Genomic DNA, 120,442 nt, shown 5'->3' on the forward strand with positions numbered 1-120,442 from the left:
GGGGAGAAGGGCACATGGCGGGCCTCCCAATTCCCATTGGTATGCCCTTCTGCCTCTTGCACCTCAGAAGCTTTAATTGAAGAGAATGTAGTTTATTGATTTTTAGCATAAGGTAACATGTTAATAGTCAGAGGAGGTCAAAGTAACTTTAGGCCAGTCTAGAGAGAATATAATGAGAAATTAAGGATGTGTAGTAGATTAAAAATCTGATAGTGTTTCCAATTAAATCAGAAGTTCTTTTGATTTTAGCAGCAAAAGTCCCAGCCATAAGGAGGGAAATGTGTACTATTACTGTATCTAAAGACAATAAAAAGAAAAAGCAAGGACTTGGAATGTCAGCACATTAGAGTATTATCTAACTCTGATTTTATGACATAATAATTTTTGTCTTATATACTTATACTTGGCTCGATTAAGCCACAAAGGCACAAGTTCAGTGGGATACTGAGGGAGTGACTGTACTCTGAAGTAAAGCTTCAACTTCAGCCCATGGAAATAATGGGCTTGTTTTGGGCTTTTTCTTTCTTTGGGTTTTTGGTTTGGGTTTGGTTTTGGGTTTTGTTTTTTTTTTTTTTTCTTCTCCTTTTTAGATCCAGTAAAAATGAAGACTACAAAAAGACTGAAAAGTTTATAATGAGAAGTGTTCCTGTAGCCTATAGAGATGTCTCATTCTGTAGTCCAGTCAGCAAATTATTTCCTGTATGATTCCTTAGTTCTCCTCCGAGGAACAGTACTACAATCCCACCATCATTTTCTTGTTGTTGCAGGTGAAGCCTATGTGTGTCTGAAGTGGCAAGAGATCAAACTGCTCAATTGAATTTAGCTGCAATTAACATGACCATTTATAGCAGATCTGATGCTCGATAGTACTATGTGCTGTGGTCAAAATGGATATTTACAGCAGTGATTCCAGAGGCTGGCTCCTCTCCTGTGTACAATCTGTAGTTATATTTTAACATTATGCTATTTTATGTACACTACCAATACTATATAGTATTATGATGTCCTGTTGTCTACAAGGTTTCCTAGTGGTTTTGTGCTGCAATGAAATTCTATAAAACAAAGAGGAAAAATGATGCTGTATTTACAACCAAGAGAACATACGAATGCTTGCTGTTCGGTAGCATAATGAAACCGCTAACTCAGGGTTTAATTTTGCCATTACAAATAGAGTGGATATATATTATTATTGTGTGATGATGATGCAAGAAATAGCTTATTCTTGACTGAGATTTATACATCTGTACTTTTTATTTATTCTGAAAAAAAGGGAGATAGGTTTGCTATGTATTCGTACAGTTATATGCTTTAGTATTTTCTTGAAAACAGCTTCATCTTTAATAGTTCCAAGCACTCATAGTCCATGCTGTCTGTTCTCCCTCTCTCTCCTTCTTCAGAGAGAGAGAGAGAAAGAAATACATCTTTGTGTGTACTGCACATACATGTATGAAAAATAAACTTCCTCTGTAGCAAGTAAACCCAAGAACAATGTTGCTAGCAGCTGTTGTGCTTAAAGCCCAGTGCAGAACACTGGTCCGTTATGAGCTTTCAATGCTCTTCTCAACATCAGTAATCAACGTGCCAGTACAATGTATTGTAAACTCAAATGCCCAGGCCAGGAGTCCACAAAAGCTCCTCTGTCCTGTGTGAGTGAACTGAAAAGTCTTTCACAGTGCTGCAGAATATGCTGGAAGACTGCACCAGTTCAGAGCCCACAGTGTTCCAGAAGATGGTTATGTACAAGGAGGGCAAATCTTGTCTAATCCTTGATTAAGAAGCTACTATAACTGTTACTTTTGAAAAATGAGAAGAATCATATGTATGTCTCGAATACAACCATCAGATAATTACAGGCTGCCCAGTGGCTGCATGAAGTACAGTAGCTGAGGAACAGAAAAGGTCTTTGTGTTCCTTCAGCAGGAGGACATCTTATCCACTCATAAATATAAAGCAAGACCTATCCTTTAAAAACAGACATCCACCTATTTCCTCCTGGTTTATCAAATATTCTCATAGACAATCATTTTTACAAGCAGAATGTTACAAAGCCAAAGAGTTTGATAGCAACAATGGTAGTTTTTCTTAAAGGTGAAATCCCAAGGTAAAAAGCACCCAGTCCTATGATTTTCACTCAGGTTTGTACATTTGAAGTTGTTGGGAAGAGTTAACGCTACATTGGGTAAAATAGCATCAAAGTGAAACCAAGTAATTTCTCATTGCATGGTCCATCTAAAAAGGAAGGTACCTACTGGGATTTTTAGGAAGCTTTGCTAGATATCAGTGGAAGCAACAAGATGTCAAAGAGGGGAAGATCAGCTTGGCAAATAGAATACTGTTTTTTGTATTTTATTTTAAATGAAATTGCACTCAGATACAGCCCAATCATATCAGCAGAAATTTAGACAAATGTTTAAAGCTAACAAACTCCTGTAATTGATCTCTTAGCTTCACAATTCTTTTGTCATTGATATTCATTATAAGCTCAGACTAAATTCACTCTTTTGCATTACCCAGATTCAAAATCAATCATGTTAAAATACAAAAATGTCTTAAATTTCACTTTCCATCCTAGCTTACAAGAGTAATAAAACCACTGAAATGCCTTCATTAATAAGCCACATTGACATGATATAAAACTGTACAAACTGTTGTTTAAAACAAGCATTGTAGGGTAAGTTATCATAGCAGTGCTAAAGATTTTAAGCAGAATTTTTCCCACTTGTCCTTATGTAGAGTCTTTTGACTAAATTACAAATAAAAACCACTTTGAAAATGTATGCTTAGATTCACCAGAATAAAAAAAGCCCAAAAAACTACCTGAGAGAAAAGGCTATATTCTATGGTGTGTACTCACACTCCAAATTCCCAGGATGTGGAATGCTATTGGAACAAGGGGTTTCCTCATGCTTGATGTACTTAGAAACACATCCTGCACCTGACAAGGTGAGCAGTCTGCATGCTGGAAAAGTACTGAGTACTGCTGAGTAAGGCAACTGACAAAAGTATGGCTTAAGTTCAGTGTGGTTAAGGCAGAGTACATATTTTGAAGCTGTCACTTTTTCTGCTTCCACAAAAAAGCACTAGTACTCTAGGAATGTGTTTAAGAGCTTTGGTTAAAAAGACCTGCTGGAGCTGGAGGTGGTTCCCAGAGATAGTCTAAAGAAATTCACTACAATGAGCTAGACAGTCCCTAAAAAAACCCCTTTGTTGACTCCATATTCTTACAGCCATTCAGTCCAAAGCTCCAAATATATATATATGTACTAAAAAGACAAACATGTTAAGCACAGCTTTCTTAACGTACCCACCCCTTATTTGTCCCCTGTAACCCTTATTTGTCCCCGTAAGACACATCTCCCCCTCTGGATCAGGCATCATCTGAAATTTTACCTGAGTGTGGCAATACTTTGGCCTAATAAGTAAACCAGGTCTAGTCCTAACCTTGCAAAAGATGTAGAATTAGTGCTTTATCAGGCCTAATTCTGCACATTGTTATGCTGACCTCAATCTAAAGAAATTTCTGTGGCATTAGTTTATATTTTCAAGTGAAGGCAAATTGTAGCCTATTTTAGTCCATTAAAATAAACTGACCCACAGCTTCTGTTTGAAGAATCAATAGCTTAAACAAAGCATTGGCAGCACTTTCCACATTTACTACAAGAAAAGCCCCACTCATCCAATTTGACAAATTTTCAATTATTATTTATCTTTTCCAGTGCTAAGAATTTCTACCTTATCCACAGAAAGACACCAAAGCTCAGGAAAGCGTATCAACAGGGGCTTCATATTGTTGCATAAGCTTATGCTTAAAAATACCAGAAAGTAGCTGGGCTCTGATCATTCTTTGGCTTGAAGCTGGAGCCTCCTTGGATAGATCAGTTCTTCCACTTGTTGGAGTCCCATGCCAGGAACCAGCCTGTGAATGTTGGGGGTTCGTGCCCCTGCTTCACGATGACAATGGAGGTCCTCTTATCTCTGCCAGAAGGATCTGTTTCAATATAGCGTTTGGCTAAAACCAGAGAGGAAATATAACATGTAATATATTAGTTCATTCCTTTGGTATAAGAAGTACATTAAAATCCCTACTGAAGGAACCCAGGTCTACTATAACAGAGTATTCAATTAAATTATTTCAAAGGCAATGAAATGTTCATGTAATTGCTGATTTCTCCCAGCTGCCAGTGAAAGAATTTTCCACAAGGTTGAAACAGAGGGATTGTTGCTTTGATTGGTTCATTGCCACACAGCTGAGTTTTGGCTCCTGAATAGGAAAAAAACCAACCTGCTAATGCTGTGTAGATGCACAAGCTTCGTTCCTGCTTTTCTTATGTAAAAGCCAGTATAGTTTCCCTTAACATCACAGTGTGACATCCATACAGATCAGAAACACAGTCAGGTAACCCCAGATGCTCCAGGGAAATACCTGCAAGTGTTTTTAGCACAAACTTTGCCAGAAGAGCTCAGCTATGTGAAATCACACTGGAGAGAATATATGATTTTCCAAGGAGGTGCACTCCACATGAGTTGTCATGCTTTGTTCTGCAGTTGGAATTTCCTCCTCCTAATTTAAACTCAGTGAAGGGTGGCAGGGGAAGGACTTGAGGATTTGTTGGCATGCCTTTGACTGTATAAATTAGTGTAGGGCACAGCTACAGGTATCTCCTTTCCAATTCTTTCTCTTCTCAGTGCAGTTTCTTTTCATGGAGCTCTCCTGTATATTCTTTAAAAAGCTCTGCAGCCTAATAATACTATCTTGATTAATTTTACCCTTCATATGCTTACAGATAATAAAGATAAAATTAGTTTTAAAGCACATTTGAAGGAGAAAATAATTTTCTCCAGGATTAAATCCTAATAAGCTCAGTAACTCCTTTAAACACTGTAAACATAACTAGATTTCTTCTAAATCATCTTTTTCACTTCTTTAAGTAATATTGATGCTACTTCACTCAAAATTCTTCCAAATTGATTTGATTTACCAGATTTAACGGATTCCTGTCGCTCAGTTTCATTAGCATCCTTTCCAATCCAGACAAAAACCTGCAAACAGAGGAAAGATATAGCTCCCATGTTGTTACAAGGATGTTGTGTACAGCAGGTAAAGTACAAAACAGTTGATTCCACCAGGAGAAAGAATATACACTATAAAAAGATTGCAGAGATATACAGCTGTCACAAACCACAATTGATATTATTTTTTTCCCTTGCGAGAGATCGTAGTTCTATCCTCTAAAATCCACAGAAAAGGTAATTACAGTTCCCTTCACCACAGTGCATAAAGGTCCATACTTCCAGTGTCAAGAGAGTGGTGAGATTTCAGAGGACAGAACTAGTCTCACAAGGAAATCAGAAGCCTCAGTCTGCAGTCCCCACGTAGTTGTTTGGTTGGTTGGTTTTTTTTTTCCTGTCAAGGATCCTTCTGGAGACCAGCTCTGTGTCTCAGATTTCCTTCCTTCTTACCCGAGTCACTATGTCCCAGCTGCTTTCGACCCACCTTGTCCCATCACTCCTTCATATGTGAACCTTGGACATTCCTTCTCATTTCCAAAAACCTCAGCCTTTTTTTCCTTAAGGATTAGGCTGAAGAACACAAAGCATGGGATCTGTGGCTTCCTCCCCACTTTCCTCCAAGGGAAGAGGAAGGGTAGAGAATATACTGTAAGAAACAGATGTGCTCTATGCACCCCCAAGTAAGTTTACAAGTCATCCAAAAAGCTCTCAACTTTCTCAGTTTTCAGTGAACCTGCGAAAATGACAGAGATTGTTTCTGCCAAACTCCACTCAGTTCATCTGAAGAAATCCATGTAAGGGTTTAGTCTTTGTCCCCTTCTCTAATAAAACCTTTTGAAGGTGCTGCTGCTAAATGGATTTTGTGGCTTCTGAATACCTTTTATGCAATAATTTTCCTTTTTAAAAATCAATAAACTTTATTGATAAAGTCAAGAACATTACTGAGAGCCTTTCAGGGGCTCATACTCTTGCAGCATCCATTGGTTTTAATGGGGAGTGCCTGCCATGATCCTACATGATGCTTGGAAAATCACTCGTGTGTGTTCACACTAGCACATCGTGTAGCTCAAAAAATATAGCTCCCTCTGGTATAATTTAAAGAAAACAAACCCTCTTCCATTCTCAAAAGATTATTTTTCCTCGCATCTTATGATCTAAGTGGTAAGGAATAAATTATCCTCATTACCATGAAAAGCAGTGGTCAAGGACACAGCTTACCTGCTCCCAAGCATCCAGCAACATAACATCATCTTCAGCCAAATCGTCCTGAGTGAATTCTCCTGGGACCTCCTCAATCTGAAAAGGACATTATGTTTTGGCTTGGTTTTGGTTTTTTTTCATAATTTATTAAGATATTCTGATTTTGCACAGACCAAAGATACTTTTAAGAGGGTAAGGCTAGAAGCCGCTGCGCAATTCTTTTTGCTCCTAAAGGATCAAGCCCTAAACTGATTTGATGAATGTGTCAAGGGTGTTTCTCTGAAAGGAAACAAATCACATAATTGCATATCCGATAAAATCAGCTCAAAGTTTGTCAGGATTGATAGGATATCCTCAGGAGGGGCAGAGGTTTACATCGTAATTGTGACTGTTGTTAAGTTGGGACTGAGGTCTGACAGAAGGCGGCGACAGGGAAATTCCCATAGAGCACCTTGTACCAAGCAAATCAATCAGCTGATCCCTGCTGATGTATTCCTGCAGCTTACATTCATTTATAAGGGAAAGAAATTGCATTGGTCTGCAGCGGGTGAGCTCAGTGATGAAATACACACCCAAGCAAGTTTTCCAGTCACTTGACAGTGGGATATTACAGTTGACTAAGGCACCTCAAGGCTTAGTCCCCAGAGGAAATGCAGACTGTTTGCTTCTTCCAAGGATGTGCAGGGAGATAGGAAAGCAGTTTAGTACTATTCTGTGTGAGAAGGAAAGATAGCAATGTAGCTAGTGGTCAGCCCTCTACTTTTAAAGGACTGTCAAGGGTGTGGCTATGCTTGGTCATGTAGGAGCGCTGAAGAGACAGTGAGCAGATGGTACTCCTTTCCTCCACCCTGTGTTACAGTGCCAGAAGGTCAGAGTGATCTGACCTACCTCTTCTGGTGAGCTCTAACAGTGATGATTATGTTAACTAGAGAAATGCTTCAGGAAAGAGGGGATTTCACACAGAATTTGGAGGGAATTTAAAACAAAACCCAAACAAGTGCATAGCTGCCAGAATACTATTTACAGAGAGATTTGTTCCTGTATTTCACAGGAGTGTTTTAAAAGCTTGTTAGGAGAATACACTTTACTACTCTTATTAAAAAGTAATCCTTATTAAAAGTTCCTATTTGTTTTATCCCTTTTCAAATGAATGGGATGCGTTTTAAGGAGACTGCAGAGATGGTGGCAAACTATGTCCCCTACCTAAAAATTAGTAGATCCTTGCCAGACAGTGACACAGTGTTGCCCTCCCAGAATACAGTAATAAAGCCTGAATCACAGGCTTAATACACAGTGCCCACTTTTGGGTATTTCTGCTAAGGAACTAGGTTTTCCTATCTCTTAAGCATACGTTTATACCTCAGACGCATAATTTCATGTCTTAAATCTCCATGGAAAAATTCAGACTGCTAGGGATTTTTGGCAAGGAACATTTCCTCACCACCACGATCAAACACATTAAGGGGAAAGGCACTGACCTGCACTTTCTCAGTGAAAGCAGTCTGGCAATGCTGTGCAAGAATACTATTGCTTTCAACTGGGCAAACACCTCATCTCTTTGCCTCTGCAGGCCTCTAGTCCCTGACTGGAGCAGGCTCTGTGTGCAGACTTCTGCATTATTCATTCTTCTGTCCATCCATTGCATTTGGATTGATTTAAAGCATGAAACATCAATTCTCCAGCTCTTGTCAAGCACAGCTAACTAAGCCAGATCCCCAGATTCATTTAATGTCTGATGTCCCAAAGCAAAATATACCAGAAATGATACAATTAAACAGAGAAGAAAGTATCCCTCATATACTCACAGTAAATCTGCCAGTCTTGTTAGAACAACCATACAGGCGAGGGGGGTGATCTTCAGCCTTTGTCAAGAGTTGTGATGACGTCTGGTACTTTTTTTTACCTCCAAGTGCTTTCCAGAATTCATCTGAAATACACAGTATGTAATTTATTCAGCAGTGGATTTAATATTTGATGTTTTAGCTTGTTAGATACATTTCAAGAATCCCCAAACAATATCTGTGCTGTCTCAAAGATGAGTGCATTTTCCTATAGTTCTTCTCACAGTTTGTCAAAACAGTAATGAAAATATCACTTGCAGACCTAGAAAGAGCAATGCACTATGTCTTTCTCCCCTCCTAGGCACTTGCGGTAAAGGAAGGACCACATTCCTCTGCAGCTCCTGCTAACTGTCCTACAGACTTCCAGGGCATCATACTGCTCATGCATCAGCCAGTTCTGGATGGATCTCCATAGTATATGTCAAGTTGGATTTTAAAAGGAAAAAAGTGAGCATATAATTCTGGCTACAAAATATATATGATCACAAAACCCCATTCAGGCTGTATTTCCATGCAGCGCCCTACATTCTTAGCTACCTATTAGCAACCATGTGGCCTCATACTAACCAGGTTCCTGGCCTTCATTAGTCTTAGCAGTCTGGCAATTAAGAATGCTAGCAATGTATTGAGCTCCATGTTCCTCTTCTTTGCTTGATCCTTTTCCTACCCAGGTGTAGCCAGAGTTGTTTGGCAGTTTCAGAACAAAGACATCATTAGAGTTTAGAGACATTGCATCAACATCAACCTAGATCAAAAAAGAAACTGTTTAATTCTTCATATTTTCAAATAATGTAATCACTATTTTGCATGTTTATATAAACTGTGTAGATAGATCTTAATCAGCTATGCTTTTTTCCTTCAAATTTTCCCTAGATTTATACTGATATAAGTTACAGAACTTAACCTGAGACAGGGAACCTACTTGAAGGGGAAAACTTAGGACTGTTTGGCAGTGGGAAAGACTATCTCATAAGGATTGCTGATTCTTGTCTATTCTTTGTCAGCTGACTCTTCTCTACACATTTTCTTACAGTTTCCTCTGAAAGCTGTAGATTGGTTGCAGCCAGTTACAGCATATTCTCTTTGATTTATTACATGGATTGGTCACTTAGGGCAGTGGATTTGATTTTGAATTCTGCATTCCTACTAGATGTGACTACCCAACAAGACTACTCAGAGAGGCTGTGGCAGCCATACCATTTCCCATGGAGAACAGTTGATTTATCTAGCAGGTGACCTTACCTCCGCAATCCTAGTAATAGCTGCAAGGTTCCTGCGGATTTGGAAGAGTCGTGTCGGTGGAGCATGTTTCTGACCTTCATTCCGGGATGTCCCATCCTTGTAGACAATAAGTGGTTTGTTTTTGAACAAGCTCAGTAAATGTGCAGGCTCTTTGCCTTGGCTGACTCGGATCTGTACATACATAAAGAAATGCAATAAAAGAAACAAAAGGACACAGGTAGTTATTTTTGGTCTTTGTTGAATAGCGCAGGGGATGTTAGCCAATAATGTGAAGTATGTTAGCATGAGGGAGAAGTGGCAAGCAAAGAAGACCTAAAAATATAGTTCCAGACACATTAAAGTTAGAGCATTTGTGAGACTTTTTTTGTCAATCATGCTGACACAAAGACAAGATTCAACCTTCTAACATAATGTTTAGCTGATTAAAGCAGCTGCTATCTACTATAATGAGAAAATTACTCTTTTTCAAAAGAACTGTCATTTCATAGCATTTTATAGAGTGACTGAAGAACTATCATGAAGTTTAGGTGCCCTGTATTTAAGCAGAACAGAATGAGTATTCATCCTGTTCATTATTTCTATGTGTATTTTATCCACAAGAGGGTGAAAAAATGAGCATAAATCTATCTAGCAGGTAACATAGATGACAAAAATAAACTTATATTACAGATGCAAAAAATGTTATTTCAATCTCAAAAAAACATTGAGCTATGAAGAATAGATATTTTTAGGTTAATGTATGATAAAAATTATTTGTATACAAATATTTATTCTTCCTTTGTATCAATACCACCTGTCAAGGTGGAGGGCTGTGACTATCTGCCTTTCAGTCCCAGAAAGAAAGAGGAAAAAGGGAATGAGGTATGCTGCATAGCCAACAGAGGAGAAATGGAGAGCTCCAGCCCTTTAGCCCTGCCTGGTGAGGCTTGGGGCAGCTGGGCAGCAGTGGTCATGCCGGGCAGCAGCGGTCATGCCGGGCAGCAGCGGTCATGCCGGGCAGCAGTGGTCATGCCGGGCAGCAGGAACAAGTGTTTCTACTGCAGAGACCACAACAGCTGCCTGACGAGGATACCCTGGAACACATACACTTGTGTGTATGCCAAACTGCAGCAGGATTTTACAGATGGGGAAAAAACCTAATCACCAAACAAAACAAAACAAAACAAAACAAGCCACCAAAAAAACCCTGAAGGAAACATATTCTTGCAAAACAAATAGGGAAGAATGACTTTTTAGTCATTTGTACTGTAGTGCCATCTAGTGACCACAAAGTAGTACGTTTAAACCTTTGAAATAATGCTAATACAGACGTTAAGCACAGGCAATATAATCTAGGTAGCTATGTACATGCATACAAATGCACACATATGCGTGTGTGTATATACACATACATATATACACACATATATACATTCCTAAATTTATTTCAGGCTAAAAGTGCTTTTAAGTATCGTGTCCATTGCTCTGAGATAGATCTTCTTCTTAATAGAGTTTTTTAGCACATTACTATTGCAGTTCAGAGTAGTAATATTATTATTACTGTAGTATTAGTATTGGCCTTAGGTATGAGGCTGGCCCACATTGTGCTGGACTCTGTCCAAATATGGAACACATGTTAGGAATATTTCATGCAGTAATTACCTAGAAGTGTTCTAATCCTTCCTTAATATAATTTCAATCATAAATCAGTACTGATTAATGGCTAAAAGTATAGTCTGCCATCTAGATTAACTGTATGTTAGTGGGTGGGGGATGCCTTTTACTTTGGTAATTAAGAAATGGCAATCACAGAACTCTGACTGCTTAGAAAACCTCTGTCCCTTGTTCTCTTGCAGGTTTAGCTTTCTTGTGAAAGGAGGAGACCTCTCACCTCTCCACCTACTCACCACTCCTCACTAGTGACGAAAGCAGACACCCTAGTCATGCTAGGACTAGCTTATCTCCTCACACCTGTTAGCTATCAGTGTCCTGCACCTTGACTTGCACACCCTACTTCTGCAAGTGAGGGTGTGTATCCTGCTTTCATGGCTCTGCAAGCACTACAGGATGGGAAAACCTAAGTTATGTTCCTCGGTAAGGCAGGCACAAGCCAGATGCTGTCACACAGTTCATCATATCATAGAATCGTAGAACAGTGAGGTTTGGAAGGGACCTTAATGATCATTTAGTTCCAAACCCCCTGCCATGGGCCGGGACGCCTCTCACTAGACCAGGTTGCTCAGCATCATGTGGCTTTCATATCTCCCAGTTTTGGCCCACTAAAAGTCAGGTGTCTTGTCTGGGCTAAATATCACAGCTTCCTCCATAATCAAAAGGAGATGGGAGCTCCACAGTGGTATCACCCTGTCAGACACCTGCTTCAGGGTGAGTTGCTCTGGGAGGATCTTATCATCTGGTCTCTGCTGACCATGTACAGCATCTGTAAGTCTACGCAGGACCAAAACCTAATTTGCAGATTGTGAAAGTCAAAGGAAAGAAAAGGCAGTTTTAGGCTGTGTTATATCTGTGTTCTTCTGAATATCCACATTCAGAAAGAATGATTCAAATGGGGAATCTCCAGTGACTTTAAAAGGAGCCCAGGGTGCTTGGCTTAATATAGATTGTGAGCAGTTAACTTTCTCAGTCTTCAAACACTACCTTCTCCTTTCAGTTCCTATAGAAATTGGCATATCTTGCATGCTGTGTTGAATTTTATCCAAAAGACACTAACCTGCACAGCCTGACCGTTCAATAACCGATCTAGCTGAACTGTCAGAAATGCAGACGCAGTCAGTTCATCTTTTGTAGCATGGGCTCCTTGCCTAAGAGAGAAAGACAAAGACAGTGGTTAAGTCCAGTTTCAAAATGATCCAGAACTTATACTGCATAACAAATGCACAGTAAACAATCTTGCATTTACATGTGGTTCTACTGAAAAGGACATAAAATCAGCATAAAAAAATATCCACATTCTGGAGGTTTGTGCAAAGCCAACCAAACACACCACGTGTAGATGATCTGTCCTTTAGGGTAAGTGTAGAGGATAATGTAGCAGTCGCCACCATAGAACTGTCCATAAGTCTCAGGTCTCACAGGAACTCTGCCACTGCTTTCCACACGCCAGATCTGGGGAAACAGAGATATCATTGGAGTATGCTGCACTTCATCCTGAGACTCTGCAAGAAGCAATTCACTGTGTCATCCCTTTGAGTGACCTTTGTTTCTGTTCCCAAGTATTATGGAATAAACCCAGGAAGGATTCCTCATGAAGTAGATAGATACACCCTGCACCCACTGAATGAATGAATAATGACCATCAACAAGCCAACGCAGTACACTTTTCTTTGTCTGATGCTTTAATGCCACATGATCGTCTCATAATGCTATGTTGAACTTACTTTAAGAACTTAAGATGACAATATGACATGAATGGCACAACATTGTGATTCATCACAGTACTACCATATAATCTGGGAGAGGCACACTGCAGTCAGATAGCACACAGTTATGCAGATTTCTTCCTATTTGATTCATTACAGCCCAGTTCAGTTAACAACTGTTCTCCAAAAACATACTACTAAAATTATAAATCAAAAAATGCTGCAGATCAAAGCTGCTTTGGCTTAAGCCTACGGACCATCCCAAGAATGAGGTTAGAAACCTAGAAAATATAGCAATGAGACTGTAGGTATTTATCTCTTCTTTTTCTTCTGGAATCCCAACATGCAGACCTGTATTCAACAGGCTGTGTTGCTAAAATGCCAAACCAGCCCTGTGTAGTCCAAAGATATTTCTGCAGTGGGATATGGGTAGATCTAGAAAGACTGTACAGTCATTTTTTTCTCTCCAAATCCAGGCTACCTGAGAAACACAACAGGGACAAAGAAGGTTCTTCTAGAAAGCAGACTGGATACATACATAAAGAAACAGAATTGAATTTTTTGACTCCAAGGGCAAGTCTTCCCATTCCAGATTTCAAGCTGATATAAGCCAGAAGTCTTTCCTTAGGCTAAGGATCATATTTAAAGTACATCTTTAACAGGTATTGTGTAGAGATTCCATTTCTACTTCAAAATATGTTTTCTGATGATAGAAGTAACACTGCCACTAATGTAGCATTACTCTATGCAACACTGTAAATAGCAAAACATAGGGTAGCAGCCTGTCCCATTACAGGTAACAGACTACACTGGGTAGGTGAGATGCAATTTAACACAACACAAAAATTACCTCTACTTTCCCTGAACCATCATCTACCATGTTGTGCTGGGCAGCCATTTGTGGAGACTCATGTAACTTGGTAGCATCAAATTCAATCTGCTCAATTTTAGCCACTCTCTCTGTGACATACACTTTGCCAAAGCCATCACTTTGATCTTTATCCTTCCAGTCTTTAAAAAATTGTTTGAAAATTGGTGTTTCGCCTCCTTCTGGAAGGACTTGAATCTGAAATGAAGGAAGACACATGAAATGGAAGGAAAACAAAGCTGACACAGTTACTCAAACAGAAACTTTTTTGAGTTACTTGTTAGTGAAATACTGCCCTTATGTCTTACAAGCCCTTAAAATATTTTTTGCTGATTTAAACCCAAAGTTTTTAACAGAGCTCATGTTTTCCTGGTATCATCTTATAAATAGATCGCACCTGTGTGTTGGCAGGATAATTCATCTGCTGTATGAATTGTTCAGCATTCTTCATGGCAGCTTTCCTCTCTTGTGGGTTAGCATCTTTGCCTGGTTAAAACAGAAGGACAACAATACATGGGAAAGCGTAATGAGCTCACAGATCCTGCAAAAACAAGACGTCCTTGAGCCAGGTTCTCTCTGACATTGCTCTTGCTTCAGCCTTGAACAGACACAAATGCTGGACATAGCATGAGCAAGAAGACTCACAAGTAAGCTGAATGGCCAAAACAGCGGCTTTGAAAACAGCTAAAATAAAAATAAAAATGGGGATATTATAATTATTTTTTTTTCTTCAAGTGTGTGCCTCTACCAAAAAATGCTGTTTATAATATCTGCTTGGTTCAAGGTACAAGAACACCCCGGTGCTTTTCTCTGAATACGTTCCTTACTGGGCTGCAATGTGGTAAATAAAGCTGCTGTCCAGAACTGCCTTTACTTCTTCAGGCAGTGCCACAGTCTGAGTAAAAGCAGTTCCCACTTTGGCTGGCTGGGTTGTGCAATTTTCACTGCCCTTCCCCACCCATTGCTCCTTTTTCTGCCTTGCTCAGTATTAGACATCTCGGGAAATCTCTGTGGGATGATATTGTCTATCAGGTCTGTGTCCCAGCTGGCTGTCAATTACAATACTGCAAAGACCTCTTAGTCTAATAAGATGCTCTTATGAGCTATTCATTGTGTTTCATTCTGAATGAGATTATTAGAAAAGTAATTCACACTCCTCAGCTTACTGGTCTGAAGATTTCCAGCAGAGATGATAACTGCAGCCTCCGAGCGCAAAGGTGAGACTCACAGACTAATGTGGGTCATTACTGTACACATTATTTTTATCAACAGTAGCACAGCGAGGATGCACGGAGGAGCAAATAGGTTCACATTCAAAGGGCCTAAATAGTATTTTATTTATTTTACGTCTGATCCTATTGGCTTGGTTCTTCTTGAAGCTGTCAAGTAGAGAGTAAAAACCAGGAATCGACGGTAGACATTAGGTAGACATTAGGCCATCTGAGCATAATGCTCCCAAAATGCTCTCTTTTAAAGGATGCTTCCCTAGCTGCAAATGAAGTTTCAACAAAAATGCTTACACTGCCTCCTGGACTGACTTCATCAGTTTGATCAATGCATCGACTAATTATTTGCTATTCACATGGTAAAAAGAAACACAAATGCCATAGAATAATTAATACAGTGCCTCAGATGAAAAAGGGGAGATACTGAGCACTGGAGGCAATGGCAGCACCACAACAATCCAGCTACAAGGTGTACAGACCTAATTCCTCATTAGTAGTATTCTCCTGGGAAATGTTTAGTCAAAGCAACTTCAGACACTCCTACAAGCATTGATGATACTGCAGAGAAATATTCACAAGAGAGAAAGAAGCATCAAAGTATGTGCAAACTTATGCTTTTAGTTGATGCCTGAGACACTCATCTTGTAATTTCACACTTCTGTGGAGCAATGTATGGAATCTACCCATTATCAAAATTTACGTGTCCAGATTTTGTCCCAGAAGATAGGGATTTGATGACAATATATAGAATTTGTAGAATTCTTTATGCTTGCTTTGTAACTGCCACTTAGATAAGCACTTAGGCACCCAGGCTTACAAATACCTCAGAAATAACCAGAATCCTCAGACAAGACTTGATCTGGAGGCTGTTACCCGAATGAGCAATCTGTGCCCACCAAGGAACTGCACCTGCACCAAGGAAGACTGTGTGCAGGGTACTGTGTCCAGCCAATATTAAATTCTTGCTAGTGTCCCCAGGGTGTTGTGTCAACTCCTTAGATATATCTGTGTAGCTTCTGCATTTGCAAGAGAAGTGATCTCTTACCTTTCCACACAAAGATCTTCCTTGCAGCACCATTGTCCAAAATGAAACACTCCTCAGACAAAAGCATAGCCATGGAGAAGGGGTTTTCCTCTGCTATCAAGGACACCTTCATGGATCCACTTGCATCTGACACCTAAGAAGCAAACATTTCAAATTTAGAGCAACTCTGGCTTTTATTTCCAAGTTAATTTCGGCTCCCAAAATTACTACAATGATCAGCTGCCATTCCTATATAAATGGCTAGATGAAATTTGCGTGCTGCTGGAAAGTGAGGAAGGCTGATGATAATTTTGTTTCATTTCATCTTACATCCAAAAGAGGGAGATGTAGTATTAATTTTAATGAGTTTGTTGGATTCCTGTCTAACAACTTCTTAAAAGAAATCTATTTCTTTCCCCTTCCAATTCAACTGCTCATTCAGTGAACACCTGACAGTTAAAAATCTGTATTTTCTCCAGCCTCTCCTATATGCTGAGCTGAACTAGTGAAGTCTCTACGTGTCATCTTCTGATACCAAGCAACCTGCATGAAGCCAAAAGTACACATGCATGCTGAACAACATTTAAAATTGTAATGAAATAGTCCTACACTGTTATTAACAATAAATACCTATATTTATAATATATAATTCGTTAACTGGAAACTGTAACATAAGGCTTGTTACAGAATCTGTTTTGTGACCTCTACCACCACTGTACGTTCATGTAGGTTTTTAAAACCTTCTAAAATTCTCTCCTGCATGGTGAAAAGACCAATTATTACTACTAAAAATAAGTTATTATTACTTTTGTAATAACTTTTCTAAAAGTCTTTGTTTCCTTTAATTAGTAAGTATAAATTATAAATATACCACTATATCTTACCTTCTGTATTATGGAAGCACAAGATGGCAACTGCATACAACAATTATCAACTATTATACCTATTGTGAGGGCTAACTGTAGACCTGCCTCCTGACTTTGACACTTGCTGTTATATTGCAGCACATTTAAATTTGGCTAACGGAGCTCTGTTAGCAGGACAGGTATGATTAGAGGAATTTATTAGATATTCACAGAATTTTCTGAGTTCCTAGGATTCCAAAATTTACTGCAAGCATTTCTCTTTAGTCTTGTCTTACCACAGTGGTGCTGATCATACCTGCAGGCTTTTCTCTTCCCCCCACCCCAATCCTTCCTATAAAGTTAAATATGTGCCAGATTTTTGGCAAGAATGGAATGATTAATGGGAACTAAACACAGTACATAGACCACAAGGACTAAAAATGGCCTTGTAACAATGATCACCTCCTATAAGCTTCTTGTAAACCCCTGCATCTCATGTGAGTAGGGGAAGAATCATGTTACAGGCAGGGAGAGAGGTGGCTTTATCCTACTGTGGTCTGTGGGATGCAGGAGCTGCAGAGGGAGGGACCCACCCTCTCTCATACTTCAGAGCAGCCTCAAAGCTACTGTATATGGCACCTAAAAGGTCATACACATGGGGATACAGCAGCACTTAGTGCTGTCAGTGTTGCCACTTGTTGACCAAATCCTTGCTCTTAAGTGACTCTGGGGAGGACAAAAAAGTACATTGTATGCCAGTGAAAGACTTTTCAGTCACACAAGGCAACCTCACTGCATAAGCCAGAACACAAAATACTGAACAGAAAGGTCCAGACCTCCATGCTACTGAAAGCTTGTAAAATAAATACTCTTTGTGCAGTCTTCAGCATAAAATAACCTTTTCTTACTGGGAGGAGGGAGGATGTGTTTTATAGATATTGTTAAAACATTCCCCTTTTCCAAGTACTTTCTTACTTCTTTTCTCAAGTGGGAGAATATGAAAGAAAGAGAAGCAATGGGGAAAAAAATTAAAAAATAAAATAAAAATACAGGCCTGGAAATAGTTTGGACAGTTTGGTTTGGGGTTTTTTTGGTTGTTTTGTTTAACAGTAGTGTAGCTTTGTATACAGGTAAGATACTGTATTGCTAGTTCAAAGAATAAATTCCATGCCTCTTCTAGGGAAGAGCAGTATGCCTAGCATGATGTGAGGGAAATTATTAACTTTACAGACTGCAATCATGAAATTATTACTGATTTATGTAGTGTCAATTCTTTTCTGGCAGCGGTACTGTCCTAGTCAATGTTAAGCTATTGCAGGTGAGGAAGGGAGAAAAGGGCACTGGAAAAGAAAGGAGGTTTACTCAAATTCCTTTGCATTTATATATAAAATATAATGTAACTGTCCACCTTTCAAACTTTGTTAAGAATAACTTAATCACGTATGCTTACCAGAACTCTCACTGTTAAAATCGAGAAGACACAAAATATAGTCTGATTTAAGACCAGCTAATTCTTCTTTGACCTGAACTGAGTGCCTCATAGGCGATGCTTAGCTTGTTTCCTGAGTAAACAAGATATAATCCTTTTTTTTTTTTTTTTTCCCCTGAAATTATCTGGGCAGTCTTGATTGACATCCCTTGAGAAACTTGTCCATTGGCTGCAAATCAACTAACACAAAGGCAGTTCTGTAACTGAAGCCACAACTCCATGCATGAGGAACAAATGAACGCATGAATACTGTAGAGTGTACCTAACTTAAATAAGCAAATAAATTACTTACCATATATAGTTTAGCACTTCTCCTGTTTGTAATATCAGCCAGCTCATCTTCATTATCATCACACTCGGGAAGCTCTGGCTTGCTCCCTAAAACCTGTTCAACAAAAGAATAACAAATTCAGTGAAGAGAGAGAGTAGATGCTATAGTATAAACACCCAAACACTGTAATGGTTGTTCCAGTAATTGACTAATCGGCATTATCTTTACATGTAATCCAGCCTAAATCCAAACTCATGGGTGATTTGTTCACCAATGCGTTTGTATTGCTAGGAACAACTTACATCATTCCCAAGATGTATTAATTTCAGCCAGTTTGTCTTAGAGACTGGAGGATGACACAGAGCACAGAAGGGGAAAATCTGTACTTAAAAAAGCAATTTATGCTGAAAAAAAAAAAAGTTAAATTCTGTCTCAAAGAAATGCCTTCCAGAGAAGGTGTCCTTCCTCCTTCTTAGACAAACTTCCATGCAGCAGCTGAGTCCACACACAGCCACACATATGCCTGGGTGGTATGACAATTGATAATTTTACATGAAGATTACCAAGTGTGTATTGAACAACAGCTAACTGCTGTGCTGGAACTGGATTGTATTATTACCTAAGCATATGGCTGGCTGAGCTGCAGCTTTCCAGGGCACCTCACCATTGCACAGATAATCCTCATGTGATGCATCAAAAAGAAAACAAATCCTGCCAGATGAGACTATAATCAAGGACTCCCAAAGCTTTTCAGCAAGGTTTCCCGATAAGATGACTTAAACCAAAAGACAGTTTAAAAGACATTGAGTCTTCTGGTTCTTATCTACATATACTATTCATTTCACACAAATCCCATGGTAGGTATATACACAGGACCTTGCTCATATAATTCTCCCTATACAGACAGTCAGGCTGCTCCACTGGGTCTTTATACCTTACAATCCAGCATACTGAGAGCTCTGGGCTAGCTCTTCTGGGCTGCTCTGACATTTGAAACCTAGATTTACAAACCTGCCAAGAACTCAGACCCACAAACTCATCCTACGCACCTGAAAATAGCAGTGCTCTCTTGGGGATACAAACCAGCCTAGCTACACTTTACCCTAGACATCCAACCGTACTGGCAACTTCAAACCATACCTCTCATAAATACACAAGTGCACACACAGGTTTGAAACCACTTTTAAAATAATCAATTATTATCCTTTACTGCTGGAATACTGAAGATTATTTAGATTAGAAATAATCTAAAGAATAATTAGGGGCCCTGAAAGGATACCCATGCCTCATGTTCTTCATTCTTTGGCTTTAGCATCTTTGTTCATAGCTGCTGATTTCCAAACCACAGACTCTTCATATCAGTTCACCTCACCTGTCATTGACAGATTAAGGTGTCAATCATAGAATCATAGAACAGTTAGAGTTGGAAAGGACCTTAAGATCATCTAGTTCCAACCCCCCTGCCATGGGTAGGGACACCCCACACTAAACCATGTCACCCAAGGCTCTATCCAACCTGGCCTTGAACACCGCCAGGGATGGAGCATTCACAACCTCCCTGGGCAACCCATTCCAGTGCCTCACCACCCTTACAGTAAAGAATTTCTTCCTTAGATCCAATCTAAACTTCCCCTGTTTAAGTTTGAACCCGTTACCCCTTGTCCTGTCACTACAGTCCCTGATGAATAGTCCCTCCCCAGCATCCTTGTAGGCCCCCTTCAGATACTGGAAGGCTGCTATGAGGTCTCCACGCAGCCTTCTCTTCTCCAGGCTGAACAGCCCCAACTTTCTCAGCCTGTCTCCATACGGGAGGTGCTCCAGTCCCCTGATCATCCTCGTGGCCCTCCTCTGGACTTGTTCCAACAGTTCCATGTCCTTTCCATGTTGAGGACACCAGAACTGCACACAATACTCCAAGTGAGGTCTCACGAGAGCAGAGCAGAGGGGAAGGATCACCTCCTTTGACCTGCTGGTCACGCTCCTTTCGATGCAGCCGAGGATACGGTTGGCTTTCTGGGCTGCAAGCGCACACTGAAGCCGGCTCATGTTCATTTTCTCATCGACCAACACCCCCAAGTCCTTCTCTGCAGGGCTGCTCTGAATCTCTTCTTTGCCCAACCTGTAGCTGTGCCTGGGATTGCTCCGACCCAAGTGTAGGACCTTGCACTTGGCATGGTTAAACTTCATAAGGTTGGCATCAGCCCACCTCACAAGCGTGTCGAGGTCCCTCTGGATGGCATCCCTTCCCTCCGGCGTATCAACCGAACCACACAGCTTGGTGTCATCGGCAAACTTGCTGAGGGCGCACTCAATCCCACTGTCCATGTCACCGACAAAGATGTTGAATCCAACCCTTACTCTGTTGCTCCACCACAGAATGATGCTTATCCTCTCCCCGCCATTGCTTCTTGTATGCAGGTTTGTCCTGAGGAAAAGCATGAGCAACTCTGGCCTCAGCAAGGTGCACAAGTGCTCCTATTCTGCAGTGACCACCAGTGTGCACACTCTAACCTCATGGTGTATGTGATGTTGTTCAACCACTTAAGGCTTATTCAGCTCCACAGCTGTTTCAGACTAAGACATGCCCACAGCTGGCTATGGCAGAGCCCACCTTGTCTTACATGGCTATCATCTAACACCATCTTACCTCTCAATGAGAGCTTTGGAATGCCAATTTAACATTGTTTTATCGAAAGTATTCATTAACTACACACCTGTAGATCTTGTCTGAAGGGTGAGGGATAAAAGAAAGTCAAGCTGCATTAAGTTTCAAAGCTTTGGTTCTTTAAGTTTTGTTAAACCTTTATGCTTACACTCCTTGGCTGGTGCAAGAATATCATAGTGAAAACCAAAAGAACATCAGATTCTCTACAACAAGTGCCCAAGTTCACTCCTATCTTGTGGTAAGTGCAATATATCATATCCTGCCTTCATAACCATAATCCCCTTTCTTATTCTCATGTGCACAATCTCTTCTCTATAAGTATTTGCACCCCCCAGAGAAGTGCAAAATATGGGCCAAACCTTTTACTGACACGTGAAATTCTACTCAGTTGACCTTGAAAAGAACAGAAAAAAATCACAGGCAAAAGGTTTCTAATCTGTAGGAATGTGACAAGGTAAATAATTTAAAATAAACCCATCAAAAGAAGAAATTTAGCAAACATTGTCTTCATAACTGGAGAAGCCAGCTCCGCATCATAAAATAGTTAATATTGACTTAATGGGAGGAACAAGTTTAAAGACTTCAGTGAGGCTGAAAATCCAGCTTGGAAAACAATACTCGAAGAACGTGTCAGGTGAAGGTTAATTAAAAGAGAAATCCAGTTTCGTAGAGTTTAACTTGTGTACACTAGCACTGTGTTTGTGTTTCTTCTTACTATACACAGTTTGGGTTAGGTTTCTGGGTCTGAAACTAAACTATTTGTTGCGGCTGTGATCCCAAATGCCAGATCTCAAACCCCTTGAATTCCCCTCTTTATATGCTAAGAGCAATAGAAAGAAAAGCAAGACATTTACATAGCTTAAAGCTGTCTTGTGGTCCTGATATTTTATTACTTAATACTTTCAGAAAACAATCAAGATTAGTAGGTTATCATTTACTCTCTAGCAGCCTCTGACATAAGCAAGTATATCCTGCTCCCACAAACTCAAGGTACACATGTAGGCTGTGATGGAGTATAAATCCTCAGTGCAGGTCAATAGGCCTGAACCACAGGCACAGCATGGACTCATTGGCAGACAAACGCTTAGATTTTTATTAACCTTCAAAGCAGAGAAGAATATTACAAGGAATGTCTCTCTGAAATAAATACTGCCTCCAATATCTACTGCAGTGGTCTATAAAAGAAGATTAATCCAGTAGAGGGAGAAAAGGAAGAACATGATGCAAGCTAGTAACCACCTGTCTGACCGTGGGTACCAGAGCAGACATACATCCTGATGCTCATTGGGTAAAGGCAACTTTAGGACTTCGCTGTTGAAGTAACTGGGCAGTTTCATTTCTAATCATTTTGGCTTTATGGTTCTCCTGCCAGAGCACAACCACTGCAGAGGATATTCTGGTCCACTCACAAACAACTTTTGACATTGGTCAGGTTATGAATAGCTGAATATGCTTATTTCACTGGTTACTGTAACCTGGAACTCTTTCCACCAATCTGAGCAAGCATTAGAAAAAGACTTAGAAAAAATTACACTCCCAACAGGAAAAAAAAACCAAACCAAAAAACCCTTTCACTAAACTGCTCCCAGGTAGCTAGCAGGATTTCTGCCTGAAATTGCCTCTCAGTAGTGATTCCAGCCACAACAGATGTCATTACATGCTCACCTTGAGCAGAAGACCTCCCACCTGTCTGAACAGAGATTGACAATAAGATGGAAACAGCCATTAGGTACTGAGCAGTGGACAAAAATTATGGTTTATACTAACAAATAGTTCCAGCGTGCTGTTAATTTTTTGGGGGGGGTGGGGGGGTGGGTTACCATGTAGTTCATCAAAAGGACTTCCTAGTATTAAGGTCTAAACCTGATCTGTATGCATCCAGATTGCTATGAAATAGCAAAACACATCAGTTGCTCATGGCACATTTGACACTTAAATTATGGCGTGCATTTTTAGCCAGCTTCTGTTTTCTTGGGAATTTCAAATGCAAATCACAATTTTATTCATATCTCTATGCTTAACTTCCTAAAAATAGGGCATTAGTCCTTGGCAGCTTTTCATGCAATATTTGCAACTTTGCATATCTGTCTGGGGTAATTTGAATATAAATCCCTTACTGGTACAACAGCTATATTTTAACATTCATTTTCTGCTCTGTGAAACAGGCCATGGATAACAGTTTCATTAAAAAAGTATCTAGATCAGTCTTGAGAGTACAAAATCGATGTTTTTCACAGTTTGCCTCCAAGGTAAAACAAGCTACCTTCTGCCCTGCTGGGACTGCACAGCTGGCAGTACCTAAGTTAGATATTTACACTGCAACTGGGTGTGTGTGAAACAAGTTGAGCAAACCCCCAGCCTACATTATCTTCAAATGTCTGGCTTTTAGGATGCCTTCAGGATGAACAGTGATTCCACACTAAACAAACCGTGAGGGTGAATGGCAGTAAATATGCACACACAGCAGCCTTTTTGTAACCATTACTGCTGCTGAACATTGAGAACTGAGCTGTTCATTGACCTGCCTACCTGCAGCATAATTAAAAATGCAGTAAGTAATCACACTACATCTTTTTCACATTTATACTCATTTTTTAATCGTATTCCTTTGCTACATGCTCCTCTGATACCACCAGAACTATGAGAATTGAGGCCCAAATCCTGCAGACACTTACACATGTGCTTGAGATGCCTGTTTTTTCTGCTTACTGTGACATAAAGTCAGGCACACACTGAAGCCTTTCTAGCTTTGCAGATCCCAGTTTGAAAGCCTTGCAGATAAAAAAATCTTATGTGCTTCATGACAGTGCATGTTTATGTGTTGGGAAATAATAGAAATAAATCAGTAACTAATGCCAACATGAAACCTCAGACAAAGAATACTCATCTGCTAAAATCCATGAAACTCACATCTTTTCATACCTTAAGTGCCTCTACTTTTGCAGCAGGGCATTTGGCAGTGCCACCACATGGGCAGGTCCTCAGGCTGTAGCATGCTGGATCATATCAATATTGGGGTAAAAAGAGGAGTATGGCAAACACTCTGTGAAGCTTGAGCTGTAGGCAGCAGCAGGGGTTGGCAGCCACTGACCCTGCTAGAAAAGCAGTTCCCATGGGATGCACAGACACTGGAAGGATCAGCAGGCAGCCATGGTGAATAAAGCATCAGAAAGGTGTTTCAGCACTTAATCCATAATATGGGAAGGTGGAAAAAAGCTAGTTGGGGCACTGAAATGTTTTCCCAGCACACCACTGGCCCTACGCACAAGCTCAGCATTTCTAGTCCTATAGAACCCAATAAATCAGCCTGGGGATCCTCTCTGGTATGACACTCAAACTCTTGCATCCAAAACAAAGCATACATTTGGACCCTAATGTTTAAGAAAGCAAACCAGAGAGTATTCTGATAGTTCTTCTCTAATGCCTCCTGCTGTGGCTTGAAGTAAATTAAATATTTATTAGGACAGAAAAAGAGAGAGAGCAATAATGTTTCTTTCACCTGGTTGTCTAGGAGATGCATCCTACTTAGCTCTTTGAAAATAATTTCCTCCTGCTAGTTTAGGTGCCCTCCATAAACTGATTTCTGTTTTTAAGTTCCTACACCTCCTCAAATTTTGTGTAAATCAGCCAAAATGTTCAACAAAGGGGCTATGATTTATAGCTCTTAAAAATTAGTTGCCACACTGATTACTGCAGCATTCAAATTCATCTTAATTACCTACCTCTTATTTTCAGAGCTAAAGCCAAGTAGTATCAAAGTCATAGGCTGGTATGTAAGCAAAAGACCTGTCCCTAATAACCTGCTTTGCAGTAAATACAATTATTATATTTGCACATTTCTTCAATGTTACACACTCAGTGGTGGTGAAAATACTGAACTGATCCCATAACACACGGAACGGTTTCTTCTATACAGCTGTTCTTCATCCTTGCTTAGATGTGAGATAGCTTTTACTTTTACCTTTCAAGGTGTATTTGCCTTGGGGAGATGCAGGATTCCAGAAACAGCACATCCCTGAGCTTTTCTTACAGCAAAGAAACTCTGTCCTTTCAGTTCTTCTCCATGAAATCCCCCCGTTGCTACAAAGCACATGGAAATAACAGCTCCACGTGGAGATAGCTGCTAACAACTCTTTTCTTTGGCCTTGCCTTCTTAATTATGCTCATTTAATAACTGAAAATTATAGTGGGTTTTCATCAATAGATTTCTTGATAGCCTAGCACAGAAAGGAAAAAAGCCATTACAAACTCCATTAATATTCTAACATGTAATTATAAGATTATAATTGAGTAATGTGGTAACCCTGAAAGTGCTACAGCTGCCGAAGAAGAAAACATAACAAAGATGAGTGGTTTTCTCACCCACAAGAATGCAAACGAGACATATTATAATTTAATTGCAAGCACTTACAGAAATTCATTATGATTTTAGAAATTCACTGAAATTACCTCCTATAGAACCATCTTTCTTAATGTAAGAAATTAGGTTTTCAACCATCTATTATTAGAGCTGTTCATAAATGATTTAGTTCATGCCATGCTGTACAATACACCTGAACATATTCTGTAGTAAAATTTCTAATGCAGGCACTGAAATTCATATTTAGAGACTTAATTAAAAGCCTGACTTTCAGATGTACTTTGCACCTGCAGCTCTTATTCAGTTCCCTGTCATTTAAGTACCTGGCTTTAGGCAGCCAAGATTGAAAACTGCAGCTTGAAGAACATTATGGGTAACTCACAACGTAGCTGGAGTCCTCCACCTTTTTTGGACAGAACACTTGCTGATTTTCTACCTGGGCCTGGGGAAAACAGTGGACAAAATGTTCAGCTGGTGCAAAGCAGCTAAGCCTGCTGAAATCCAGGCCATGCCTGCTTTGTCTGAGCACAGGTTGTGTAATTGAGTCCTTTCAATGGCAATTTGCATCAAGAAAAAACACTACCCTTAATGAACAAGATCTACCCAGTAATTAGAAAGAAAACAGGACACCTGGGTTTGACAGCTTGAAACTGGCTCCCTGCAGGGCAAGGGGTTTGTACTTTGCATCCACATTCAGAGCCTATCATAAACTCTAATTAAAGAGTGTAATGATAAATAAAATGACACTCCTCAGACTGGACAGATGTTGCTGTGAAAGATGCACAAGCATGTGTAGTATTTTTCCCCATTTCAGTTCATATCCTACAAACCCCTACTGTTTGAAATGGCAAGACCCAGACTATGCTCTTGCTGACACCTGCATATATCCAAAACCATTCCAGAGAAGAAGCAAATTTGTCTTCCTGAGGGGTAAATTTGACCTGTGGTTTCAAAGCAGCCTGAGAAGGTTCATTTGAGTATCTAATGCAACTACAGCTAGTAACTATAGTTAGTATAGTTATCTGCTATATAGTAATCTGCTGTTTTCTGCCCATTAGCTTTCTTCAATCTTTGCTTTCTCAGGTAAGTGTAGTTAACTTCTCTCTTTGTGTTTGACTGCATAGATGAGTCTTTTCACAGGGGACTGGTACAATTTTCATTGTCCTCACCCCTCTCTCAATGCATTAATTTTCCTTTGTACATGACTGTTCAATACTGCTTCTGCCCTGGGACCAAAATTAATTTCCAGTATGTTTCACAAAAATCCCTGGAAGCGTGTTCATTTTTTCCAACTACCTCAATTTAGATAGTAAAAGATACTACTTTGGTTTACATATCCCCAAAGCCATGGATAATTCGGCCTAATATGATTTCATTAAGGTATTTTTCATATTGGGCATTTTCTTGCAAGCTAACAGGTCAGGCTGGACCATAATAGTTACATGCAATTCACTGCTTATGAACTAATAACATTTGAGTTTATAATGTAGCTGTGTACAAGCTACATGGTTAAACAATAGTTTAATCCCCAATAAATGCCTGGAATTTGTATTCCGCAAAAGAATTTACTCCTCCTCCACCTCCATCACTCTCACTGTTCCTCCACTCCTCTGTTTACAAAATAAACAAGACTCTCCTTATCATGACTCATAATACAACCAAAAGTAAGGGAATAAGAAAGCAAATGCCATGAGAGCAGCAGTTTTTGCAGGGTTGGGATGGCAAATCCTACTCTTGCTGCCTCAGGGAAAGGAGCAGGAAACAAACCGGTGGGGCATGCACTGCTCTTCCAGCCTTATGCAATGATCCAGGTGACAGGACCAGGGGACTGCAGGAACCTGCCTAGCTCCTTCAGAGCAGCATGCCCTTGCATTGTTAACCCACTTATGCTAGTTACAAGCCTCAGCAAGCTTTAGTTTTTCCCAGCTACCTCACTGTGCTTTGTGCCACCCTTGGAAATTATCTTCGGTTTGCAGCAAGTAATTTCTAGGGGCTTGGATTTAAGGAGGGAGGAGGTGGTTCTGCTCTTCTGTCCATATGGTCACACATCTATCCAGCTAATTTAAGGTTTACTAGAGCCTGAAGCTGTGGTGATGTTTGCATTACTTGGGTCTCTAGAAAAGCAACCTCTGTTACATGCATTTGTGATGAGATCTTATTTTCTGTGCTTTTGATATTTTATCCGCATGACTGAGTTAGGACCGTGGAATGCTACCAGTCCCCTTCCAGTTACAAGAGTAGAAAGGCATGACTGGCTGTAATATGATCAAACCATTACCATACTTCTGTGTAGTATTTATTCACACTCTTAGCAAAAACAATCACTACTGAACACAATGGCGTTCAGGAATTCTCAGGATTTAGTGTCACTTAGGAGTTTTAAAAAAAAGGGGGAGGAGATAGCTGCATTATTAGAAAGAAGGAAAGGTGCCCTCTGTTGTTCAATATTTAAACTAGATGAATATTTACACAAGTGTTTCATGAGGAGTGAGTCCGTGTTCATCTGTTGTAAGGTCACAAGAACTCTCACAAAACCAGGAACATGACAACTGCAAATGCTGAGCAAACAAGGTTGTGGCATTTTTTTGTTTAAAGGCAGAAGAGCAAGTCAAAGATGCGTGCTAACATGATCCTTCATTTTCATGTGGTTTTAGGCTTCAGCAGGCATGTTCCTCAGGTTTTATTGTTTCAGGCATGAATATCAAAAACCTTTGCAAAAATTAAACAAAAGCCAAGAGCCTCAGCAGTAAAAACTGCAGCAATCACATGCTACCAAGAGCTGCGGTGTTAAGGGAATAACTTGTAGGTGAACGATGAAGCAGTTATTAAGAATCAGAGAGTTTTGACTTCGCAGAAAACAGAACCATCCTGAAACACATTAGCTGAACACTTCATGATTAAGCAGAAGGGACAGATGCATGCTTAATACTTAGCTTAGTTAAAACTCAGTCTATTCTCCTTTTTGATTGGCTTTTACACCCTGCAGACACACTGTCAAACTGCCTGAGATACTTGAAATGTACCACAGGGAGATAAATCCATGTAGTCAGCACAGTACTGTCAAACTAAAAATCTTTTAGGGTGTCTAGTATTTCAAATTGCACAAATATAGTAAAACAACTATACTAAGACTTTATTTTCCTCTCCTACTGTCGTGGTTTAAACTCAGCTGGTAAATCAGAACCAAGCAGTCTCTCTCTCTCACTCCCCCTCCTACCTCCCCCTGCTCCTGGAGAGATGGGGAGGAGAATCGAAAGAATGTAACTCCCACGGGTTGAGATAAGAACAGTCCAGTAACTAAGGTATAACACAAATCACTACTGCTACCACCAATAACAATAATGATAAGGGAAATAACAAGGGAAGAGAATACAACTGCTCACCACCTGCCCACCGATACCCAGCCCGATCCCAGCAGTGATCTCCTGCTTCCAGGTAACTGTTTATATACTGGGCATGACGTGCTGTGGTATGGAATACCTCTTTGGCTAGTTTGGGTCAGGTGTCCTGTCTCTGCTTCCTCCCGGCTTCCCCTCCTCCCTGGCAGAGCATGAGACTCACAAAGTCCTTGGTCAGGGTAAACATTCTGACCAGCAACTAAAAACATCAGTGTTATCAGCGCTGTTCCCAGGCTGAAAGTCAAAACCACAGCACTGCACCAGCTACTAAGAAGAAGAAAAATGACTGCTACTGCTGAACCCAGGACATCTACTTCATCTCTAGAGATACCATACCAGATCAAGGTTTTGATGTGTTACAAATGGAGGATTGGGTGCTTTGCATCTTTCTCTTGGGCGATGAACTGAATTTCTGTTTCCTGCATTACTGCAAGCAGCTTCAGCTTGCTGACCAACTAGTAAACTTCACAAACACAGATGTTTCCAATTCCTTGTTTCTCCAGTTTGCCATTACTCTGAAAACAGAAGCACAGCTCACACATTCACTAGCCAAACAGCGGACAATAACTCCACCGAAAGGAGACAGGGTACCTCAGTCCATCACTCATCCCACTCACCATTTCCCATGACACTACATAATGAGATCACGGGAAACTGGTTTTAAAATTCAGCTTCCCCAGTGTTGTCCTCTCTTCAGAATTAGAGCAGAGATTCCAACTACAGTTAGAAAATTGTCTGTCCTGAGTACAACTACCTGGTACTGTGGCTGCTGTCTCAGACCTCAGTGATCTCCTGGGTATCCAAATGCAGCTCTGTGACATGTCTGCTTACTACTTCAAGCAGTCAGAAAGACAAGCAACAGGGCCCACAATGGACCCTAGAGAATTTGGAGTCAGTTTTGAAACTACATATTTAGTGTTCCTTTTGGTTAAAGTTAAAAAAAGAAGTGTAGCTAGCTTTAACCCTAATGTGGTCACTCTAGAGCAACCAAATTGACACAAGCATTGCTAAGACCTATTTTTGGATTGGTCTCATGCAGGTGAAAAATTTCCTGTAACACAATTTGAACATTCAGGCCTAAAATACAGCAGAATGAGTACCTCTATCCAGCTGTTTACATATGAAAATAAGGGCAGAGTAAGCATCTGGTGAATTTTAATATGGGCAGCTGTGACTGTGGAGACCAGTCACAGTTACTGAGCAGCAACACCAGCAATTTGTCCAAGGTGGTCTGCTACTTTCTAAATTTATGAGGCAGCAACCCTATACAGCACTGCCGGTTGTTACCTCACCTCAAGTACAAACAGCCAGATCAAATACCTCTGATATGCCTGCACAGAAAGTTTTTGCCTTGTCTTTGCAGTCAAAGAGTTCTACTGATTCCTGCAGCATCTTATGAGACCTTCTGTGCTCTCACTGCAGGTCTGAGCTTTCCAGACACGCTGCATTTCCCGAGTACCAGCACAGGACAGTCACTGTGTTCTCAAGTGCCCCCTGGTCACTATGGCAGACGAAAAACAAGCTTGCTCCTGTCAAAACTACTCATGTGCCCGGCTTCTAGCTGCTCTCCTTTCCCAGGGCAAGCAAGCTCTGTCTTGCTGGCCTGCCACATCAATTGATCCAGCCCTACAGCATGCTCCAGACAGCTCTCTCCCATGAGCAAATTGTTCAAGCTGTGCCAGCCTGTTCCCAGTTCTTGCTAAAAACAGTAGCTGTGAGTAGGCAACTGCGCTTGTCAGACTAGCTCACCTCACCTGCAACTCCCCAGCTCCCAGTGGGAAAGCGACTGGCCTGGAAACAGCAGCCTAGCATGGCCACTGCTACCTCTGCTAATCCCATAGCAGGTCAGAAGGCTGGCAGGGTTTGTTGAATCAGCCTGTGCCTGGCCTCTGAGCACAGGCACAGCAGTCTTCTTTTGCTGGCTGGGAGTCAGGACTCTGTGCTTACAAAGCAGGGCTAAGATCGCTGTCAGCTGTTTACCTCAGTACTCGTGGTGGGTATGTCAGCCCCTGCCTGGTGAACACTTCTCTAGCAGCACTGCACGAGCAGGTTTAGCCATTTAGCCACTCGTATGGAAGCAGATTTCTAGCTCACAGGAGGGGAAATCATTCCTGACACTTATCAGAGAGAATTTCAGGAAATCTCATTCCGATTTCAGAGGCATACTGAATGACAAAATAAATGCTTAAACTACATAATTATTTTCCCTAGTAAATAAATCAACCTTTTTCTAAGAAAGCTAGAGATGGCAAAAATCCATCCTTCCTGATGCAAGGAAGTCAGCCTGATTGAGGGCTACAGCAAATTACAGACAATTTTGTGAGAGCAAGAGGAAATCAAAATGGAGCACCAGGAACTGCATACCACTTTAACAGGAAGAGGTTAACTACCCTCCTGGTGTACCAGCAGCACATTTCAGAGCTTGGAGTGGGACAGCCACAGCTGAGCTGCAGACCCTGTTATGTAAGCAGCACTTTCTAATGCACAGCTACCTAGCATAATGCAAGCTAGAAGGTGAGCTCTGGATGATGACAAACTCACTCAAATCAGGCTCATTACAGTGGTGGTAATAAAAGCCATGAACCTACTTGCTCTGAACTACCATTTTATTTCCCTCTATATTCACAATGCAAAAAGAAAAAGCAGAAACTTCTTCATATTCTACTGAGCAAATGAAGAAAAGATAAATTATTAAAAATATTAAATATAAATAGAAACAAAATAAATATAAGATAAATAGAAAATTATAAAAAACATTTATTATTGGAGCGAGTCCAGAGGAGTCCATGAAGATGATCAGGCCGCTAGAGCACCTCTCCCATGAAGACAGGCTGTTCAGCCTGGAGAAGAGAAGGCTCAGAGGAGACCTTATAGCAGCCTTCCAGTGCCTAAGGGGGGCCTACAGGAAAACTGGGGAGGGAGTTCTTCAAGGGCATGTAGTGATAGGACAAGGGGGAATGGCTTTAAACTGATAGAGGGGAGATTTAGATTAAATATAAGGAAGAAATTCTCTACTGTGAGGATGCTGAGGCGCTGGCACAGGTTGCCCAGAGAAGCTGTGGCTGCCCCATCCCTGGCAGTGTTCAAAGCCAGGTTGGTGGGGGCTTGGAGCAACCTGGTCTAGTGGAAGGTGTCTGTGCCCGTGGTAGTGGAGTCGGAACCAGATGATCTTTAAGGTCCCTTCCAACCCAAAGCATTCTATGATTCCTAAGAAATATATGATATCCTAAGTAAAGAAAAAAAAAAAATGCACTACAGGACCAGATTGCCACCTTGCTGTTTTTCCTGCTCTTAAACATCTGTCAAGGTTGCTACAAAACAACAGTTGCACACAGCTGAAATATATGACAAACAGATGCAGGGGTGAGGCCAGCCCATCCCTGCTGCTCGTAGCCTGTCAGGGGGAGGAGGCAGCCAGCCTCCTGGCAGTCATCCCTGCGGCCGCTCTCATCCATGCTGCAGCCACACAGAAGTCTGACTTTGCATCTGCATCTCAGCTGATAAGGGGTGCAAAGTGCAGCCTTTCTGATCAACTGTCCCAGCTCACACTTACATGAGCTTATCAGAAACCCCTTGCAGAGCCTTGAGCAGTAACCCTGGGATTGGCTTAGCAATAGGAAACTGCTGTGAGGGGACGGTGCCAGCAGGTTCTCACGGTGCCATCCAGCCATGAGCCGCAAAGGGCTGCAACCCAATACTGTGATTCAAATAAGGAGCAGGAGGTTGGGCTCTAATTGTCAACTCGTGCTCTCTGCATAAAAGTCACAGGTGTAAAGCATGTGCCGCATCAGAGCTGGTGTGAGAAGTCTGTACAAGGAAGTATAAAAGCCAGAAAAAGGATTGTTTGTTTGGGTTTGCTTTTTTTTTTCAACCCTTCAAAAAATCTCTGGTGTGCTGGGTGCCACCTCCCCCCTACTTTGAGCACAACCACACGCATATTTACAACCCATAGCAAAAAAAGCCTTTGCAAGCAGATGTACAGATCATCCAAAGGGGTGGTGATCACATCTAGCATGGCCACAGGAGGCAACTCAGCACCTGGCATGTTTTGTGCTTAGGCAATAACTATTTATACTGCATGTGACAAAACTGAATGCAAGCACCACCAAAACTAATGGCATACCTGCACGCACCATTAGCATTACTTCCTGAAGTTAATCTAAAGTACAAGACAATATTCCAACTGTACATTTTCTATTTTATTGAAGACTGCTTTATGACCCTGCTTCCCTCTTCGTTCTTTTTGGAGAATGAATAGAAAAGGCTTAATTTAGCACACAATGAAAAGTGACAATGAATGCTTTAATTAGTATGTGTGGCCTGCAAAAAAACCAGTGGTTTTTTTTTTTTCAAGATCTGAAAACTCCATAAACTGTAATATTTTTTCCACTCTTTTTAACATAAATGGTTAAACATTTTAAATACACAAGGGTTACTAGAGGCTAGGTGCATGAGAGTTTGTCATAGAAATGGTTAGGCAGCATGCTTGGCTTCATAATCTCCGTGCAATCTGCTACATTTTTTTGCTTCTAGACATAGTAATTCTGTATCTTTCCTCTTGCTTGGTTCTGTCCCACCTCCATGCTTCTCTTTCCCCATACAGAGCAGACAGCGTGGTTGAGGTGTGTGTTACGCTGTTCATTTGGATACCTTACGGCTAATTCAAGAAAAAGCAAACATTTAGCTCCTGAAAAGGTATTCCCAGGTAATTAATTCTCTCAGATTCTGTTGCCAATGAATTTAACAGTGTTTGGATAAGGAGGGAAAAGGAGTATAAACTGGCCTCCCATAACCTAAATCTGACTTCCTGGAATCCTTGAAGAACTTTAGGCTTGAGACAAATCCTATTTAGCTCTTGAGGCATAAAAGCATTTTATTCACAGCTAAGTTAGTAACTGGTATGTATATCACAATACCTCTATGAGCTGGTCTGGTTCACTCCCTTCTTCCACGGTAATTAATTTAGACCTTCCATTTCGTTCATTGTCCCGAATGCCAACAGCAACTTGAGTAGCCTTCAGCCGCTCGTATTTATTGCACGATGAGCCACACCACTGATAGATTTCCTATAGCAATTAAAAGCACACACACATTAGCAATAAGATTCAATGCTGAGGAAAATGATGAAATTAATATTTTATTAATGATTATGTGACTGGATCTAAGTCATGAGAACATCAGTGAAGCTACATCTTTCAGAGGGACTTTCCAGAAGAGATTTGCTAAGTCACCTAGATATTTATAATATGCAAGATATTTACATAATGTAATTTAGTATCCAGATACTAGGAGATCACTTAATCTCAGAATACTCAGAGTGCTGGTTTGACTGAGTTTTATCCCAAATACAGATATATCTTCAGATATATCTTCATATATATATACATATATACAAAGAACCTGAAAGTCCTAAATTTGCTACTGCAAATCCGTTTTTATTTTACATCTGGCAGTTTCTCATCTATGCTGTTCAGCAGTGCTGGTTCTCATCTGTGGCAAGAAACAAAGTAATTTCAAAATCTCAAGGAAATCCTGACTGCATGTGCTACTCACAAATAATGTTAGATCATTCAATCCAGTTTTTATTTTGGTGACTTTTTGTTGTAGACTGATATTTGTTGCACACTCTGCTGTATCAAACCACATCAAACTGATGACATCAGTGTTTTCAATAAAAAGTTTTCTTCACCAGAAGATTTTTCCTCAGTGTACAGCTGATCTAATGCTCATAAAATTTCATTAACTTCAGATTAATGCCAGCCCTTCCAACTGTTGTTATCACAAATGTCTTTATAAATTACTTCTAAAGATTTACAAATCAGGAATACCCTGGTTTTCTGGTCAGTTCCTCCCCTGCAGAAGATGGACCCTTCCTGCCTCAGGAACTGACTAAAATAAAGACAAGAAACACATCTGTAGAAGATCTGTTCAGGAAATGCTGCAAGCAGCTACAGGTAACCTGCTGAGCCAGGGGCCAACCCTGTGCCATTGCCACCTTCACAACGAGCAACTCAGGCACTGCAGAAGCTGCTCTTCAAGTTGATAAGGGAGTGCACTAGTGGCAGTAGCCCACCCCTAGATACCATCTTACAGGCCTTCAAGACCTTCCTCTCAACTGGCTGAATAGGTAGCAAACAGGCTTGCCCTGCACATGACTGGGAAAGTGCAATTCAATCAGAACAGCATGTGTTCCCAAGGCACCTCTCAGGAAGGAGAGCCACCAGAACCAGCCTAAGACAGGTCACCTAACCCAGTCACACCACAGACCAAGGACACCCAGTTTTGGCAAGTCCCATTATTCATCCTGAATGCAAAGCATTTCAGAATGAAGAATATAGATTTCAGTCTTCATGAAAATCACTAAAAAAAAGCAGAACATAAGCCACAGAGCTGCTAGAGGCTGAGCTGGAAAGAACTAGTCAATGAGAATTAATTAGCTTGAATGGTTGCTTTTCCCACCATTCCCTTCTCCTGGAAGAAAGTGATTTGATTCTATCAACTAACCCAAATAGTACAGAAATAAAGGTACCCTATAATTTTCAACTTTAAACAAGATTTAACTGGTTTGTGTTCACCTACAAAGCAAATAAGGATTTAATCAGGACCCTCACTGAGTTAAGTTACGGGATCTTAGTTTTACAGGCTATATACAGCTGTATAAAACTTAGCTTTTTGGATGAAAACCTGTTCCATTCAAAAAAAGCTTTTAAAGCCATTTCTGATGACCACTGTTATTTAACAGTACATGAAATAGTAGTTTGCGACAAGCTAGAGATAAAACACAGCTTCTCAGCACTAGCAGATGCAGACTTTTAGAAGACAGCTAACATTGACGCCACCTGCATGCAAAACAGTGCTAGCAACTTCGGATATATACTTCTTGCCAGCTCAGATATAAAAAACAACAAACAAAAAACCCTCAGTGACCTCACAGCCAAGTTCCCTTCCCTTTGGAAGCATCCTTCAAAGAAGTTTCAAGCTTACGTCAGGATTATAGATTCCCAGAACTGGATGCCTTTCAACTACAGATGTTGCGCAACAAAACTGTGAGGTTTTCAGCTTGCCTTTAGCAACAGGACTGTAGGCTTAAGACAAAGAAGAAAAAATAATAACAAAATCTGCTTCCAAGTTCTGGTTTAAATTCTGTCAGCTTACTGAGTGTCCAGAATCTGCAGACACGCTTGGCTTTGCATCTGAACCTTATCTTAAATCTGGCTTTCAACGTTTCCACAGGAAAAGAAAATATTAGTGCATGTTTGGGGAAGCGGGGTTTTTTTATAAATAACTAATGAAAGACTGCCTTGAGTCTCTAGAAAGTAAAAAGTTTCAATTTCAGCAGTTTTTAATATATTTATTATAGCCATGCACTGCTTTAGACACCTTCTCCCAGGTTTTTGGAGACTTCCCGAAACACAGACTCCTTTAATTTCTGAGAATTTCAGCACCCAAACTTACTCATTCTCATCTTGGCTTACTTCCTACTAATTGAGCTTATTTGAAATTACATGAAAAAACAGAAATCACTAAAGACATAGCAGCAATTAATAGACATTCTTTAGTTCCGTACCTGGAAGCAATAAGAGGAAGAAGACAGATACAGAATTAGCTGAAGAGGTTATGCAGCTATTGCCTTAGTGTGTATGCTACAATTCATGGAGATTACTCATTCAGAAGGGTTATAAGTTCAGTTTCCAGTAGTGTCTGTCTTCTCTTGGTCTTTTGGTAACTGGTCATGCAATCTCAAACAAGTATTCTCATCTACAAAATGAACAGTATTTACTGACCACAAGGATATTGTGAGAACTAAATTGTCACTTCAAATTACAAAGACTTTTACTTCTCAGACAATAAATTTACATTTTCTTTTCTTAGCATGTCTTAGCATTAGCTGTTCCACTGCACAGCTACCCTCTGGCTATCTTGCATTCACAGTGCATTCTCCCAGTCTGCCTTCAGTCAGCAAGTGACTAAACTAGCCTCTCCTACAGTCCACTGGCTCCAGACTTCCAGTAAAAGTTTACAGTAATGGATTTCAGGTCTTTTGGTTTGCAGACTTCATTATTTTCCTTATGGAGCCCACATTCCTTAACTACAGAAACATTCCCCCAAATAATGTGGCCTAAATACTTTTGCCCTAAACTAAAATAAATAAACATGAAATTTTGTTAGCTGTAACTCTGAAAAACCTTGTGTGGTAGGGTTTTCTCCTGCTGCATAAAAAAGTTGCATCAACAAGCAGTGTCTGAAAACATCCTTGATCTGAAGTTCACATGGATAAACCATACCCTTCCCGTAAGCTTAGTCTTCCCCGATTACTTAAAAAAACTACATTGATTTTAAAAGCTAGAGAAACAAAAACCTGATTTTTTTCAGCACTAGAGAATAAAGACAGTATTCTTTATTAAAACCCTGAAAGCTAAACTTCATGTACAGTATAATCTAATAGAAGGAAGTGAGCAGCCACAAGTCACAAAGATGTCTCAAAGTATATAACGTTTTACCATATTTACTGTGAGCACTAAACAAACGTCTTTAGCACTTAGTGCTACAAGCTTTCAGGAGCTTAGATTTAGTTCTTTTCTCTTCTGAAGTAAAATCATCTTTATTTTTAAATATAATTTTGAGGCCTCATGGTAGAAGCTCAGGTGGATATTTACAAGATAGTCTTTCCAATTGAGTTTACCCATTTCAATCCCTAGGCAGATTGGGGGTTTAACAATTTAAAGCCAGAAAAAGATTTTTTTTTTTTAGTTAAAGTCACTTTTTGACAAGACTTGTATTATAGATCTATATTTATCTGAAATACAATCAGTTATCTAACCATGTCCAACAGACCGCTGAGCTTTCGGCTTGTATCTTAGCATTTATGTATTTATTTTTAGACATATATTATACATATAAAGTGCTCAACTACAGTCATAATATGGTATTTAGCTTTAGCTCACTCAATACTTTCACAATTTCTTAGGTGTACTACAACTTCACTATTTTTAGGCTTGTTTTGCTAACCTTATTTTGAATTGGCAGGCTGACAAAAAAATGTTTCCATTAAAATGAAAATAGACTTAAAGGGTTCACACCCCTCAAAAAAAAAGGAACTTCATTCATCACTTATTCTCATACCAAGCTCAGTTTATTTTGGGGTTTTTAATCTCTTTAACAGAGTTTGAGAGAGATGATATGAAAGAGAGCTATTCTGCTACCTGATATTAATGTTTGTTCATATCAATATACTGGTCACATCTCAGTGGGACAATTAGCAACTGAGGGTCAGAAAATGTTATCATAAATAATCACAGTGATGACCCTAGAGCTCCTGAGGGAGGTTGGGAAGGCAAACCAGGTCTGTGCCATACACCCCACAGTCATAGCAATGTCTCTCCTCATCTGTGCATTTTGGGGACACAGTTCAGTCTTCCAGTTATAGAGCAGCTAGATTTACTGCTTTTATTCCTGATAGTTTCTGGTTTGAGAGTGACCTTGAACAAGTCATATGAGATTTCTATAGCACATTAAAAATGACCCAACATTTAGCTTCTATATAGCAGTGCATGTCAGGATAGTTATGCACGGCTCGTGAGCAGGAGCACCTTGGCACTTTTCACTGTTTGGAGGGGGCCTTGTGAAAGTACACCTCCTGCCTTCCCACTCCAGCCCCAAAGGGCATGTAGAGCAAAAGAAGGGAAAACAGAAACAACATGCTTATTTCAGGAGTGACATAAAACCAAGTTTTCCCTCCTAACACACAGCCACCTCTGTATTCAGCTGGCAGCCTGCTCAGTTTGGAGGAAAATGAAAATATACTCTGCATCCTGGTGTCTTTTCTGTAAGTCTTAGTCAGGGCAATGAAAGCAAAAGCCAAGAAGCTTAAATCTGTGAAGATCTCAGTTTTGTTCTGGTTACAAACATGTCCTCAACATTGAAGTGTTTTAAACCTGTATCTTTGTTGAAATACCTAGTAATTTCCAGGCCCATACTGTAATTTCTGATTTGCATTCTCTTACATGAAGGGACATTAAAAAGCTAAATAAATTAGACAGGTTTCTAATTCAAAGCAAATTTGTTGTGAAACTTCAATTTGGTAGAAAAGAGCAGTGGCATGTTTAAGAGATTAAAGCTCACTAATCTTAGAATATTAAAATAAAAAAATTAAGCTTTCAGTAAGGAAAGACTTTAAGCAAAGTACCAACAAGCTGCTGTGTCTCCATTCTTTGTTGGCAGGCCCTGAGGCACCCTAAAGCTGTCCACGTTTGCCTGCATCTGAACCAGAACATGCTCCCAAAATGCAACTGCACCTCAATTGAAATAAAATAAATGAATAAATAAACATAAAAATGTTACCACACTTAGCTGAGTCAGTTAAAACTGTAGTGTGGACCCTGTCATGTCAACATGGCATAACTTACTCTGACTTAAAGTATGTTAGTCAAGGTGTTGTCTTCTGTTCCCCTAAACCACAACAGTAAGTACGGAGGTAAGGCTATGAAGCAGAGGGGCTTAGCAAAAAGCAAAACAAAGGCCTTTAGCTAAATCTGCTTGTTCATGTGAAACACCATACTACATTCTCTTTACCCTCACAACTCATACAAAAGGGCTAAAGCAAGAGGTTTGTAAGGTTATTACTGCCTTAATTCCTCCCTTCTGTTAATCTTAGCTGCCTCCATTTCTAAGAAAGAAGCAAATCAGAGCTTGAACAAATAACCAAATGACAGAAAGCCCCTGTAGTGGTTTCACAGTGGGCAGGTAGAAGAAAGGATTAGGAGGCATCTAAAGAAAGGTAGGTCAGGAGGAGAGCACTGTGATGCAAGAGTTCCCAAAGAAGCCTGCACTCCTCATGCTCCCATGTGAGTGAACCCTAGATACCACTTTTTGAGGGAAGCAGAATAAAACAAGCAAAACTGGAGGCAGATTGAACACGCACAAATATTGGCAAAGCTTCTATAAATATCTTGTCAGGCTACTATCAAAATAATTGGCATGCACTCAGCTGAGACTCCATTCATTCTCCTCATGGTCACTAATAAACTGCTGTTCCAATAAGGCAAGAGTTCATTTTAGCTGAAACTGTTCTTTGTTAAAGTCTAGTCTCTTAAAGTTATGAGATTTAAAGGAAAAATGACAATACAAAATACAAATAGACTTGCAAAAAAGTTTTTATATAAACTGCAAACAACAAATACTTCCAGTGTCTACAGTTCTCAGTAAAAGTGTTTGTAAAACAAAGACACATTATCCTAGTGTTTGTACTTCAAACACCAGGTTTTTGGAAATAAAACAGAGAGCCCAAAAGCAGGAGTGTGATGTGGGCTTTGTTTTAATTATTATTTTTTAATAAAAAAAGTGTTAAATAAAAAAAAAAGTCCAAATGATGTAGAAAACTTGATCTTTTTAATTGATATATATATATATATATTTAGAAGAATGTTTAGATCAAATCAGGTTAGTATAAGCTTCTGGAGACATTTTTCTACTTAAATTAGTCAATTTTTTTTTTCCTGTCTTGACTGTTGAATTCTTGATACAGGTTGGGGGTGGTGAGGGGAGTGGAAATCATTTCACATATTCATCCAGTCTGCCTTTTACATTTGTTAAACTGGGACAGACTGAGCCATTGAAAGTTGTAGAGTTTTGATAATCCAAAACAAACCCTCAATTCACTCAGAATGCTGCCAGAGCCACCATCAGCCTGGCCCTGGTACAATCACAACAGTGCCTTTGTAACCAGTCTTGGAGTCTCCCATTTGATTCAACTGGAACAAATTGTCGACTAAAAATAAGTCAGATGTACCACGCTCATACACTTACCACATTTATTTTTCCTCTCACACCTGTTTTGACAGTGCTACATCATCACGCATTAAATGGTAAGCACCAGGAGGATATTCATTCTAAATAACAGCTGCTCAAAGAGCAAAACATCTGGATTTCCTACAGTACCAGGAAGAAAACTAACCTGATTGAATCCCTGTGTATACATATATGTCCTGTCTACCTTGAGCTTTAACGACAGTCTCTGTTTCAGCCACTTTTCTGCATAAGAGTGGGGTTGAGGGGAAGCTTTTGAGTCCATAGAGTATGAAGGAAAACTATATACCCTGGAAACTCTAACTGAAGGTGGGGGGGGGAAGATTAATGGTTTGGTTTTTTTTTTTTCCTCTCCATCTGATGACTTTGGGACTATAAAAATTCCCAGAATGCTGGAGTTCAAACTGCTGGAGCTGTAAAAATAACTGGTTCATGGAATTACACAAAAATGTATGCTTGCTTACTGAGATACACCATGCATAGACAGAAACACACTTTAAAGTCCACGAAGTTAATAAAGAGCAAAAGCAGTTTAGTTCCTCAAGCTCTGCTACTTGTTTGACAATTCTCCACTACAGCACAAGCAACAGTTTAACTCTTAGCTGGGGGAAACTGGGGAAGAGGTTAGTTGTAGGAGAAACATGTGAATGAAAAACATGGAAAAAGAACATGACTAATCAGTTGTTAATGCCAGGGAAATCAATGAGAAACTTAAACTGACAAACCCCAACATGCAAGAATCTGCTCTTCCAGTTCTGTTTACATACAAACAGTGACTTTATTAAGACAGTTAATATGCTGATTGTAAATTGGTTTCTCTGAAGGAAGAGAAGCAAAGCCACCTAGAAGAGAGTGCAGGCAAGAAGCAGAACAGGAGCAAGCAAAACTACAAATGTGCTTAACATGCAATGTGATACCCCATAGGCATAATCATAAAGAAAAATATATGTCCTCTTGGTCTTTTACTGTTAAAAAGCAGAAAAAAGCAGAAGTTAATTTTCTTTTTGCAAACATAATTTAATCCACAGCAGGTTAACAGGTTTTATAAAAAGCAGATGTGATAAAAAGCCAGCCTTTTTGCTTTTATTTTTTCCAGTGTCTTTGTGCAAGGCAGCAATCTTTTTCCTTTTGACATGCCTATTCATTCAGGAGCTCAAGTAGAAGCGCACTGACAGATACATGATCACAACAGCTTTATTCAGTCTTATACTTTTGAGCTCTAACATCATAATTTTCTCTTGTGATTCATGGAGCCCTTGAGAGGTACATACACTGGTTACTGGATGGCACAAGTTGGTTTTAAGCACATCATAGGCTCTTAAATTTCAAACCAGCAACCTCATGGCTTTTTATAATTCAGTTTATAACCACCACTATAGGAATAGGAAGAATGAACAACCAGCTGCAGTTTACCTTTAGTCTTCATTTAACTTGAGATAGAGTTATCATCTCACTGCCTGCATTCTTCCTTTGTGAAGAACAGTAGTGTTTCATTAGCAGAACTTTGATTCTACTGACAAAACTTTCCAGCTTCAATCAGGCCCAGGCTCAGAACTGTTTGGTACTTACCACACATTCCTCATTTCCCCTTATTTTAAGGGCTGCCTAATTTCTTCCAGGAGGCTGAGTGTTACACAGCCCTCTCCCTGCCCTCTGCAGCCCTGTGGCTCATAGCACTGCTGCTGCCGCCCATCGGGAGGGAAATCAGCCGAACAGAATCCAGTCCTACATTCACAAAGCTCTACCTGAACAAATGCGTAGAGAATATTTTTCCTGATCAGTAAGGATACAACTTCAGAGAGCCTTCATACAGCACAGCTTCCTGAACTGAGCTGAGAAGCTTTCAGTAAAATCAGCTGATCACTTCATGTTGCTTTATCACTCTCCCATTACTTTAATTTTTGTTTGTGAACTACTGCTAAATTCAACTCAGAGCTCCTGTAAAGACTTACCCATTTAAAGGGACCTCTAGTCATGGGAAATTTCAATCTGAAATTGTTATTTCAGCTTGAAACATAGTTCTTATAAAACTTGCTCAAGACTGCCACTATGCCAGTGTATTTTTGACCACCCCTATTTTTCTATAGGCACTTCACTAGACTTGCATATCTTCATCTTGAACTATGTCACACATTGCCTTTTCATCTGTCACGGGAAAGGTCTGGTTTATGTAATAACCTGTGATGAAATTCCTACAGATGTCTACTGAAGCACTTTTCCTTAATACATCCAAGAAAACACATCTCTCACATACCATTGACATGGCAAGACCAAGAACTGTTATTAGTCATGTGATTTGAGTGCCATTTCCCATACCATGGTAAAAGAGATCTAGATATTGTTCAAATCTAATCTTTCCTCCTGCAAAGGCACAGGGTTGCACTGCTGCTTGACCTCTCTTGTCAAACACGAAATCAGAAACCAGAGTGATGTTGCAGTACGAAAAAGGCTCACAGTGTACATTCAGTATTAGAAATGAACCTAAATGGCATTTAAATAGCTTAGTGACGGTGCTTTTCTCTTGACAAATCTCATCAAAAAGGATGAACGCCAAGATACACATGTAACAATGTTACATATTAGTCTTATTGTCACACCTGCTCTGTGACCCAAACGATTACTTCAGGTGAGCTGGGTAACTGTAACACAATGAGGGTCAGGACTAGTCAAATTCATGGAGTACACCAGTTCCACAGCATGTTCATGGGAGGTGAACTCAAGGCCTGTGACAGCCTGACTGTGAAAGCAACATTTTCTCTATATATTTAATTCCAAATTGGCCATCTCCCATGTGTTAACTTTGCAAAGTGACATTGAGATACAGGTGTTGGGATACTGATCATTAGACTCTTTCAGTTAATTAGACCACACTGCCATAGGAGGAATGGGATAATGTTGGGAAAACACTGGCTGGTGTTCTGCCTGAAGGTTGCTAAGCGTTATAAAAACCCAGATATAATCAATATAGCTACTTGCTACTAACAACTTCAGTTGTCACACCAGGAGATGCTTTTCAGAGGAAAAAGCCAAATGCATAACATGAGTTCAGTAGAACTTCTTTTTCAATAGGTCAGGGGACTCTTCTCTGAAAACTTGCTAAAGTAGCTGACCACTTCCTTGTGAAGCACTACAGTTAAGATCAATGGAAGATGCTGCCTTGCAGATAAGCTATTTTCCATCATATGTCATTTCCTACATGCCAGCCTATCAGGCATGGGAATTATTTCAAATTGATAACTAGCATCTAACTAGAAGGGACTACAACCCACTTGCTACTTTTAGTATCAGAGTCTTAATTACGAGGTGACAGTACTGTATTTTAAATCACCCAAAGCAAGCAAAATTATCTGTCCATGTGCACTGTCTCTACATGTTTTGAGTAGAAAACCTTGAAGTATAGGATTGCTTCTCAAGAGATCTCTTGAAATATTAGTTTTATAACACTTTATATGACATTTATTAACACAACTGCTTTTGCAGCTATTTAACACAGTTTTAGGAATATGAAGAAATGCTCTTAAGAGAAAGGTCCAATCTGCATTCTGCCCTGAACCCTAGCACTGATCTCATTCAGCTGGCCAGTAGTGCCAAAGTTAGTCAGAACTTATTGGGAACAGGTTAAGGTTCAAATATCAGTAGTAAATATGCCAATGCCTAGAGTGGGAAAGAGAACTCTTTCCTGAAAGATAATCTGTGCATACTTCAGAAAACATTTACGGCAATTTTGAACCTTCAAAGTGTTGTGACACAAACTGATTTTCTAGAGCAAATTCTCCCTATCAGTTTGAATGAATGACAGAATCAGTTGTGCATTTTAGGGGATGATTCAGATCTCAGAAGGGATGCTGCACCTCTTACTTTTCAGTGTGTTTTGCTCTAAGAAATACTTACAGTTCCAAGGTCAATAATGAAACAGTCTCCTTTGTTGAAGCTGGTCCAAGCCAGGGGGACTTCCATGGCTCTTACAACTCTCCGGCCCTTGATATGCAGAAGCCTTTGGGCACTCAGATCATTAGTAACAACATGATTAAATCCAGAGGCAACACCACCTGCCTGAATAAAATGAAACAAAGCAGCAAGCGTTATTTCAGCTTGATTTTGGCGAACTTTATCTTACAAGTGAGCAGCTATCAGGAGAAAAAAGTAGTTTATGCAGTGAGAGGGGAGCCAAAATAATGTACTGCTTAGCAGTGCTGATCACAAACCAGACAGACACAGCAAACGCTGCTGCTGCTCAACCCTCAGGTGTGAACCGCTACCAGAGGGAGCAGACATCACCATGTTTCAAAGGGTTTTCAGATGAATGGGCAAAGGGAAAGCACAGGATTTACAGCACTCTGCTGCATCATCCAGAAGATGAGGTAATACTGAACCACACTGTTAGGACAACAGTCAGTTGTCCGGTTGTCAAATAGGGGCCGAGGAAAAGCAGGACATGCAGCCCCTGTATAAGTTTTCCTCAACTTCCTTACATCTCAGAGGTCTGGGTTGTTCTAGTGCCTGGTTATGTATAGCAGAAAGGGTAATTCCACAGCAGCTCTGTCATTCTCCAGAAGGGATATTTGCAACATATGAGCAACCTAGCAAGGAGCACCAAACTGGGGGAAGTGAGACCAAACTGCTGATTTACAATCTATAAAGTCCAAATTTAAGCATAACTTATTCTTGTAAACTGTGTGCCTCTGTGAGAGAGTATTCTCCACTCTGCCAGGAGACCCAGACCTTTAGCTGGAATAGGAACTGGCTCTTGAAATTACAAAGACAGAAAAAAGTAAAAGGCCAGGTCACTGCCAAGGCCTCTTATGCAAGCAGAATTAGAAGCTTCAAATTGCTTGTTTAAACTATAACCAGTTGCAAACCTCCATAATGGAATAAAAGGCTGACTGAGCAACAGCTCCCAGAGCTCCTGCTATGGGGACATTTTCAGAAGATACATTACTTTATTCTTAAAAAACCAACAAATATGTTGCAAATAAAATTCCTTCCAAAGATTTGGCTTCTGGAATTGATACAAGGGGGCTTTAAAAACATCTTAAAAAAAAAAAAAAATCATTAAAAGTATTCGGGAGGTTTTATCATCTACCTCAAAGCAAAAACCTGCAGTAGAACTGCAAAAGCACCATTTTTAGACTAAAGTGAGGTTTTGGTCTTTTCCATTCTGTTCATATTCTTAACCACTTAAGCACATTGAGTTCTGCATTTGAACAAAATGATTCAGTCTATAAAGTAGAATTTTGTGATATTTACTATCTCCCAAACACAGAGTCCCTACTGTGAGCTCCCTTAGACACAGATATGAAACCTCAGGATACCTAGATTTTGGGGAGAAGAGGAGGCACTGGTAAACAATATGTTGCCTTCTGTACAATTACTGGGTCTCCTATTGTTTAAAATAGGTGGTTCAGATCTAAAACCACTAAGCATTAAGAAATTATTTTTATATTTTCCATTTACAAAGCAAAATACTTTATTTAGGGCACAATGTCACGTATATGTTTTAGAATACATTTTGACAGATGAAACTTTACCTTATATTTAATTCCTCCTTTGAAGTAGCCCACAAACTCAGTAGACTCATATCCTTGAATTTCTCTACTCTGCACAGGCTTGCCTCCTAAATAGTCATCCATTTGAACAGCAAAGATAGCTGCAGCTGTGCTTTCATCCTGGGTACATTCTTTCCCTGAAACAAGACGAAATATTATAAAGCACTAATATAACTCTGAGTCCCGTTGGAGAAATTGTTTGTGTGACAATCAGGCACTGCCTTCAGCAGGCTGTACAGCCTATGCATATGTTGCAACAAAGCACTATGTCATAACCTTTTTCACCACTAAATGCATGACCATCCAGAAAATTACTTAACTACTTGTAAAACTGCATTCATAAGGAAAAAAGTGAAAAATAGTGAAGTTTTTCTTCTCTCATCGTCTTTGAGCAAGAGAGCATTTTAATTAATTTGGTTTAGCAAGTGTCTGCAGTAATGATTTTTGGACTCCAAGTTGAATTGCAACAAAGGAAGTTCACATCATAGGTCTGATTACATGGTAAACCATATATTTATGCTAATAACTCACCAAGCTATAAAGTCAAAATAGTTCAAAAGCAGTCCTCTTGACATTACAATGCAAGCAAGGTATTTTGCTTAGATACCTTTTATTAGATTGCCTGGAACAGCTTGGAGAAAGAAAAGCAGCTTTGGGGCTCAGATATTTGCTTCATGAGGTCACACTTTGTTTTGTACCTTTCAGGGATTAGCCTCTTCCCAGGACTGTGGCAAAATGGCCTCCTTACCTGGTGTGTTGATGGCCTAATCAGACTGCAGAGCAGGCTGTACATTAAAACAAAACTTCTAATACAGGCTTATACATTTTCTGATTAACACGTTCAGCAGTTCTGATTGCTTTGAGATGAGCACAACAATCCTCAAGAGCAGCTTCTCACTTTTATTAACCATTTCCTTGCTTCTTAGTGACCAAGTAGAAAAATAGCAGAGTCCCAGGCAGTCTGAACAGAGATAACCCTCAGACTGTGAGAGAAGAGGAAGTGTGTAGTATGGTATTGGTGTCACCTCACATCATCATGAGTCACTGGTATCACAAGAAGCCTGTCAGTAAGGTATTAGGAAAGAATAAAACATGCGAGAGGGGGAAGAGAGATGGCTAAGGGCACCACTGACCTAGCTCCTCTCTTAGAGAGAGAGTGCCCTATTCATGGGCCCAGCAGTGCAAAGACCATAGGACAACTCCCCACTGCCCACCACCAACTGTGCTTCTCCCCAGGAGCAGTGTCACCATCACAGCTTTTGGGGTAACATAGGTGCAGTGGAAACCTCCAGAAAGCAGCAAGGATGAACTAGGGAAAAGATCCAAATAACAAAAGCAGCATAGGGAAGAACGAAGTATGAGGTCCACCCAAAAAAGGTAAAACAAATACTAAAAGCAGGACTTAACATAAGAATCTCTGGGGGGAAATAAAGTTCCCATCACTCAGTGACAGAAGAATGAAGAACTCGTTATATGGCAACATGCTTTCTGAGACCTGGGTACCACCTTAACATTGGTGATAAAGCTGGGGGGAAGGGTGTTCGTTTGTTTTTAGAGTTATTCATGTTCATTAGAATTGGATCCTTCAGATTTATTGCTTGCATTTACACAGGGGTTCAGAACGTTGTTAGAGATAAGAGCCACGACCAGGCTTGGTCTGACAGCTGCTATGCAACACAATACTTTGTGAAATCCTGTTTAAAAACCACAAATGGACATCAGTCTAAGCAGAGGTTATTCAAGCTTGTATGAAAAACAGATTTACCTTGAGTTTGAGGCACAAACAGGTATAAATGAGGCAGAAAATATATATGTATAGGAGAAAGATTAAAGATTTTTGCCAGACTAGATCCTGGTTCACATGAACAGGTCTTACCACTTAATCTGAGAACAAGGGTTAAAAGAAGAGATAAGAACACCACGCATGACTTTATTAAAGATATGGAGTATAGCTAGTTTTACTCCCGCAAGTAGTCTTATACTGGCTGTTTCCACTAGTGATAGTTTCGAGACAGCTCCCTTGGGATTAGTAAGTTAGTTACTAAACATCCCTCAAGCGCCAGTGCAGACAACTCAGCCAGGGTCTCTGAGCAAAATTTAAAATGGACACAGCTGCCACAGCACAGATTCACTGGGATTGCTTATCCATGCCAACATCATTGCAGCACATGAGTTAGCTTGTTCGAAATTACCCAACCTGGGCAGCACTTCACTGGCATTTGGTAAAACAGTGGCTTTTGCATAGGAAACTTCAGGCTGATTGAACTGTTTGGTCACTTTAACCCTAGGATGCCAATCACAGCACAAAACTATCAGCATACCAAGGTCACAGACCATCCTCCCATGATCTAACCTCCTTCTGGGTACACCCAAGCAAGACATTAGGAGGAAGTTTGCAACTAATAAGTTATGAAAATTCAATGGTCTTCTAAATTTGGGACATATTTGATAAAGTCAGAATCCATTCAGACTCAAAGCCTCCATATGAGGCCCACATAATAACAATGCCACAGATGACATGCAGGAACAGGACCATATCACCAAATAGGAAGGCCCATTAAGTATCTAAGCTCAAAGCCTCTAGGGCTTCCATCAATCTAATTTCACAAGTGTTCCATCCCAAACTCCAGCTGATAACTGCTGCAGGTGTTCAGAGACAGCTTATGGGAAGTCTTCAGAAAGACCCTACTGAGGTTTTATTGGCCCACAGGTTGGCTTCACCAATGAGGAAAAGCCTGGTGTGCGCAACAGCAGGGAGAACTGGTCAGCAAAAATACCAAAACGATTCAAACTCTTGCCCTGGGTGTGACTACCTTTCCCTGTACACCTTGTATGGATGAAGTTCTGGTCTCCTCTTGCTATTGAGCTTGCAGCAGTGTTTGAGCATCTCTGCCCCACTACTGGCGCAAGCAGGAAGGGATTTCCCAGCAGTTAGCCACCCTGCAGTCAACTTGCCAGCTGCACAGGAACAGTGTATGCCCAGATCATCTGAAGCTACTTGCAATACCGGGATATCACCACATCAACACAAGAGGTGCAGGATTTACCACTAAAGCTCCTTAGGCAACAGCAAAGATATTTTAATGAGTGCAAATGTCACTGATTTGACATAATTTCCAGTTGCAAAGAGTCCTTGCATCTTTCCCTGGGAAGTGCCTACTACACCTTAACTCCTGCGTAAGTAGTTCTAGCTTCACTAACAAAGGCCTAAACAGCCAAACCCTGCTACTAACTAGCAGCGCTGCTGGCATAAGAACATCAGCCATAAATTCATTTACGCTGCCATCATGATTATACTCTTGTCAAAGACAGACACAAACCCACATGCCAGCTGGATAACTCATAACACATGCAAAACTAAACAAGCTTGAAATATTTATGCAGAAACAATCCCAGCTTTATCTGCTATTCTTTTTCAATGCACCCAAAAGTAAAACAAGAACCACAGCAACTCAAAAGCATTAACATTAATACACATTGACCTGTCTTTATGTGCATTCACTGAGATGATGCCCTACAAACAAAAACCTGATGGTGAAACAAGAAACAGGCAGCTACGCAGCAACCACTGTTGCTGGATGTCTTGGTGACCAGACAAGGAAGTCTCACAAAACCTCCAGAAGATGAGGAAGTCACCTAAAATGCATCCTTATGTCAGACTTCTATTTTACCCTAAACACTGTGCTGGGCAAGGCTAAAGGCAAAAGACAGCCCAATTGCAGGGCTCCCTCTTACTTTTGACAACTTTACAAGGCCGTCAGACTGATATTGAGGAGGTTTCACAGAAAAACTGGTGATTTTGCCTCCAATCTCTGTATAATCAGGAAACATCTGAAAAGGCAACATCTGGACACAAGGCGGTGCAACAATGCCACAGGGAGATGGCTGAGATGGAATTTTAGCTCTAGTAGAAACAAAGGCAAGAAAACTTTCCATCTGAATGAAGGCGGGATTTCATTTGGTTGTATGCAGCCAAAACCCGACTGCAATGCTTCAGCGCTTTTCTAAGCTAACACCACAAAGCAAGCAAACGTTCACCTTTCTGTCACACCCCACTCTCTCACTCACAGAGCCGCTTCGCACTGCTACACTGGGCTCAGCGAGGCTCGGCATCGCCCCGATCCTTGCCTGTAGCGCTGTTACTGAGCACCTGAATTTGGAAGCTTGACGCAAGCAGCCCTTGTGAAAAGAGAGAGGGAAAATTCAGCTCGCCATCCCCTGGAGCCCAGCCAAGCCGTCAGAAACTTCACCAGCAGCACCAAGGACATGCTTCCGCTACATCCCACACCCCCCCCCCCCCATCCCAGACTCCCGCACCGTCCCGCTGCCTACCGAGCCAGTAGTGGAGGCGGTAGGCGGCGGCGGCGGGCCGGCGGACGGTGTGCAGCACCAGGTACGCGTCCCCCACGAAGAAGTCGCCGTGGCGGCTGGGGGGCACCGGCACCAGCTCCAGCCGTTCCACTCTCCACACCTGCAGCCCGCTCTGCTGCCCGGCCCCGGCGAACGCCGGCGGGGGCCGCTCGGAGGCCATAGCAAAGAGTGGGGAGTAGAGAAGCACCACGAGCGGCCTCCCCTTTTATAATGCCTTTTATAGCGCCCGGGCCGGCCCCCCGGGAGGAGCGGGGCTGCCCCGCCCGGCAGCCGCCGAGGTGGGAGAGGCACGTCCCGGCGCGCAGCGAGATGAGGCTTCGCTGCCTGGTCCCGTTGCCGCCCGGTGCAGCGGTTTTATGTGTTACTTTTCAACACGCCCACTAAACTCACCCTAGCTGCGGCAGAGGTGGGGTGAAACATCTGCCTCCCTTGCTGCTTGCTAATGCGTCGTTTCCCTCTATTCTAAAATGAGAAGGAAAAAAAAACCCAAAAAAGTCACAAAAGCACAGCAGAACCAGCCTGACCCAGTATTGACGATTGTTCCAGCTCTGTGCAGTTTGCTTGTATAATGATCACACCTGACTTGGTTTTGTTAACTTCTGGTATCAGAACGCAAACCGTTTCCATAGCTTGCGCTTGCTGTTGGGCTCTGTTTTTACCCCAGATCGGAATGGCAGAGCACAGCTCTCTTTCTCCATCCAGCAGTTTCGTTTTGTTTGTCCAGTGTTATAAGGAAGCTTTTTGTAAGTGGAAAAATCTTGTCTCTTTTGGAAGATGCCAGATGAAGCCCAGAATGTATATAAATCCTTTCTCAGAAAATGGAAAAAGCACTTTGCTGCTGTTTTCTCAACACCACACAACAACCCAGAAGGTTTGAACCCACCTCCTACTTGTCTATCTCCTTTATAAATGTTTGGTACATCATCCTGGCAGGCCATTACAACATGAAAATTACAGCAAATCACTGTTTTCATCCGATATTGATGGGAGGTAGATTAATCTGGAAAGGATAAAGGTAGAAACAGCTGAAGCTGTCAGTATACTGAAATACAGGTTTCAGAGAGGGTTTTGCTTAGGATCATCATTTTATTCACCCGGATGAGTTTTGAAGCTCATGATTTCAGCACTGTGTTGTTTTATCAAGTTAACACAAGAAGAGTGCAGGTATCCGCCCGTGGGCAGTTCAGGGCTACCTCAACAAGAAGGAGAGGCACAAAAGCAGCTGGAGGCATCTTCTCTGGCAAAAAGTTAAAAAAGCACCACATCTAAGAAATCTAATAATCTTCCCTGTCTGGTGCACAGTTTAGCTATGAGGGCAAAGATGCTGTTATGCAATGCGTACCTACTACCATGTTCCATTTTGCTGAGCATCCTCTCATCAGCTTGCCAAACAGAGGTGTACAGGCAACCTAAGCTCTATCCCCACTGTTTAAAAAGAACCTGCAGGTGCTCTGCTTCGTCCAGGCTCCAGCTGAACATGTCATAGCTCACCTTCAGCAGTTCATGGCTAAGCATTTTATCCCTTATTCTGCCAGGGCTGCAGGGACCCTGCTTGATAAAGCACTATGCCTCTCAAGAGGCCTTTCTCCAGACTGTTCACCATGTGAAGAAGAAAAACAAACTTTAGGAAGAGCAGCCAAAAAATTCCAGCAGTTCCAGTTTCAATACAGTATCAGATGTTTTGAAATACTCATAAATGATTTCTCAAGTTTACCCTTCCATCTATGCCAGTTGTTCCTTTCACTTTTAGTCACATAATTGCATGAACCAGATTTCCTCATATCATGCCTTTTTGCATTCTTGTGCATTAGTTTGCTTTGGTCTGTGCAGGTAGAACTTACCACAAACTCTGTAATTGTAGGGCTTTACTAGTTCTTCTGAAGTTGGCCAGTTGCACTTGCTTTGGAACTGCGCTGAGTTTTGCTCATACATGAACTCAAAGCAGTCTGGTGTTATGCAGCCTCACGTCTCCTACCTGTTCTGCCTGTCTTGCCAAGCTGAGATTGTTTGTGCACAGATTGCAACAGGCCAGTTGGTCAAATTTACATCTCCTTATTCTAATTTTACATTTTCAGATCACAGTCAATCACAGATCAAATGCTGCTCTCAGCTGTAATCCCCCTTGCTGTCATGAGATGCACACTAATGCTGTTTGTTCAGCATTGACTGTGCCCAGTATCACACACCAATGGCCAAAGGTTAAAGACACAAGAATAGTTTAATTGTTTTGTCTCAAAGTCTGTGGCACTACTCGAACACAAAGGATGTGAATACTGACACCAGAGTGTTCTCATGCCAAAATCTGACTTACTGGGATTATGAACTATGTAATCAGTTACTGGCTTCTCAAAGAAAACCTTTGGCTGATGTGACAAGATATTTGTTTGTACTCTTCAGTGTTAATTTTTGTTTGTTTGCAAATGTTGCTTTTGCAATCTCCCTCCTTAAGAAAGTAGTACTGTCTTTTGTCTTGGCCCATTTCCATCTATTTTTTGTAGCAAAAATAAGCACCGGAAGTGTTAACATTGCAGATTATCGTAACATTTTAAATATCAAAAGCTTTCCAACATGCAGTTATTCAAAAGCAAAATTTAAGAGAAAAATGAGAAGTATCCTCAGATTTGTACATTCAGAAAGAATATTTAAAATTACTTTTTATGTGCCTTTGCATGCTTTTTGATGCAGTATTTGAAGTGGAGACGACTGCAAAACATTATTGGTTTGGTGACTCAGAAGTCCTGGGTCAAATTGTAATTACTGCCCTCAGTAGAAATGGCACTGTAACGGACTTTCAGACCACCTTAACTTTTCTAAGGTTTCTGTTCTAAGTTCCTAAACATGTTTCACTGATCAACTGTGGCTTTCTAGAAGGGTGGCAAAGGCCTAGTGCTGTTACAGCTTTGGAGTAACAAAGGGAAAAAAATTTGCCTCACACTCCTTTCTCAGGGGGAGATCAGATACAGCGATCAGCTGCTGCTGCAGACCAGGAACACAAAACTGTAGATTTCTACCTGCTTGATTGCACTGTTTGAGGTGTGGCCATCTTTAAATGCCTAATTTTGTCCCAAGAACTGAAAGGTCACACAGGAGTGTCAGAAGGTGGTCCTGCTCCTCATTTAGTCCTTAAAACAGCTGAGATAGATACACGCATAGCGAGTTCAAAGGTTTGATATGACTCAGAGAATTGAGGACTTGTGAAAAAATTCACTGTTTGATTTTGCTCATCTACTTCCAAAGTCTTTTGTTGCATTAAGGGATCTTGTTTCCTTACAGTATTGTTGCAATATACTGCTTATATGCAGGGTGTGGGGTGTGTATACACATCTGAAAAAACAGAATGCAGTGTGCTGAGTTCTGATATTTGTCCCAGTCTGGGGTAGGGATTGCAACAAAACAAAGTGGTGCTTGCAGGTTATATGCACAAGGAACCCAAACAAGCTTCCAGAAACTAAGCCCCAGCATCTTTCCAAGCAGGAATAACTTTCAGCATGGATTGCTGAAGTCTAAGGTTAGAGTCCTTCCACAAGGCTGGTGTCCAGCATTGAATTAAAATTCCAGGAACTAACAATGGAAGGAATGAGAAGGGAATGTGAGGAGAGAATATTTTCAAATGTCACAAGTGTTTCCTTCTACAAAGCTTATTTCTTCTTCACCATCTATGCCAAATACCCTCTTGAACTCTGTGACCCTACCTCAACAATGGGACTACAGATGTTTAGTTTTAACTCCAGTTTCATGTTACAAAGTTTGCTGTACACAGAGTATGTGCGTCAAAAGCACACTCCTGCCCAGTGGCAGAAGTCAAGCCCTGTCCTCATCTGTTCTGTTGCTGTTTTTCAATCAAATGTTATTTCAGATTTATCCCACATCAGTAAGTCAGTTCACAGATCTAAGCTAAATTCCTATTTCCAATATACTCCTAAAAAAACCCCAGAGAAATCACTGATACTGTATGAGCAGAAGGAGAATTAGACCATACAGCTTAGAAAGCAGTTATCAAAACTAGGCTTTAGAATGATGTTATGCTTGCTAATTCTTTCCATTCTCTCATCACCCCTCAAACCATCCTGCTCAATAGCCCAGCTTTAGCGAATCTAGAACATGCTGAAGAAAGACTGAAACCCAGCTTTCCTCCTTACTGGCAAAGTTTGAGTGATGAGGCTACTAACTAGATGAGAGGTATGCAGAGCTTCAACCCGTCCCCTGACATAAGCAGTCAGTCCTCCTTTACCATCAAGAGAAGAGTCTGGTTTTAATCCTCCAAGTCCAGAGCAAGTAAAGAGCTTTGGTGCACAGCAGGTATCTAAGGCGTAGAAAGGGTAGGATCACAGCTATGCTATGTGATCCACTTGACAAGTGGCTGGCTCCTACCTACGTCCTGCTTTGCTTGTGTGAACGCTCTCTCGCTCACTACGGCAGTTTCTGTGCCCCTGTACAGGCAGTGAGGGATTCTTCAGTGGCACTCACCACTTTCAGCAGTGCAGGTAAGGACACTGCATGCCCAGCAGCTTAGAAGCTCTGACTCTCCAAATTCATTCTTCAGCAATGGTGCTGGAAACATTCTGAATATTGGCTTCCGTCAAAGCATGTGGGAAAACATTTTTGACACTGGGCTGGTGAGAAGTGAGGTGTTAATTATTAAGTATATTACATCTCCCTGCACTTTTTTGTATGTTCTTCCCCTGAAGTATTCAATGAGCAGCATTAAACTTTAATCAAGAAATTCTGATTATGTGTTCATCCCTACCCACAGGATAATGTATCTCAAGGACTCAGAAAGAGGGAATTGAAGCAATCCTTCAGCAATCCTTTATCTTCCAAGAGACAGAAGGTCTCCTTTATGTTTATATGACATTTCATTGCATGTCATGGGAATAGACAAGATTCAGAAGAACATTCTCAGACTCACAATTTTACCCACCTTGGCTATCTAGATAGAGAAATACTGTCATTATTCACATCAATGATTTATCTGCCTGTCCATGTTTCCTGCTCATTTGGTCTGCCATAGGAATAAATCATGGTGTTCTCTATGGATACATGGCTCAGTGAGTTTCACCAAAAAAATCCCACTGATCCTTAGATTTGCTTCCTTATGTTTAGATACAGTCATCTCAAGTCTGATAGGGAAAATCTCCATCTCTTTGCAGAGTTCAAGTTTTCAATGAATCAGTGAAAAATGGAAAGGCCGCTCTTTATTAAGGAAGATTCAGAAGTATTGGCCAGGAATTGTTAATCAGAAAGTTTAATTGAAACCCTTTATATCCGTTGATAACTTCGATTATTGCTACAAAATCTCTTTCACTTTCTTTTATCAGTTCCCACAGTATTGCTGGGATTCAGTGTGCACACTGCTTTGTGAAACAAGATGCCCCATGAAAAAGGGTTAGGTCTGTTCATGTCATTCACGTGGTGCGCTAAAGGTTACACCCTGTCATAACACAGAACTCAGTATCAGCTGATTGCTCCAGCTCCTCTATTTGTTTTAGAAGTGTAAGTGGCAATGTGTAAGATAAATTGGTGACTTTTTTTCCGTTACAAAAGATGAAGCAACATCACTTTATATCACAGAGGATGGAAGGCAGTAGGGAATGAAGCCTTGATTTCTTGCTTGCTTTCTCACATAAAATTCAAATACATGGCCAAAAAGGGCTAACTATGAGGTAGTTACAGAATTTGTCTGCATAGACTGACATTCTGCAAGTGCCAAATAGTGGTATTTATACATTTTGAATTTGAAAATACTGTACTTCTGGTCTGACTGTAATTTCAGAATGATCTTTTGAGTGCCAAGAAGTGATAACTGAAGTTACTTATTTGTGTGTTGCAGCATACTGGTTTTGATGATGGTTTAAGTGATTTTTGAATGCTTGGAAAAAATGGGAAACTGACACATTCCCATTTACCATCAGCACAGTAATTGAAGTTAAAAGCATCTAAGGAAAACAAAGGAAAAGAGGTTTACCCAAACACAAGAAACAAGCAACAATTTGAAGAAAGCACAGTCATTATCTGGATCCATTAATTCAATATGCAACATCCATTAAGCTCATAGATCAGCTCTACAACAAGATATCCTTAAATTTGTGGAAGGAGTGCCTGAAGTGCTGTAATTATACCAGCACAAACACCAAGATCACTAACAAGAGTCCTGTCGCAGCATTTTAAAATAAACACCCTCAGCATTGCTTCAGTTGAAGAGGGCAGGAAAGCTTCCTTTATTGGCCTTCCCAAATTAAGTGTGTAGTTTCTAAGATCACTGACATTTATTGGGGATCTGCCCACTGGGTTTAGCAGTTCTAAAAGCAAAGCTGTCTGAAGGAGAACAAAGGCATCCATAAATTTGTTTCTATATCAGGGTCACCAGAGTTATAAAATTAACTTCTTTTTCTCTGAAATATTGCAAGAATACAAATTTGGTAAAAAGCTGCTGAGATATGCAAACCTGCAGGAGGCAGCTTCTAAAATCATTATCTTTTGGCAACTCATGTTCAAGATGGGGTCTTGTTGCTGCCCATGAGGCCTAAGAAAGATCTATTTTAAATCAAAGCTTGGGACTGATTTCTGTTTCAAAATCTGAGACATGCTTACTGAAAAAGGACCCAACCTCCCTGTTTTCTGAATAGACGTACGCATAGAAAGCATGGAGCCTATTATTCTAGAGAAGGCAAGTCCTCAGGGACACAACAGACCCTGTTCTGACTCTTCCAGTTTGATTGTCCACTATAAAAGCGTGGATACCCAATAAACTAAAATGGAAGGTAAAATGCTTAACTGATGTGTGACAGCGAAGTGTTCAGATTATTTACACACCCTCAATCCTAGCTAGCATTAGTCATAGTTCCCAGAATAGATGAATCCAATAAGAGCTCCAATATTTATCCCCCCCTCATTTCCTTCATGTCTGTATATGATACTGTATATATTTGTGCTACAGAACTACAGCATTCACTTCTGACAGAATAAAACGATTAAACAGCTATAAAGCACCTTTAGTTCTTTAGCTTCTCCCACAGATCATTAGTTTAGGTACCTCTTTTCCCTGGGTCTCCAGTTTGTCCTGCTAACATAATCCCATCACACCATTCTGTTGCAATGTTCTGAGGTCTCTGGCACTCTCCTGTCCTGTGTTTCCAAGCTCTGCTCTGGAGCTTTCTCAACTAGTTCTGTCTAGAAGCCAAACATAAATATTGTCGGTATCCAAACCATTCCTCCTTCTTATATGACTTCTTGGAGCCCATTTCTCAAAATTCTACTTTTAAAAATAAAATCCTGAACAGAATAAAAGACTAGGGGATGCCCACCCTTATGGGACCTACAATGGTGTGAAACTGTGATAAACTATGTGGTGATAGGAAAAAAACAAACCCAACCGACCAAACAAAAGACCCCAGAGCAATGAAGTCAAGAAATAAATTAATAAATTTCATGTTCTTATTTCCTCAGTGACACAGCAACACAGCACTATGCACATTGGACTGTGTGCTTGAAGTTCCAGATCTGGAAGTCACTTAAGGCTTTGTTCAACTCTTCCTGCATTTGAGAGAAACATGTTCCTTGCTCAGTGCAAGGTAGCCAACATTATGTGATTCCACAGCCTCTGCATGCTTGGGCTCATATTTCACACAGGACATGCCAACCAGTTTTTAGAGACATGACCAGGGTGAAGAGTGCATATTGATACATTATTTTACGGCCATTATATTCCCTTTCCTTCCTTGCTTTTTCCACAAGGTCAGAAAATTTCCTCTGTTTTGGAAAAGAAAAATCCCTTTGGTATCCTTTGCCTTTCTCTGTTTCTAGTTATTTTTACTAATAACACTGTTTGTTATTTACTTTCAAAGGTACAGAATCATGAACAAGAATGATTACCCTTTCAGGGAAACACATCCGTGTATGGCTCCATGTGTTGACTTTCCACTGGGGCCAGGTGATTGCTGTTTTCCTATCTATATCTTGAGATGAACATTCAAGGAATATCATCACTACTTAGCTACTATCTTCTTCAACTGTGTAGGCAGAAAAAGAAAATAACTGTTTCTCTTTACAAAGTAAAATATGAGAGGTACAGAGTCAGTTGAGGAACATGCTATTACAGATAAGATTATTGTACTAAGTATAATTTTAGTACAACCTACATGACAGACACTTCCTTGTTTTATTTTTCCAACTAAGAAAAGGCCTCTGTGGAGGAAAAGTAGCACTTCAATGTTTATAAAGCTTCATGTTTTTAACAGTTACAGAACAGACCTTGTGTTTTTCATGTTGGTTTGTAACTTGAGGAAATCCCATGGTACTAAAACTGAACTGGCTTTTTATTAAAAGAACCACGTACAAGCATCCTGCAGCAACAACAGGCTTTCCTGCTGGCCTGTGGGCATCCGCCTGCCTCCTCTAAAGCCCTCTCCTTGTAGCTCCCTACTCCGCTTCTCCCAGTCTCCTCTCTGCTTGTTGTCCTTCGCCATGGTAAGTGCAAAATTCAGCTAGAGAACTCCCGACACTTCCTGAGCTGTTGCAGCAGTCGGCAGTAAAGTAAAAGAGTATTAGGCTTATGTAAATGAAGACAGGCATCTCGGAACACTTTTCATTTCAGCTTCACTCATTTATTTAGCATTGCAAGCTCTCCTATGTGTCTCTTTGGATGCAGTTAGTGCCTTTTTGAAAACAGTCATTTTTAAATAAAACCAATCAGTATTTTTCTTCCTGATATGAACTAACCAGAAAAGTGTTGGCTAACTGCAGCTGTGTTACAAAGGTAATAAAATTACTCTGTTATCACCATAACATGATAAGGTATAATGCAATGCTCAAAGCAATGATTAATGGAGCAGAGAAGTATCTGGCAGAAAATGATTCTTTACATTTTTTCCAGTATGTTAATTTTAATTGTGGTTAATACGAGATATTTATTTTTATTATTTCAAACAAATCTGCTATCTGCAATCAGCTTTTGTAAATCAGGTCTCAAAAAGATCTTCATAGAATCATAGAAAGTTTTGGGTTGAAAGGGACCTTAAAGCTCATTTAGTTCCTACTCCACTGCCACAGGCAGGGACACCTTCCAGTAGCCCCGTCCAACCTAGCCTTGAACACTGCCAGGGATGGGGCAGCCACACAATTCTTTGAACTTTAGATTGTTAGTCAATTGTTAGGTTGACTGTTTCATGTCTATTTATGAATTTGTTCCACAGGAAAGGCATGAGATTTGGTATTTCAAAGTGTGACAAGCATATTAATACTTTCAGTACCTAAAATCTCCTGACCAGCTGAGTACTCCATGTGTATGTGCTTAATTTTTCAAATGTATGCGTTTGTGATGGAGGAAGGATAGAGAAAATTGTCTTTTAGTTGAACTTGGGCATAAATTCATGGCAAATAAAATATAAGAATCTTACAGAAATGTTGACATAGCTTAGATTAGAATTAGGAGTCCTGTGTATAATTCAAACACTGATTTTAATCTGCATGGTAATCATTCACATGAGTAGGTAAATCATTCACATCGTTAAATCTAGCCCAAAATACTTTAGAGGTAACATTGAATTTGAAGTATATGAGGAGTGAGAGGGTGGAGGGCATCCTGAGCAGAGGCCTTGAAAGCTTTCTGTCTGTTTTATAGTAAAGGGTAAGTTTTATATAGATGCAGAATGTTTTTATTAATAACCTACAGAATCTACTGATTTGTCTTTATAGAGTCAGTATGCATGGATGGCAGATCTGAAGATACTTTTGTGGAACACTTGCTTCATGTGGTCACTTTTGAGATCACAGTATTTACAGTAAACCTGTAACCCGGCCTCATCCATTTAGTATTTTAGAAAGTATTGATATTCACTCTCTGCATTTATATAAGCTGTAGAGGTTTTCATAATGCATTTCTAAAGGAACAATCCAATAGTGCTGTCTGAAACAAAAGTATTCACCTCCATAAGCCTGTTCCAAAGTACACCAAAGTCAATGGAAAAATACCGACTGACTAAAACAGATTTTAGATCAGTTGGCATTGTTGGTGATGGATACTGGTCATTTCTTATACACTGGACCAAGAAGTGACCACGCCACAGTTGACTGTGTGCCAAATGGCTGATGTAGCTGTCAGCAAGATTTACAGTGCATTTGCACCCCCACAATGAGAATGCAAAAATAACAAGGATGAAGAGATTTTGCATGTATCTCCAGCTGCCGAGGCATGAGAACACCACTTCAGCCAGTCCTTGATACAAACCCCATATTTTAAGAGCTTTGCCAAGCATGTGAGAGGAGATGGAGATCAACCTGAATGGCAAACATCTCTGAGGGGGGAGCCTCAGCCCCCTTTGGACTCTGACAGAACTCCAGTTCTAAGGTGGGGCTAGCATGAAGAGTTACCACAGTGCTCTGCTCAGGTTCTATGTTTCATCCAGGTGCAGCTATAAACCTTTGCAATGGGCAGTAGCACACAGAGACACAACAAAAGGCTGGGCTCTGCTGGGTGCTGGAGTGCATCAAGCCAACAGTGCAGCAGATGCAGAACTGCTCTCCAGAGAGCACCTGAATCTCCATGTTGAATGGCACCATAACCAGTTCCTTCAGACCAAGCCACTGCATTGTACTGGTAAGCCTGGCAGGGTAATGGGGGTTTCTAGCTGCACAGCTGGATGACAGCACTACATCTGCCCTTCACAAAAGCTTCAGCTGGATGTCACACCCCTGTGGAAATTTGGAAGCAAGGCATCAGTCCTGTCACTACCAGTAATGGTCTTTAAGTCACTTGCTACCAAAGGTGTGCTGTTAGAGAAGAAAACTTCATACTTCTTCATAGGGTTCTTAACAGGAACAGGTTTTTGCTTAGTTGTATATATTGCATATGATAAAGGTATATAGTATAATTACATCAAAACAGTTGAACAAAAATCCAGCATTTTCAAGGCACCCTTAGGTTTACAACTCTCAGTTCAGGTTCTTAGGACATCTCTTATTGGATATTTAGGAGTAAAGAGCATTATCCATGCATAAATATATTTATTGCAGGTACCTTAGCTTCCTTAATAGCCTTATGTATTACCCCAGAGGCTCCAGCAACTTGCACTGTCCTCACTGCAGAGCAGCTCTGTGGCTTTTTTCCTGGCTCCTCTAATGAAAGAGTGAAGTTGCCTAAGCCACGAAATGAGTGTCTGTTAGATGCCCTTCTATCTTACTTCCCATTGTAAGCAAACACAAGGGTCAAAAAGAATCAGAATGAAGATACACCTCTGTCATTTACATTTTTAAAGATGAGGTGTCATGCACAGAGATTAAAGACAAGTTTATTCTTTTTTTTTCCTCAAGAACACTGGAAATACCTCCACATGTGTGATAATAGATCAAGTTTATCTGTAAGAGTTGGCTCTAATGGACTCTTCCGTCATGCTTTTGGGGCAATTCATTTACCTGCTCTGGGCCTCCTTTTTCCCATCTGCAAAAAGACAAAGTCAGTGGCATTCCTTTGAAGGACTGCTATGGACGTCATATTATTATACTGTCACCCCTATTGCTATGTGTAGGCCTAGCTAAATTTTTATCATTATCCGTGATAGCCTAAATCCAATGCTGTTATATTATGTCTACCAATAAGAGGTCCAGATCCTAACAACCTCTGAAATGGAATTTGTCCTAAATCTTCCATTTGCCATGCACAGAGAAAGCACCATTTGCTGAGCTGGGTTTGCCTCGTGTTCAGAAAATAGGGAATTTCCAGGCAGACCCGTGGCTTTATTCTTTCCAAACCCAAATCTGGGGAACCCCCAAATTTCAACCAAGTGTCTGGAGATGTAATGCAATTGCTCCCTGCCTTGTAAGAAGCTCTCTTTAACAAAAAAAAACCATGTTATTTTCTAGCATAAGCATCTTACAATTTTTTTCTTTTTCACTAAGCGTTGCATCTGAGAAATCCTGGAGGAACACCAAATTCTACAACAGTGCACACAGAGCTATGAGATCATTGCTTAAGGGATTCTTCCTAGCATCCAAGGCTTTCCACAGTGATGTGTAGCTCATTGTCTTTTGGAATGGGCAAAATAATCTAACATGCAATTTTCTGATGGTAAATCACTATCTGAACTGCACTTTTTGTGTAGCTTATTTACTGTTTAAATCTAGAGATTTGAGTCCAAGTCTAGCTCTGCATATGCCTCTAAAGCCCTCAGCAATCCAGACTATGACTAAAAAGTGCTTCTCTCTGTTACACTGAACACCCCCCTACACTGATTATAATAGGAATTGAAACTATCTGACCATGTTGAGATTTCAGCTGTCAATCCTTAGTAATTACAGTCAAGAGCAAAGCTGCTGTTAATATGAAAGGCAGAAGTGTAGGAGGTTCATTTTGGCACTATCTGCCGATCACCAGCACTTGGGTGGAAAGGACAGGGAGTTTTCAAAGTAAGCTCATGATGGCACTCAGCCTCTCTAGTTCTCAGAATTGTGATGGGCCGTGCCATTTCTTTTACCTCCAGATGCTTGAGGGATTAGTTAGAGAAAAGAATCACTGAATTAAAGAGCTAGTAAATAATTTTTAGCAATGCAGAGAAATATATATGTATATAGAGAGAAATTTGTTAAGCAGAGATAGTAATACTGCCTTTCATGTTATATCAAAAATCAGAACCTGATAAGGCAAAGAGGTAAAATACTCACTAATAAACCAGACAAAGTACATTTAGTGTGTTTCTGTTCCATGCTGGTATTTACAGTAAGCCCCAGATATTTTGTTAAAATATTTGAACATCATTGACAAAACGGGCTCTCTGTGCCAGGTTTTGTACTGTTTGATCTAAGCCTACTTTGTTACAGTGGCCCAGGGCCCTCGAAGACCTCATACCTGACCTCACAGGATATACAAAAGACACAACTCAGGACCACTAGTGTCTTCCATGGCATGTGAGATGAACACATTTCTTGGGACCAGTGGTAGGACAAGGGGTAATGGGTGTAAACTGGAGCATAGGAGGTTCCATGTGAACATCAGGAAAAACTTCTTTACTGTGAGAGTGACAGAGCACTGGAACAGGTTGCCCAGGGGGGTTGTGGAGTCTCCTACGTTGGAGATATTCAAGGCCCGGCTGGACAAGTTCCTGTGTGATGTACTCTAGGTTACCCTGCTCTTGCAGGGGGGTTGGACTAGATGATCTTTTGAGGTCCCTTCCAACCCTCGGGATTCTGTGATTCTGTGACCAGAAGGCTGTTACATTAGTGTGGATAATGGTGTGGAATCCGCATCACACTGCTTTCTTCTGAGCACCATTCTGTATAGGCTGAAGTTCCCGCGAAAGGAAAGACATTAACATTTAAATACAGTCATCTCCCTGCAAGGTCATATTAAGCTAATACCAAACATGTTGGGAGAAAATGCAGGTTTACAGCAAACAGGTTTCATCAATGAGAAGATCAGCATTTCCACCCATGGAAGTTTGTTCTAGATAAGATTGAAATAAAAAAATGGTGTATTCTACAGGAAGTTTTCCCCCCGGGACTCTGGCAGCCAGGCATGGGGACTGTGTTAGATGGCACCGTAAAGTGTTAACAACCCAGGAACATTGAAGGACAGGTGTGTTGGCAGCTAAAAATATGTCTCCTAACACATTACAAAAGCCATCCTACTTTCTACTTGCCTTAGAAAACTGCTCACCAAGATCCTGCTTTGAGTAAGGGTTACTCCTCAAGAGTAATCTCTTTCAAGAGATATGACAAGCAGAAATACAGATTCTGACTATAGCAGCAGAGGACTCTGCTCAGACAGGTGCATTTTGCCAAGATGCACAGGCTATTCCATGAAGATCAGTGTTGCAAACAGCACATTTTCATTGCTTCATCTCACTTAGGATAACACTGCAACTCAGATTCAGAGACAACGCTGCATTTCGTGGGTACACTGAGCTCATGTAAGTCAGGGTCATCCTGGATAATGTATCTCAATAGTAACTTTTCACTAGTGCAAGCCAGATTGAGGAAAGGCCAGCCAAGCTATCTGCATTTTTAGCTTTGGTCTTTTCAGTTTAATTGGGTGCCGGTGTCCTCCTGATGCTCCCAAACCAATGAAATTATGGCTCATTTAAGAGCCACAGGAGAGCAGAATCATATTTGCTGCCACTGGACCCAGTATCCCTACTCTAGTGGAATGGACACTCTCACCTTTGCCTGCTCACCCTGCGGCAGCTGGCACAGCTTTTCCTCCACACAATCCAGGAAGGCAGAGTAAGCACCGCAACGCCATCTGTGCCTCTTAGATCAGAGAAATAGAGGTACATCAGAGATACAAAATGAAACAGGAGTGGCTGTCATGAGAATGATCTTTATCAGGTTCATCAAAGAACTCATTTTCAGATATGTTTCAGACTTCAGTCAGAGCACAACATGTTGAAATGCCTGGAGACATTTGTGTTCAGCAAATTCATGTGTTTTACAAATGTACATATTGACTTGTCACTATTCAGTAGAGTTATGTTTTCAACTCGGAATTGGTCATCACCTACACCAGTTGCCTAAACAATTTATTTTCCCCTCAGCCCACTATTTGCTAATGTTCAGTCATGTTAATAGGAGCTGGTTTAAATGGAAATAGAGACACTCTTATTTTGGAGATCCCTACATTTAAGTATTTGGTGTATATATAAACCATTAAAGCATCCATGCAGTACCTGTATATTATGAAATAGTTTGTGACTTTGACGAGTCTAATATGGACATCTTAATTCCTGAAAATCTGAATTCCTAAAAATTGATTGCTATGTGCAGTGCTGTGTAATTCCCTGCTAAAGGCTGAAATAAGAATGTGTTCCCCAAGAGATTATCTTCCCAGACTCCATCAAAGTCAACAAGAGCTGGAAACAGAATTATATTCTTGAAAAGCTAAAGGAAATTGGTGGTTCATGTCCCTAGATCTCCAGTACAGTGACATTTCCCCTTGGACACACCAGTGTCCCCTCAAGTTCCATTATTGCATGATCCAAAACACTCTGAAATCAATGCAATTCAAAAGTAATATTACTACTAGTAATAAAAACAGAATAAGAATTTTCAAAAGCTTTTGATGCAGAGAAAAACAGGAAGTTGCCTTTTAATCAACTAACTGTAAATGAATCTGATTTAGGGGGCCAGGGATTCTTTGGTAGCAGCAGCCATGGTTCCTATTTGCTTTCACAAGGCTTGTATGTAAGAAATCTCCGACCAGAGTTCTTTTGCTTTCCTTTCAGTGGTTCAAGTCCAGGATCTGAAAATAATAAGTAAACAGCGTTTATAAGCTATATGACAAACTATCTGGGATTTGAAAAGCAATGTTTATTGTTTACCAGCTGGGATTGCACAAAAAGAGAACCCAGATATATATGGTAAAGATTATAAGCAAAAAAATACTCTGTCCATGTTCTTGCTGGGAATGTACAAAGAAAGTAGTGGCTTATACTACATGACATGTATGTGTGTGTACTTTGACTAATGTGTAGTTAATTATTTTCAAATAAGTTATCCTTAGAAGAGGTGAAGCTATAAAATCTACACTAAAGGGCAGACATCCCATTATGGACTACCCACCACAGTAGGAATGCAGATATGGACTACTGTATCTACAATGAGGATAACAGACATTGGACTTGATTCAGTTGCCTGGGAATAAACCACCATTACAAGGTTGAAATTGCAGTCTTATCAGCAAGTCTACATTGGGAAGCAGAGTTTTTGAGCTAATTATCCTGCTTGTATCGGGTATCATTAAAATTTACTGGCTTTGCATGAGTGAACTAGTGTATTCTCTGTAATCCAAGCCTGTTATTTAGATTTAGGAAGCAGACTGTCTCTGATATTGACACTTGGGGGAAAATACTGCTCTTTGGTCTTCAAGTTTCATTTGAGGTCTCTGTGAGTTAGAGGGGTTCTACACCCTTTACTGCTGCTCCCTACTGTTCACATACTGATCCCTAATTTCTCTAACACAGTGAATGTCAAGGACTTACCTATGTTTAAGTTCTGTGATTTTAACTTCAGATTTAAAGGATCTCTAGAGTAACTTGTCACAAAATTTGGCAAATTAGCTTCATACTGCACTTGAAAAGAAAAATACATTATAATATCAGATAAATTGTCATGCCTACAATCACAACATTGAAGTAAACAGTGGAGTAAACTTTGCATGTTGAACTTAGGTAAGGTAAAAAATATACCCATAACATTTCTGTTCAAAAAATGCAAGGCTTAAGGGATTCAATTAACTGTTCATTAACTTGTGAATAAGTTATGGTTTTCCATTACACTAAAGTTCTTCACTTGCACAACTCCTATAGTCCTGATCTCAAAAGAGTCCAGTGTCCTCCTATGACCATACAGATGAGGAATAACAATAGAAACAGAACACCCTTCTAGAGAAAGGAGCTGCGATACTAAAAGCACAGGGGGTGCAATTTCTTGGAATAAATATGTTGCATGCTTTAGAGTTATCTGCATTATTTTTCAAACCTTTCCAGTGAATTTTATTAATCATTAGCACACCCTGCAGTCATATGTATTACAATGAGCTTATGAGCTTTCTGTTGCTGGGAGAACTTATGAGAGGGTTAAAAGGAAGGCTGAAACAAGGTGGGGGTCATTGAACATCAATGACGCATCATTTCTTAGATATGTATTCTCATTGCTTGGAATGATTTTGCATTCAAAGTGGATAGGATTTTAAATAACTGGTAATGCTTTCTGCCAGTTGCGAAAGGAAATTGTGAGTCTGGCTGCTGGTAGTGCTGCTTTTCACCAAAGCACATTTTGCAGAGTCATGTAAGTGCAGGAGAAGATATGCTACCAGCACACCGGTATTAAAATCTTTCCAAGAAAAAGTATTTTAGAAGGGTGAGTTTGCTCCATTAGCCCATTCATGAAAAGCAATTTGTTGCCTCATGCAGATCACTTATATTAAACTACATTGCTAGGCACACGGCTTTGACTGATAGTTTTCCCTGATCTTCACAGGTGGGAATGGATAACGTGATTTTTTGTGAGTTACAAGATAGAAAATCGATAACCATGATGCTTAAGAAGTATCAGTATCATCTGCATGAGTAGGAAGATACGTTTCTTTGATTAAGTGAACAGATAAAACGGTGGGGTTAGGCAGAAGAATGGATATATGAAGTCAGGGAGGGGACATAAATGGTGTGCAATGTTACGTGTTGAAAACTTGATGGTAGTGAATGTTTAACTGTGGATTGATGGGTGTGATACATATCAGAAGTATACAGGGGAGAATGCTGCAAGGAGAAACACTGTACACTATTAATTGTCCTGGTTTCAGCACTAACAGTTAATTTTCTTTTTAGTGGCTGGTGCAGCGCTATGTTTTGGCTTCAGTCTGAGAACAATCCTGATAACGTACCAATGTTTTAGTTGTTGCTCAATAGCTCTTATCCTGATCAAGGACTTTTCAGTCTCTCATGTTCTGCCAGTGAGGAGTGGCACAGGAAGCCAGGAGGAAGCAGAGACAGGACACCTGACCCAAACTAGCCAAAGGAGTATTCCATACCACAGCACGTCATGCCCAGTATATAAACTGGGGGGAGTCACCCAGAAAGCCTAGATCGCTGCTCAGGTTGGGCTAGGCAGCAGTCAGCTGGTAGTGAGCAATTGTATTGTACATCACTTGTGTTTTCTGAGCTTTCATTTCTTCTCTTGTTGTTTCTTCTTATTGTTATTGTTATTATTGATATTCTTTCTATTACCACTCTATTTTACTTTATTAAACTGTTCTTATCTCAATCCATAGGGTTTACATTCTTTTGATTCTCTTCCCCATCCTACCCGGAGTGTGGGGAAAGAGGGGAGTGAGCAAACGGCTGCATGGTTCTGAGTTACTAGCTAGGTCTAAACCACAACATTGATTTACGTATCTTACTCACTGCCTTTCTTTTGATACACCCTTTTTCCTAATTTTTTTTGACTGAGTTCTGATTTCCATAGAATGTAGCATTTCCCATTGGCCTGAATGATGAAAAACAGACTCCATCTAAGTGAACACAGAAATTGCCTCTTTGTGTGTGTAATATTGAGGAATTTTGGACCAGTGCAGCTAGTCTTTGGGTACATTTCTTATTTAGAGATCTTACACTGAGATTGCTCACTACTTTTTAAATTCCTAACACTGTATCATTAAAGGTTGTCCCCAGGGGACATTTATGTTTGTGAAGAAAAGTAAAATTCCCTGTAGAGGCAAGTCCTTAGTTCTACTGAATTTCCACCACCATATAGTCTATAGACTGATAGAATTAAATAGCCTGAAGTTTCAGTTGGCCAAAAAAAGTAATGGTATGTCAAAGCAATGAGTCAATATGCAGTGTTTTCTTCCAGATCTCAGAGTGGAGATCCCCTCTACCTCTGGATCAAGTCCTGAAAAGAGTCTGATAATGTGTTGTTGTTGCCAGGAACTTAATTGGGAATATTTCGTTGCAACTTGCTTTTTCGCTTTTTCTTTATTTTTGTCCAGACTTGCTGACTTATAATTATTTGTTTCATTCAGGTAGAATTTCACCAAAGGAAACCATTACACCTTACCAGTGACACTGAAATCCCCAAAGAAAGTGCCTGATTCTCAACAAGGACCTGAAATTTGAGGTCATGCTCACAGCTAACTACCTTGGTCATGTACAGACAAATTATTAAAGCATTACTTTTCTCCTGATATAGAATGGGGAAGGTTCTGAAACCCTGAAAACATTTCCTAAGATACGGATGCTATAAATTGTCTTGCTATAGTCAGGCCCTTTGTAATGGTGACTTTAGAAAGCACAACATTAGGGTTTTGCAAATTTCCATTACTTGTCATGACTTGAGGGAAAACTAAAGACACATTTACCTAAAGAGAAAGGTTTTGTTCAGGTTGTAAGAGAAATTAGCGTTTAATTACTATTATGGAAACTTGATCATCTTGAAATAAAGCAATTTTTCCTTGAGACAGAATATTATTGGACAAATTTCTTTTGGCTGTAATAGCTGACTAGAAGTTTGCTTTTAATTACTGTAGGTAAACTCAAAACCAGGGAAGTTAAATTCCTGCTATAGCAGCTTGGCAAATAAATGAAGACATGATTTATACTCTCATGAAGAAGGAAGGAGGAAAAAAGTATTGTTTTCCATTGAAATATAACATTGGCTATATGCCACTTATGAGGTTCTTCGATAAACTACATGTCCAAGTATAACGGTTTGCTTTGGACAACAGAAGGGGTTTTGTTTACTATCTCGATTTCGTTTCTTATCTTAGAAATAGTAAGCTCTTTGGGTAAGATTCTTTGAAGGGCTCAGAGGAGAGGAGATAGGAACATCTGTAATTAAAAGTTATTTAAATATGGATAACAATGAATCCTAATAAAAGATTATTCTTCTCTCTGTTTTTATGGCATCTGATTTTAAAATATACTTACACAAACTTTAAAAAATTAGTCCTTGAAAGAAAAACAAAACAAAACAAAACAAAACCAAAAAAATAAAATCTGACCAAACCCGTTTGGATTTAAGATTTTTCTTCCTTAGCAGTTTTAATGTTAAATGCACTGGTCTGGGGGAATGCACTGATCCAAGTCGTATCTTGGATTTTTTAGTTTGGCTTGCAATTTTCTTGCCACATATTATGAACAACAGCAAGCACAATGAGATGCTGGTCTCAGTTAGGGCTGCTGAAAAGTTACCATAAGATACTTCCACCAGCATGTTAAGCTATTCAACTGCTAGCTATTAATATGGGGAAAGGAGGAAGTACAGGCAGACATGTCACAGAAAGCAAGCTGAAGATGAACTGATTAGCCCTGATGTCCCTATTTCAACTTGCTCTGCCAAATGAAAACCACCTTGTCAGGTACAAAGCACATCAAAACATAGAGCTCCAAACCTGTACGCATCAGCGTTCCCTATAGAAATCTTTTTTGGCAAATAATTGGTGAGTACAATCGTTCACCATCAAAGTTAGGTTCCAACTGCGGTAGTAACTGCTGGGTTTTCTTATTTCTGGCGAGTGAGACTGACATCTAGTGGCTTCATTTACTGATCCTGAGGCATCCATCTCCGTTTCAGCATGTTTTCTTTATAAGTATGGGAGCCAGATACTTTACCTGCCTATAATCATGCAGTTTGGGGTCTTCATACATACTAATCTTATACTTGCCATTCTTCACAAACAGTATTTTGGCCTCATAAGAGCTGATCCATGGAAAGCGAGCGACGAAAACAAGTCCCTTTATTCTGAGAGAGAACAGCCTGGACCTCAGCCTGGAAAGCTGTTGCATGACTATGAACTCAGAGGTAATTTTTGGCTTCAGTCCCTCTTCCTTTCTCTCGTGACTTCTGAGAAGGGTTGGATGATCTATAGAGCCTGTAGCTAAAATAAGGATGCTGCTTTAGCCATACCTCTGTATTGGGTTTGGGTTGCTGCACTGCGTTTTGTTGCTGGTAGAGAGGCCAATCAATTGCAGAAAATTTTGATTGACTTTCAAATACAAATTGTCTCTTGTCTCGGTGAAGGGTGAACATAATAGCCTAATGATGGGTTTTTGGTTCTCAAATGTTTTAATACCTGGCAAAAAGAAAAAGAAAACAACACACACATACATACACATATACAACAGAACTTCTGTTATTGACTGTTACTTGCACTCTGGCTATCCGTGTCTGTATAACCTAGTACATTTATTAAAGATAAATGTGTACTTCTAATCTAATGTTATTTTGCACCTATGTTTAGAAGGAGAACTATTGCTTTTTTATTCCTGCTTTCAGTTCTGCAAACTAACCTGAAGAAGCAAACTCCCAACCCTAGTGAAATCCCATATGAAGCCAAAAGCATGGGTATTCAGGACTCTACACATTCACACCAGCCTGTAGGAACTGGAGCTCTGGTTTGTACTTTGCCTGAAATACCCATCACTAAGTAAGAACACAAATACATCCTCCCATTCACATTTTTATTCTTGTCTTATTGAACAGTACATCCTTGAGGGGAGACTAAACCTCTGCAGGGATTTGCACAGTGGGGATTTGCTGTTAGCTGGGCTGTGCTGGATGCACACTAGCCTCACTTAGAACAAGTAGCAGTCTCCATCCTTTCTGATGCATTTTCATGTCTTTTCACGTTCCTGGGCCACGACATTAGTTAGAGTTGCCTCATTACTATCCTAGTATGTGCCCAGGTGTTATGTCCTGCTCTGGGCTACCTCATCAGCCAATGCCACTCAAGCTTCACTTTTTTGCCCAGAGGGAGAGGGAGGCCCTTTCCTATACCCAAGGATGCATCTGGGCAGGGTGAAAGACGGCCGAAGCAGCATTAATGCCCTAATAGGAGCAAAGTATTTAGCACAATGGGCAAGCTAAATCTGTCCTGTCTTTCACTGGTCTTACAGACACTCCCAGCCTCTGTTACTTTATACTATATCTGTAGTAGCAGCTTTAAAGAGCTCCTTGTATGCTCTTCAAAATCCACAAGACATAGGTCATTAGGGTATTGTAACAGGCCCCAACACAATACAAACCTTTTTTCCCTAATTCTTTTAATATTCAATACTTAGGAAACCCAAGGAAATCTATAACCTTACAACTTTTTGTTCTTTGTGCTTATTAATTCTGAGGACAGAGTTGTTTTTTGTAAGAGAAGATGGTGGTTCATTGAAGGATTAGGGCAAATGGAACTGTGTCCTGACAAACAAAACTATGATTCTGAATAATGATTTGGATAGGCAGCTTGTTGGAGATAAAGTAAGTTCCCACAAACTGTTTTGGAAGGTCACATTTCTGTTCTCTCTTTTTCAGTTGATTTTGGCTCTCAAGCCATGTTCCACTGCACTGTGCTGCCAATACAGGCTCCTTCCAGCCCAGGACTCCACTGCCTGGAGCACTCCCAGCCATAGGAGGGCCCCAGTGCAGGACGCCCTCCAAGTGTGGCCAAAACTCACACTCTCAACTCCACAAATTCTTCTTAGGCTGCCTGAATACTGAAGCACAGCCTGGCCCTGTTCCTGCCTGGGAAGAGGTAAGCAGGCTTGGGTGGGCATTCTGCTTTTGTCCTCCAAGGTGGCCCAGGCTTCCCATCAAGTGTGTGTATGGAGCAGTCTACAGGCAAGCCAGCTGTCCTCCCACAATCAGCTGCTGTGTTTATCTGATCATTTAATACGCTGGGGAGAAAAGTTAACAGCTGATAATTCACACGTTTAAAGGAGCCTTTTCTTGTTTTACAACTAAATAGAGATACTGGCAGACTAACCAGACCAGAAGGAATAGCAAAGGCACTTCTGCTTTTCTAGTCTATAGCAAAACTAATGACCTAGACTTTGCATTGCTGCTGCTGCCATCCTGAAAAGACTATGTATGCCTTTACCACTCCACAGGTGTCGGGAGCAGAAACGTTCAGCCCTGCAGAGTTGTGTCTCCTTCTCTGCCCCCTGTTTTGTCCTATAGCACTCCTCCCTTTCCATAGCAATGTCAGTCCCACAGCTGGGAGGCAGCAAAATTCAGATTTTTTCTATATTACCAAAAAGTCTCAAAGCTCTGCAACCCTTTGTGGAGATTGTGTTGAAAGGGCAACTCCTCTCCGTTTCATACACCGGATAACACACCACTAATTTACTAGTCACATGAATACCCATTTCCTCCTTACCTTTCAATGCTCCACCTATTTTCTCCAGCCCCAGTTTTTTTTCTAAAGCCAAGCTTTTGTATCCAGAGGAGGTTTCTGAAGTGATGCAATTCTATGATTCTCCATTAACTTCATGAAAGCAAGAAGTCTGTGTGTTTTCACACATCCCAGCTCTACCATCTTTGTTACCATTGATTTTCCTTGCATATGTTTGTATCCTAGAAACTGAAACTCAGTGATCCGTGTGCACAGTGATGAATAAGGACCCCAGAGATGCAGTGAATAGAAAAGATAGAGATACCACTCACCAGTCTGCAAGAACAAGGACTTCTTGACAAACTTCATATGTATTGCAGAAGGCTTCTCTTTCCTGTCTTCTAGGGGAAGTTAAGCAAAGGGATGAACTTGCAGCACACCGTTATTCAGGGAATTGTTTATTCTTCCATTGTACAACAGGGCTGGAATATACAGCCTGCCCATCTCTGTTGCTAAGAAACAGGGCGCTGTTGCCTTGGGACTTGATTCAGAATTCAAAAACAAAAATAGTGTCTCAGTAGACTGCATAAATGCAGCTTGAAACCTAGCAACAAGGCCGCAAGTTCAATGTGATTCCTTCACATGTTACAAAACAAGTGTATTAGAAGGAAAATATGACTGAGGAAAAGAAAACAGTAATTTGGAAACAAAACAGAGCGGTTGTATCACCAATTATCCTAAGGGAGGGAACTTTCTTCTACTAAACATACTTTTATGACCTGTAGTATCTGATACTTTGCTACCTTGTGCTTTGAGCAGGTTCATATTTACTACAACAAGCGAATACAAAGCAGCACCAGTATTTCCACCAGTGTTTCCTGAATATTCAGCTTGTGCAGTATAAGTGACAACACCAAAGTCAGGGTACCAGAATTAATTTCCAGTTTGTGTTTCAGTTTTCAAGCACTCTGCCCACAGAATAATTTAATAGTTGCTACATGCACCTTGAGTGATCACTCTTAAAATGGTACGGATTGTATAACTGGGAACAATTACTTAACCACATACACATAGACTGTTTTCTATGTTTGCTTATGTGCAATTGAAGTATGAATAGGAACACAGCACATGTATAAAAATACAAATATGTCATCACACCCTTTCACCTTAACAAATAGTCATTATGTGCTGTTGGAAATTACATTTTTTCAATCAACTCTTTCACTGTAAAACCTGTTCCCTCTCGTTGTGGAACTTCATTACACAGCTGAAACTTTGGCCAGCACTCCACCAGAGTAGGCCAAGTTTGAACTGAGTTATAGTTCTCAGCTGAGTAAACAGGGCTCAGTTGTTTGGTTTTTTTGAGGTTTCATCATAAAATAATAAAAAGATGTTCTTCAGCTATGTCATATGACAGTGTATGTAGTGGATTTAGCTGGAGATGAAGGAGAAAACAGAATACCATGGTGACAAATCACCCAGGACCACCTGAGCAGTTTTCACATTCATTTCTCCTTGTGTTTCTTCTTGTAAGTAAATTATTTCCAAAAGAAAGAAAAGAAAAAAATCTTTCTTAAATGTTTCAAAGTTTGCAGCACTTCCATGTGGTACCTTCAGTATCTAGATTGTTGCAATTGCTCAGACTCTGGGCCTAAAGAGAATTTGGGAAAATACGTTTGTTTTTAGTTTGATTGCTTTTGAATGACCTTCAGAACCCTTTGGAAGGGTACACAGATACAATACATTTTTTCTGTGTTTTTAAGCAAATTAAATTCAGGGTCTCAGCTGAAAAGAAAGTTGGAGGTTGTAGCTGAGAATTGTGATAGGGCATTGTATTAGTTCAAATACAGGAAGATCTCACAGCAGTCCTAAAGTAAATAAGATGTTATTGGTAGATTCTGTGCAAGTTTATGCTGCTGAGATACCTACAGTTTTACTGAAGAGAAAATATCATCAAACAAAATGCCTTAAAGAAAATAATTTCGTATTCCCAGTAGATGGCAGCCTGTTACTTATTTTACATGTAAAGGAGTTTTAAAACCCCGGAAAGCTAAGGATTAAATCTTTCTGCTTTACTGCAGCGTAGCAAGAGGGCTTGACATTTCCCTACACAAACCCACTTCATGTTTTCAGCTAAATATAAGTCCTTTGTAGACTTAAATAAGATTAAGGAGACCTTAAGAGTACAAGCTGGAAAAAGGAGTAAAGCTAGTCAGGATCCTAGTCTGAGCTGCAGAATCTTCTTAGGGACAAGCAAGCACAGATGGAATATTATACCCAGATTTAACCTTGAAAACCATGGCCAATGGTGTCTATGCTTTCTACTTCGAAAGTATTTCAGGAAAAAAAAAAAAAAAAAAAAAAAGAGAAAAAAAAAGAAAAAGAAAAGAAAAGGAAAAAGAAAACCTGGCCGTTCCTTATTTATAAATGGTGAAAGAAAAAGGGATGAAAAAAATTTTGTTCAATCACAATCATAAAGAAGCATTATCAGTCAACATTCAGACCATAAGGAAAACATATAATTTGACCATTTAAGCCTGTTGTGTTCTTCATTATTTTTTAGTATTTTTTAAACTTGAATTGTTCTATGCTGCATTGATTCCAAAGAGTCAATCAAAAAAAAAAAAAAAAAAAAAAAAAATTAAAAGAAAAAAAGAAAAAAGAAAACGGAGATCTAATTTTTATTTTGAGAACAGTGTTATCACTGTAAACAAACACTCTTATCACCAGTTTCCGGCCTGTGTTAGAAATAGAATCTTTCTTCTCCTTAGACTCTCAGCTTTTTGGAATAGTGATCTACTTTTTGGCCTTTAGGCCAAATACGTTCAGGGCCCTTGTTTGGGCTACATCATAGCAAAGCTCCAGTGATAACTGCAGCAGATCAGGAAGGTGTCGATAGGTGTTTGTAGTTCTGATTTAGTTCTTAACTTCAAACAGAATCTGAGTGTGTCTACTGAAGTCAGTGTCAAAGCAGTGTGAATCAGAATTAACTATTTAAAACTACTGCTGGAGCAACAGAAAGAAAGATTAAATGACAGAAGTTTGCATACTGTGTAAAATGCTGATCAGTATGTAATAACAGGGTAATATTTCATTTTTCCTCAATAAGGATGTAAAGTGGTGTTTGAGGGCAAATGGTGGTTTAGTGTTCCCTTGCTGTAACTCATGTAAGTAAGGAACAAGCTTACAGATTTCATAAATCCACTTCTTACTTCTGAAATCTTATTAGAGACTGAGTAGAATAAATCCTGGTTTACACTAAAATAAGTGTTCCATTCCCCCTATTGTGAGTATCTGTTCACTGAGCCAGGGAATTAGAGGCATGTCTAGCCCATGAAGTGCAACTTTGAAATGTTCCAGCTAACTCCAGGATCAATGGCTACAGATCCAAGTCAGGTGACACATCCATCCTCACTACTTAGTCTTTGTATTCAGTGTCATGCAAACATTACTCTATTGCATTCATGACAGAGGTAACAAAGGCAAGCCAGCTCAGAGCTTTTTAGGCTTCTCTGCACTTCATAAAGAGCTGTGAGGATAATTCCTTATCATCATTCCTTCCTCAGGGATGAAGGCAAAAGAAAAGAGTCTTAAAAGGCTAGGTAGGGGCAGTCCTTATTTCTTAAAAAAGCAATAGACAAGAAAAACAGCTGGGACACCTAGAATAACCACATAGAACTGGAGAGAAGATAAACAGCAGTAAAGATTAGTCAGCAGTAGATATGATAGCACTAAGTTCTCTTATGATTTGCAATGTCCTTCTAAAACAAATTAATCCAGACAGCAATTTTCTTCCCCTCATATGTCTCCTTTTCCAGGAAAAAACACAAATGTAAGTATGTGTATGTGTGTATGTATATAAAATCAGCTTGTAAATATTTGGTAATCCTACACCCTAAACCAATTATTACCCCATAGTCTCCATCTAAGCCAAGTTATGGCCTTAGCCTTTATCCCCAAGTTCTAAATCCCTCACTAACAGGATTTAATTTACACAAAATGATGACAAAACTAAAACGGGGAATCTGTATTGCTGCGGACTTAAGTTATTACATTAGTTGCTGCTGAAGTAATGATGGTCCCTTTTCCAAGTTTGAGTCAAGTGGGATTGGATTCAATTGAGAATTCAAGTGAGATTGAATTTTGAATTAGTCAAGATCTAGAAAATGCAACAGATAGTCACAGTGGCTTAAAATGTATAGATTGCATTTATTTGGTTAAATAATTCAAATTTTTTCTTATGAGCTAGCTAACTTATCATCATACATTTGGCTTTTATTTGCCTGGTCTCATTTTCAAGGTTTTAATTTTTGTCCTCCTTTCTCTGAAATCAGACAGTCTTTTTGAGACATTTCCATGATCTCCATAAGGCCGGAAATTATCCACCTAAGAAGCTGGAAAATAACCACCAGAAAGAGGGTTGTGCTGGGATAGAGTTAATTTTCTTCACAATAGGTAGCATAAGGCCATGTTTTGGATTTGTGCTGAAAACAGTGTTGATAATACAGGGATGTTATACGTTGTGTGTTCTTTAGTTACTGTTGAGCACCGCTTAGGCAGAGCCAAGGCCTCTTTTGCTTCTCACCCCACCACACCAGTGAGGAGGCTGGAGGTGCAGGAGGGAACACAGCCAGGACATCTGACCCCATCTGGTCCAAGCAATATCCCATACCATATGGAGTCATGCTCAGCATATAAAGCTGGGGGAAGAAGAAGGAAGTGTTGGGGGTGGCATTTTTGGAGTGATGGCATTTGTCTTCCCAAGTCACCATTACACGTGACAGAGCTCTGCTTGGCTGTACACCTGCCTGCTGATGGGAAAAGGTGAATGAATTCCTTGTTCTGCTTTGCTTGTACATATGGCTTTTACTTTACCTGTTCAACTGTCAATATCTGAACCCATGAGGTTTTCACTTTCACTCTTCTGATTCTCTCCCCCATCCCACTGTGCGGGGAGCAGCTGTGTGGGGCTTAGTTGCTGGCTGGGGTTAAACCACAACAGGTCTTTACATCCATGTAGATGATACACGAGGAATAAAGTACCTGAGTTGAAGGCACTGACACATCCAATGTCTGCTAGGGGAAAAAAGGGGGAACAACTTATTTTCTACTTATATTGTACAAGACAGTTTCTGTCATGAATGACAACTTTGAGTGGCTATAATTCCATTTTATCATACAGATAATGTAGTTTGGGGTCAAAAAGTCATACAATCAAAACCTAAAAGAAACATTTACCATTAGCTTATTATTGCTGCCTTGTTTAAAGTATTTCAGCCTTCCAGCTGGGGTGCATAAACCTCTTCTCAGGACTGCAGGTTTTATACTCTCCTACATCGTGGGCACATTCCTACCTCACATGAGCAGAGAAGTAGGAAACTGAAACTTTTGAAGTTACCTGTCTGAAGTTACCAAGTCAGATTATTCAATCAGTGGAAATCATCTGGAGAAAAGGTATGTTTCAAATTAAAGAAGTGCTGGAACAGTTCACTGAGGAAAATGTCTCTGCTGAGGAAGAAGGTTTCACAGAGATATAAGGAGGAAAAACCCTGGAAATGGTTTCCTTTGGGAAAAGAAGAGGACTAGAGGCAGAACACTGCAGTTTGTTCTTAATAGCGTGTCCTAGGGACACTGATATTGCTTTGTGTCACTTGCCTCCCCTCACTCCTTTGCCTGTCTGGCTTTTCTGCCCTTTCTTAAATGCGTTTTCCCAGCAGGGCCATCATCCTGTCTGAAGGGCTTGGAACGGTAGCTGCGGAACCCACTGGAACTGGCCAGAACCGGCCATGTCCAGTACAGGGCAGCCCCAGTCTCCCCTCGCAGAGGTAGCCCACAGCCACTGCTGCCAGTGCCTGGGCACTGACACACAGTACAGCTTCTCATATACAAACCCTACTCATCTCAGGTCTAACAGCAGAATGCACAGCATCAGCCAGTACAATAAAACACACCAAAAGAATTCCTTACAGCCTCATGCTAGAAAGCCACAAACTGAACTCAGGGAGGTAATTTTTTTCATTGAGAGAGCCACAGAACGTGTATGCTCTCTTTCAGTCTCTTTCATACACTGGAAAATACCTGCCGTAAATTAACCAGTACCATAAATCTGGGGCCCTGCAGCTTCCACATTTCTCTTCAGAAAAGACTGCTTGATGGATGTGAGATCAGGATTCAAGCTTCATCACATCATTTGAACACAACAAATCTAACAACTTCAAGCACAACATATGAACTGCGTATAAAACATAATGAATGTTCTGAAAACCGATGAGATTCTGTATATTATATTCCTTTGTGTATTAATGAAAATTATAGTGTCATTCCCACCTTGCCAGGTTAAGCAGGGAAGGGGTGAGAAATAATATCCTCAAGTACACAGGAATACGAGAGTCTAACTTCTCCTTATAGACCTTGGTTTCTTTAAACTTTACAGAAGCACGTATCTGTATCAAAGCTTTATGATTCAAGACAACTTCTACACATCAAAAGCAATGGAGAGAATGGTGTTGCCTTTAAAAAGAAGAAACAACGCAGCACAATAAATGGATAATGCTGTTTCTTGAATTAGGCATTCATACAATCCACTGGACTGATGCAAATTGAATCCTGGGTATCTAACTCTCCTCCTTCAATGTGCTCTCTCTCAGTCTTGTGAACTACTTTTATAGCCAGGTACCTAACCTGAAGGCATTAGAGCAGTAGGCAATAAAATTCATAAAACATTATTTTGGATACATCCTACTGACTCTTCAGTATTCATAAAACATACATTACAGCATTTTCCTACATCCACAAAGGTATGCAGTTTTGATGGAACAGTGTCTGAATACCAATTCTTATGACAAGGACACAACATGGTGTCTTTACCGGTATGTTTAACAGGCTGTAAACTGAAAAGAGGAAAGCATGAGTTTCAAAAGGAGGGAGGGGGAATGGACTAGTTCCAGAGGGCATCATAGGCATAGACATATGGTACGGAAGTAGGAATTGAGACCAGTGTTGATTAGCATTGCATTCAGACTTCTTGCAGATGGTGAACAACAGAAAACCTACTGGTTCTGTCCACTGCGAATAAGTAGGGACCTAATACATGTTCTCTGCATGATGTCTTTGAAAGACAGTTTCAAATCATTACCTTGACCTTATTTGCTAAATACAGATGAAAGTAATTTTCTGCAGGATGTTTTTTCTAATAGGAAACTCATTTCTTACACAGCAGACAAAATTTACTAGAATTCAGTAACTGCTTAATAAAGACAATTCTTTAATTATATAATAAGTCCTTTCCTCTCTCAAATTAATTTTCCAGTAATCCCCATATGTCTCTAACAGATGAGAATAATTATATTGGCTCTGCTGAATAACCTTAAGCCATTACGTTCCTTTAGCTAAGCATAGTTTTATGAAACAGCCAGATGAACATGGGCTTTGAAATAAAGATCTGCAGTCCTGAATGCTTTATAGTTTAAATACAGAATTCTACCATTAGAGGCTGGATATTATTTCAATCAGCCAGGACTCTTTCAGGTAAATTGACTAATCATTTTCTAACCCATTCAATTGTAAACTGTACAATAAAGAGTTAAAAGTTTTGAAGTCCCAGGATTCTTTGTTCAGTGTTTCAGAAGGCAAAGCAAGTGCAATTTGCATTGCTACAATGGGACTAATAAATATATGCTGCTTCCAAAGTCTTAATATCAACTCAAATAGATTGTGCATATGCACAGCTCTAAATCACTGATTAATACATAAATTGAAATCATTAATTCTACCGTTATATTACAGTAATGTGTCACACTGTAGGACTTACAATATATTCACATGAAGGTGGATGGAGTTTGCTTCCACTATTCAATATGCTTACCCCCCACAAAACTAAATGGGAAACAATAATGAGATTGATATAGGTAGATCAGTGCATGAATAAGCCTGGCTTTTATTTATTTAACAATAAAACCAATTTCAGAAGAAAATGCTTATGTAACAACACTCAAATGTTCTTTTTGTTCTCTTAAATATCTCTCTGCCTTATATTCATAATATTTTTCTTGTGAAAAGAGTGTTTTGTGAAAGCACCCTCACAATTATAAACTAGATCTTTGTATTGTCTGAAAAAATGAGTTCAATTACATAAGTAAGAGCCTTACTGAATCGAGATGCTTGCCATAAAACATGAACCTGTATGGCACACGATTAAAACCTAGTAGTGCCCAGTATTTGGTGTGCCAAATCTGATAGCGTTCAGTACATGCTACCTGTGTACATTCTCTGGTTCAAAATGTAACTCTTATAATACAAGTGCAATGACATACATTAGAGCTTGACTCTTAGTTGTCTTGGCCAAAAATCAGTGAAAAATTCTGAAGGAAGAGATATCCAGTGAGCATCTTTATTTCTACAATTTTATGAAAGCTATTTAAATAAAAATAAAACGGGATGTCATCTTTGGCACTCACAGTAGTTCGTATTCATTGTCCAGAAAGTAAAATCTTTCACTGCAAATTAACTTGGGATACATGCTCATGCTAAGAGAGATCTGGTAAAAGCCAAGGCAGTGCAGCAGAAGGGAAGAAGAGTAGAGCTGACGCCATAGTTCCTAGTTCTTAGACAAGTTTTCCATGGGAAGACAGCAGGAGAGCTCTTTGTTACTTCTCCTAGTGAAGCTGGACCACTGAGAAGTCAGAAATGGAAGAACCAGGAATTAGAGAATGAAAAAGCAGGCTGACTCCAGCACTCGGGTCACTATGCTGGGAGATGGAGTTGTGGGTCCTCTTATGGAGACTGTTTCTCCGTATAAGTCGTTGGAGCAATCTTTTTCTTATGCCTATAACAGCCTGTCTAGAGGGCACAGTTTTCCCTGTGCTCTTCTCTTTGTGTCTGTCTGAGCCAGGCATGCAACGCAAGTGCAGGAAAAAGAATATGGGACAGATAAGTGAAGCTCTTTACAGATTTGTGCTTAAGCAAAAACAATTTATTCTTGGTCCAAGGCTTAATACTTTGTGTTACATCTAAGTCAAATGTATTTCGCACATGATTACTCAGTGGTAGATAGCAAAAGATAGTCTACCAGATCCCACAAACAGCAGTCTTGACATAACTGAATAGACAGGTACTTCTTAAGTCAACATGTCATGATGAAATTATGGTTTACCAAGCCAGGAACTAACAAGATTGCTCTAAAAAAGAGCACAACTTGTTTCCCATCACACAGGTCTTGCAGTTTCCATTTTATTGACTAGTAAATCCAGAATTTCACACAGTACAGCATTTCAGTTGAATACTCGCATTCACAATTTACATGCATACAGCTGGGTAGGATTGTGCTCTTTAGTTCTGTGGCAAAACCTAAGCCCTGAAAGATGCATTAATCAAGCTGGAAATCACAATACAATCTTTACATACCTTTTAAATTTACCACAGGCTTTACACTATGTGAATTTAACTGAGAACTTTGAAATAGATCAACTATCCATCCCCTTTTCAAAGTTAGAAAGTTCTCTAAGTGTATCATGCTCACTGGAATAGTCAAAGCTCTCCTATGTCAAAGACTACAAAATCAATTAATTTTGTTAAAAGATTTATGACAGGTCACTGGTTCACCACTGACTTCACAGCTGAATAGTTCCTGTTCTTGCATATCTGTGTACATAGCTGAAATTACAAAATTAAGTCTTGTGAGCCTCAGAAAGCTTTTACAGCCCCATGGCAAAGGGCACTTCAAAAATTAGTTCCCAGTAACCCACATTCCAGCTTGTTCTGACCTGCAACACCTGTGAAAAAGAACTTAGTTTATGACAATAATGATGAATCTGTGATTTGTTTTTTCAACTTCCTGAGGCCACTTTTTGATTCGTTAACAAAGTTGCTGACAGATAGCATGCCACTAAAAATATATAAAATCGTCATATTTAGTTTTGTATAAAAGAATTAGTAGCTAACTGAAAAAATGCCTTTTATATTTCCCTATTTCTATCTGTCCTAATTATGTAGTGTAACAATATAATTTACTTTTTCTCATGGCTTTTTTTTTTGCTTACAAAATTTCTCCATGCCTCTGTTTTAACACAATGAGAAGCCACTCTGATTTGACCTGTTACAGAAATAGGTCTCAAGAACTTCCTACTTTTCTTACCACCTATTAAAGCTAAAGTTTAATAAAATCATTTTACATTGCTTGTAATTCTCTGTTACAGAATTCTGGTGTTCACTGGAAGGTGAGATGCCTAAAAACACCATGGTATCCTCCTTTATAAATGGTGTAAATAAAGTAAATAAAATACAGATCAGACTAACACAAATTCATGTAGCAAGTCTGAGAAAGAACTGAGAATTTTAAATTTCATTTACACAATGAAAGCAGCTGTTTGCTTTAATGAGTAAATGGCACATTTTAGAAGGAGCACAGGTGCCTCTACAAACTAGGTAGAGCAGAACATTGCACTGATGCCACTGCAGGGTTTCCAGAACTAGGCTCATTCATTTTCAGTTTTTAATATTTCAACATACGGACATTTCTAATGCCTCAATAAGACATTTACTATCAAATGTCATAGAGATTAAAATCCTCACTTTCCCACCAAAGCTCATCTCAAGCAAAACCTGGATCCTTATTAGCATAAACCCACAACACCAGCCATATGGGTTGGCTCAGTCACTGTTTGGTGTTTCCGTCTGGAGCATCTGACTGTCTTACACCTTACTGTCATAACTGCCTACATTTTACATAAAAGCATTTGATACACAGAATGTCTTGGTCAGATAATGTAATTAGAAGCACACATTTAAGTCTAAAGCAAGTTTTCAGCAAAATTAGGGATATATGCAGAAAAGTCTTGTTCATAGCAGGAATAATAAGTTGTATTAAATGAAAAAAAAGTGAAAGTCTAAGCTAGCACTGTCTTTGGCATATTCTAGTTTTGGCAGCCTTAACACTGGGTGCTGCGGACGTCTTTCTTTGATGGTACTCAGATAGCTCCTTCTTTGATTAATTTCTAAGCTCTTTTTTTCTTTTTGAACTATTTTAAACACTTGGTATGCCAAGCATTTGTTTTAATTATGCAGTTTGAAAAAAGACTTTTTTTAAAACTGGAGATTTGATTATTTGACCAAATGCTCTCTAGTCCTTGTTTTACGTGAAGTATTTATTATTCCTATTTCTTTTCTTCATCCCACTCAAGTCTGATAAACATATATATGATAAACATATTTGATAAACATCATATTCCTCACCTGAGTCAGAAGGTGAGCTTCCCCTGAGTCAGAAGGTGACTCCAGCCTGTTCTGGGGAAGAGGCTGGAATTCTCAGGTGAGTAGTTCAGGTACTCTTCCCTGACCTGGAAGGCATGCCTTACCATGAGTGTCTTCACCACCCTTCACTGTACATGAAGGCCCACAGACCGTGAAATATGTGAGGGCCCCACAGATTTGTGCAGGCTCATAGCCGTGTTTTCTGTTCCTTTCCCCCAAAAGCAAATCATTCTGCTTGCTGCTTGGTGACTGCAGCTGAGCATTAAAAGGATGTTTTAAGCAAACCATCTACAATAATGTTCTCTTTTCTGAGTGGCAATAACTAGTAAGCGCCTTTCATGTACAGTTTAGATTATTACCTTGTTCCATGCTCATCATTTTCATTTATCAAAGCAAAGTTTCATTTGCCATTTACCAACCAGCCATTCCATGTACTTCTTCATGGTCCATTTCATTTTGACTACCCTGAATTATTTGAATCATCAGCAAATTGTCATCTCCCTATTCACTTTAATTTCCAGCTCCTTTATGCCTATATTGAAATCTGTGCTACAGGTGCAGATTTCTGTGTTTCTTACTGTTAACCTCTCTCTCTTACAATGACTACTAATTTCTGCCCAGTGTTTTTTCAGATATTTTAAATGGCTGTTACCCTATAAAATCTCCATTCCTGCAGGAACACCTAGAGTTAAGATCAGAAGATCGATCAGAAGATCAATCATAAGAAATCTGTGCTCTGCTTCAGCTGCCACGCAATTCTAGGCACCTGAGAAACTTCAAACAGCAATAAGCCTGCAAATTTATGCCAGCATTTTCCCAGTCTTTTTGGAAATGAACAGTTGGATATTCAAATCACATCATCAGAGTCCAAAAACACAGAACCGTTACACCCAAGATACCAGAAGACTTTACCTACTGGACGTTCTCATGTGTGCATAATAATCTTCCACGACAGGGTTCACTTTAAATTTCGGTAGCAGCTTCCACTTCATTTTATTTTATGAAGATGTGGATTATATGCATGTCACTGGGCAAAAATTAGGGCAAGGTTCAGGACAAGACTAGGTGCTTTCAAGTAAGTAAGCCCAGGCTTGTCCCTAATCCTTAAAATCATAAGGTTATCCCAGACAAAGTCCTGCTTTCAGTGTTTCTCATTGTCTCTGATCTCCATGCATTTCCCCCGTGCAGAAGAATCAACATGTCTTTTTTGCTTTTAGGCATTTCAGGCACAGCTCCACAGTTAGCACTGTAACACTATTCAGTGGCATTCCAGGGTTTCCTCTGTGTTACTCCACTGATTTCCAGCAGTTTAACCTATAATTTCTACCTGTATTCCATTAAGAGAAATGGTTTCCATGAAAGTAGAGATATTCCTAGCCAAAAGTTTGCTCTCCTGCTGGCATCACACTAAATGAAACATGAAACCAACACTGAAGTGATGAGGTACAGAGATTGTCGGAGTTCCAAGGCGCTGTTTCTCATTAAATGTTCAAAAAAATGCAAAAAAATTTGCGTTTTCATTTCAAAAGTTTGGTTTACATTGGATGAACCTGATTCAGTGGAACAAACACTGTCTGTCTGACAGGATGTAGACTCCTCTTGTAAAGCGTTCTGGTAAAACAGACCCATTATCTGAGAACCATGGGATCCATCTACTTTGTTAATCCCTCATATTTTTGTCTTCAACCAAGGAGAATGATTTTGTGTTCTAGCAAACACTATTCATTCAACGAGCCTTTTCTTTGAGAGAGGTTATACAAAAGGAAAAAAACCACTTTAATCCAACCCAAACATTCTTACTCTATCAAGTTCCTTCCTGACATTGGTGTCAATGGCTGTTTTCACTAAATAAAGATATTATTAGATATTACTTACACAGGGTAAATGCAGAATTGCAGAAATGTTTTCAATAAAGCCAATGTATTTAACACCTCAGAAAAGGAACTTATTCTGCATCTTATTTCAGTACAATTCTTCCAATTAAACTGTGGGAGCTGGGGAGCCAAGCTGTGCTATATACCTGAGGCACTATGCAATCTATAGATAAGCTTTTCTTAAATATGGGACTACTGACAAATATTGAAGAAGTTTTAGAGAATCTGCAAATCAGTGCCAAAACTACAAAGACTTAAAGATTAGGTGCTGTGAGTCTAGGAGGAAACCAGTATTTATGTTCAACCTATCAGGATATTGGGTTCCAGTGAGAGGGAAAAATGTGTATTTTCTTTCCTCAGTGGTAACAGAGTAGGTGCAGCGGCAAGTGCTGCTCCATTCTTGCTGACAAGTACACTTCAGAAAAGACCAGTGGTATAACATTTACGTGTGAAGGAGGAAGGCTTCATATGTCTCTCATGACTTACTACTGCTTCTGAACGATTGTGATTCTCACCACTGCTACAAGCGGTGACACATTTTGCTCCATAATATAGCTCATTGTTTGTAAAGATGGTGCATAAACGACATTACAGCTTCTCTGTAATGTCATTACAGCTTGTGATGTCATGTGATTATGTTGCATTTTAGAAACTGCATATTAACGTGTAAGTAAATACATTGCACATTAATTAACTATAGGAAAATATTGGAAAAGAAAGCAGGACAATTAATGCAACAGAAATCCAACCATATAGGAAATTATTCTAGCTTAGGTGTTCCTGATTCAGACAAGCAGTTACTGAGTAGCAGGTCCTAATAAGCTGCTACTCTGGAATCAGAAAAGTCCATAGATCAGCAGAGACCTGATGCAGTAATTTGGTGGGGTTTCTTTCCCATGTCTCTAGCCACCACCCTTACTGTAGTACTTGCTTGCCACCTTGTCACCTACCTTTCTTTTCAACAAAATACAATGAACTCTACCTCCCTTTCCTGCAGCAGCAACCTGTTTTCATCTACAGAGGCCACCTAGCTCTGAAGTCTGCACGTAGTGCAGTATGCACAGACGGAGCTGTGGGTGACTCTCAGCTGTTCTGCCATCAGCTGTGGCTGCCCAGTTGCAAGCTGCCTGGCTGAGCAGCAGGGCATTGCCTTACTGGACATTCCTGCCTACGATATCTGCTTAGAGTTGTAAGAGAGAGGAAGTGCTCAGCAGGATGTATGAGGCCCAGCCCATCTGCCATATACAGATATGTTCTAAAGGAATGTGCAAAACACCTATAAATTACGCATACGAACAAAAAGACTTCCTCCTAGGCAGCCTTCCATAGTTCCACAATCTTTTCAGTTTGGGGTTGGTTTTTTTCCCATCTCTTTGCAAGACAACATATTCTAAGAATATAAGGACTTCAGAAATAGATAAAATGTCCAGACAACTTTGGAAGCAATTTCTCAGTGGGAACTGCAAAGCTGAAGAGACTTCTTTACAATATTTCATGTTTATACTGTAAATAAAATATGGTACCTTTTGCTTTATTCTCCACATATGAGCAGATGTCTTACCATAGTTTAAACATTACAATAGGTCACGTAGATGAATTAACATTTACTTGGAAAAACAGAAGGCCTATCATTCAGTTTCTGTTTATAAAAAGTGCCACTATAGTGTTAATCTGTATTTCTTTGTTTCCACATACCCGACTCTCACAACTGTTTTTAATCAATCTTATGGTTATACTTTATGGTCCTTTGTAAGGATGAATAAATGATGCAAAGCATCGCACATATCCAACAACACAGACAATGTTCCAACACTTTTACCTAGATTTAGTTAGGTCTTATTTTGGAAGAATGTACATTAAAAAAGGCAGAACTTGGTTCTCCATGACGGACTAATAACACACAAGCATCATATTCATTACAGTTACAAAGGAGTATGTGCAGAAGCACGAAATAAAATGGAAAATAAAGAAATACTTCAGGAAAAATTCTAAATTAAGTCCTCAAGCATGCAAAAAAAAAAAAAAAAAAAAAGACAAAAACCAAAAAACCCCAAAACACCAAAAAAACCAAAAAAAAATTTGCTCTATATGTATTTATTAAAAGATGACAACCTCAAGCCTCCCTTCCTGTGGCACAGAGCCACTCCTCCCAGCAGATCCATTCTTTGTTCTCAACCCAAAAGACATCTCACTATCTTTCAGACTTTCCTCTTCACACCACAGTGTCTATCTCGCATAGTCCAGCATGTGCCACACATGTAGGATTGTGTCAATGCAACACCTACTATCATTCAGACCTTTTCTATGTTCTTTTACCTCTGAAGCCTTTCCTTCAGCTAACTACAGACTTCCTCTGTCTGTTAATAGGGATCTATTAGCAAAATCTTGCAGAAGGCATGAAAATTAGGATTTTTAAAAAGCATTCCGTCCTGGTACTAAGTCCTCTCCTTGCTGCAGTCTATGGTAAAACTTACTTGGATTTTAATGCATCCAAATTTCTTTTACCACAGTTTGAGAGATGTGCAAGAAAATAACAGGAAGTTCTTATCAAGGATTTCAGAAAACTGAGAAGTCATACAGAGTGGCAGAAATAAGCAGTACAGGAACTGATGCTGTCTCTAAATATAAGCCCATCACAGTTGTATGCAACTGTGAGTAACTACAACTAGCAACTTCTCCCATGAATTTTAGAAAAGCCTAGATCTGTTTTTACCGTTGCTGCAAGAAATTGCCTAGCCAACAAAAGAGATTGTGACAGAAATCTCATGCTTAAAGAGATTATAGATGAGGTATTTAACATGCATAGCACCTGGGATCCAGTTAAATGAGGAATGTAGGCTGCAAATGCTCGAGGGAATCTATTAGCAACAATGTCTTGCAGTGAGAGTACCCAGCAAGGTAACAAAATCATTTGTAATAAGGGTATTCCCTAGAAAAAATAAATCATTAATGTGTTCCTGCTGTGCTAGGAGTATTCATGACTTATGAAGAGACAGCGGTGGTAACTGGGCTGGAGGAGGAAAACAAGGGGTTCCTTTTACAAGATTGATGATGTTATTTTATACCAACCAGGTACAGTGGGGGAGTAAAACCAATACATCTAATGACAGCTTACTAGAGAGGTTATTTATGCTGTGCCAAAAGATTTCAGATGCTGAATTTAAACAGCCACCCAAGAAGGAAGCGTGGAATAAGAACAATAAGTTATAAGACTTGAGACCTAGTTTAGTTTCCAGGCTAAAAATGTGTTTACTGATTTTATATGAACAGTGAGATTTGACGGGTGTTTGAACTCTGAGTTTCTCTCTTAACCAGTATCTGACCATGGTGTAAAGACCAGAGGTCAGCAGAGGCACATGACCCAGAGACCACAAAATTTTGAAAGGCTTCTACCTCACAGTCACTACTCCACTATACATTGCCACTGGTGAGATTTCAGTTCTAGACTGAAAGAATGCCACCATTTCAAATGCTCTTATTGTAATGGTTGGACTCAATTTCAGAATTCTTTCTGAATGTGATATTCAAGTCCCATGAAAATAATGAGAGAATTCCCTATCAACACCAACAAGCACTTAATCAGAACTTAAAAGGAAAGGAAACTAACTGCACACATCATCTCTTTCTCAACTTATACTCTTTTGACAGTAAGAGTCTGTGTAATCTGTGACTGACTTTCTTCTAACATACTCTATTTTTCATTGGCTTACTCTGGGATGCCCTTTGATAAGAGAGTTAATGGATTTCCTGGCACTTGCAGGCTTTTGAAATTTCTGACTATCTGCTTCACAGAGAATTACTTAAATTTGCTAATGTTTACTGAATGTTTTTGAATCCTCTGAAGGAAAGCTTTAGATAAGGCGATGGTATTGTTGTTTTTCATCTTTGATAGCTTAACTTGGGATTTGCCTTGATGCTGAACAGAACATTCAGCATATAGCTACGAAGCCTCCAGACTTGGGAAAGATTCAATCCTACTTCTTCAGCAATAGAAGGAAAAAAAGTTGGCATTCATTATTTTTAACCCCCTGATGATATACACAGTTATAGAGAGTTTAATTTTTAAATTCTAAGAAACCAAACATTCAAATTTGACAGCATCTCTCAATGGTATCCTTTGAAAATGGTCCGGGGGGGGACACACAAAATGTTACTGATTTATTCCAAAAGCTCAGCATTTACATGAACAGGAAATATACTCTACCATGGTCTCTTATAAGCCACTACCTACAGCCAGGAAACTGAATGCATTACTTCATGCTTTTCAACATGGGCTTTAGGAATTTAGATAAAGAATTATTCTCTTTATGAAAGAACATGAAAATTTCTCATTTCCCATTCCTCTTGAGATTTTAGTTTCCTTTCCAGTGCACTAGTGGTGTTGTTTTCCTATTCATTCATTCTGTCATGTCAAAATATATTAGCATTCTTTTGAAAAATTATAAACAGCATGAAAAGAGAGATGCTTTCAGCAAACTCATTAAGTAGTTCAATAACTCCATTTTGCTCCTCTCTCAGGTTTTGCTTACTGGAGTACAGAACATTAGCCATTGTCTTCTTCCCTGGAGCATCCTTGATATGAGAGGAGGCTGCGAGCTGGGACTGTTTAGCCTGGAGAAGGAACTCAGGCAGATCTTATCAGTGTGTACATGATAGATTTGTTCACCATGCAGCTACTGTGTTCTTTGCATCAGGGATTCAGGGCTGCTTGTGGTCAAAAAGTAGACGCTTAGTGCAGCTCTGATGTTTCTGAAATAGCATCCCATCAACACCTTCTGTTTTTTGACGCTCTGTGTTTAAGACACTCTTTCACTCTGAAGAGTTCCAAGAGCATATGTCAGAATAGTCATATTGAAAAAAATATAATCATTTAGCCACAAACCAAGCAAATTCTACCTCCACGAGACAATGTGTTAAGGAATGCCTGTGAGCTGTGCTTGCAAAGTAACATCGTGCAAATCCTACAATAAGAGGTAGAGTGGAGACAAAGATAATTGAACCATATGGACTGGGGTGGAAAGAAAGGAAAGGAAGGGAAAGGAAAGAAAAGGAAAGGAAAGGAAAGGGAAGGAAGGAAGGAAGGAAGGAAGGAAGGAAGGAAGGAAGGAAGGAAGGAAGGAAGGAAGGAAGGAAGGAAGGAAGGAAGGAAGGAAGGAAAAGAAAGAAAGGAAGAAAGGAAGAAAGGAAGAAAGGAAGGAAGGAAGGAAGGAAGGAAGGAAGGAAGGAAGGAAGGAAGGAAGGAAGGAAGGAAGGAAGGAAGGAAGGAAGAAAGAAAGAAAGAAAGAAAGAAAGAAAGAAAGAAAGAAAGAAAGAAAGAAAGAAAGAAAGAAAGAAAGAAAGAAAGAAAGAAAGAAAGAAAGAAAGAAAGAAAGAAAGAAAGAAAGAAAGAAAGAAAGAAAGAAAGGAAAGAAGAAAGAAAGAAGGAAGGAAGGAAGGAAGGAAGGAAGGAAGGAAGGAAGGAAGGAAGGAAGGAAGGAAGGAAGGAAGGAAAGAAAGAAAGAAAGAAAGAAAGAAAGAAAGAAAGAAAGAAAGAAAGAAAGAAAGAAAGAAAGAAAACAACTGCTTAAGCTACCATTTTTTGTCTTCCAACTTCACTTCATTTTATAGAAACATAACTGTCTTCCAGATAGCTCTATCTTCCTGATTGTATTAAAGGAAATAAGTGACCAGATGAAAACCCGTATGCTGTCTTCTTTTGTACAACACTTTAAATACCCTACTTGCTTAGAGCTGTATTTGCAGTCCTATTTCTACAGATTTTTTTTTTCCCTTTTTGAAATCTGAGTGCATATTCAGGGACTTTAATAGCAATTCTGTTTATAAGCAATTGTAAAATTAAGTCCCCAATGTAAAGCTGGAACACAGCTATCAAAAAATTATAGTTCTATTTACCCGGGATTTGGAGAAGGCTGAGGTTCTTAATGACTTCTTTGCCTCAGTCTTCACTGCCAAAGGCTCTGACCGCACCACCCAAGTCTTGGAAGGCAGACACAGGGAGTGTGAGAATGAAGACCCTAGGCCCACTGTAGGAGAGGATCTGGTTTGAGACCATCTTAAAAACCTAAACGTACACAAGTTCATGGGACCTGACAAAATCCATCCGCGGGTCCTGAAGGAGCTGGCGAATGAAGTTGCTAAGCCACTGGTCATCATATTTGAAAAATCATGGCAGTCAGGTGAAGTTTCCGACGACTGGAAAAAGGGAAATATAACCCCCATTTTCAAGAAGGGGAAAATGGATGACCCGGGGAATTACAGACCAGTCAGTCTCACCTCCGTGCCTGGCAAACTCTTGGAGCAGATTCTCCTGGAAGGCATGCTAAGGCACATGAAAAACAAGGAGGTGGTTGGTGACAGCCAGCATGGCTTCACTAAGGGGAAATCCTGCCTAACCAATTTGGTGGCCTTCTATGATGGGGCTACGGAACTGATGGACAGGGGCAGAGCAGTTGACATCATCTACCTGGACTTGTGCAAAGCGTTCAAAACTGTCCCACATGACATCCTTGTCTCTAAATTGGAGAGACATCAATTGGATGGGTGGACCACTTGGTGGATAAAGAACTGGCTGGATGGCCGCATGCAAAGAGTTGTGGTCAATGGCTCGATGTCCGGCTGGAGACCGGTAACGAGTGGTGTCCCTCAGGGATCGGTGTTGGGACCGGTCTTGTTCAACATCTTTGTTGGTGACATGGACAGTGGGATTGAGTGCTCCCTCAGCAAGTTTGCCGATGACACCAAGCTGTGTGGTTCGGTTGATACGCTGGAGGGAAGGGATGCCATCCAGAGGGACCTCGACATGCTTGTGAGGTGGACTGATGCCAACCTTATGAAGTTCAACCATGCCAAGTGCAAGGTCCTACACCTGGGTCAGAGCAATCCCAGGCACAGCTACAGGTTGGGCAGAGAAGAGATTCAGAGCAGCCCTGCAGAGAAGGACTTGGGGGTGTTGGTCGATGAGAAAATGAGCATGAGCCGGCTTCAGTGTGCGCTTGCAGCCCAGAAAGCCAACCGTATCCTGGGCTGCATCAAGAGGAGCGTGACCAGCAGGTCGAAGGATGTGATCCTGCCCCTCTACTCTGCTCTCGTGAGACCTCACTTGGAGTATTGTGTGCAGTTCTGGTGTCCTCAACATAAAAAGGACATGGAACTGTTGGAACAAGTCCAGAGGAGGGCCACGAGGATGATCAGGGGACTGGAGCACCTCCCGTATGAAGACAGGCTGAGAAAGTTGGGGCTGTTCAGCCTGGAGAAGAGAAGGCTGCGTGGAGACCTCATAGCAGCCTTCCAGTTTCTGAAGGGGGCTATGGGGATGCTGGGGATGGACTCTTCATTAGGGACTGTAGTGATAGAACAAGTGGTAATGGGTCCAAACTTAAACAGGGGAAGTTTAGATTGGATATAGGGAAGAAATTCTTTCCTGTGAGGGTGGTGAGGCACTGGAATGGGTTGCCCAAGGAAGCTGTGCATCCTCCATCCCTGGCAGTGTTCAAGGCCATGTTGGATAAGGCCTTGGGTGCCATGGTTTGGTGTGAGGTGTCCGTGCACATGGCAGGGGGGTTGGAACTTGATGATCTTAAGGTCCTTTCCAACCCTAAATATTCTATGATTCCATGATTCTATACAGAGCTGAGACTGAATTCTGGGCTGCCTTGTACTGTCTAAGGCATAAACCAGACAGCAGAATAATATATATTTCAGAACCTATCCGAGTTATCTGCTATTAGGTTTTCATCTGCTTTTGATTTAATTTCTTAATAGCTTGGACCAGAAAGCTGTCTGGTAATATGTCTAAGAAGTAAGTAATGATCTATAGTGTAACAGTTATAAAACAAATTACAATTCTATTATGGAAAATTCTGCAAAGAACATTGTTTATTAAAGTTTCACAATTGCATCACAGGTACCACTGGAGAAACAAGGAAACTGCAAAACATTAGGGACAAGAAAAAAGGGCTTAAAACAGCTGTGGAAACAAATACCATCTATTTAAAAAATATTTTTAATGTCATCTTCCAATTCTCTTATGTCTAGCAATATCTGCTTGAGGCAGTGCGGAACGGTGCAAATGAATATGCCCATAGCATGCCAGCTGTTGCTTTACAGTTAGATATGCTATTTTATGTCAGGCAATATTTAGGTTTATAAGAAACCTGCACACATTATTTTGGAATAGGTGGCTCTATGGGATTTCATTGCCAGGAGCAGTAAGATCAAATATACTATCTCGGATTACAATTACCAACTCATATTGCAGGAGCAGGAATTAAATCCACAGTCAAGAACATCAGGATGTAGAGGCAATAATCCTGCCCCGTGAAGCCACCCTGCTGGTTCTTCTTAAGCAAAATTAAATGGGTAGGTATTCATTAAACTGTTTGGAACATAGTAACCTGCCAGGTCCACTGAACACACTTGTTTTGGGTCGGTGGGCACCTCAGTGAGAAATCTGATTAGTAGCAGATAGCTCAAAAGCCTCAATGAAATGTTTTGGGAAAAGAGCCAGCCCTGCTGTGCAATATTGTTATATCTATCTCAGCCATGCCCTGCTGGGATAACAAATAAAGTTGGAGTAGTTATAGCTATAAAAATTTACCATATGACTACAATGCAGCAAAAGGATTAAACTTCTTTTAGTGACAGCACCCAACTTTAATTGTACCAGCACCACCAGAAGGGTTAAAGTGTGCTGAACAGCAAAAAAAGACATAGATTTCAGAGTTTTCAACATAGCTACCAAATATGTGGCCCCACTTGGCATAACTAAGTTCTTGGTCGTTTTGAGATTTTATAGCTGGGAAATTATCTGTTGCCCATCAAGATGGTTATCTGATTGGTATGAGTATGGCAGAATTCAGACTGTAAAAGAATATAAACTTTTGAATACACACACTAGCATGCTGACATAAAACTATGTCTTGCATGCTTTTACCTGAAATGTGTTTTTTCTCCTAGGACAGTGTAAATTAGGGTGCAGATGAACAACTTTAACTCATTTTGTCAAGTGCTTTGGCTCAATTTCTTTGAACAATGTCAATTGTATTCTTGTGTTGTCAAACCATAGCACTTTTGACTCATTTCTGAAGAAAACAATACATAAAATACCTCTGTGAAAAGCTAGTTTTAAAGTGCCTTAGTGCCCCTCCTGCTACTGCTGACTTGTCAGTAAGAAATAACCAAGAAAGAAGGTGCCTTAAGCTGCTGAGACAAATTTTACTTGTCGCCATGCAGCTTCTGGCAATATCAGTAACTTGTGGGCTGTGTCCTGAGTTTCCTTCCTCCTTTAGCTGACAACGTAGTCTGATATTTACTCTCAAATAAGATCCAGACTAGATAGGGCCAATTTTATATTAATTGCTGTGATAGGTTCACTTGAAAGGAAATCACATCAGCAATTAAAGCTTGAGTGAACACTTTATTACTGAAATCCCAAACAGCCACATCAAGGCAAAAACCACAGCAACCAGAAAATGCTCTTAGATATGTTTGTACTTCACTATAAACAAACGAGAATCTGTCATGCATTGAAGTGTAGGATCTTTAATTGCCTCAGCTAGCATGAGCAGGGCTGCAGAGAAAAATCAGATTCTATAGGAGTACTGTTGGAATTTGGCCCCTCCAAAGGTCCCATTTAACAGATTTTCTACATAATTGTGAGATAGGGTTCTGAAGTTAGCTCATGAAGGCTAACTTTTTTGTCTCTAGTTTCTTTCTGCAGAAATGAAAGTACAGACTTTTTTAGCAAGATACACAATATAATTGCAGACCTAGGCACAGAGAAGAAATGTTAGAAATGTTGTCTTTAATAAAGATGTGGAAGGTGACCTTAATATCTGGGAATTCACTTTTCTCCTGAAGAGCTAGGATAACTCAGGAATGAAGAAAATGCCCAAAACCGTAATCCCTGGGGAGACTCCTGAGTTTCTTTTATCTCCAGTTTGGCAACCTAATGAAGTATGTAAGCTACACATTCCCTGCAGCAATTAGACCTGTAAGGGAACTCGATTCTAAAGAGAGGAGCCCACTGTGTTGGTTCTAAAGACTGAAAGCCAGTAAGTCATAACCAAAAGGACCCAGAATGTATTTGTTTGAGGCACCAGGTGAAATAATGCCCTCATTTCATATTTGATGTCCATAAAAAATGTTTTCATATTTCTTCAAAAGCCCAGAACTGGTAATGTCATAACGATTCTGTATGCAGCCAAAGAGAGGCTATAGAATATTGCATTACAACCTACAGATATTCTCCTTTAGAAAATGAAGATCAGCCTGTTAAGAACCTCGTCTGGGAGACCCCATTTCAGGACTGATTAATTCAAATGTGATTATTCCATTTACATATAGGTGTAATGTTACATTGGTAGAAGCCCTAGCCATATGTTAAAACCTGTCCCCCTTTCCTCCTAGCCACACTGCAGAAGTCATACACAGTGCTATCTAGTTGCTCCCAAGAACCCTTTCTTCTTTGTGTTTTGTGATTTGGTAGCTTGCTTCTAAATGCAATCTCAGTTTTTCTACATAAATAAAATAAGATTGTTGTTTGCCACTGAGCTGGCACTCAGCAAAGTCAACAGGGAAACTGCTGAATCTTTTATTCACCCCTTGTTCTGCTCAAATATATTGCTGGGCAACTTGAGAGCTTTGAATATAAGAACTGTAGACAGCAAATCATCACAGATTAAAGAGTTGTCTTCTCCATACCAATACCTTCTTTGGACTCTGGAAATTCAAATATATGCAATACAAGTTTCAGTTGAAGATTTAGCTGCACACACAGTCAATTCCTCATAAAAGTGAGACCCTAGTTTACTCTTTTCCCCTTCTTTGATGTGTATGAGAAGGTTAAATCCCTATGCACAGCACTTTCCACAGAAAATAGACATAACATTAAATGACACAGTAGTGAAGGAGGTATTTCTGTGTGGCATGTTTCTTTCCTCAGCATTCAACAGCACAAACTGTATTGGCACCTCTGACTAGTACATTAGGAGGCTTAAAATACTCTTAAAAACTTGAGGTAGACAGTTATGTTTCCATTTATGGGAATCAAGAAGTAATTTTATTTTCCTTGAGGCGAATAACTCTGATAATGTCTGTAGTGATAGAATAGCTATTCTGTTCATCCAGTGTGGGATCTGAAGGATCATAATAAATGTCATTCTATGTATTGTATTACCTCACTTTTGTGATAGTACTTGTTTAAGTCTACCCCTCATGCTGCATTTTTTCTGTCAAGGTTAGCTCACATGCTACTAATTATATTTTTTAATTAAGTTAAATTTTTAACAGTGTCATCAATCAATTCTGAGAAATTAAATTTTCTGTAACAATGGCTTTAGGAAACTGGTACCATCTACAGGCAGAGTATCCATTAGCATATGTAAATGGGAAAACATGGAAAAGAAGATGAGACCTGTCTGTGGGCTCTGAAATTATCAATCTTCAAGACAAGATAAAAGAACAGCTTCCCTGTGGGAGACACTGACTTACTTCTTCATGATAGTTATTTAATGTCAGTGTACTTTATTCAGATAATAAATAAGAGGAGTTCCCCTGAGCCTGATTGCTTGTATAATGTGTTCTCATATATAATTTTAGAGAATTAAAAGCCAAGCTGGTGTGTGAGGAAGCAAACTAACTTCACCACCCACCAGTTCTTCCCGTGTTGTTGGCTGTTCACTTGGGCAATTGGCAGTGTTTCTATAGCTAATACAGAGTTTTTCATCTGCAGACTGTATTTGTGACAGATCTATGAATTTCACTTCTGTAACAAAGCTAAAAGAATCTTTAAGGACTGACCCTACGGGAAAATTAACTACGTGTTAGATAACCACCACTGCCTTCAGCAGATTTCAAGTGGGATTGATTCTGCTTTAAGAATACAATAATCTTAACATCCCAGTTTTGGAAGCCACATAATACCAGATGCTTAAGACTTACAAAAAATAAATAAAATGCTGGCATCCCCAAAAGCTGTTTAACTTCCAGTGTGCAGCCAGGTATTTATATTTAGCTAGAGATTCAAAATTTCAAGAGTTTGGCCCACAGCCCACACTGTGTGAAAGTCAGTACAAAGCTGACTTTAAGTCATTTAAGTCCTATTAAACCATCCATCTGTAACAAGCCTCATGGTAACTTCTCCTGCAGGAATGACTTTCATGGTGCATTCTAGCCCTTCTTACACTACCAAGTTATGCAGGTACACATCAAATATGAAAAAAAGGGGTTTGGAAAATCAGGCAGAGGAAAAATAACAAATAGCTTACAACATCTAAATCTAAAAGCTGTAAATATAGGATCCTTTTCCTAACTTCTCACTTCTTTGGGAGACATGCATGAGAAAGAGAAGTTATGACTGGCAAAACAAGTTACTTGCAAATACGAAGCCTTTACTGTTTGCAAGCAGTCACCACTTCCTAGTGAAAACTAGGCAAATTGTTTTGATGTAATATCCCACTATTTTCCTAGGGAGTTACAATGTTAGTATAGGGCAAAAGTACTCTGTCTCCTCTAGAAAACAGTTACAACTGACACATTTTTTTGTGGTATGCAGGGGCCAACACTTATTTAAAAGCTTACTGTACAGGGCCTCATTTGGATAGCATTAATTTTCTTCATAGCAGCCCATATGGTCCTGTGGTTTATACCTGTGATGAAAACAGTGGTGCTAGCACATCTGTGTTTTGGCTGTGGTGGAATAGTGCTTGCATAATGTCAAGGCTTTCTCTCCAACTACCCCACCAAAGGCCAGTAGGCTGGGGGTGGGCAAGAGGCTGGGAGGCGACACAGCTGGGACAGCTGACCCCAGCTGGTCAGAGGGGCTTTAGATGTCATGTTCAGCAATACAACTTGCAGGGAGTTTTTCCAAAGCAGTCTTTGCTCAGGGACTGTGTGTGCATCAGTCAGCTGGTGGTGAGTGATTTCTTTTGCAACACGTGCTTTATTTTCCTCTTTTTCTGCTTCAGTTACTAAACTGACTTTATCTCGACCCACCAGTTTTCTTGCTTTCCCCTTTTCCACTGTGGGAGGACTGAGTAAGTGGGTGGGGGCTTAGCTGCCAGCTGGGGTTGCTACACTTATTAGCTAATATACTTAGCTAAAAGTCCTCTGTACGCAAGCTTCCCGCTTTTATTGTTCGAGATTCTCGGCCTCAGAAGAAGTCATGATGAAGCTGTCAGGGAACAAAGACTTAGGAAACCCGCTCTCCTAAGCAGCCTGCCAGGCGAAGAACCAGATTCTTGCTTCACTGGAATTTCACAGGTATTTTTCATCAGGACAAACTGGTTTTTGGAAGTTTTGGACTACAATTTTCTTGTGCCATGCATCCACAGACCTCCTGGTAGGAAAAGGAAGGAGCAGAAAATAGGCACAGTTGGGGACCTAATTACAGAATAATTGCAGATCTCTACATGTTGACATTTCGAGGAGCCATAGAACAAATACAGCATAGTTATCTATACCTCACTGGAATTTTACATCATTCCCTCAGAATACTTCATCTGGCTCTTTGGCTAATAAAATTCTGAGCCCACTGCCATCCTGTCCACACTAGCCATGAAGGAGCACACAGTGATGTCCTGAGGCCTGATTTTTCCCCTTCTGTACATTTCTGGATATGAAAGGCAGTAACAATTCTAACAAAGGAGTCACCACATATTATGCATCTTCCCATGAATCACACACAGCAACAACTAATGAAGTTCCTTTTCAAAAAGAAATGCACATGAGAATATGCATTCATTAGTAATGAACATGTCAACACATGCATGTTTACGATGATCGAGTGGAATTAAAATACCTATATCCAAAGTTGAAATCAGGGATATAACAAAAGATTTCATAGACAGCAAAACATATAGCTGTCTACAAACAAAGGTACAAATCAGGTTTCAATAAAGGTATTTTATTTTACCACACAACTCAAAATCAGGCAGTTTTGACTGAGTAGAGACAAAATGAAACTTGACAGTTGCTTCTAGCTCCAAAGCACAATGAGTAATCCTCATTGGAAGAGTTGAGCTTTGTTTTTGGATCTGCTAGTTGTGCAATTCCACAGATACAATAATTAGAAACAATAACCTGGAAACTATGACTTCAGGGTTTTCTGGGGAGATAAATGCTTGTGATAATGTTTGTGAAAACTCATAACAGTGTGGTTTAGTACTAATACTTTCCAAAAGGCAAAAATCCAACTGCTCTCATCAAAGGTAATAGCAAAATTGCCATTAATTTTAGCATAGAGAGAAGTGTGCATCAAGTAATGGAGAAGTCAGTGGTACATTCACAGTATGGCTCAACCAAGACACTAAAAGAATAATAAATTACAAAAAGAAGTAATAGTTTACAAAATCTTCTCAAACCTTTGTTGTTCAATTTAAAATGATTCCTTCATAAATAAGAATATGTCAAACTAGACATAAAAGTGTATAAGCCTGTAAGTTAGGGTATAGTTTTCTTCACCTAAAAGAGAATTTTGAAATATTTTTTTCAGTCTTTCATCCAAGAACTGGTGAATTGCAAATATAGAATAGAATCATAGAATAGTTAGGGTTGGAAAGGACCTTGAGATCATCCAGTTCCAACCCCCCTGCCATGGGCAGGGACACCTCACACTAAACCATGTCACCCAAGGCCTCATCCAACCTGGCCTTGAGCACTCACAACTTCCCTGGGCAACCCATTCCAGTGCCTCATCACCCTCACAGTAAAGAATTTCTTCCTTATATCCAATCTAAACTTCCCCTGTTTAAGTTTTAACCCGTTACCCCTTGTCCTGTCACTACAGTCCCTGATGAATAGTAGTATATTTTCTATAACATCTAACTTAAATGCAACCCAAAACTTTAATAATAAAACTGTTCAGTGTAGGATATTAACAAGTTAAAGATTACATATCAGGTCAATACTTCCTGAAAGATATCTATGTTAATTAGCTCTGCATTTTATCCCAAGGGTACAGCAAGCCCTTCAGCTATTTCCAGTTTCACTACAAAGCCTTTTTTTTTTTTTTTATATAAGAAATGTGAAGACGTATTTTATACAACTTTGCCACTTCTTACGTATATTTGTATGTGTCCTTGTGCCTCTTCTCATATATATAGAGAGAGATAAAAGATATTCTTACTCATACAGCAGATGAAGGTCTTAACTTGCCCATTGATATTTCTAAGGTTATATTTGTTACAATATTCAAATTAAATCTATCATGACTGTAAATGACACAACAGGAAAACAGTTTCCTTTTATAAGGTACTTCAAACAGGTAGAGGCAAAGATCACTATAGTATATAAAATCCTTTTTCAGGGATACCAGAAGCTGAACAAGTTCTGTCCCCAGTAAATTCAGTTGCTGCTAGTGTCAAAAAGGCAAGTGGTGACTAGGATATGCACTTCCTTTTGACTAGGAAGAGTTGAATTGCAAGATAAGCTCTGAAGTATCATTGCTTCATTCAGTAAACAGGTTTGCCCATTTGCTGAGCTCTGTGTTAGAATCCTTCATCAACACACTGTTTTTCAACTGTGGTAGAAGCACTCAGTCTGTTTGTGCTCTGTCATAGTGGAAAGAAAAGATGATCAGGAAAACACCCTGGAGCAACATTCTGCTTAGTTAAGAAAACAATCCAGTTTCAAAGCTTTCATTATTGTCTAAAGATCATCATTAAAGCTGTTTCTAAGATTGCATCGTTCACAAGAAGTTACTTGTGGTCCAAATGCTTACAGCATTCTTCATGCTTTCTGTATTTCTACTTAGTCCTATTTAGAAAGAGCTTTTGACAGATGTGAAAAATTGTCATAGAATTTTGATCTTTTATAAGTATAAGGTCATCAACTGGTTAAATACCGATATCTAAGCAAAAGAATGTTTTCATATGTAAGGAATATTTTTCATCCCCACCAAGTAATTAGGCTTTTATTAAAGTCAATTATTAAAGTTAATTCCAGTTATAGCAATCCAGCATATGACTTTTTTGCATTCTAGGAAAATGAAATCACTATATGGGGTGACCTCCATGACCAATCATTGCTTTCATCCAGATCTAGTTTAGAAAGTCACACAAAATTAGGTGTTATTCCTTTACATATAGTAAAAGAGGTCTCGTCTGGGTAACATTAAATAACCTGTCCCTAAACTGAGTCACAAAGTTAAAAAAATTAATGTGTTGTCTCATATCTCATATTTCATGTGGGATTTTTATTTAATGGGATTTGTAGTCTTCATTATTCTTTCAAATATCCCATTCTTTAAATGATGGCAATACTTTACTCCATAATTGCTTATTGTGAAATAATCTAAATACCAAGGTGTGTGGGGAAACATGTTGATACTGCTCCAGATTGGTGGCAGCTCTATAAAGAGCCTGAGGATCCTCCAGGAGATGGTGGTAAGAAGGGAGGAAGAATTATTTCATGGCAGGATCCTGCTGCAGCTCTGTACATGATTACCGTGAATTGGAAAGTTTGTAATCAAAATGCTTGTTCTTACATTTTTGCAGAATTTGGGCTTAAAGCTTTCTGTCTACTTGAGAAAACATGACAGAATTTGTCTTTGAGATGTTTGTTTGCAACCACCTATAAAGACAACTAATCTTTCTGTCCCAGAGGTTCTTTTCTACATTTTTACAGAGGAGTATACACAAGAGATAAAGATTTTAGTAGGAGAAAAACCCTATCCAACCAATAACAAAAATGTAGCTTTCATTTTATTATCATACTGCTATGAGCAGTTTGATATTTGGGTTTATGGATTGTATGTTTGAAAAACCCATGGTAGCAGAGCTTTTAAAAAAATAAAGAGTTGTTTCTATTTTCTAGTGCAAATGTGGCTTACAGGTATCTCACCCAGGGTTTCTTCAATGGCTTTAACATTTATTCAGTAAGCTTTTATGGAACTCTTTTTACTGAAACCTACCTCTAGAACTATCACTGAAACAACCACAAATCTGTATGCACACATGCATCCCTCTCAGTTATATAGGGTGGGACATCTTCAATCATGTCCACAGCGTTAAATGATCATGGTACAGCTTGTAAGGTTAATGCAGGGCCAAGGTAGGAGACGCTGAGAGAGCTGGGTCAGTTCAGTCTGGAGAAGGGAAAGTCAGGGTGGATTTCCATCTGTAGAGATACCAGACTGAGAGGGAGTAAAGAAGACAGAACCACGTTCTTTTCAATGGTGCTTATTTAAAGGACTGAAAAGAATACAATGTAACATTATTGAAGGACCTGTTTCTCTCCTTTCTTCGGTTTCTGCAAACTGAGCATTATGCCCTTCAAACCCAAGGATCTAGGAATCTTTCCAGAGCGTGCAACCTGCAGGACTACAGGTAAGAAGGAGAGAAAGCCTGAATTGGTTCCACGGTGCTAATCTCAGCTCTGTGATAAGGGTAAGAACTGAAATGCTGGACAATATTTCTAGAGCTATCACTGTAACCTTTTTGTGATTCACAAAGGCTATACAAAGGAAAAACTACAACTTTGTTATGGAGGGCTTAAAAGATCTTTGCAGTGAATTAATAGTATCAGGTGATATAAGTCATAAATACAAAAAAAAGCACCTGTATATTAAAATGTGTTGCCTGTAATGTGACTTACACTGAACACAAAATTGCAAGGCATCATGCAGTAAAACTTGTGCATAGATGCTTTACGCAGATTTGCAGTTTGAAGCATAGGACAAAACAATAAACCTTTTCTATCCACCAATATCATTATGTATCCTTTATATGTGTATTTATTTACATACACACATATGTATATTCTTCAAATGCATCTATAAGCATATATATACATATAAATATGTATATATTTATATATATATATAAATGTGTCTATAGAGACACAAAGAGATATAAGTTATGACGAACTGCTTCAGATCAGCGTCAGGAGGAGGCCATAAAAAGTACAGATGAAATTTAATATGAGAGGAAAAAAAAGAAAAATAACATTTGGTGGGTTTAACAGTTTTCTAGTTTATACACTAAATGCTAGTCAATGGTCTGGAATATTGAAAATTGCTCTGAGCTTTGCTAGGCAGACAGAATACAGGGAAGCAGTGGATAATTTACACAGCTTGCCAGAGACAAAACTGTTTTTAAACTTCCACAAAATGGGGGTTAATGTTTTAAGGAATATTTGGCAATTCCTTTCCCTGTTTGCTTTTCTACTCCCAGCAAGCTTGTTCTGGTCATTACCATGTCTACATATTTAAGTGCATGAGTACACACATACACAGTAAGGAGATTAGATCACTCAAACAAGATGATAAATCCCAGATGCAAGTCATGGATGTTCTCCATTTATACATAAAAGACAACCCCTTGGGGCATCTAACCACTCTTCAATTGCAAAACATTTAATGGTGCAGAGAAGATGTGGATCTTGATCCTGCAAACACTTAAATATGTGCTGTAGTGTAAGCCGTTAAATAGTCCAAAGAAGTCAAGTGTGTAAAGCTAAGTACATAATTTAGTTGCAAATTGAAGGTCTTAAAACACTGCAGAATGTATTGCTTTTAAAACTTCCAAGTTGCTTCTTTTTTTCCCCTTAGCAATACCATACAAAGCAGGAAGACATAATCACAGCTTGAAAATCTTCCAGCAGAATTCTTGTAAAACCAAAGATTACACTCAGAAGGGGCAACTGTCATAACCTTTATGTTCACAGATGCCGAAAAGATGCTGGTGGTCTAGGGATTATCTTCAAATACGCAGTGCTAAGGCTCCAGTCGAACAGCAGGACATCTGTTCTTAGCATAGCAGCAAGTCTGGAAACAGAGGTAAAGCGCAACACTGAGAGTCACACATCTATAGAAGAGAAATTCCTAGTTTTTCAAATCAGCAAGTTCAGTATCTCTAGCTTAAATCTATATCATCAAAGAGGAAAGATGTGAAATAAGGTCTGACTGATTATAATGCCTTTGCAGAGGGCTTAGAGACTGAATGCTTTGACTTGGAACTGTTCCAGGGAGACACCCCCCACAAGGGGATGGACCCCCTGCCCTCTCAGACAGAGGGGGATGACCCGAGACAGCCCCTGCCCTGTAGCTGTTGCGCAGAGGTAGGGGACCAAAAAGACGATGAGGGCTGGAAGCGAGTTCTAGTTCGGAGTCGTGGGCAACCTTCCTCCCTTCCTGCCCTGCTTCCCCAGGTGCCCCTCAGTAATAGGTTTGAGGCCCTGGATCTTGATGGAGAGGTAAGTGAGGATGTGGTGCAAGGCCAGACTACAAGGTCACATAGGAAAAGGCGGTCGACTTCGCGCCTCAAGACTGCCTCTGATAAGAAAGAAAGAAAAATCATTGTTGTAGGCGATTCCCTTCTGAGAGGAGCAGAGGGCCCGATATGCAGAGTTGACCCTCATCATAGGGAAGTGTGTAGTCTGCCTGGAGCCCGGATCAGGGATATCACCAAGGTGCTCCCCAGCCTGGTGCACCCGACAGACTACTACCCGCTGCTGGTCTTCCAGACAGGTGGGGGGGAAGCTGCTTCCCGCAGTCTGAGGGGGATGAAGAAAGACTACAGGGCCTTGGGGCGGATGGTGAAAGAGTCTGGGGCTCAAGTGATCTTCTCCTCAGTTCTTCCATCTTCCGGTGATGATGTGGGACTGAATGGGAAAATTCAGTCCGTAAACAATTGGCTATGAGACTGGTGCTTTAGGCAGGGCTTTGGGTTCTTTGATAACAGCTGGTTTTATAAGGCTCCAGTCCGAATGATGGCACGTGGGAAAGGTTTAACTCACAGAGGCAAAAGGATGCTGGGGCATGAATTAGCAGGGCTCATTTGGAGAGCTTTAAACTAGATTTGAAGGGGGATGGGGTTGTAGCTGGGCTTGCCCCAGTGGGGCAGCACTCTAGGATTGATGAAGACTGGGAGGCCTCCTATAATCCTAGGGTGAAATTGGTGAGCTCAGCTCCCTCCTTGAGATGCCTGTACACCAATGCGTGCAGGATGGGAAATAAGCAGGAGGAGTTGGAGACCTGTGTTAAGTCAGGAGATTATGATCTGGTGGCAATTACAGAGACGTGGTGGGACAGCTCACATGACTGGAATATACTCATGGAGGGCTATGTCCTTTTCAGGAAAGACAGGCCAGCCAGGCGGGGTGGTGGGGTTGCTCTTTATGTGCGAGAGCAGCTGCAATGTACTGAGCTCTGTCCAGGAACAGGGGACAAGCGAGTTGAGAGTCTGTGGGTGAGAATTAAGGGGCAGGCTGGCAGGGGCGATACTGTTGTGGGTGTCTGTTACAGGCCACCAGATCAGGGTGAGGAAGTTGACGAGGCCTTCTACAAGCAGCTGAGAGCGGCCTCACAGTCACAGGACGTGGTCGTCGTGGGGGATTTTAACTTCCCTGATGTTTGCTGGAAGGACTACTCAGCAACTCAGCCACAGTCCAGGAGGCTCCTCCAGTGTATGGATGATAACTTCCTCATGCAAATGGTGGATCAGCCAACCAGGAGAGGAGCGCTGCTGGATCTCATCCTCACTAACAAGGAGGGTCTGGTCGAAGCAGTAAAGGTTGAGGGCTGCCTTGGTTGCAGCGACCACGAGATGGTGGAATTCAGGATCTTGTGTGGTAGGACCAGTACAATAGCAAGTAGAATTGCAACCCTGGACTTTAGCAGGGCAAACTTTGGCCTTTTCAAGCAATTGCTAGGGGAAATCCCATGGGCAAGGCTGCTTGAAGGTAAAGGGGCCCAAGATAGTTGGTTGACATTCAAGAATTGCTTATTCCAAGCTCAAGAGCAGAGCATCCCGACACGTAGGAAGTCAAGGAAGAGGGCCAGGAGACCTGCGTGGCTGAATAAGGAACTGCTGGGTATGCTCAAGTGGAAGAGGAGAGTTTATAGGTCATGGAAAGAGGGGCTGGCCACTCGGGAGGAATATAAGGCTGCTGCTAGAGGATGTAGGAAGGCAGCTAGGATGGCTAAGGCCTCCATAGAATTAAATCTGGCGAGAGGGGTCAAGGACAGCAGAAAGAGCTTTTTCAAATACATAGCTGATAAAACTAACACCAGAGGCAAGGTTGGCCCACTGGTGAATGGGATGGGTGCCCTGGTGACAGAAGATACAGAGATGGCAGAGTTATTGAATGCCTTCTTTGTCTCTGTCTACACTGCCGGAGGCAGTCCTGAAGAGCCCAGTACTCCTGAGACCTCAGATGAAGTCAGGTCAACGGAGCAGTTTGCCTTAGTCGACGAGGAATGGGTTAGGGACCAGTTGAGCAATCTGGACATCCATAAATCCATGGGTCCAGATGGGATGCACCCGCGGGTGCTGAGGGAACTGGTGGAAGTCATTGCTAGACCACTCTCCATCATCTTTACCAAGTCTTGGGAAACGGGAGAGGTGCCCGAGGACTGGAGGAAAGCAAATGTCACTCCAGTCTTCAAAAAGGGCAAGAAGGAGGACCTGGGTAACTATAGACCGGTCAGCCTCACCTCCATCCCTGGGAAAGTGATGGAACACCTTATCCTTGGTGCCATCTTAAGGCATGTCAAGGATAAGAGGGTTATGAGGGGCAGTCAATATGGCTTTACCAAGGGGAAGTCATGCTTGACCAACCTCATAGCCTTTTATGAGGAAATAACATTGTGGATGGATGATGGCAGAGCGGTGGATGTGGTCTACCTTGACTTCAGCAAAGCATTTGACACAGTCTCCCACAGCATCCTCATAGCTAAATTGAGGAAGTGTGGCCTGGATGATCAGGTAGTGAGGTGGACTGCAAACTGGCTGAAGGACAGAAGACAGAGAGTTGTAGTCTATGGGGCAGAGTCTAGTTGGAGGCCTGTATCTAGTGGAGTGCCTCAAGGATCAGTATTGGGACCAGTATTATTTGATATATTCATCAATGATTTAGATGAGGGAATTGAGTGTACTGTCAGCAAGTTTGCTGATGACACTAAGCTGGGAGGAGTGGCTGACACGCCAGAAGGCTGTGCTGCCATCCAGCAGGACCTGGACAGGCTGGAGAGTTGGGCAGGGAGAAACTTGATGAAATATAACAAGGGAAAGTGTAGAGTCCTGCATCTGGGCAGGAACAACCCCAGGTTCCAGTATAGGTTGGGGAACGACCTGTTAGAGAGCAGTGTAGGGGAGAGGGACCTGGGGGTCCTAGTGGATGGCAGGATGACCATGAGCCAACATTGCCCTTGTGGCTGTCGTGGTTTAAGCCCAGGCCGTAAATCAGAACCACGAAGTCCACTTCCCCCCCCCCCCACCTTTCTTCCCTCTGCTTCTGGAGGGACGGGGAGGAGAATCAAAAGAATGCAGCCCCCACGGGTTGAGATAAGAACAGTTTAATAACTAAGGTATAACACAAATCACTACTGCTACCACTAATAGTAATAATGATAAAGGAAATAACAAGCAAGAGAATACAACCGCTCACCAACCGGTACCTCACCCCCACCCTGCCATGATCCAGCCCTTCCGGGAACTCTCAGTTCTACATCCTGGGCATGACGTGCTGTGGTATGGAATACCTCTTTGGCTAGTTTGGGTCAGGTGTCCTGTCCCTGCTTCCTCCCGGCTTCTCCTCCTCCCTGGCAGAGCATGAGACTCACAAAGTCCTTGGTCAGGGTAAACATTCTGACCCACAACTGAAAACATCGGCTTTATCAGTATTATTCCCAGGTCGAAAGTCAAAACACAGCACTGCACCAGTAGAAAAAATGACTCTACTGCTAAACCAGGACAGTATCCACCCCTTATTCCATACCATTCACATCATGCTCAGATCCCACATTTTCAATATACCCTCACTCTCATCTCAGTGCACTCTTATCTTAGTGCACAGACCAATCCCTATAAAGCTGCTGAGTCCATTCGGTCCATGATGGTGGGCTCCATCTCTTGTAACAGTCTTTCAGAGCAGGAGAGGCCCATTGCAAAGTCCACCCCTCGATCATGAGTCCATCTCTATGCTGCATCTCTGCCCTGATGGCCTGAAGTGCCATCAGGCTCAAAATAATTCACCCTCCCCTGCAGCAGTCTCTGCAACTTGTTGTCGGGGACTCCACACAGCTGCCTTCCACCTCCGATGCTTCCAAAGCACTGAAGGGGCCCAGTGGATTAGATACTCGCCCATACTGTCCCACACACCGTGACACTCACGACTGTCCAGCCTTGGGGAAAACCTCTCGGTCCCCCTGTATTGTCTAAACCCAGACAAGACCCAAACCTGACTCTGCTTAACTCTCGGGATCAGACAAAATGGCCGTGGGTAGAACACACTCTGTGTGTGTGCCAACATGGTGATCCCCATCACAATCAGCAGGCAGGTCCCAAGGGTACCCAAAGGCCATTCAAAACCTTCAGAACTCTCAAATGCAGCTGCCGTACTTGTCACTGGGGTTGGTGAAGCTGCTGTGCTTGAAGGCTCTCTCACCACCAGCTCTACTTTTTCCGAGTCCAGATCTTCCTCCTCTGCCTTGCTGGGAAATGCTGCGTGGTCTCCTGCATCCTCCGGGGGCTCAGGCTCACGAGGCTCGCTGGACGGCTGCTGGGGAATGCTCTCGGCCGCCGCGGGGCTGGGCTCGGCTGTGGGGCTCGGCTCCTCCGCCGCCTCCTCCCGCTGCTCGGCAGCCGCCTCCTTCCCGGCCTCCGGCCCCGCTCCCACCGCCGCTTGGTCCCCGAGGCCGCTCTCCCGGGCCGCTTCGGCAGCCGCCGGCTCCCGGAGCCGCTCCCCCTCGGCTCCCCGCAGCCTCACAAAGACGGACGCGAGGAGGAGGGCCAGGACGGTGAAGAGCAGCGGGACGGCCAGGTACAAGTCCACGGCCACGTCCATCCTGCCCTGCTGCCGGAGCCCGCCCGCATTACAAGCCATTACCATAAAATACAATGAAACAAGAACCTTAGCCCCAGGCCCACACTTGATAAACACTAACACAGCAAATACCGGCTCTAAGTAAGCTACAGCATACTGAAACTGTGACATCAAAAAGAACGACTTTGAGAGCCAATAAATCAGCATTGTGCCTCAGTCAGATCTGTTGTTATCTCAACCCTTCCTGCCCCACGTTGGGCGCCAAAAAGAACTGTCGTGGTTTAAGCCCAGGCCGTAAATCAGAACCACGAAGTCCACTTCCCCCCCCCACACACCTTTCTTCCCTCTGCTTCTGGAGGGACGGGGAGGAGAATCAAAAGAATGCAGCTCCCATGGGTTGAGATAAGAACAGTTTAATAACTAAGGTATAACACAAATCACTACTGCTACCACTAATAGTAATAATGATAAAGGAAATAACAAGGAAGAGAATACAACCGCTCACCAACCGGTACCTCACCCCCACCCTGCAGTGATCCAGCCCTTCCGGGCACTCTCAGTTCTACATCCTGGGCATGACGTGCTGTGGTATGGAATACCTCTTTGGCTAGTTTGGGTCAGGTGTCCTGTCCCTGCTTCCTCCCGGCTTCTCCTCCTCCCTGGCAGAGCATGAGACTCACAAAGTCCTTGGTCAGGGTAAACATTCTGACCCACAACTGAAAACATCAGCTTTATCAGTATTATACCCAGGTCAAAAGTCAAAACACAGCACTGCACCAGTAGAAAAAATGACTGCTACTGCTAAACCAGGACAGTGGCCAAGAAGGCCAATGGCATCCTAGGGTGTATTAGAAGGGGGGTGGTCAGTAGGTCGAGAGAGGTCCTCCTTCCCCTCTACTCTGCCCTGGTGAGACCGCATCTGGAATATTGTGTCCAGTTCTGGGCCCCTCAGTTCAAGAAGGACAGGGACCTGCTGGAGAGAGTCCAGCGCAGGGCAACTAAGATGATTAAGGGAGTGGAGCATCTCCCTTATGAGGAAAGGCTGAGGGAGCTGGGTCTCTATAGTTTGGAGAAGAGGAGACTGCGGGGGGACCTTATTAGTGTATATATATAAAGGGGGAGTGTCACGAGGATGGAACCAGGCTCTTCTCAGTGGCAAACAATGATAGGACATGGGGTAATGGGTATAAACTGGAACACAAGAGGTTCCACTTAAACTTGAGAAGAAACTTCTTCTCAGTGAGGGTGACAGAACACTGGAACAGGCTGCCCAGGGAGGTTGTGGAGTCTCCTTCTCTGGAGACATTCAAAACCCACCTGGACACATTCCTATGTAACCTTATTTAGGTGTTCCTGCTCTGGCAGGGGGATTGGACTAGATGATCTTTTGAGGTCCCTTCCAATCTCTAACATACTGTGATACTGTGATACTTCAGTAAACCTGCTGCTAATAGGTTGTGGAGTTTAAAATGACCCTTCATCTTCAAAATACAGATGAGCTGGCTTCTACATTTGCAGGTGGACTCTGAAAAGAAAAGCCAAGGAGGTTATCAAAGACTGGGTGGAAAAAGAAATGCTACAGAGGACATCTCCTGCTTAAAAATACATTTTTAGTTCTAAGGCTGCCATTATACACAAGTCAGATAATAATCTTTTTGCCTTCCCTACATTATCTTTCTACTTGACTGACAGTCTCTTTTCCTATGAAAGAGTCTATACATTCTGTAAATAAAAATTAATGGATTTTAAACAGCCTGTTCCCTTGTAATATATGTAAGATCAGACTAGTCTAAATACAGCACAATGAAATAGAGGAAATGTTTCATTGTTTTGATTGCTTTTAATTATAAACATCTTCACTTCTGAGCAATAATCACTGTAAGTTAGTAACTAAACAGATCACATTTACTTTCTGACAGTTAAAGAACAGCATTGACCAGGATAATCATTATTTTCATCTGAACGCAGAGGGCATCAGCTTGGAATAGTGCTGGTGGGACACAGTAGATGTGTTTGAGATACATGTTATCTGTCAATCTGTACGTGAAGCTTAAACTGTGATATCTTACATTTTCACAAGGGACTCACTCATAAGCATTAGCCTCCATCAATTTCAGGGCAGGTTACAAAACAATTTTTTAACAGGTATTTGAGTTCTGTTGAAAATATGAAAAGTTTCATTATCCAGTGTTTTTCATTAGCTTGTTTGGGTTTTATATTCATGGACTGTATTTTGAATTCATGAGAGTAGATCCTGAAAAAGTACTATACACAATGGAAAACTAAGACCACACAGGCAGGAGGAAAAGAAAACCCAGTGAAATGCAAAGCCTTCTCTCCCTAATTATTGGAACTGTACTGAAATAACATAAATTCTATGACCAACCTTTACCAGCACAAAGTCTTTTATTTCAGTGGGGCCCCACTGGAACTATTACAACACTCAGCATTTCCCATTCTTTTCAACCTTTCTCCCCCAACTTGCATTCAGACATTGCTGTAGTATAACAGTATAATTTGGCTCTGCTTTTTACAGGTATTTTTCTGGTATCTTTTGTGTTGATTTAATTTGCCAGTTTCAGCAATGACCTGCTGAAAGCATTCTCCAAGCCCATGGGCGGTCTCTGAACCATACAGCAAAGGAGCTGAAAACTGAACAGTATTACAGACCAGTAGGCTTAACAGGAGATTATTAAAAAGGCACATTTATTTAATTTTCTATTTTCATACCTCAGACTCATAAAGAACACTTAGAATGCCAATAATAATAAGATGCTTTGCTACTGACAGTAACACAGTATTTCTGTAGCTCCTAAAAGCACAGCAGCTCAAAGCTCTTCCAGATGACAAATTTCACTTGATTGAAAATTGAGATACAGCAGGAAATAGGACTGTGTTTTACCAGCGTTAGCCTTTCTACTGCTGACAGAAAAGACACAGAGGTTCATGGCTTTGTTCTGTTCACCTATCAAAACCTTTAGGTATTTGTCAAAACCACATTTCTTCATCAGAAAAAGGATGAGCTGCTGACATGTCTTCTGAATATTTCCAAGTTTGAAGGAGTGTTGTATGATACTAAGTAGATGAGGACTTGATGTTAGCGATTATGTCAAGGACATCCATACTGTAAAATAAAGTATTACAATTCTAGCAGTGGCACTCAATATCTTTCTCTTTATCAGTTATAGAGTCATACATGTATGTTGTTTAATACACCCATTTATTTAGAATTTAGTTTTATTTAAGTAATACTTTGATATTTCTAGATGGAAATCAGAGGTTTGTATATCCTTATAAAATATTTGGTACACTATAAAAGTAACACCTATGAAGTTATATTAAAGATAATGTCTTCTTTACTGCAAAGGGGGTAAGTTGCCCCAACAATCTGGAACAATGAACCTTTGCTTAAGGAATGCAAAGAAGGAGTTCACTATTAACTCACCCACTTACATGTTTTCTCAAACACAAACAATACTCTACCAAATGTAACAAATTAATCATGATTTCATTTTGTCAGGACCAAGGATATAAACACAGTGACTCTGAAGCCAGACAGCTATGATACACAAAAGGTGCACTTTTAAGTAGAAAAATTAAGAAATTATGTTATAATCATGGGGTTTGGGGAAGGATTAATGCAGAGACAAATGTATACAGATAAGTCTGTGTAGGACAGGCAACGTGGGAGAAGCCAATACACTACAGCCTTGTGTAAGCTGGAGAAACGAAATTGTTGTTGGGTGTTTTAGGTAGTACTATCATCTCTGCCTAAATTTTACTGCTGAAGTTATTGTTTCATTCATACTTGACCACCATAGTCATCGAAACAAAACTTCTATCATAAAGAAAGATGCCACAAGGAGTTATTTTTTCCCCACTGACTATCTGGCTTTTATTCTCAGATCTACCAATGACAAAAGATGACAAAACAGATGATTAACACTATTAAACATCAGAATACACAAATTGCATTCACTTTATCTTTACTCCTTAAGCCATCTCATTATCTCATACAATTCATATAATTTTGCACTTTTGTGCTAAATATTAAGAACATAAGAAAAGTCAAACTGTACAGCTCAGTACCAGTGCCTGAGAGTGACCAATACCATATTGCTTAGAGAAATCAGAACACAAATAATTCCTTGTCCTGTTCTCAATTTCTCCAGTCTGATGCTTAGGGCTTCCTGAGCCAGACATTGTAGCTGCATCCCGTTTAACATTCCTCAAAATTAGTAGCCCTCAGAATGGTTCAGAGTAATTAACTGAGCATTGGGCTTTTAAATCTGGTGTACCGCTGAAATAATATCGCAGTAGATTTTCAGATTTGATTTTTTAGAAATCCAACTAGCAACACTACCTTGTAGTTTCTGACCATTTCATTTATTAGCACTTTAAAATGAGGTCTGTGCTTTTTTCCTGTGTGAACAGATTTCTGTCAGGTCAAGTTATTCTCCTTTTAAGCATTTCAAAAACCAGTGGTGTCAACCAAAAAATTCAGATGGCCAAACCATCAGAGTTAACAGAGCACCAGACAGAGATTGTTCTTCCAGTTTTTCAAACTACAGATGATAAAATCCATTTTCACAAATTGCTGTGCCAAGAAAGTGCTATCTGCAGTGAGATATCTTACTCCTGTCCAAGAAAAATACATAATTTTATCTGGGGAACAGACAGGAAGCATATTTTCCATTATGCGAGGCAGGGGGAATCTAATTCCTCTAAATACTTGTCTAAAGCCTCAACAAAACCCAATGTAAAATTGGGAGGGGGAAAAAATAATCTCATCTGCTTCTCTCTGTGAGGAAAATTCTCAGTTTCTTCTTACTGTGTAAAGATACACATGAAAACAGGAATTCTGGGTGAAACCCTCAGCAAAAATCAGTGCAACTCCATCCCACTAAAGCTAACCGATGCTCTGTGCTTCTGCTTCTTTAGAGTGCATCTGTTCTTACCATCCCACCCTCTATTAAATAAATAAATGTTGCCTTTCCTTACAATGCAGAAAGTTGAAGGAAAGACAGACTGAGCGCAGTTTACTACTGAGAGAATTCTACTCATGTGCTTCCTTCCTTTAATGATCCTCAGCTGTCAACTCTTTCCTTGACTCAGAGACCAGAACTTTTCATAAAACAAAGCCAAAAAATATGCTTTTTCTGCTTTGCTAAATTCATTTTCTCCTTGCAGAGCTAGCCACAGGGGTTTTTTTATATATTCAGTGTTACCAGCCAGCCACTGAATGTGGATAGGATGTTCCTCTTCTCAGGGGTGCCATGTCTATATTTGGACGCAGCCAGAGTTGGCTGCTCAGTGGTCTTACTGACTGACAACCTAGTAAGCTGGTCTCACATTTAAGGCAAAAGCTAGGAGGAGAAACAACAGGTCTGGAAAGAGAGAACATAGCTTTTAGCACTAGGATGTGGGAGGATTTTAAAACCCCCTTCTTCTTGAAGGATTTTGCTAAGCCATGTTTTAGTCTTTACACGACCAAAGTCTTTGATACTAATAAAGGTAATCCAAGAATCTGAGAAAAATATTTCATTATTTGTTCATCAATTGAATAGGTTATATGCTTTAAGAGTATTTTTTTTAATCTGCATTTTAGAAAATAACATAATTTAGTCAAGACTTTTAGCCAGTAATGTTAACTTTTATTTCACAAATATCAAAAATAGTAGTGCAAATACAAATAGGCTAAAGTCAGTAAGACTAAGAGTATGAAGTACATAGTTAAATATTTTGGATCTTACCAAGTAGCATTTATTCTATATAGGCTAAAGACTTAATTCTGGTTTCCCACTTTTTTCAAATTGCAACTAAATAAGACAATCAGCACAGGAGACAGAAAGTGAAGAAATAACAGTTGAGTGTTGTATCACACACAACTGATACGTGTAATTACACCACAGTGCCACAGTTCAGCATGGGTGAAACAAAGATTATTCCATTGATATTCCCTTAGACAAGGGACCTCCCAGACATCAAAATATTCTGGCACATTCTGCAAAAATACAGCTAAAAGACCTTTGAGTTAAGTTTCAAGCCATTATGTAATATAGAATATAAAAATACTTGAGAACCATAATAGAGTAAGGGGCTAATCCAAAGACAATTGAAGTTAATGGAAAGCCTAGGACTGATTTTATTTGGCTTTTAATAACCCCCTAGAGATAGATTTCCTACAATTTATATTAAACCTCCTACTGCTTTTCCAAGCCAAATTACATTAGATTTTTATACTGAAGTCTTTTACTACATAAGTCAAATATAGTATATACAAGAGGTCAAATATGAAAGAGAATTAGGAGCTAAAACATATTAAAGATGTCATTACTTCTGAAAGCTAAACAGACTGTCAATGCTGAGTACATTTACATGGCAGTTTAAAAAATACCCTCTACAAATTTTAAAAGCTTTTTGGAAAACAAATGTCACTCAAAAGCCATGCAGTTTTCAGAAAAAGCCGCCATCAGAATAAACATGAGCAAACTTAACCTCTTGTAATGCTGTAATGTTAGCCACAGAATGACCAAAATAAACAAATGCATATGACCATTACTGATTCTCTGTTTCTACTTATTTGGTGTCACAGTTAGGGATAGCGTATAGAATCAAATATCTTATTCTGAACTGGAATTGGCAATGTGCCTTAGTGTGTCTTCCTGTGTCTTAGTGATGTTTCCGGACATTAGTTTCAGAGCTGTTAAACCATGTTTTTAAATCAAATGAACCTTAGCTAAGTTAAAAGTCACACCACCTGCAATTTAAGGGGAGATTGGTATTTACACTTTAAGGACAGAATTGATTAGATTAGACAAAGAATGTTAATGATTTATTGTTTCAGAGTTCACTTTCCATTCACAGACACCAACTGGCACAATTGAAAATAAATTATTTCTACAAACAGAAAGAACTAAAAACATTAAAGGGCAAGTGCAAGAGAACTCATCCCTCTCTGATGCTTTTGGATCTGCCCAGAGCTGTGGGCTATCTCTCAACCATCTGCTCCTTACAGGAGGGGTGTTATCTGCTGAGGGCAACTCTTTCTAAACATTCAGCACTTGGCATTACTACAGTAATCCTTTGAAGCTTTGCAGGGAAATTTCTTCCAGCTTCCAAGTTCTGCTTACAGCTTTATTTGGAGTTATCATGCATGTTCTATCTTTGCACAGATAACAAATACAGCAATATAGGTTTAAAGAGCTTATTCAGATTTACCCTGCCTATAATACAGACAGGCTTTATGATGCAGCACAGGATTCCTTTAATAAAGACTTCCATTTGTACTCAGCTACACATTTTGAAAGAAAATGCGTATAAATAAATTACAGTGGTCAATTTTAGCTTAAACTTAATCAGATTCTTCTCAAATTGTTTGCCTTAGTTTACAAAATATTGCTAAGAACCTCTATGTGTCAGAGCTGGGGATTCATTTCTCAGGACAGCATTCACCCAGCTGCTGCCCTCAGCCCTCAACCTCTGCTTCCCCCATCCCGTGCACCAGCATTCACACTAATTACTTGTTATTCTAAGTAGCCTCCCACAAGCACTGCCTTTGTTCTAGGTGATCCCCTTATTTACCTTTGAGTTTAAGGCTTGGATACAACTACAAAAAAAGATTTGAGGCTTTGTCTGTAGCCAAATACTTTTAAAAGTCACAGGTGATTTCTCATTCCCAGTTCACACCTGAGCAGCTATGCACACATATTTGGAGTGTACATGTTTTGGCAAATTGCTGGTTGCTCTTCCTGGCTTAACTACCAAAAATACTTCAGGCTATTTGTCCTTTATCTGTAAACAGCCTTCTATCCACTTGCCTGCTGCCCACTCTGGACTGTTCCTCCAAATGCAATTCGAGATAACATCATCGTGTTAAATATAAGTCACGTATTTCATATATATTAAGTTCATTATATATGGTGCACTGTTATAGAGATCACACTAGCATGTAACTAGCATGTAATAGAAGTAACAGATGAAGCAAGCAGTTCCTATGTTGGCTGCATTTACAAGGTTCCCTTTTTCCTCTGTCATGTTTTTTCTAGGATTCCTGTTATGCATGCACACACACCTGAGCTCCACAGCCATGAACTTATGTAGATAACCATTAAACCACAACAATCTAGCTGCAGCACCAAGCAAGGACTTAGCAGCAGCACAGCCACCTTTTTTTATCTGAATTGGTAAACTTCTGCAGTGAGTATTTTCAGCATTGCCCAAGTCCCTGCTTCTTGTCATCCAACACGTCTGTTTTCTGCAATTTATCACTATGCTGTTCCCTCCCTAATAAGTCGGTCCTGAGTCAGCAAAAGCTCTTCAACTCTGCACTTCAATTCATTTAAAAAATAATTTAGTTCATTCATAGACAAAACTTAAGAGTGCATTTTAAATTGAACATGTATTTGAACACGTATTACTGAACAGACTGAGATTACTAAACTGGAAAATAGCTTTGGAAAAAGTTCTAAAACCAACCTTAGAGCTTTCTTTATTCACTATTATTCATAAAATCCACTCTGGGAAATGCTGCACTGTGCTTCAATGTCTAAATGCTCCCTAGCATTGATAACATTGCTCCCTCTGTCGTGTTTTTAGTCAAACTTTAAACTGTTTACAACAGTAATGACTTGGACTACAGAATCATTTACCGTACCTGAAATTCTTCCTTCATGGGTTTTCCTCCCAAATATCCTGCGACTTAATAATATGCGCATACACAATTGTAGTTTGACTTCATATTCCACCATGAAAGAGGTGTTTTCAGTAGTGCAAACCAATTATACATAACCTATGATTTACTTAATCAAAACTATTGTGATCTTAAAGGTCGTCTCCAACCTAGTTGATTCTATGATTCTATGTAAAACTGTCTAAAACTTTCTAAAATCACAGCCTTCTGGAAAGGCCTATGTTCCTATTATAAGGATGAGGCTGCCCTAGAATTACTTTCATTTTTCACAAATTCACTGTCACTGACACAACTCTGTGGCTGTGAGCACCGAGTACTGCTTTTGGCAAGCTCTCAGCTCTTTTAACCGCAATATATTCCTGCTCGGCTGTTGCTGTAAGAAGCTACAAGGCTGATAGTAGCAGAGGGAGCCGGTAGAGCAAAAACAGCGCAGAAAAGATGAAAGGTATCTTTGCTCCAGCAGCCGTTATTTCCATCTCTTTGGGGCTCCTGCATGATCCATGATGAAAGGTGTTAATCCTCCTGTAAATACCACTCCATCATGACTAGCAGGGGTCAAAGAAGTAGCTCAGTGTTTCAATTTTGTCACAGCTTCTCACCTCTCTTTCTCTCTAGGTCCTTATTTTGTAATTTGTTTTGTAAAATGCCTCTTTACTTTCGTCCTCTTTATAAACATGCAGTTTGGGAAAAAATAAAACAACCCCCAAATTAATTTCAGATGCATTCAGCTTTTCAGGATAAAAAATGATCATATCTGGTAACAAATAATCCTGGTAGTTGAATAAACAATTACATTGTTTAAAATTTCCCCCAATTCTTAGGAGAAAAGTGCCTGCTTTGGGGAACTAACAGAAATTCAAGACTCTGAATTCAACTCTCAGGCTGTGCCAACGACTTCTTTCAGAGACTCATTGCCATCACGGAGCTGAACTGCTGCTTGCAATGAAGAGGCTCAGGGGATGTGAGCAAAAGAGAACAGAAGCTGATCACACGACACTGCTGCGCCTCTGCCTCCACTCCATGTCGTGGTACCCCCTTTTGCAAGGAAAACTGCTCTGCAAAGAGCCACACAGGGCAGTACTTCCTGGAAGCAGTCCTCACTGACTGTTTAAGGTCACACCTGACTTGCAGGTGTTGAGTGGATTGCAGTAAGGTGTGCTTTAGTGTCATCAACATTTATTTGCTTGATTTAGGTCCACATACCCTGTGTGCGTGCACGATCTCAGGTCTACAAAGAAAAATGCTAGCATTACCAAATCTTAAATGCTGAGATTTGTCCTCTTTGCCCTCTCCTAGACATTTTGAAAGAGGAGCATCTCCCAGCAAGCCTTGAAACTTGCATGCTTGAAACTGTTCAATGTTTGTTAAACTCATTCTGCATTAAGTGTCAAACACAGCAAACTGTGACTGTTACCAAAGCAAAACTATAAAACACTCTTGGTGATCTATGTAAATGACCAAAGGTGTATAGAATCATAGAGTGGTTTGGGTGGGAAACGGCCTTAAAGCTCATCCAGCTCTAACACACCGGCGTGGGCAGGGACACCTCCCACTAGACCAGGTTGCTCCCAGCCCCATTTAACCTGGCATTGAACACTGCCAGGGATGGGGCATCAACAGCTTCTCTGGGCAACCTGTGCCTCACCAAAAATTTTAAACAGGCTCTTTTACAGCATATTAGAAAACAAGCACAGCTATGGGTCGGAGGACAGAAACAGATTGCTGTTTCATGACGCCGACCAGCTCTGGGTCTGTCAGGAATAT

At 40.3% G+C, this 120,442-nt stretch overlaps 1 protein-coding gene across 1 annotated transcript; it reads right to left on the bottom strand.

Moving 5' to 3' along the window:
* Nucleotides 1–3,844: 3,844 nt before the first annotated feature.
* On the bottom strand, nucleotides 3,845–50,680 carry SCIN (scinderin; the record flags this gene model as incomplete). Its single annotated transcript, XM_080611441.1, has 16 exons — nucleotides 3,845–4,009; nucleotides 4,980–5,040; nucleotides 6,229–6,306; nucleotides 8,016–8,137; nucleotides 8,619–8,796; nucleotides 9,294–9,464; nucleotides 12,004–12,094; nucleotides 12,277–12,398; nucleotides 13,503–13,718; nucleotides 13,918–14,006; nucleotides 15,792–15,924; nucleotides 18,397–18,489; nucleotides 33,715–33,864; nucleotides 44,495–44,656; nucleotides 46,132–46,286; nucleotides 50,482–50,680. The coding sequence occupies 16 exons, from the start codon at nucleotides 50,678–50,680 to the stop codon at nucleotides 3,876–3,878; spliced, it is 2,154 nt and encodes a 717-aa protein (XP_080467567.1). The 3' UTR covers nucleotides 3,845–3,875.
* Between the last annotated feature and the right edge of the window lie 69,762 nt (nucleotides 50,681–120,442).

Source organism: Psittacula echo, assembly GCF_963264785.1.
Source record: "Psittacula echo genome assembly, chromosome: 2".
NCBI lineage: Eukaryota > Metazoa > Chordata > Aves > Psittaciformes > Psittacidae > Psittacula > Psittacula echo.